The sequence below is a fragment of the Diadema setosum genome, chromosome 11 (assembly GCF_964275005.1).
Source record: "Diadema setosum chromosome 11, eeDiaSeto1, whole genome shotgun sequence".
NCBI lineage: Eukaryota > Metazoa > Echinodermata > Echinoidea > Diadematoida > Diadematidae > Diadema > Diadema setosum.
In genome coordinates, this window is record NC_092695.1 from 23,873,130 (window position 1) to 23,992,507 (window position 119,378).

The following is a 119,378-nucleotide window of genomic DNA, read 5'->3' on the forward strand; positions in this document are numbered from 1 at the left end:
TATGCGCGGGGGCTCCGAATTGACGTGAGTCTGGGTCGCCATGGTGACAGCATCATCGGTCATTCTCCTCTTCTCATCCACCAGCCAACCCCCCCCCCCCAGTGGCCCCCCCCCCCCCCCACATAGTGATGGAGCCACTAAATAGACAATCATACATCAACGGCCTTCCCATTTACACTTGCTTTCACTGGCACTTAATTTGCATCATCTCAAAGACACATGCAATTTCTTCACGTGGAGGAGCTTCTCTTTCAGCATTCACACGGAACAGCGAGGCCACACAGCCATGCATACATCGGATCACCCTGTTTCCCTGTGTGTTACTGACATGGGTACTTGAACAGCAAAGATAACAACACCAGGTGAACATGATGTAACACAATGATGAATTCACGGCAGAAGCCGGTTGCATTGTACATCGGTGACCTTGAACCCAGCGTTTCTGCTATTTGCCTGGTCTGAACCCAGCCTTCCTGTGCTTTGTCAGGAATGGTGTGAGAGATAGTGGAGAACCTCTGGGCAGGAAACATCTGCTGGTATGCCTATAGCCAGTGGGATGTCACGCTTCTCATCATGCATTCTCATGAGCATAGTACACTGTATTTCTTCTCTATAGATCATCACATGCCAACAGAAGCCAGCATTTCCACAGTCAATGGTTTACAGCATGGTAGATTATTTTGTTTCCAGTTTTCCTGTCTTTGGTTGTGCTGGACTTGGTTCAAAAGCATCAGATGGACCCGTAATAGGTCAGCAGTGAAGCTTTAAACCTGTTAGTGTGTGTCTGTGTGTTTTCAGCAACCAGCTCCTTTACTTTTCTGTTCAGCAAAGTTTTAAAGGTCCTGTTTACCTTTTGAAGCGATGATTTTAAAAAATGTTCAAGATAACACGTATGATGCTTATGTGTAGGTCAGTTGTATCACAAAACATCCTACCTTAAAAGAATTTCACAATAAATCCTAAAATATTGATAAGGAGATATCACTAGATATCACTATTTTTCTCAATAAACCATAACTGTAGACAGTTTAGTCTGGAAACATTTTTATTATAACTATTGTTTACATTTTGTATATTTAACAATACTTAACAACCATTATACTGATTCAAATTTTTACATTGGTTGTTTCTGTCCCTAACTCACATTTTAGAACTATTTTGAAGCACAAATGATGGGTTTTTGTTTCATCTGCAAATGGTATATTATGCCTTTAAGCAAGTTCATGAAAAGTCCATGTTGCCATATCAAATGCAGAAAGTGATCCCATGACGTAACCTTGTAAACCCGTCATTTTATGTTTGCAGTGATATTTTCATGTGCATTTGTATTAACACATTAATGAAGGTGACATGAATATTCCATCTGTCCTTTTCTATGCAAGTCTTCCATGCTTACATGTATACTTTTAGCTGGTACAGAGAGAGAAAAAATAATAATTTGAGAACCCGTCATAAAATTAAAAGAGAGGAAAGAGGAGAGAGAAAAAAAATATGACATTGATAATGCAGTTTTATTGCCACCTCCAAGCCCTGTAACATCTCCCTGTCGCGCACATCAGGAATGGAAGGGGATAGCACATATTACGCATTTACTGGTGACCGTGGCATTACGCTTCAAGTCCTTCGCCTAATTTTCATTTGCTCTTGGCTTGCTCCTCATACATGTATGGCTGCTTGGCTTCACCTATTCGGCTGGGGGGGGGGGGGGGGGTCCACTTATGCCGCTACTGACGAAGCCAATTTGCTAATATCCTGCTGGCCTCGGTACATATTAAAGGAGCATGGTGCGCTCCGACTTGACTTCACACATCAATACGGAGGGGGGCAAAATCTTCTCTTTTGTACTGTCCATGTGTGTAAGTGAGACCAGTGTGCTTAGTGCATGTGTGCTACCTGCAGTGCTGACTTTTTTAAGAATGCAAATTTGGATTCATCCGTCAAATGAGATCATGTATTCATTAAATCATACAGATTATATTTCAAACATTAATTTTTATTTAAGAGAGATAAGTTCAGGTATATAATGGTAGGCTATGTCATGGCAGGTCTGAAAACTGAATAATTCTGCATTGATCATAGAGATATATAATGGATGATAATACTGTAATAAATTCTTCAGATCTCTCTTTTTCCCCAGTAAATCCAGTCTTATACATGAAAACACGCAATCTTCCTGAACACCTTGCCAGGCAGACACAGGTGTTGTCTGCAGTGTGTGGTACATGCCCGCCGGAGTAAATAGTAGATTTGACAAGTGGGAAGGGGTAATGTAAGAGATACATATCATATTGACCACTGAAGTGTATATAATCTATCATATGACTAGTGTAATAGGAATAACACACATTTGTATTGTATACTGAAAACATTCAATGTGAGTGCTTCTTCTGTATTTTTGTTTTCTTTTGTGTGGAAAGATTATTGCAAAAGACTATTTTGAAATGTATAAGAATCATAAAGATCCTCTGATAGAGGGCCATGTAAGCAGAGTATTCACCATTGCATCAATACAGAGATTTTTGTTACATTTTTATCTAATAATGTGTTAACTTTGCCTGAAAGAAGTGCCATACTTATTCAGAGGAGTATTGGTAAATGTGTTCATTGTCTGTAGTCTATGCAGACAGATACAAAAATAGAGAGAGGAAAAATGTATAAATATTGTTAGGCCCGCTGAACAATTGGAGCTATTGTGTTGGAGCCATTAGCCGGTTTCTTTCAGTAAACACTGCTGCTTTCATCTTTTGCCTGTAATTGATTACCACTGGAATAGAATAGGCCTACAGCACATGTGACAGCTTGCCACATTTCATCCACAGAATGCATACATACAAATGTACATGTGATATTTAAAAGCATGTGCATGAATACAAATTTTTCAGATGGATTTACTCTGTCTGTAGACCTGCATAAAGAAAATGTATCGACATCCAGAGGGAGAAAAGATTTCAAGGAAGAGGGGATGAAGAGACAAACAAATGCTGCACTTCCATCTCCGGAAATATTCCAGAAAATGAATGTCAGATCACAGGAGAATGCGGCCAAATTTGTAACAGACACAGACCATGTCATTATCTAATGGGATATCAAGGGTTTTCTTTACCCAACTTTTTCGATGAGCTTTTACGGATGAGTGAACTTCGCTGTCCACTTAAAGCACGGTGTTGTTTGGGGGAAATTTATCAATCCTTTTGTTTGGTCAAAATTTGGCCTAGGGAAATCTAAGGAGCGCTTCCTAATTGCCCCACGCAAGGAAATGATAATAGGAAAACTGATGGACCCTCACAGAGCCGCCATTAGAAGGAAGAAAGATGTCAGACTGACGGAGAAATGGGAGCAACGACAAAAAGAGTCCTGCTGATTCTTGACTTACTGGTATTTGCGTGAGATTTACAGAGATCGCTCCTCCCCCTCCCCCCCCCCCCCCCCCCCCCCCATTCTCCTACTCAGTTGGTGTGGGCATATTGGTCTCCTGTATGGTGATTACCTGCTCCAGTTTTCTCTGAAGATACATGTATGCTTGTGGCTGTCTGAAGACCACAACCCCCACATAATCTGGAGGAACAATCGTGCAAAGTGCACATCTCAGGCAGCATCTTTGAGATGAATGCAGAGAAAGTGGAACTGATGATTTCGGGAGTGGTTTTTGTCAGTGGATGCAGTGGCACAGACAAACACTTCAATTAATTTCTCTACATTCTTGTGGTCTAGTGTCTGATCATATTTGATGTTCATTTGTTAGTTTTCAAAAAGAATTTGAAAAATAAAAAATAAAAATCAGAAAAAGAAGGGGTGGGGGTAGGGGCTTATGAAGTGTGTGCATTTTCTGACAGAGCGTGCCCTAATTGACTGTGAAAGATCGATGGCGACTTCGGTAGCCACAGAGCAAATTTCATTGTGCAATGTGAAATTGACTTGAACTCATTTGCAGTCGATCAATACTGAATCTGACATACACTGTGTGGGTATTCAACACCGGTTCAAATTGACAGGGTGCAATGCACTTTACATGTATTATTTCCAGTTTTTATAGACTGAAAGAGGGCACCCCAACCCCACCCCCATCCCCTGTTTTCATTGCCCCTTCTACAATGATGTATTTTCCTCTATAGTGAAAGAGAGCTGTATTGCTCACTCCACTGAGTTATCGGTAATGGATATGTGCTTGGCAGTCTTCATTGACAGTTGGAGCTTTGTCTGTTTCTAAGGTTACACAATTGTGTATTTATATATATATATATATATGTATATATATATATATATATATAAATATACACACACATACAGAGGCTTTGGGTATGATGAAGTGATGTCTGTATGTACGACATTGCAGAATTTCAATTTGTCTATTTATGTAGACAGCTTTTATGATCATTTTTATCTTTTGTCACATCAGCAGGTACTGTAAGACAACATTCATAAAAGAGAATAAACATGGGTTGATAGAACTAGCCGTATCTATAGCACATCGACTCTACTGCAAGATTTGATTATACCTGTGGTGCGTGTGCTAATTGTAGGTGAAAAGGAGTCCTTGCTCGAAATAGCTCACTGCAAACGCACTGCAAACGCACAGCAAAAGAGGTATTATCACCCAAGTTTTCTCTTTGAACAGCGTTGACACATTTTGTGTGATTTTGTTTTTCTTTGAAACTCGATATTTGTCACTGATTGACCTTGTTATTTATTTGAGCTGTGCATGTATTCGCAAACAAGTTTTTCACTGGTGGTACATTTTCTTCAAAAGAAAAACAAGATGTGTTTGCTCTGTGAAATGCTCAATATAAACATGTGAAATGATGATATTTTTGTACATGTCATCCCTCTCAAAAAGGGATTTCTCCTGAGTATGAAACTTTTCACAATTTGTTTTCAGATGGCAGTGTAACTGCAATTCAGAGATGCCACAATAGATTATTTCTTGATGCAGTAATGATATTTATGTACCTCTGCCCAAAACGTTGCCAGGGGCATAAATACTGATATGTTATTCTCTTTCTTTTCACTGCTTCTCTGCAATATCTGATGTCAGTTCCTCATCTTCATGGGAGTGTTCTTATCGTGAACGTTGTGATAATAATAGAAATGATGAAATATTCAGGTGTTTGGTTGGAATGAATATTTCACACACAGATGCTGACCTAGACATTGCCATCCTTAGCAACACAGGTACGGACAGAGAGTGGCTAGGGTTGGAATTTCCCGTGGCATCGGCTGTCTTTGATTTCTTTCATTCCAGGTGTAGAGTTGGCAGAGAGATCAAGAATGCATTACACCTGAGCAGTGAAATACTTGTGCTGGAATTTTTTTCTTGTTCTTTTTGTGGAAACGACCCAAGAATGAGGGAAAAGACAGAATCAAGAGTTGATGTTGTAAAGGGACACCAAATCCGATGTACAAACAGTGGAATGTACAGGTTTCACACCACTTCCATAGTATTCTCCTTGGTTCAGCGCATTGCGATCAGGGAGTCCGAGAAGGGGGGGGGGGGGGGGGGAGGGGAGGAGGAGGAGTACATTGTATGTGATAGAATAGTTTTGTTCAGATTAAAATCTGATACAGTGAACATGTTTTCATTGCTGCTGGACATCTGATTGCACTACCTATTAAAGGGATTGTTTGACCACAATAGCATAAGATCAATTTCTCGATAAGAGCTGGGAGTGGTGCATAACAACTTGAGATTTTAATGCTCAGCCATATGATTACCTCGAGTATCGATGTATTTCAAGAATAGAGAACAGCATGACATATTTATTGCCTTGTGTTTGGAGATCCTATCTCTAATGATTCCCCTTGGTTTGATCATCAGTCACTGTCCTATCAGATTAAAAGGACATCATAATCAAATTCAATAGCTCCATATTGAGCCAGATCGGCATATATATATATATATATATATATATATATTTTTTTTTTTTTTTTCCCAAAAGAACCCCTTTCTTTCAGGATAATCACCTGTCTAAATTTTCATTTGTTTTGAGTGAAAGTTTGACATTATCATTACCATCAAATTGATAGCACTGTGAAATGAAAAACAACTACCTTTTTTTGGGGGGGGGGTGGGAAAGGATGAGTTTCCTCACAATTTCATCTCTATAGATTGTAGGATTATTAGGATGAGAAGCAGAAGGCCATTATCCTTAGACTGTACAACACTAGTGTCTGTCTGATTCTGTAAATGTCAGGAAAGTGTGGCTTGGAGGAGAAACCTTCAAGACCCAGAATCTGGTAGTGTGCCTCCCCCCCCCCCCCCCCAATCCCAGCCAGAGGAAGTTTAAAGCAGAGGCAAGAATACTTAATCCAGTCATTGTGTGAACCAGATAAACGAAAGGAATAACAGAGAGATATTTATTCAACGAAAAGGGAAGGGGATATGGAGACTACATCCAGCCCACCATTTCTCAAATTACCCAGTCTCCGGTGATTCAGGGAATGTGTGGGTGCGTTTCCATATGTGTTCGGAGTTCAGAATTTCCAACGTGAATGTGGAAATAAATTGACAGCGAACGATTCACCTGTACATCACAGGCAGCCAGCCAGGAACAAAATGTGCACCGAGGAATGAGATAAGTGGACAAGCATGCTAGAATGGGAGTATGCATGGATTGAGAGGGTCGTTTGCATTCCTAATGAGTCGTGAAAGACGAGTGGACGCGGAGACCCGTCCAGCCTCAGGGGGAAGTTCACACCGTTGAGACGGGCATCTCAAGGTGATATGCGCGGCAGCCAGAGTAAATTTGAAAATGCTGGGAGTCCTCGACTCGGATTCGGAGGCATTTGCGGGCACGGTCATCAAACGATTATTAATATGTGGGTTCAAGGCAAGCCGTGATTCCAAATGGCAGCTCACGTATAGTAAATGTGATGCAATGTATTCACATCATGGCTGTAAAAGTCACAATGATCTGAATAGTGTGGGACAATTCAGACATATAATGTTGTTCAGAGGCCTACTTGTGCATCCACGGAAAGAATTGGCAAAATGTCAAAGAAGAGCTGCGATAGTATACCTCCGAAACGGACGTCATTTTGAGATGAAATCATTCCCAAGGCATGATAAAATGCTGCCATAAGTGTCTCGGGAGAAGACGTTTTTGTGATGCTGCATTAAGAGCTCGCAGAATAGGCATCCTGTGTTTTCTTGGAGACTGATGAATGAGAATACTTAAGTGTGTGCTGCGTCCAACATCTTTGATTTTTTTTGATGGATGTGCCAACTAAGTGCTCACTGAGCTGTTTAGTTTTCTGTCTTGAGTGGACCTAGTCACATGATCATTGTTTCGATAGCGTTACAATGTATGACTTAGTCTCCTGCTTACAGAATTGACAGTACCGGAGTGATGTTGCTTGATTGTAAGGATTTGTGGGTGCTATTAAGATAGCTCTCTCTCTCCTTCAGGGAGATTTCCCTTGATTTTTCCCCTTTTTTGTGGTCAGATGTTGGCCAATATATTCATGCATAAGATTTGAGAAGATTTTTTCAGTGTGTGGGTGGGATGAAGGGAGATGATACTCACTCTGAGTGCAAACTCTGGAGAATTGGAACTAATTAAAGCCATTATTTTGCAGATGAAAAATATGAAAACAGCTGTGGTGCTTCAAAATAGTTCTAAAATGTGAGTTACGGATAGAAACAACCAATGTAAGAACAGTACAATCAATGTTTAGTATCGTTGGACATGTACAAAATCTGAACATTATCAAACTTGTTTCTAGAATAAACTGTCTACAGTTATGGTTTATGGAGAATATTAGTGATATCTCCTTGTATTTGTGGCTTTATTGCAAAATTTTTATATGGTAGGATGTTTGGTGATACAACTGAGCTATACATTTGCATCAAATGCGATTTGAACTCAAACATCTGTTTAATCACTGCTTCCAATGGTAAACAGTGGCGTAAATATATGCGCAGTATTTGTAAATACCAATGGGATTGATACTCTTGACTAGAAGGAAAAAAAAAATGCTCTGACTGTGAATGCCTCAGAGTGTATTGACCTTTATAATGTCATGTTGTCATATAGATACACACATGAGACCTCTTTTTTTTTGCTTTTGTGTAGATGGTGGGAGTAGTTTGTGGTTATCACAGGGTTCATGTTTTCAGGTTGGACGTGCCTCATTCATTTCTGTTTCGAGAGATTTTTCCAATGTCATATGTCTTCCCGGAGAGGAGATAACCCTGAGGTGGAAATCGCCCACGCTATCGGCTCCAGTCAATTTGCCATCATTCTGCCGTTGACACCTCGCCTCCGCCGCCCCTCTTTCAAGTCGTGGGAGTCCATCAGATTCGTCCTTTAGGGAAGGACCCTCTCCACTTTTATCTGGTTTACCGATGACACGAGCATAGACTAGAAAAAAAAAATTTAAAAGAGAGGAATTGAAGTAGGATGACAATATTGATTAGATAAAACAGAGGGCTGTTGTTGAGAATGTGTTTTATCATGTGTATAATATGATACTTGCTTACTTTGTGAGTAGGAGTTGGCTAATTGTAGTTCAATCACGTCTGATGGGATGGATGAAAGTGGTGTCTGTTTATACTTGGTATTGATATCGCCTGCGCTTTTTAGACAGTCGCCACAGAGTTAGTTCTTTTTTTAGACATTCTCTGCAGGGTGCCTTTCATTCTTTTCATCCATTAGAAGTATTGTGATTTTCACCATCACTCTTAGACTCACTCCTATAGAGAATGACTTGATACAGGTAATGAATATTCTTGCTCTCATAGATCTTGTGATAATAGGGAGTATAGTACACAGGGCTCAACATAAACCATTTTCTCTGTTGGCCTGTTTGGGCCCCTGGAATCATTAGGCCTACATATGAAATGTTTTGTGCCTTGAAAAACAAGTATAGTGTCACTAAAGAAAAGGAAACATAGCAATCTATTTTTAATCATTGTAGTTACCGGATCGGGACACCAAAAGATAGGCTTTTTAGAATTTGGTGGCCGTACATTAATTTTTAGTGGCCTCCGGGCCACCGCCACTGTTGAGCTCTGAGTACATGTACAAATTTGATTTGTGCTTCTAGTTCTTCCTGGAGAATCAATTTGAAGCATCTGTCTGTTTGCCCTGAAGAAATTTTAAAGCAGTCAGTATGTAAACAAATAATGTAAACATTAATATCTTTCTTCTCTGTTTTTTTAATGTATGGTTAATAAGTTTTCAGTAGACAACCTCAGCAGCACTTAACAGCTTTTCACTTTTTAAAACTGGTAGAAACTGATGGACTTATGATTGTTGTACGTGAATGACTCAAGAAAGTTTCGGGGTTTTCTTCATTGCGAATGTACTTTTTGGTGATATTTGAAACTTTCATGTTCCTCAACTCCCAGTAGTCATGTATGTAAGTACTGGAGTATTCAAAAGTGGTTATCAGTGATTCACATTCTTACAATTACAGGTATTTAGAAGATGGTTTGTTACATTAACCCCTTGGAGACTGCTTCTACAAGATGCCACTGCCGTCCTGTACAAAGTAGTCACCAGTGGGATCGGCAGACATTAGGCCGGGACTCTTGATTGAAGGTCAATCGCTGGGCAGGATTGCTTGTTGAACGCCCACGCTCAATTTACTAACCTTGAACCTGAGAGCTTGTGTAGGTGATACCAGTAGAAACTGAATCCAGCCGCTTCAGCTGGCAAAAGAGCTGGAACGTGATCCTAGTCCCATATTATATCACACTCGGTGATAGTCAATGGCATAACAGTGTGTCAGTAATCTCACAAGACAGTGGTGCTTTGTGCAAAAGACTGAATGGATTATGATTATGCGTTATCTATAAACAAATGCTGGTTTGCTTGTTAATCCATCACTCTTTGGGCCCTGTTCATACTTGGTGCTCCATGGTCTTTGCTTAAAGTGAGAATATAATATACAAGTAGGCCTATATATATATATATATATATATATGTGTGTGTGTGTGTGTGTGTGTGTGTGTGTGTGTGTGTGTGTTTGTGTGTGTGTGTGTGTGATGTTATGAGCTGATGAAGATTCATAAATATTCCATTACATCCATGTGAAGGTAATACCATGCAGTAGTAGGTACCTAGATATTAGATATGCTGACTGACATTTACAGCTTTCATTAAAGAGAGAAAAGAGAGAGAGAAAACACACACACACACACACACACACACACACATATGCACACAAAACATACAAGTCTGAATTACAAGTTACTGTAATGGGAAAATGCAGGAAATGATATCAAGTGGACGGCGAATGGTGCAATCTAATTGCTAGCCGTGTCGTAGGACTTCTCTCCGCTCTGATGAAAAAACACTTTTGTCATTTTCCAATCACGAAAGCTCTGAGGAGTGTTTCCCCCCTCATACCTCCTGTGTTGCCATGGCGACCAATCACTGACATCTTGCCAAGCCCTGCCATGCAGAAGGCCACTGGCGTTGGGGTAGACAGTCATTATCGGGTGATTAGACGGCCCTCCCGATCTAAACCTGTGAGGTGGTTACGGCTTCTTGATTTTAAAAGCCAATCGCATCGACTTCTTCTACAGGATAAAGCGCCTTTATTGGTCCCATGTGATCCCATCTTTTACACGTCGTGAGAGGTAAGGATCACTCGTTGCCTCATCATACTCATTGTTAGGATTCCATTCTACTTGTACGCCTTCAAATGATATCTGTCACTCCCCCCCCCCCTTTTTCAGTTTGACAATTTTAGCTCGAATGGTATTAGCAGCAATGCCAACAAAGTTTATGGTGGTATTCCCCAAAGACTTGTGTTTTGAAAGGTTGTTCAGGGTGCCAGGATTTTTTGAATTTTCCGAACAAAAGAGATATGTTTATTCGTCCTCAGGTTTTTTCGCAACTGTCAACTTCTTCAGGGTCTCTGTGTTTGTGTGTGCATCTGTGTGTGTGTGTGTGTGTGTATGCATTATTGCTTTTTCCAATACTTGTTTGCCCGTTTGTTATTTATTTTTCTCTTTTCGTCTTCTTTTGTCCTTCCCTTCTTTTCCCTTTTAAGAATTGTGCATTGACAACTATTCATAAATTTTTGTATGCCTGACTGACCAACACCAACTTATGAAGACAAGATAAAATCCAGATAGAGGAATAGGATTAGTGAAAGAAGTATTTTTCCCCCTGAAGCCATCATTGTTAAGTCAATAAATCGCTTTAGGAATATATTCATATTTTGTGCTTACTGTTGTAATAGTGGGTGTTCCTAACAGTTAGAAACCATGCCTGAAGCTTGCGTACTCAACGGAGGCAATCAGGATTTGAAGTATTGTAGTATATTCAGTTGTATGAGATGAATTTTAATGCTTATTGCTTCGCCCTTAGTAGGAAGCACAAGAAAACAAAACATATATTTCTTATGATGTTGAAAACCAGGACCAAACAGTGATTATGAAACCTTTGTATATAATGTGTGTGTGTGTATTGGGGGGGGGGGGAGGTTGTTTGTGAAGGTGGCAAAACAGTTGTCTTTTCAGAGTAAAGAGGATGTTAGAGGTCACTGACCTTAGTAAGGAATATTCAGTGCATTCTTCTGCACAGGGTCACTAACCTTTAAAACAGAGCTCCTCTGTCATGTTTATTTCAGAGCAAGCTTTTGTGTCATGTACAATTTACATTCCTGGCCAAAAATTGCCTTGTGGAATGTACACGAGTCTATTGAGCTAGCAGCAAGCCCTATACACCTCTGTGACCCCATGTGACCTTAGCATGCTGTGAGCAAGTTCAGAAAACTTTATTCACAGGTATGTCTGCCTTGTTTGTTGATCAGGATGTGTCTCAGTTTTAAACAGCCAGTAATTTATTTGCCTCCCCCCTCCCTCCAACCCACACACTATATTTGAAGTACAAAGTGTTTACGTGTCTGACAGTATTCTGCCATAGCTGATTTTTTTATTGTTCTGCACATAAATGTTTACAGACGTGTGCACTTGAACACATGGCGTGTTTTCGTAGCCGCACTCGCATGAGTGTGTACAAATGATGTACTGGTACACTCACATATATCAATCAGACATGGTGGAATGTTAAACTTGTAGATCTGACTTCAATGTACCATCTGGTAAATCCACTCTCCAGATAAGAAGTACCTCTCAGAAGATTGTGGACGATAAATAGATATATGTATATTCATATGTCTAGTCTTGAAAGAAGAGAAACATATATATCCACTATCTCTCTTCGTACAGTGATAAACATATTTATATATATTTTTTTTTTTTCAAGTTTCCCTGAGATAATGGAATGTGAATTCTACATCATTTTCCTAACAGGGGTATTAATCTCATAGGGAGAAATATGGGAAGAAAAAAAGGTTTGAAGTGTTTCGGCTAAGAATTAGGTGAAACCCAAGAAGTAGATCAATGAGAGAATCAGATAATGGACAGTCAAGAGGAAGTCACAACAGTTTATATGTCAAGTTATTCATGCTGCATAACATGAAGCAATTGTCTTTGTCAGGTGACTCGCATATGCATGAAGAATTCTTGTTTTCCAATACACACACGTTTTCACCGACTATTGTGTGGGAAATCCATTATTTCTTCATCAAAAGGGAGCTTCATAATAACAGTGATAGGATTTTTTTTTTTTTTTTTGGCCAAGTCATTAGGTAAAGAGTCTCTTTGGATAAACATTGAGAATGGTAGTATTTCATGCATAAAAAAAAAAAAAAACAAATAAGGAAAGTTATGTAGGTGCCTGTTTGATGCCTTGCTGAAGGCCAGTCATAGATGTACTTTTATTAGATATTCATTTTTTCGCTCAAACTATGCAATGTTGTGTTGCCTGAATTTGACAACATTCACATATAATATTCCCCCCCAGCCCCTTATCCCCCTTAAAATCTTGATTACAATCTTGACAACAAATCTTCTAAGTTGTTTTTCAACCTGTATGCGTATAAAACTCTCTTCTCAAAGTTCAACAATGCTGTGCCAATAAAATTTCATTTCGAGAGAGATTTAGCAGCGTATCGATCTAAACAAACCTGGAAGAGATCTCTCTGTCAAATGTCCCCTGATAATCTAGCACTCCAGATCCTGTCCTTACCCTTTCAAATACTCATTCAATATTAAACCATTCTGCATTTTTATGTTCCTCACTTTGTCAGCCTTTTTCTTTTTGAGGGTAAGCTTTTCCGATGGGGGAAAAAAAAAATTGTGGGAAGTGCGTAAGCTACCTCTAGGATAGTTGGCATTCTCTGCTAACATTCATGACTTATGCAATAAGGTTGGGGTTGATGTCATTGCTTGCAGATGTTATTACTTGGAACCAAGTCTGTGTGTGTGTGTGTGTGTGTGTGTGTGTGTGTGTGTGTGTGTGTGTGTGTGCATGCAGAATATACATCAGGGATGGTATGGTGCATCAAGCGTGTTGCTAAGGTGTAGATAGTAATTTCTGATGAAGGGCAAGCTACTGCAAGTGGTGTTGAAATTCTGCCTTGTTTGTAACCAAAGCTCCTCTTCAGCGGCGGATTCTATTGGATACCATTACAACTGTAACTGATAACCACTCAGCAATCAGAAGGATGCAGTCGCCTTCTGTTTTGTTTTTGTTTTGCTTTTTGTAGTCGTAGTAGTACTAGTAGTCGTCGTCGTGGTCGTCGTTGTCACAGACGTTGTAGCGGTAGTTATTGTTATATTGCCTTGTGGCTCTCAACCACTGAAATGTTCAAATTCACATACCATCCAGGCTCAACCATTACAGAGTCTGAAAATGTCTGGGCTTTTTCTGTGTATTGATTCACAGGCTTTGTTATGATGTATTTGTGGTATTTCTTTACATTATCAAGAAATGTATTTTTCCCCCAAGATTCATTTGATTCTATACACCTGTGCACTAGTTGGCTCTTTGTGATATAATTGATTGTATCATAATTATCATCATTATTACTATCATTGTAAGTTGGAGTTGTAGTTGTAACAGGGATGCTCCTGTTTCTACTGTTATTGATCTGTCGACTTTGTTAACATCCTTTGCCTTTGTTTTTTTTTTCCCCTATATTTGTAACAGATGACAAAGATTGATAGTGTACCCTCAAAATAAATGATGACAATGCATGCAGTATTGTCTAATGGAGATTAGCCTTGATAACAGAGAAACATGGGATGTCATCACCCTCTTTTCCATCAAGTCCAGTGGTATGCATGTCATGAGTGGTGATCATAACTCTCCCTCCTCGCTCAAAAGAGTATCCCCACAAGGTTCGTCATCCCCAGCTACATTATGCACGCGAGCATAGTTGGAAAATGTTGTAAGATTACACAAATTGCTAGGTTTGGGGATTCAGAAATCCCACAAAATCTGGCCTGACTGACCATGTACATATATCAGAGTCAAACCATGTTTGTGTACCCGTCTCTCTGATTTCTCCTCCGCAGACACTCGCCCCCAATGAAGCGGACGACGGACTCGGAGAGCTCCAGCGGAGAGTCCGATGTGGATAATACAGGGAGTGAGAGTGGGAGCGAGAGTAGCAGTGAGAGCGAGGCGGAGACGCCGCCCCCATCGCCCCCAAAGGTACAGGTGGGTTTTTGGTTTGTTTGTTGGTTACCTCCGCCAAGGGGGGAGGTTATGTTTTCGTTGCCGTTGGTTTGTTTGTTTGTCCGTGTGCAAAATAACCCAAAAAGTAGTTAACAGATTGAGATGAAACTTACAGGAAAGGTTGAGAATGACACAAGTAACAAATGATAAAATTTTGGTAGTGATCCGAGAATTTCTGTGGGAAATTATGAAGGATTTTTGATATTTTGACAGGTAGGGTCAATGAACTTAAGAGTTCAAGCTGCGCATTTTTTAGGTTTTCATACACTCACTGAAGTGCATGCTCTAGTTTTTGCTAGGACGAGGCGCACCGCGCAGCTGAGGGTTTATGACGTAACAAAGGCTTCTATATTGGGAAATCGGGCGATTTTTCAGCATGTATACCTATGGGTGGAAATCATCGTATCTCTATGGAAGAGCCCAAGGAGCTTTTCCCCAGTGGTGGAGAGCAATATCTTCGGTGGAAAGTAGCTGCTTGGCAGAGGTCTGCGCTCTCAGAGTGCTTTTCTATTTTTTTTTTTTTTTTGTCAGTTTGTTTTCTTTTTAGCTCATCTCATTCCTCTCCCTCATTCTATTTCCTCTGTTGCCTTCTCTTCTTCATCTTCACGTTTTTTCTTTCCTTTCTTCCTCCTCCTCCTTTCCACCTGTTTTTCACTCTTTTCAATCACCTCTTTGCTTCCTCTTCTTTTTGAAAGCTTTTGTTTCCGTCATCCTGAATCATTTTCATTTTGTAGTATCACCAGTGACCCGAGGGAATGGAAACAAGATTGCTTTGTTTTGTCTGTCTGTCTCTGTGATTGTGCATGCGTATGTGTCTTTAATCAGGATCCTGCATGAAGAATGCAGTGAATTTTTTTTTTCCAATGGTTTGCCCGAAGTGATGCATTATACATTCATGACCAATGTCAATGCAGCATTTGAACGCAACACCAAAGACAAAACTACCATTAATGTGTGTGGGTTTTGGTTTTTTTAAGGAAGCGGCTGCAGTGTTTGTTTGTTTTTTTCGTAAATTTTTTAAAGATTACACACTTTTGTGTTATTCCATAATAGTAACAGAATTCTATTTCATTTTGGTGTATTAAAGCTTGAAGAAGGAATAAGATGAATATCCCTGTTTTGTTTGTTTGTTGTTGTTTTTTTGGTTACTGCAGACAAACTAAGAACAAGTGTATATAAATTCAATGATAGCCATGTTTACTGAAATTTTACTTCTGTAGGACCAGAGAAAGTAATATCTGTCCCCAAAAAGATGGTTATGAACTAATGTAAGAATTTCATTCAAAATTTCAAATATGCTTTCTCAATTGTGTACGTAAAGTATAAGGGTATCTTGAATGTGACAGTGAGAGAAAAAGAGAAATCCTTCTATTTGTCCTTCTTGATGATTACCTCAAGGTACGACGTAGGCATAGACTGTTGAATTTTTTCCCCTCCTTTATTATCCCTTTTTTTCATTCTCTGCAGAAGAAGTCCTACAGCTTGCTGACCCAGATCAGTAAGCTGAGGCAAGAGAGGCCCGCCATGGCTCCAAGTACGCCGTCCTTTCAACGCGGACCGCCCAGTGTGGAGAATCCGCTGTCAAACTCACGGCCTGAGTCCGGCGACGGGTCGAAGCACGTCGACCACAGCGCGGAGAGCGGCGACAACGAGAACGAGGACAACAACAGCTTCAGCAAATACACCAGCGACAGCAACCGTGTGGCCTTTCAGGATTTCCATGACCTCAACAAGAGCTCTCACACGGGCAAGGCCTCACCTAGTGTTGGTAAACCTAAGAGTAACAACAAGTCAGTATCGAAACCCGCTGCCTGTAAACCTGTGAAGCGTCCACAGCCAAGGACAGAAAGTTCGGCCTCGACAAAGTCGAGCGGAGGTGGCAAGGGGGCCTCCGCAGCGCCGCGTGTGAAACAAGAATCCAGCTCAAAAGAGAGTGCCAAGTCCAAGCCCAGCAAACAGTCAACGAAAAGCGTCAGCAGCAATCAGGGTAAGAAGACGCCGAACCATGCGTCATCGGGTAAGGGGTCTGTGAAGTCGCAGGAGAAAAAGCAGACCCCGCGAGCGAGACCGAGCGAGAAGAGGAAACAGCCAAAGTCTAGCCTTTATGTGGAAACATCGGACGATAGTGATTCCGAGGATGAGAGGACTCAATCGCGGCCGCAAAAAGCGGCCGTCAACACGAGCACGAGCAGTAGTAGAAGTAGTGCTAGCAGTAACTTGAGCAGTAGCTCCATCAATACGGACACCAGCGAAACTCCTGCACAGCCCAAGGTTAAGCCGGAGAGTGGCAAGCGAATGCCTGGTGTTAAAAAAGGCGATAAGTGTTTCACCAAGACAGAACCGCTGTCTGATCTGTATGACCATCACAAGCCGCCCATCATGGACATCGGGCATATGGTGCCGATCCTGTCGCCAATCAGATCGGTCTGCACAGACGATAGACCACCGCCCATGCTGGACTGCCCGCCAGAGATCAAGTACAATGAGGAGGGGAAAAAGACCCTCATGGTCAGATTAAAGAGGGAACTGATAGATCACCTGCCCAAGGGTGGCGTCTTTAAGTACGAGTCGAACGTTCCGGGCACATCAACTCAGCGGAGAAAGGACTCCACCGACCCGCCCGAAAAACCCTCGGCTATAGTGAAGCCTGTGAAAAGGAAACAGACTGATCTTGAAAAGGAGGTGTGTGGCAGTCAATGACATGATCTCCTCCAAAAGATTTTTACTAGAGGATGTGAAAGTCCTTTTTTTTTCCCCTGTATGGTGTACATCTTTTTGTGTGTGTCAACTAATATCTATCAACAAAATACAAGCTATTAGAAAATAATTCTTTTGCTGTTATCCGTGAAAGTAAGAGATGAAATCTGCAATGTTCAGTGGTTATCATTCGTATAAGACGTGGAACAGTCGTAAATGTACTGGTTAGATAAACACAGTGAGGACAGCCCAAAATAACCCGCCCTGATGGGAATTTATTTTTTGCTTACATCGAAGCCTGTCCTGTGGCGCAGAGTGTAAATCAGACTTTACAACTTGAATCAGAGTAGATGCTTGAAAAAGTTGTACTCTCGGAGAATATATTGTGATTCTAGACACATCTTTGAAATATTGCAAGGTGTAGTTGGCATGTAGGGGAGGGGGAACTTGGGAAGAGTCAAAACATTAAAAAAGGAATTAGGTAATGTAGCTAGTAAAATATGTGTGGCTGTAGGAAGGCTTTGAGGCTGTTGGAAAGTTTGGGGGCTGTAGGAAGGCTTTGGGGCTGTTTGGACGACCAAGACCACAGTAATTGGGACTGCCAGTGTTGTCAATCATATATTTAGATAGTAGTCGTGTAAATGAGCCATGTCGTAAGAAAAATTGTCATTAAGTACCAAATTTGTTTCCAGTCCGATTACATTTGTTCAAATATGCTAGGATTACAGCTTGCTTTCTCATTAACAGCTTACAGTTGTGATTTGGTTTACTGCATGAGTGCCTTAAAGGTTAGAATTAGAAGATAGTGATCTAACTACATTTGATTTAGGTTGTCATCTTGTGGTTTAGTGTTTTTTTTTTTAATGGCTTTTAGAAGAGAAAGAAATGATTCAGATGTTTAATGTCTCAGTTAGGAAAGTTGTACCCTGACATAGTTTACAGGTTGTGATACTGATCAGTGCATGGTCATTGCAGAGCTGCCAACTAGTACTGATTTTCAGTAATTTCTACTGAAATTGGACAAGAATACTGAAGGTTACTAGCAAATTACTGATTTTAGAAATCATTGTCTGTGATAAATTCTATAACACTGTTAAGGATTACTGATTTTCACTCAAAAAAGGTGCAAATTACTGATTTTCAGCCATCGTAGTACTGAAAGGCTTTTACAAAGGTTGGCAGCTCTGTCATTGAATCTGAAATGGTTTGTGACCCCGTCATTACAAACATGTGATGAAGGTTTCCAGACATTCCTGTCCAGATTTGGAATCTGCAAGCTTTGTAGACTCTAACCACGTCGGTGAAGATGTGTATAGTGTGTCTGACTGAGGCTAAAAAAGAGAAAGAAAGAAAAACCCTCACACAGAGAGGTAAGAAGATCCGCCAATAGATAACAAAGTTCTAAGAAGTATAGGCTTTGATGTCTAGAGGCAGTAAAGTGTATTGAAGATGACAGGTAACCAAATGCAATGAGCTAATTCCAAAACACCATGGTAGCATTCTTAAAGGAAACCTAACCCAAAATATGAGTGTACATTGATGAAAAGCAGCAGTATTGGTAGAACATAGCAGTGAAAGTTTGAGGAAAATCGGACAATTGCTTTAAAAGTTACGAGTCTAAAGTCTCTGTGCTGTCATTGCTCAATAAGGGGTCTACTGCAGCTCATGTCGTCTTTCTGGACAACAATATACAACAATATAAAGAAAAGATATAGAAAATTCAACATAAATGTTCACCTTTCCAGCATAATGAAAGAGCACTTGCTTTTTCAGAAAGCAGGGGTATGATGTTACCCTCAACATATGTCAGTAACAAGTCAATAGAATGTGTAGTTTTCATGAAAAATGGAAGTGTGTGAAATCCTCCTCATATTTTCTTTATATTGTTGTCCAGAAATGACGCCATGAACTGTAGCAGTCCTCTTGTCCAATGATGACGGCACCGGAACTTTTAAAATTCATAACTTTAAAATCAATTGTCCAGTTTTCCTCAAACTTTCACTGATGTGTTCTACTATTATTGCTGCTTTCACTCAATCCACCTTTATATTTGTGTTTTGGTTTCCTTTCATGAGAATCCAAGAGGTTTGAATTTCCACAAACATCTCATGACTTTTGAGCTTGAACAGGATGTAGTTCTAAAGCGGTATGACATTGCTTTTCAGCCAAATCACTTGATCTTGCAGTTTTCTTGGCTTTTGATGTTTTTGACTTCATATGGCTAACTTGGTGACAGTAAACCAACATTGATTTGTTGTGTTACTGAAGATAGGGTAGAACAAAAAATGTGAAACAACTTTCTCTCTGACTGACCGGCAGAAATCTGGGAGGCCGGAAGCCAAGCGGTCAAGACTGGAGAACAAATCGCCCCGGAGAATGCGGGAAGAGGCTCTGAGGGGTGTGAGCAATGAACCCTCCGAGGCACTCGAGTGAGTACATGGGGTCAAAGATGGGAAGAAATGTGTCCTTTGCTATTCTGTAATGCAGAGGGTGGATGGGGGGGGGGGGGGGAGTGGTGGTTGCAAAGACTTTTTTGTTTTGTTTTTACAGCCCGTGTAATTCAGATGTTAGGGAACCCTTCTAGAAAAATCCATCTGAAGACAGAGCCAGCATCAGGAAAGGAAGCACAAAATTCTAGCCTGAGCAATAGTACAAACAATGCGAGATGAAATGTACTGAGGTCAGCCTTGAATTAGGCTGTATTTTTTTTTTTTTTTAAATCAGCAAAGGGGTGGCACTGTTGCCTTTTTGGATGCACAATGTGTACATTTGTATATGTAAATTTCCCTGTGACTATGAATTGAATATCATTATTTTTCTCTGTTAGGGTTTCTTCTTTGACCTTCTTCCCCCCATTATGGTTCCCATGCCCATGATCCTTTGTCGATGAGAGTTTCACATCGTGGGTAATTGTAGGCAGGTACACCACTGCAGTGTTCATATGACCAAGCATTATGAAATATAACCAGCTGCAAACACGTTGTGGGGATGAACAAAGCACAGATGTCCAGGAAGATAATTGTTAATCTGTATGATGTTCATTATGGAATAGCTTCCAGAAAGAAGTGGCCGTTTGCATGGAGCACACGAATCCCAGAACGCACTCCGAAATTGTAGCTGTAAATGTTTAATGATGCTTTTATCTCGTACCTAACAATTTTGCCTTGTATTTTGTATGCATTGCCTTTTTTCATGCTCAGGCCATTTGTGTCTAATGACAGTGCATTAGATAGACGGTCATCGACAGAGAGGAGGGGTAGTGTGTCCAGCATGTCCAGTCAGCCGTCCTCGCATAGCAGTAGGGGGCGCAAGAGTGAGCGGGACCACCACCAGTCCGGCCGATCCAAGCGGGACCGAAGTGACGGGAGGGACCCCGGCAGCCAGCACATCCACAACTGGACTAGCCCCGAGCGCCGGCCAGATAGGTCAGTGGAAATGCCGGGCGTAGCGCGGGGCTCGGAGGCCGATGCGGCCGGGCCCGGCTCGCACCGCAGCGGCCTACAACTCCCCCACTCCCACTCTCTGCCCCCTCACTCCCACCACGCGGCCGCCTCCCACCCCCACTCGCACCGAGTGGAGGGTGAGGAGTGGCGCGTGTTCCCCCCAACGGAGAGCTACCCAACCTTCGATGAGGAGGTGCAGGCAAGGCACAGACTAGAGTTAGACGAGAGGTGAGTGGATTCCGCCGCTGCTTTCAGACAAACACCGCTTGCCCCCATTCGCTTTGCTAGATTGTTCTCTCCCTCTTTATGTGTGGCTGTTTGTTCACTGGTTTCCCCCGTGGAAAGTTGAACCCCAACTTGCTCCTTACGTCCAATGTTGTTCTCATGCATAACAAAGGAAAAATCTGCAGTCACCACAAACTTGTTTCCAGCACATTCAACCCCGGCCTCACCTCGTCTTGTCAGATTTGTTTTGCCTGTCATGTTGGTTGGAAGAAGCTTGTTAGCCGACCACAGTTTTGCATGAATCCTGACAGTGTTGTGCCCACATGATTTTATAACTCACTCATGTTTGGCCTCTTTCCATGATGTCCTTTGGTCAACTAATTCAAACTTCCAGTGGCTTGTAGATGAATGAATTCAAAGTATTCCTTCAAAAAAGAAAGAAAGAAAGATGTTCTGAGCTACCCTCTGTGTCAGAGACATCAGATTGAATCCTTTGGATGAATCTGAAATTCTGTGGAAACACCATCACCCTTTGATAGTATGCTGTTCCTTCGGTGCTTTGAGGTTTTCTTACATCAAGTATCTAATGTCCCCCTAAGGCCCCAGAAGTTTGTTTTTGCTTGCCATTTACAGTTTCCTCACGTTAAAGAAGAGAGTTTTTGAATTGGGTAGAAATATTCAGTCTGCTAAGCAGTCTCAAATGATATGACTGGGCTGCATTACCCGTGCATGATAAGAGTGAACCTTTGACGTTCTGAATGCTGGCAGCGTTCTGTGAACATTGTTGGAAAAAATTTGTTATTGCATGCTGTTCTCTTCACCTAGTTTATTGTACGTTCCCCATTCACCGTTGCCTACCACTATTGTGCTTTGTTTAATGTATCAGATGTTGCTATGCATTGTCATAATGTGACATGTGACGTCAGGCTTCGATGTTTCTATGTCACACGCCTTCAAGGCCTGTGCAATCATCCAAATTTTTAGGCGAAAGCGAAAGAGGCGCGATTGCTTCACGCCTTTGATGTCATATGGTTGGAAAGTCTGTGGCACCTGCATGCCTATCCTAAATATGAACTCATTCTTTCTCGGAACAAGCGACAGTTGTGAGTGGCGTCATATCCAGGAATGCCACGGTAGGATCATAAATTGGCTTCATCGGATTACCATGACCTCAGCTAAGGATTTCAGCCTTTAGTTGTCATGGTGAAATGGAAGGTTAAACACACATCTTTAACATGAGCAGTGTGACTAGTTTGTTTGTTTGTCTGGTTGTTTTGTTCATTTGTTTGCTTGTGAGGTTGCTTGCCGGTTCATTTTGTTTTGAGGATTTGTCGGTCGGCTGCTTTTGCTCTGTTTGGTTCTGCATTTTGTCTGTATCAGTGAATAGCAGGAAGAGGAAATGATTTTTTTTTTTTTAATGGTCCTTTGTGGAAAATCACATCCCTTAAAAAAAGATACTGTAGCCATTGACACACTGTTACTTTTTTTAGCATGAACCGTTGCAAACTGTTTACAAGTACCAGCACTAATCTTTGAAATTATGCAGTAACACAATAACACATATCTCCATAATAATAAAGTGTCACATGAGGTTGTATCCTTGATGAAAATTGAGAGGTATAATGCAATGTGATGGGAGGTCACCTGCAGAAGGTTTGAAAAAGACGTTGTTAAAAGTCTAGGTAGTTCATGCTTGGGGGAAGCCGAAGGCTCAATTGTTTTTTTGTCCTTTTTTTGTGTGTGGGGGGGGGGGGGAGGGATTTTTTTAAGGAATTTCTTTATCTTGCGACATATTGATGAAAACAAGCAAATTTTGAAGACGGCATTTCAGCAAACAGCAATGTCTGCATTGCACATGAATTATGGCCCATGCAGAAAGACAAGTATTGATTGAAGAGATGCATTTTTCTGTTTGCAGAATGATTTCTGTCTGTTTTCTTTTCACAAGAGTTGTGACCAATGTAAGGGAGGGAGGTTTTATTCTTGGAGGTCTAGTCTCGAGTTGAGATTTTGAAGGGGAAGGAGCCAGCCCAGCTGGCAATGGGTATTTTAATGCCCATCCAAGACTTCACAGAGTATCAAGCATAAGATTGCATGCATCAGATTTTTGCGTAAGTGTCCGTTTGAATGGGCGGGTAGCAAGATTTAATTGCTAAGTTTTCTGGCAGCGTGCCGCAAAAAAGTTTGGTCTCTTGCATCCGTGTCCAGACATAAAGTGGTGAGGTTGTTTTGAGTTTGTCCAGGCATTGCATGCTAGATAGGAAACCCATTAATCCAACAAAACTACAACAAAGTATGTAATCAAATAGCATCTGGTATAAGGTCAAATATTCTTAAGTCCAGTCATAGGAAGATTGCAAAGGAGCTTCTTCCTCAAATTTGATACTCGTAATGGAAAACCTTTTTAAACCCAGGCAGAATTCAGACAGTGTCAATAAGTCAGCATTAGTAATTTGATATATTCCGCATCCCCAGTACCTTTTTGCAAAGTGACATGATGTCGTCGAGAGTTTAGGGGGACCGCTGGGGGAGGGTAAAAATTCACTTGTTGCTCGGCTGGATTCAGAGGTGATGTCCTACCCTGATGGAAGGCGGCACACCTGGGTGCTTGATTGACAAGGAATCCATGTGGATGGGGCAAACATTCCGGACGGATGACTTATTTCTGCGTGGCATTTAGGACCGCTTAAAAGTTCTGTCCTGACACTTTGCTGTAAATGCAGCAGCGTTCCCTCGTCAGTGCGAGTTGTATAGCATCGTAGACTCTACCGCCTCAGAATATTCATGATCTTTTTTTTCTTTTCTTTAAAAAGACTCTTGTGGCGAGTGCTTTTGCATCGCAATTAACAAGATGTTAGTGTCACAGTGCTAGGCAGCAGCACGTCGTAAAATCAATCCGGGCACCCCAGCGAAGAGACCAGAGGGGGGACCAAAGAAAGGGGGGACGATGACATCTGTATTTATGCTCCAGAGAATTTCTTTAATTAACTCTTTATATGCCATGGAGCAAACCCCCTGTGTGCCACATTATTCTGAGACACCAATGCATTCATACTTTGAGAAAACATTCTTGTTTTTAAATCTATGTAACTTTTATAGATTTATGTTAAGGTGGACATGAAGTGAGCAAAGTTATTAACAAATGACAATTTTTGCTTTGATGTAATTTGTATGACAAATCTATGATTGTTTTTCTTTCAATGACCAATAGCTACGTAATTGTAAAGGCATAACTTTTGCACACAAAACAGTGACAGAAACTAAGAATTTGCTCACAAATCAAGCAGGCAACGCTGCTTGCGAGTCAATTAACACATGAAATGCAAGATATGTGTCAGAGGAACGGAATCGCAAGAAATGCTTTCATTCTACTGGGGCATTTGGCAATTTATCGATCAGTTTTGGCGGGTTTGTGCGTTTGAGCAGAACATGCGAAGTTGGCAGGCCGTCGACTGAGTCGGGCATGCGAACGTGGCACATGAAGAGTTAATGAGTTTAAGTAGTTGTTTTATTTCTGTCTTTTCATCTAGGTATCAAAGGTAAAACATATTCTCATCTCTCCTCTCCGCAGGTTTTCCAGGCTAGCCTTTTTTTAGTCACGCTCTAGAAATTGGATTAGAAATATCTAAAAAGAAGGAAAGACACAAAACAAGATTGTCGCTAAGCTTGCCCTGGTGTTGTCAGGGAAGGGGTAAATGATTGGAAGTAAATTATGGGGATTCTGGAAAACAAGCCTCGTAATGAGCATGCCATAATTCAACTGATCATGGCTTGTAGTTTACACTGGTTGCCTAGGACACGGCTGCTCAATAATGGCGATGTGCCTCATGCTCGACTGACTCCAGTGTCTGCACTCCACTTTCAGCTGATGTACGATGAACATGCTTGCATCTGTAGTACGATATCGTGATATGCGTTTGATGTGCCCTGACCAAGACTTTGTGACGATTTTATATGACCTTCTGAATTCCTTTTCTGTCTATCTGTTACACACTCATATTTCTTCTGTCCTGTTAATATGTATATATTAGTGTCGTCAGTAAAATATATCGATGATGATGGTGATGATTATGATCATGATGGTGGTGATGGTGGTGATGATGATCATGATGATGATGATGGTGATGATGATGATGATAGCTATAGCAAAGGAGAATTGCTTAGTGAAGCATTCTGTTGTTGATTCCCTGAGGGAGAAATAGGCAATATTTTCCCCTTCTTCCTCTTCTTCTCCATCCTTCTGTCCATCATTCTGTCCCTCCCTCTCCTTCTCTTCCTCCTCCCTCACATCCCTTCCCCATTTTCTCCTTCTCCCTCCCTCCCCTCATCTCTCTCTCTCTCCTACCCCCAGCCTTTCCCCCTTCTCTTCACTCTCCTACCTTCCATGTCCTCTCTTCCACCCCCCTCTCTTCCACCCCCTCTCTTCTTCACCTCTCTTTCCTTCTTCCATCTCCTTGGCTCCCTAGCCTCCCATCACTCCTTCCCCTCCAATCCCACCCTCCTCCTCCTCCTTTCTCCCTTAACCTCTCTGCCAGTGCAGCCTGTCATCAAGGGCACCCTCTGAGCCCCTGCTGTGGGGGTTAGATATGTTCACCATGTGTCACTCACTGTCCCTCGGCAACGGGGGCACAGAAATGCCCGTAGCAATAGTCAAAATAAATACCGTTGCCATCTCCAGAAGCTAATATGACAAGGCACTGCCGGTAAATCATTTTTACAACCTTTCCTTCCTGTACCTCGTTTTGGGTGTCATTTAAGAAATGGGAAAGATTCGAAGAAGCTTCTGGTTTTATTTTTAAAGTTTGATTCGAATTGGAGATGGCCTTAGCAAGGAGGCAGCCAAGTTAGCTGCCTCATTTTTGCTCTTTAGCTGCTGACGATGGAAGAGAGAAAACAACAACTCGGAGAAGAAATTAAATTTCCTGCATGTCGACCCACAAACCACAAAGGATTCGGAGTCCGTGGTTTTGGTTTCATCGAAAATATGTTGAAACAAACTGCCCTGTACTTTTTAAGTCACATTTCTGTGGCAGTTCATGTTTATCAATGTGGCTTCCTGTCTATGAAAAACCTGAGCATGGATGTCTGCCCAAACATCTATCAGTTTAATCATGTGTTTTACCTTATCTTTAATAGGCATGCTCCAACCCCTCAATCAGCTCGGGGAGTCGTAAGGCTGTTTTAGAGCTAAAATTTAGTGCCAAAATGCATAGATATATCCCCTGGGAGTGACTTTACAATTTGATGCAAAAGATCACTTACATCTGATCCTAAAAGTTTCTTCCCCATCTTTGATATGCCAAAAGTATTTTGAGAGCATCGCTCAACAGAAGCTGTGCTCTATCGTTTGTGGGTATCGTGATCTGCTGAATACAATAGACACGAAAGCAAGTACATGGTGATTGCATTGAAGTGTATGTGAAAGTGGAGCATACATGCATTATACGTGATGAGTTGCAGGTTGAGTGCTTTATGATTGCAGGACAGTTCTATGTCATGTGGTACCATCTCTCCCTTGATGTCTGCCTTATTCTGGTCCATGTTGTATTTATTTTTAGTCACATTTTATGTTTCCTTTTCTCATCTCTTGTATTCTTCTTTATTGATAATAGTAATATAGGTTTGAATAGGTTGGTAAAGCCGTGTTATCCAAGCAAGGAAGTGGCAGGCATGGTTTCATATCATTATCTACGGTAAAACGAGGAATATATTTGCAGCATGAAATTTTCACGAATTTCCACCGGCATTCAATGCATATGGTGTAGGGCCTATAAATAAGAACTTTTGTGTGCATTTTGATTTTGCACAACTTGCCTCCTTGCAAAATTTGCTAAAAGTTCATGCAAGTGAAAATATCTGGTTTTACAGTATCCTTATCTATCTATCTATGAATTTATCTATCTATCTATGAATTTATCTATCTATCTATCTATAAATCTATCTATCTATCTTATCTATCTGTAGGGCCCTTCTATGTATCTGTCTGTCTACAGTATCTCTCTCTTTATTCAGCTATCTATCTATCTATCTATCTATCTATCTATCTACCTATCTATCTATCTGTCTATCTACATATATCTATCTATCTATTTATTTATCTACATATATCTATCTATCTATTTATCTACATATATCTATCTATCTAACTATCTATCCAAATAGCTGGTTAACACGCTTTCTTTCATCTTGTCTGTGTATGTGTGAATCTATTAATCTGTTCTTCTATCAATCTGGCAGTCCATCTCTTTGTTTCTTTTCTTTCTTTTTTTTTACATTGTAAAGGAATGCCAGGATGCTTAGGAATTTTACACCTTGCTCTCAGCATCCACTTTCCTAACTCCCTTGATTTTTTTCCCCCTTCTTCTTTTTCGTTTGAAATTCTTTTTTCTTGTTGGGAAGACTGCATCAGTCCATCATCAGAGGAACAAGTTGGCTGAGCTGGGCTGCCTTCCAGACGGTGAGGCCCCTCTGTGGGGTCAAAACATGTCACTTTACAAAAGAGAGGACGGAAGAATTCTGGTGCAGGCCGACATTCCAAAGTTCACTTCCCCTTAATTGTGACGTCCACAGTGCAGACATGAGCATGTGCATGTGCGTGCGTGTGTGTATGTGTGTGTGGTGTGTATGTGTGTGTGTGTGTGTGTGACGTTAATTGATGTTTTGGGAAATATCTTCCCAATAAACATCTGGTTGTTCGTTTCCAGGGCTGTTCCCAAACTCTGTGGATTCCTCTTGATGTTGTCTGCAAACGTCAGCCAGTCGTGCATTTGAGTGAAACCCATCAACGGGGCCTAACGAGAACAATCTGCCCTTTCGTAATGCCCGTAAATGTTTTTGGAAGAGGGAAATTAAAGTAATTGTTCACCCATTAGAAAAAAACAAAAACAGAACAAATCCATCTGCAGTATCGTAGGGTTGCTTTCAGACAGTCATATTCAGGAAATGGTTAGTTATGTCTTCCTTTCTTTTCTTCTTTTTTTTTTTTTTACGATCCTCGATAAATGTCATTCTTTCGCTTCCACTTTGTTGATCATCCCATGATAACAAGGCAATCGGAGTAACAGATTTGATCCCTTTCACCGCTCAGGGAGATAGATAATAAAGGTTACATCTTAAAAGCCGCCATTATCGAGACACTTATGTCCAGTGATTAGATCATCGCTGTATGAAAATAATGGGGGCAGCGTTTCTTCGGCACGACTGTTCAATTAAGTTCCAACTACCTGATTAGAGAGTTCTGACCTGGCATATCAGTGCATCAAGTTGCAGTATTTACTGATTATGTTGTCTTCCTTCTTTGGGGGGGGGGTTCTGTTTGGCGTGATTCACGGGGGAAAAAGTGAGAACTGCGGATGGAGAGTGACGAGCAGTGGAAGCGAGATGGATTCCGTCTGGGATCGGCATTCAGGCTGGAGAGGAGATTGTTTAGAAATTAATCAGATGGAGGAGTGCCTGCAACAATTTGTGCTCGATCAATCACTGAAGCAAAAGCGGCAGACAGATAGTGAATGTTTGTGTGTGAGTATGTGTCTGTCTGTCTGTCTGTCTGTCTGTCTGTGTGTTGTTGTATGAGCAGGGGAGATTAAGAGAGATAGAGATTTAGGCAGTAAAGAAAAAAAAAGGAGAAGAAGATCAGGACAGTTGAAGAGGATGAATAGCACGGGAAACAGCATTGGATAAGAGAGATCAGTTGAGATGGGCAGTGACAGAGACAAGGAGTGTGGTGACTGAAACATGGAGTGGATATCAAGGCGGCAGAATGGAGCAAACAATCAGAGAGAGAAAAAAAAAGGAACGGAATATATATGAACAAGGTGGAATGAGCAGAGAAATGAAAAGCATAAACACAGACAAGGGCAAAGAGAATGAGAGAAAACAAGATGATTAGTGTAGACAGAGAAATAAGGCATAAGCCAAGAAGGAATGATAGAGGTGTGAAAAGGTAAAATATAGAGAGTGTGGGATGGCAGACAAGACAGGAAAAGTGGGAGTAGGGTTGGGGGAGAGATGTTATACCCACCCCCTCCTCAACCTTCCTTACCTTGTGGAAAAGAGTCATCCATTTCATTTGACACGGCTTCTCTTACCCTCCTCCTCCTCCTCCCCCTCTCTTTTTCATCTCTGGAGAGAAACGACTTTGGCATCTTATCAACGCAGACAGAAAAGATAACTCCCTTCTTTCGCAGGAGAATCAATCCACTCTGTGTGTTCGGTTTGTGTTTGTTCTGTAAATACTGCAAAAAAAAAAAGAAAAAAAGAACCTGTCCCGGCCCTTTCAGTGAAATGACTTCTATATTTCAGAGCAATTTGCGAGTAGAAGCGCCATTTTGTTTTGTTTTGTCGTTTCCTCTGTATATTATTCCCTCCTATCCTCCCTCGTGGCTCGTGGGGTCGTGAGCTCGGATCTGATCTGATCACTGTCTGCATCAATTGGGCATCTTTCCACTTGATGCAAAACACAAGCACTTTTGTTAGTCTCCGTTCAAGCCTCCCATTTAACTTCTTGTCATTAGAGTCTGTTACTTAGGAGCCAATCCAATGTCTGTCTGTCTGTCTGTCTGTGTGCCTGCCTGTCTGCCTTCCTGTCTCTTTTCCCTTTCTCTTAATCTTTTCTTTGTTTGGCAAAAAAAAAAATGCATCTGATGGTTTTTATAACGAATATGGGTGTAAAATGTCTTCCTTTGTTTTGGTAATAGTTTTGTTTCAGGCCTAGCAATGCAAAGAGCTTGCTTTTTCATGTGTGGACTTGAATATTGATTTTTTTATGTTTATTTTACTGATCTGATGTTAGTTGCAGTGACTAATACTTTCTGAACCAATTGTGTGAAGGCAAAGCATATATCCCCTTGAAATGGTGCCAAAGTGCAAGGAGTCCTTTAAATATCAAATATCTCCAGTAAAAGCAGGGACAAAGTGAAAAATTTGACTGTTGTTTGCGCCGTGCGTCGCTGAATGAGGTGATTTGCGGCTCTGTATGGCCTGACCTTTCACAGGAGAGACACCTCCTCGTGAGGCATTTCGTCGAGGAGACAATAAAAGCTCTACCAGCTACCACACACTTTATGGGGGAGGGGAGGCGGTGTTAATCACCAAATGACGAGGTGTTGGATTTAGGCATTAACTCTTCCCTCAAGACAAGACAAACACACACATTTTTTAGAGACCTGTCTGCCGTGCGGGGTGTTTGTTTAACCAATTACATCTCATTTGTGCTCAGGAGAGGCAACTTTTGTCATATGCCCTCTCCACACCTGGAACCAGTATGTTAGATGCACCTGGAACCAGTTTGTTAGATGCAAAGGTCAGAATTCGTTTTCTCATGACTCCAAAGTGTCTTTACAAGATTGCTTTACAGCAATGTTGGTGAACTTTCTATTTTTTTAAGGGAACTGTCACAAGCATTGAACCCAATAGAGAGATTAGTAGAGGTATATCTCAGCAGTCTAATAATCTGCTGCATTAAAAAGATTTAGAAGGGAAAAGATTTCTGTCAAGGCCTCTATGTTAGATAACAAATAAGAAGTAAAAATCAACCAAAAAATCAATGAATAATAATTGTTGTTGTTGTTTTGTTGTTTGCCTGCAGACAAATGCTGTATTTCTTTATTTTGTATTTGGCTACAGAAAGTCAAGTGAAATATTGTAGAACTAAGGCATTTTATAGTATGCAAAGAGGACTAGAAGAACATGGCACATTGGCATTACAAGTTCTAGTACCACGAGTTTGCCATCCACGGCAGTGTCTCGAGGCTGACATACTAATATCTGTCCCCTGTTATCGCCCCACGCTCCATGACTAGTCTGATTAGATTAGGCACTCCTGTCACCCGTGTTGACTCAACGGACCCGGCGAAAAATTAAACATTTTCGTTGCGTTCTTTGCGCACCGACGATGGTGGTCTTCAGCGAGGGGAGGGGAGCCGCATGTGAACGAGACTTGTGTAGAAAGATAGAGAGGAGGACCTTGACATGCAGGAGGGCATGTCTCTTTTTTTTTTCCATTTTCTTTTCTTTGCTGGTTGCCTGTGTTTAATTACGACTGTGCGGGCCTGCTTTGGTCATGTTCGAGATTAGGTCGTTAAAAAACGAGTCCCGGGCAGGCTATGCTATTCTCATTGCTGAGTAACACTTACTCATCGAGCGTCCCTGATTGTTCTTTAGCTCACTTGATGAGCTCAAAACTCAATGACCCAGTCACTCTTCTAGTTAGTAGCCCAAATTTTGCCCTGCAAGTCACATAGCATTGAAGGAAAATAGATCCAGGGTTAGTGGCTGGGCTGCATATGTAGTTGTAACATTTACCTCATAAGAAAATACAAATTATGGTGTGAAGAACGGCGGAAGTTTTACATCACTCTAACAATTTGCTTATTATTCATGAAAAACCCATTAATAGGCACTATGGTGATTTTTGCTGCTGCTCAAATTATCATGGTGTCTTTGTTCAATTGGAACTCTAAATTTCGACCGCAAATCTGGCATTGGATAAAGATTAGATTTGAACGGGTTCGGTACATTGATTTGCATAAAGTCAGAAACAAATTTACAGAAATTTGCTGCTGTCTTAGAAGAAACACTAATTTTCTACAGTGTGTTACCATTTTGAATAATAGTGATTACACTGATAACATGCAACTGCATGAGGATGTCCCATGCAGTAAAGGTTCTTTTTTATTCTTTAATCACTGCACCTATTTGGGTTGGCTTCTTTTTTTCTTCAAATAATACTGGATAGGTTGCACATTGTGACACTCTGCCATTTGATAATTACATGTTGTATACATGAAGTGGAGAAATATGAGATGCATTATAAAAGTTCCTATCCCCTGGAATACATTCACCTGGATGTAGAAGAAAGGGCTGACAATTCAATTTTTATTTAATGAATCAAAACAGGACTTGCCAGGCATTCCACTTTGCAGTGCATTTTCTCTAGACTGAGCCTGCATCATGGAAAAAAAAAAATGTTGTGTCGGGCATGAGCAAGTTCGTGACGGAGGCATGTCGTGTCTGTGGGTTCTCTGGCAGCGTTCCATCTGAGAGTCTCATCATGATCGAAAATGCTGGAATCGGGCCCGATTGAAATCTAGATCTTATCTAATCCGGGAAGACAAAGGACCGCTTCAAATTTCCTTTCAGTCAAGAGCAATTATTTCTGTGTCTTCCCTGAAGTTGTAGTTTTTCAAGAGTGAAAGTGATGTTTGAGCAAGGTGTTCTGAATAAAAGCTTCGGTTACATGTTCTCCGAGTGGAGAAGCATACCTTGTACATACATACTTATGTACAAGGTATGCTTCTGTGTGTACATGTATATGCGTGCATATTTGTCAGACTGACTCTGTGGGGGGGGGGGGGGGGGGTGGGTCTGTGTGTATATGTGAGTCCATGGTCAGATGTTTGTATGGATGTCCGCTTATCACGTCTAAGGGTAGACCCATACTGGAGATATAATTGTTGGAAAATTTGTGATATATTGTGTTTCCCCACACTCACTGATTGAGAGGCAGCTGTGTCTGACCAAGCCCATAATTTTGGTTTCAATCAAGTAAAACCTCATGGACCATGCTACAGTAATATAGTGAGAAATTTATGTTTTGTCAGCAATATCAAAGGCATTCTTTCTGTCCCCAGAGACAGTACAAGAAAAGGGGGGGGGGGGATGGAATTGTCCTTAAGGGAGATGATGAACTTTATAAATGAAGAATACCTTGTTATTTCCTTTTTTTCCTTTTTCTTTTTTTTTTTCTGTTTGGTCTGGTTTTCTGAACTTAATAGCTTCATATTTTTGACATTTTTGAAAATATTGATGCCTTTTGTCACCGTAGGGAATTCTAATTTCAGCAGATAATCAGCTTTTGATTCTGAGAAAGATTTGTTTTTCCCCCCATGGGATGAATAACAGCAAGTGTGCTGTCATTATTGTTGTTAATATTCTTAAGACCAAGGACAGTTTTTAACCAGCTGTGTGATATTTATACCATCTATCTACATCTACATGTAGCTTAATAATGGTGCTATGCATAGAAAAATTAATATCATAGTGGCATGGCCCACATAAAGCGTGGTAACATTTTTGGCACAGAAAGTTGTTGGGTTTTTTTGTTTTTTTTCCAAATGTTATGGGTGTATTTGATCATGCAAAGAATATCAAATATCCATGCATAAAGATTTGGTTATTCAGAACAAAACAAATGATACACTTGTTGGAGAACATTTGTTGCAAATGACATTGACACAGCAATGGTGATGTCTAGACAGTTTCCTCTCAGTTCCAAGAAATGGAATGTCTTTATTGTCTCCTGACATGCAGATGAATTAGCAGGAAATCTTGAAATATTTCATTTTTCAATTTCTGTCTTCTTATTCATTTTAAGGTTGTTGGTTTTTGTTTTTGATTTTGTTTTTTGTTTTTTGGTTTTTTTGGGGGGTGTGATTGAGCTAATTGTATTCCTTGTATTTTACTTATTCATTTATTTGATGAATTTGTTTCATTTCATTTTGATTTATTCCTTTCCCCTTTGGGAGATTCTTAAAATCTTTTATAGAGATGTACCTGTACCTGTACCTGTACCTGTACATTTACCTGTGTAAGTAATCATTTTCAAAACATATGGGAATGGTGTGATCTGTAGCACCTTAGATATCCTGTCAGATCAATATTCACATTTGAGCAACTTTGTAACACAGAGGTTTGCTCATATTTTTTTTTTTTTTCGTTTTTGTGGGGGTTTTTTTCAACACAAGGAAGAAAAAGGCCTAGTATAAAACATTTCTTGTTTTAAATGGGCATGTTCCTACATGGAGCATACATGTAGTTCTGGTCTCATTACAAAAATAAGTGTGATATTAAGTGTGAGCACCTGATTGATGACTCACATTACATTTGCTGTACAATGGACATGATGTACTGATCCTTGGTTGTGGTATGATGACACCAGATTATTAACTTCGCAAGAGAGCAATCCCCTCCGGGCAGTGCTACCCAAGAGTCGAGGGCGCGAAGAAGAAGTAGAAGAGGTTGTTGATGTTCCTCGGTGGACTCCGGTCATACGTGTTTTGTCATCGTTGTTTTTTCCCCTCCAAAATGGCTGGGTAGGAATGTGTTCCTTCTCACCCACTCTGATCTCCATCACCTATTAGAGCTGAGATGTTATGCCTGTGTAAGCCTGACACTTGTGGACGTACACAGTCGTGGCTGCTTGCAAGATATGGTACTAGAGGCCTTGACAATCTTTACATGTGTTTGATGGATTCCATGTTGAAGACTTGAGTGATTTCTTTTCGTGGATATGATTATTTCCCAACTGACAACCCCCCCCCCCCCCTCAAAAAAAAAAAAAAAAAGGAAGAGAAAACATCGATGAGACTGTGATGTCTGAATCAGCGCAGTAAAGCAGTTTGTAAGCACTGGGCTGTTTTTTTTTTTATTCCTGCTGTTGTTTTGTTGTTTTGAGAGCCCGTGAGATCTGGATATGCCAACTAGAAACATCCAGCGAATTTCCGATGGAGTCTGTATCATTGCGTGGGAAGAGAGAGAGAGAGGGGGAGATATGCTGAGACTCCCATCTTCAGGGGACACCATCCAGAGCGCTGGTTTGTTTTATGGCTGTGAGACTTACTTGGTAATGCTTCAGTTTACTTCACTGGAATATCACATCAATGGTTATATTTCCCCTCAACAGTGAATTCTTCCGATAACTGCTATTGAAGAAAAGCGTGGTTCTTGTTTGGTATCCTTGTGTCAACCGTGGAACACTGATGTGTCTGGTGGGGGAAAAATGATCCAGAAATGCATGGAAGGCCATCTTCTAAGAATCCTGGATGTGAGAAGATTATTGGTCAATATGCACCCAGCTCCCACCCCCCCCCCATTTCTTTCTCCCCCTCCCCATCGCCCCAATTCCCTAGTCTACAAAAGCCATGCCTGCACCTCTCGATATTACCCCCTTCCCCCCCCAAAAAAAAAAAAAATGAACAAACATGTACTCCTCTATCGTTATTGCCCCACCCTAGTGAAGAGGCAAAATTTGCAGCATCGCTCTGAGCTGGTAGCTATGGTGATTAATTATATAATAATGAGATACCCATATACACACACACAACACAAAAATTCCTCAGTCAACATGGTATATGATAGATGAATTACATTGACATGTAAACCTTAGCTCTTTCTATATTGTAATGACTTTGGAGGTAAATGCAGCATCCCTTGTTAGAAAAAAAAAATCCTTAATTACTATGTGATTCAGGCGAATCCTGTCTATTGACACTTTGTTTGTTTAATTGCTACATCGTTGCTAGGCAACAGCACATTAATCGCGCCTCTCCATGAAGCACAACTAACGTCACAGTGATAAATCACGTAGATTATGTCCCCAAATGGTTAACTCGGGGGACAAATGGTTTGTTCGCTTGTCATTAAATGCGTCACTGTCTTTGCCGAATTCCACAAGTTGAGTTATTGCTGCTTGTCAATGAAGAAAATGAAATGCATGAAAATAAGTGTTTTAAATGTTGTTTGTTCAGCATCATTATGAAATATATTCCAGTGTTTATTTGAATTGCAGTGTTAATTGGAAGCCATGTACATGGAAAGAGAATACAGTATTATGAATTATCATAAATTCACAAGTGCATGTAGGAAAAATGATATTCGATCATATATATCTGATATATCCTAAAGATTTAACAAATTCAGTCTTTTAACAATTTTGTAGAAAATTATATGAAGCTTAATATGATACAAAGAATTTCCCTGATGTGCATTGTATGCATGTTGAGACTGTTAAAAAAAGGGTATAGATTAGAGATTCTACATATGCTTTAAATTTACCAAATTTAAACTGAAGAAAAAGAAGAGATATGGAATTATTTTACTGTTAAGTTTTGATGTTATGTGGATGACAATTAATCACAACAGCCAAATATTGTTCCCTATGGATCATTGAGTCATTGAAGAATGAAGGAAATGGGTAACATTGTTTTTAATCATATATTAGGGGGAGAGTACTTTTTGTAAAACTTATAATACTTTTTCATACTTTTTTTAATGCCCTTAGTGGAGGCAGACAGGACTTCTCCTTGTGAAATTGCTGGTTGGCTATTACACCACTGGTGGCGTTTCTCTCTTCTCCTTTTTTTTTTCTCTCTCTCTGTCCTCTCTCTTCCAATGGATGTGTTTTTGTTTTGTTTGTCCTTTTCTCAGGCAATACACGGCAGACGACTATCTTGCGGAGGGAAAGAAACTGAAAGATTTGGCGGACAACATGGTAAGACGACTAACTTTTGACTTTGTCCATGTCTATGTCTATGTCTATGTGTATATCTTTGTGTACGTCTTTGTGAAGCTAAGTGCCTGTGGTTGCCACTGGCTCATTTTTTTGTGGATTTGTCTTCTACGTTCATCAAAGTGTTTCCAAAATTACCAACCTCTCACGATTGAAATGGCGATCAGGATATATATTCATTTGCATGAATCTCTCCTCCACTTATGAGTGTTTTTCTTTTCATATTACATTACCTCAATAGATAATTCACTACCGGTTTGTAAAGCATTTCTTAGTATGCAGTTTCATTTGTTATTAAAAGCAGTATTACACTGAAGTATTTTTAGCAGTAGTAGTGTAGCGCCAATATCATTATCGTAAATATTTAAAGTACGGTTGTTGTCATTCTTGTTGATTTGCGTCATCGTCATAGTCGTCACCGTCGTTGTTATCGTTGCCACTTTTGATTTACTCTTCAGGTGGACAAGAATGCGAAGGCCTTAACCTACTTTGAGGCTGTGGTCAGCTTGACCTCCTGTGGCAATGCCTTTGAGCTTGACCCTCACGTCTCCGACGAGAAGGCAATCACTATGTATTCAGACACGTGTGAGATCATCAGGTAAATCCCAGTAGTGTTCCTAGGAGGGTGGGATTTCTTTCACTTCTCTAGAGCGCTCAGGCAGGTATTAAACAGAGGTTTAGTTTGAATTTGAGTACGAGTTTTTGGTAAAGCAAATCTTTATGAGAGTGTGTCATTTGTTTCGCCAGTGGGAGAAAAGGTGTATTTTTCATTAGTCTGTTTTTCTTCTCTTGTTTAGATTGCTGGAAACTAGAGTGCATCCAAAGTGTTTTACATGTCATTAATGACAATTGTAGTTATTGAAAAGAACAGTGTTTTTCCTGTGATATCTAATTAAGCTTCATCAACGTGTGGAGTTTTCCTGTATTTTAACTAGAATTATGATCTTTCTGCCTTCATAAGTTCATTTTTTTTTTTTTTTTTTACTGTGCATCAGCTTGTTTTTTGTCTGTTTTTGCTTTTATTCTTTGATATTCAGAGGTTGGTGTTCCATCTGTGTGCAGAAGATGATCTATTGTATAGTACCATGATACATGTGTAGTTGTAAAAAATAAAAAGAAGAAGAAGAAGAATGACAGGCATTTAACTGGCATACATTTTCTTTTTCTTTTTGCATCTGCCCCCCCCCCTCCAATTTTTGTACAGATTCATTCTCAAACTGAAAGGTATTCGCAACGACCCTGAGGGCAGCAGACATGACAACAAACTCGCTGTGCTGTGGTGAGTATGATGGAGGGTGTACTTCCCCTTGGTGCCAGTCTCAACATTTCCTCTTATCTCAGTATTTTCCCACTTAGGTATCAATATATCTTTTGCAGATTCTGCCTCTCGTTTCAGTACTTGATCAAGAGGTGCTGTTTGCTGGAGATTGGAATACTTGAGGCAGAATCAGCATTGAAGATTGCAGGAGTTGCTTTTTTTCAAGTAGAAGATGTAACCCAAGTCCTAGTTTTTGTTGGAGATTATCTTCTGTGAAAAAGGAAAAAGTGTGGATATTAATATATTTATATTTATCATAGTTGTATGTTCCACTGCTGTACACCGTGATTCACAATCAGATATTTTTGTTGTGGTATTTTGAGCTTACGTTTGTTTGAGGATTCATTTATTTATATATTTATTAATCAATCTTTTATTTTGGTAAACAGCTATCGAAGTCAAGCCGTGCTCAACATGCACATGTTCAAGCTGACGCGGCGTCCGGCCATGAAGCTGTCGCGGGTCATCCAGAACCACCTAAAGGGGACTTCTTCCAAGCCTCAACTACCAGTACAACAGAACACGTCCTCTTGGAGTTCCTCCGGAAGGTGGGTCCCGCTCCGCCCCCCCCCCCCCCCCCCAATGTCTTTTGACCCTCTCACTCCAAAATTACAATAAGTTCAGATTCCACCTCCCACTCCCATCCCTTCCCCCACCAAAAAAAAAAACCAAACAAACAAACAAACAAACAATCAATCAAGAAAGCAAACAAACAACAACAAAAAACAAATCCAAGATTTAAAAAAAAAATCCAAATAGTCACAAGTGGACAGTAACTACATTCTTCTTCATTCTTTATGTATCATCTTGATTTTGATCTGGAGGAGGGGAAATTGACAAGGGTACATAAGATTTGGAAGCATATGTACCGAGTAGCTTGGCACTTGTTGACTTGTATATTACCTCCTCGTTGATGTCAATTCTGCCCTTGTAGTGTGTGTGTGTGTGTGTGTGTGTGACAAACTCCTGGAGGAAATTTGATTTGTGTGTTTCCTGTCAAACGTTAGAGGGGGACAAAAAAAAAAAAACAAGTTTGAGAGATATTCCTCCATCACACTTCCCTTTCCCCCATTAAAAAAGAAGAAAAAAAATAAAATAGTAGTTTGCTAGTTTTTCATCGTCATATTGCAAAGAGTTGGATAAACATTGTGCTGGAATTGCCAGATAAAAGTCTGACTGATTTAGGAATTATATTTGGCAATTGACATGCTTGTGACATGTCATGTGTTGTAGCTCCGTGGAACCTTGCTGATCATGATTTTGATGTGTGAATTCCTGCAGCCTTTGATGATAGATAACACAAATCTCTCAGGGTATGATCTGATATTACATGTCTGCTTGTACCAAATTTCTTCGGAAACCTTTTGGCACTTGAAAGAGTGCTACTGCTGTCAGATCAGCACATGTTGAACATCAAAGGGTTAGACTTTGGATTTGTTCTGGCAAGAGATGTGAAGACTTGATTTGATAATCAAGAGGATAGAACTAAGGGTGTGTTGCGATGTGTGACAAGAGTTTGGAATAACCTGCCTCTACTCTTTTTTGCGTAATGACCCTCAGGTATAGTGGCAACCAGCCATCGATGTCACCAACTCCCTCACCGGCGGGCAGCGTCAGCTCAGCGTGTAGCCTGGGTTCACAGGGCAGCGCCAGCAGCGAACCGTCGGGCGGGGGAGGGGCCCCCGCCCCGTCATCGGGCGTGTCCGGGTCCAAATTGTGCAATGGCATGAATCCGCGGGACCAGACAGTGGCAGTACCCCAGCACATCCTCAACTGCATGTCCACCTTCATGGTCTATTCCAACTACAGTCTGTACAGCATAGACTACTGGGAGCAGGCAGAGACACTGATTCAGGAGAACCTAGGTAAGTGGGACTGAAGAAGGAGACTAAGTAGAGGTTGCAATTTCTGTCTTTGTTGTTTTGGTGTTGTATGATTTGTTTATATTGAATATAGACATGACGTTCCAAAAGCAGTATCTTTTTTTTTTGGGGGGGGGGAATTTTTTAGTTCAAGGTTTTTTCCTGTTCTCTTTAAATTTTATTTTTTATACTTCTAGAAATATATATGTATAAAAGATATATTTGACCATTTAAAAGGTCAAATATATCTTTCATTTATCCGTAATGATTGGTCCTATAACCTTGTTAATTTCAGTTGCTTGATTTTCAAAATACCTTAAATCGCTCAATTTAAAACTGATCCTTGAATTGGCAACATATTTTAGAAGATTTACATGTACATGTAAGTTAATGTCTCTTTTTCAAATTGGCAATTTTTTTTTCTTCAGATTTTGTGCAGATTAAGTTGATTTCAAACAGTTATGTCTAGCATTTCCCCAGAATAAGATATGTAGTGACATTCAGAGGTACTGTAAAGATGGAAATTTTCACTGTGTGGAAATACTTGTGTATATCGCACAAACTGAAACTAGTGAGAAAATAAAAGCAGGCAAATATTTTGGCTTCTTGTATGTAACACTGTTCAATGTCTTGACTACGCAGAATTAAAAACACACAAGATTCATCTCGACTGGCTGGTGCAAAAACTTTCTGCCAGAAAATTTGCACTTTTGCAAGGACCACTTTGAGGAGAATCAGATGATAAATCTTGTAGCAAAATTCCCCAAGGACATGATGGTTGAAAACCCAAGTATTGACGTCATTTGAACATTTGCCTTTCAATCTCTCTTCCTCCCACAGAGTTCTTTCTGGACCTGGACCAGGAATGTGGTGAGCTGACTCTTCACAGCAGTACTCAGGAACTGGTGCATTACGTCAGGCGGGGCCTCTCCAAACTCAGGCAGATGTGACGCGGACGGACCAACAAACGGGGGCGTGGAAGAGACGAACATTTTATTGCGTGTGAGAGAGAAAGAGAGAGATGGGGGTGAGAGTGTGTGTGTGAGAGAGAGATGGCTTTGCCCTAGAAGTGACTGGATAGTTTTTATGAGATTATTGAGTCAACCAAGCAGCTCAACCGTCTCCTGTCTTTTTCTAGCGAATGATTATTTTTACAGCGTAGCAATTTTTTGTACCCCCTCCCCCGCCTTCTTCTTTTATTTCGGTTTTCTTGGTCAACTCGACTGCAAACAAGTCTTCATTCCACTTCCGTGACATGATGAGCAGAGAAGGTTGGAGTAGCCGTGCAACGGGAGGTGTGCCAAAAAGAGGCTTCACATCAAGCGGTCAAGAATGGACAAGTGATGGACGCGGCAGTGCCGACTATTAGACCAAGGGCAGCAGCAGCAGAGACTTAACGAAACAATTGACCCCGTGCTCAACCCCATCCCTACAAACCTTGTTGCCTGGAAATCCACACTACAGCAAAACAGTGCAGCTTAGGCATTGAATAACTTTTTTTTTTCCAAAGCTTCCAAGTGATCACGACCAGAATATGTTCATGATGCAGTCTGGGATTCTACATTTATAATTCATCTCATCATCATTTGGTTTAATCAGAGTTCAAAAAAAAAAATGAAAAATCCAACTATCATGGTGACCTAGTGACTATTGGCTATCACCTTTATGACCTCTGCAATGAAAAGTACTCAAATTTTTTCCTTTCTTTCTTCATTCTACTCTTGAGATTCGACATCTTGTCTTAGGCAGTCGTCACAAAGAATTTCTCTCTCACGCTCCTCAGACTGACCCAACTTATTTTCTCTCGGAAAAACAAGCAGAAATGCATGATATTTGGCTCCTCAGTCTGGGAATTTGTCCTGCAACCATTTGATGTGGTTTAACAATACCACTATGATTACTAAATTATCAGAGGCTGCACTCTAAAGAGAAAGCATCAGATCAAAGGCAAAAAAAAAAAAAAGAGTTCAAGAGATTGCGCAGAATGTTGCAAATGCTGTAGGGTTGGCAAAGAAACGGTTTGGTCACAAAAACATGTGATAGTCAGTTGTACAAGACCCCACTATGTCATAAGTTTTGTGCTTTCTTTCGCTGAAGGAAGTGTTTACAAAGTGGGTGTGCACAAATACATGTCAAGGACGTTACCGTGTCGTTCATGTTGTCCAAGGCCTCAGATAACAAAAATTGTATCTTTCACAAGACAATGAGAGTCAAGTGTTTTTGATGAATCTTTTTGTGCAGTACACAGTGAATGAAGTATTGTGTACACCCTAGTCATCTGACCGAAAGGACCATTGTTAAATATATGTTGTGACACTGTACTGACATTTAGAAATTTCTCAAAATGATCTTGTCTAGTTCTGCTCAAATTATCAAAAGGTTTGCTACTTTAAGATTTTTTTTTTTTATAGTTTTAAATATTTATTATTGTTATTAATATTATTTTAAGAATTAACTTTGCTTTGTGGATAAGTCTCCTTCAGGCATTATGTTATGGTCTTCCGTTTTATTACAGAAATGGAAGTGAAATTCCCTAGGTGTGCTCGATCCCTCTTCCAGAAATTAAGAGTTGGCATGGGAGACTCTTAATCATCATTCAAATCATTCAGAAAATGTGACAAGCATAGGATCACCCAGCTGTCAGATTTCAACTTATATTGTCCATCGATAGAATCAAGAGAGAAAAAAAAAGGGTGCTCTGTATCTTTTCAGACCCCCTCCATTGCCCTTCAGCCACATCATCTGCTCATTGCAGACACATGACATGCTACTCAAATTTTTAACTACTCGTGATATCGTGAGGAAAATTGTGGTAGAGAGGAACTGGCATTAAAGTATGAATGATGAATGGAGTCTGTGTGAGGAGAGATGATAGAATGTTGGTCTGGTAATGACATCATTCGACAATGATGAGCTTCTCTTCTCTTTCTCTCTCTATCTAATCTCTCCCCCTGTCTATCTCTCTATATCTCTCTCTATATATCTTTATCTTTATATCTATCTCTCTACATCTCTCTGTATATATCTTTCTCTTTATTTATATCTCTCTATATCATTCTCTATATATCTTTCTCTTTATATCTGTCTCTCTGTATCTTTCTCTATCTTTATTTTCATATCTGTCTCTCTATATTTTTCTCTATATATCTTTATCCTCTTATATCTGTCTCTCTATATCTTTCTCTCTATATCTGTCTCTTTGTATCTGTCTCTTTATATCTATCTCAATATCTATCTCTCTATATGTCTCTCTCTCTCACCAGGAACTGTAGCCTCCACTCAGAAATTCATCTTGCTGAAGCATGTGAAAAAGTCTCCTGATTTATCAAATAATTGCCAGATAGAATATACCCCACCACCACCACCACCACAACCTCTTGAGATATGTGGGAAGAAAACTTAATGTCTTGTAGCCCAATATCAGTAAATTCATGATAGATTATATTCCAAAATGCCAGAGTTATTGCCAGTAAGGCTGATGGTGGGGGTTTTCCCCCCTCTTCCCCCTTCTCCACTATTTGAAAGAAGAAATCCATGCATATTTGGTGTTTTCAAAATTGCAGGGTCAATGTGGATGTTTGCTATTGAAGAGTCAGCATTCCATTTCTATAGTCATGCAGAGGAGTTGATGTGGAAGGGGTAAAAAAAAATAAGAAGAATTTGTGTGTTTAAGGCTTCATATGAGATGACACTTCCAACAGTATATCTTGACTGTGTGTCACCACAACTAGCCCAAAAAAGTAATAAAAAAAAAATGTACTTAAAATACAGATTCTTCATCTTCCCTTGTATCATTGTACCATATGTCTGAGTTACTTTCCATGAATGTGAGATTTTATCACCAGCAGTCACAATTCCTCTGACCTCGATAATATCGAATGGATGTGAAACAATGTTTTTTTTTTTTTGTTTTTTTTTTTTTTTTTAATGGAACTGAAATATCAGAGGGACTCTTGTGTGTGTATTTTTTTTTCTCTTTTGTAATGATCAATAGTGAAAAGTTGCTCTTTGAGTGTAACATTTCTTTATCTTTGTGTCAATTGCCAGGAATGTAATTCCTTGATTTTCAAGCAGTAAAAGAAAACTGCACATTTGTCCTGGCTATGTATGGACTCAAAATGCAACAGTGTGTCGACTTGTATTATATTAGAATATGAACAGCTCAATAATCCACTTTAGAGACAGGTTTGGGGTTGTTGTGTTTATGTTTTAATCAAATTTATTTTTGTTAAAATTCTTAAAAATTCATTCAACCATTCAATTCCTTCATGTTCATCATTAATTTTCACATCTCTCTTTTTTCCCCCATCATTTGCTCGTCAGTAAATTCAAAATTTGTACAAATTTATTGCCTGTGTATACAGAAATTGCGCCAGTATCCATCGTAGGAATGGTAGATGCAAAAAAATATTTCCACTTTGTCAGCAACAAACCAAAAACAAAGAAACCCTCCCGAGGATAACAATCTTATTAGTTTACCCAGAAAATATGGAATGAAGAAAGGTAGTGATTTTTTTTTTTCTTAAAGGAGTGAATGAAACAAATTTCAGATTTTTGTTAAAGATTCTGTGTACTTGCTAGGCTTGTCAGCAAACTTTCAACAGAAATTAAGAAGAGACAAACAAATGAGACAGAAGATCGAAATGTTGTTCTTGATAGGGCTTCCAAAGGACTTTTTGGGTTATCTGTGTTATGTTGTGGATGGTCAAAAATAGTGGCTGTGATTTGTTGGAAAAATTGGCGCAGTCTCTTTGTTTGCCACAATCGTGACTTTAAGCTGCAAGGCTTGCCAGAAAAGTGCATTTTTTAATCGCATTTACACCTCCCAATGAATTATATCAAAGTGATTGTAGAATGAAACATGTTATTTTTTTCCATGGGAGGTGAAAAGACATTCAGAGATTGGCCAATCTCTGTGAAACATGCATTTTTATTCCGAATGCTGCTCTGAACAGTAAACCTTGCCGAATATGAAGCGCTGTGGCCCAGCAATAGTAAAACGAGAGGTATGATTGGGCGCCGGCGGTACGTCATCCAGACAGCATACATCATCGTAAGCAAGAAAGCACAGAGTGTCTGAAGAATTTTCTGTATCTCATTGATGAATTAGATTAGCAACAAGAAGCAAATCCTTCCAGTTCATCGCTATGAATGGAGAAAAGGCAGTATTTCTTTCTATTTAAAGGTCTTGTGCTTCTTGAATGCATTGTGTGATGGGAGCAAATTATACTTTTCCTCTCTGAAGATCATGTAATCTAATCCCCCTAAATTATTGCGAGACCACCGTGCCATATCATTGATTTTTTGTTTGTTTGTGTGCATAAGTGCTGGAGAGCGTTGCACTCTAAAGGAGTGGGGCGACTAAAAACAGAAATGGCTGCATAGAAGTAAGTCTATCTCTCTGTATAAATCATGACGTGGTGGCTATGTGACTTTATATCTTGTGATTGTAACTGTCATCTGTGAAGTGCCGTAGAAGGGGCGTGTGTACTTGTCATTGTAAATGAGAGAATCTAAGGAAGAAAAAAAGAGAAAAAAAAAACTTTAGTCGATGATGCTTTTTTTCTTTTTTATAAAGTGGATGTAAAGGCAGAATCATGCGACACACATGCCTGGTAATTTGTACAAAGATGAGAAAAATTACTTGCTTGTATAATGACTGGCTCAAAAGATTTGCAATGAATTATCAAGGAGAAGACATTCAAATGCAACCTTTTTTCACTCTCCTGTTCATCTCTATCTCTCTTGTCTCTTTCTCTCATGTCGTCTTTCTCCAACATGTATATATGACATCTCTTTTTATAGATGAAAGATCAGAGACATTGGATTGATAGCTTAGACTACTGTCTGGTCTCTGCCATGTGCTTGACGCATACCATATTTTTGGCTTCTAGGGTTTGTGTTATGTGTTGTTGTTTTTTTTTTGGGGGGGGGGGGGGTTGTCAAACACATTTCAGCTGTTGCCAGAATTTGTGTCTGCAAACGCGTTTGTATTTTGTGAGTTCTGTCTTTTCTATCTCTCCTTTTCTTTTAAAGCTATACAGATTTTTATAGGAAATAGTTTTTGCCTTCTTTCAGTTTTTGTTTCGTTCTTCTCTCCCGGTTTGACATTTTAAAAGTAATGGTAGAAGCTGGCTGGTTGATCGTGAACAGTACAGGGTTTATATATATATTATAGATATATATAAATATATATATATCAAAATATACATGACAAAGACATCTATATATATTTGTTGCTATAGCGTCACAGTCTTTACTCTTATTTGTAGCGGGGTAAAATCTATCTGAAATCTGAATATGTTTTTTTGTACGCAAGTTTTACACACCATTATCTGTTGCCCGACAAGCGATTTATCAGTGGAGTCCGTGTTCTCGAGATGAAACCTATTTGCGTTTTATTCGGATTGTCATTCATTCATTCATTGTCAGAGTTAACCCTATCAGTGCCAGTGTAAGGTATACTGCCTACGATATTAATGCTTCTTTAGACCAGTGGTTTTGTGAGGGTAGATTGCCCCTACACTTACTGTTTACTTTTGCCAACATGTCAGGAATTTCTATAAAGAGAAGGAACTCACAAAGCCGCTATATTGTTCCAACCTTTCTTAAGATGGAGTAACGCTGCAGTGACAAAGATGATATTACCCCAGAATGACCTTTTAACCTCCACCCTTTTATGACAAGAAACCGTACAACCCCGTGATCTCTTGTGGCTCAACTAAACGAGAATTAATAGACGATGAGAGAATATTTTGAGCTATGTGTGCGAGAGGACCTGAAACATTTCTCTAAATTGTATTAAAGTGAAGACAGACGGATGAGATTACCTCGGTGTGGTTAGCAACACATAAATGGACAATTTCCGTAGAATTTGGAGACCTTGGTCCCAAGGGGATTATGTACATATGCCCTTACAGGCATAATGTGTCCATGTTTGTTACCATGGCAACATAGCAACAACTGTGCCTGTTCGGTTAATGACATTCCTCTCCTTTTCCCAGTGGCTTTAATTTCAGCCACACATCAGCCAGTACGCACAGGGCGTCTTTAGTCAACAGGATAGAAATCAGCGGAAAGAAACATATAGCATTTGCTGCCATTGTAGTCACAAGATAATGGGAGGATAGTATGTCGCTCGTCAAGTTTATCATTCAAGACAAAGAGATATGGCAGGGGGGTTATGAAATTTCCTTGAATTTGTTTCATTGTTCAAGTGTAGTTTACATATTCTTGTCAACCTTCTAACCCCCAGTCATGTAAAGATATTTCACTTTTAGGTGCCTTACTGGAAACACTTTTTTCACCGTCTTCAAATCGTTCCTGAGTTCAAAGGCCTAATTATTCTCTGAAACGGGAAGGGCCGGGGAGAGGAGAACATTTATGTAGGAGTTCTACCTTTTATCTCCAAGAAGCATGCCTTGATCTTAATTTGTCAGTTCAGATAGGGTTATATGGGGAGGAATATATCAAAAGGGCTATAAGATCACTGATAACCAGAAGTAAGGATGAGTTCTCAGTGTAAATGTCTTTGTATGTCCCAGGGTGAAACAGATTGACATTTATCTCAAATATCAAGCCATTACATATGCTTTGGGTGCTTCTGTCTGTATTTTTCGTATCATCTGGTTTTCTTTCAACATTATTTCATCTGGAGCAGAAAGAAAAAAAAAATCCACTGAACCAAGCACCAAGTGCATGTGATCAATGCCTGCCTAAAAACAACAACAAAAGTGCCAATACTGAAATTTATACACTGTGGTAAATATCTTAATGAGCATATTTACCATTCAAGCTGATCATTAGGAGTTTTAGTTTAAATGGTGCCTTTTTGATGATAGTTTGCTATGGAGGAGGACTAGAAAATTACAAAATGAGAGAAAAAAAAAAGATGAAAATAACTGGGAGGAATTATCAACCAGCCAGCATAGAAATAGAGTATATATACAATAGATTATGAGAAAGATTGCTGTATATTTACTTAATAGAGAGAATGAATAGATACTGTGTTTTCTTTTACAAGTGTGTGCGGAAATATGTCTTGTCTAGGTCATACAGAGTTGTGTGGATATGCACCGAGTCGGTTGTTTGATTGCTCCAAAGAAAATTCATGCAAGGCAAGAGTAGAGAGTATAATATCTTGATGCCGGTTTGGGATGTGATGCTGCTGCTAAGATATCTCTGCCGCAGCTGGCCTTCGTCCAGAGGGTTTCTAGATTCCTTTTGGTGGGGGGAACTCTTCGGTCGGCATCACTGTTCTCTCAGATTCACACCGTCGGCACTAGTGCATATCCAGAATCAAATTGTTAGAACCTTGGGTATGTAAGATTGTCTCTTTCTCTGTATAAAGTCTCTCTCTCTCTCGTTTCTTTCTCTCTTCTCTTGGTAAAATTTCTTTCTTTGTCTACAGCAGTTGTAGTCCATCATCTACCTCTTTCCAGGTTGTCGCTGGTATGCACAGATAAGCTCTTGCAATTTCCCCCGCAAAACCTTCGCCTTCAAGTGCAAGTTGTTACCGGCATCAAATTGAAGAGAAACACACAAGGAACGCACATAGTCTGCAAAAAGAGGGTCCAGTCTGCAAAAAGAGCGTCCAAAGTAGTTTGATAGTGCTGAAATGTGATTGTTGCTAAAGGCTAACTTTGCACAGGGCGCAGATCTGTCAATGGATTTCATGCATCCAAATTCCTTTGCTTCAGAGATCTGTGAATACCAGTGACAACCCAGAACATTCATTATCTCCAACAGGAAAAACAAAAGAAACAGAACAACAGAAAAAAAAAATGTTGGAAAAAAAAAGTAATAACTGCATACAAGTAGGGAGAAAAGCAGTTTAGAAAATATACATGGCCACACATACACAATCTGACATGTACCATAATATGCTTTGTTATAAGTGCCAAGTTTCAGTCGTGATGTCATTTGCATGTCTGTGTCGAGCTGTCGTTTGTACCCATTTGTCTCGCCTCTTACTGAGAAATGCAATTAGGTTGTGTAGTATTTGTTTATAGTTTTTATGCTTTTGTCTTTTTAAGAATCTATCTTTTGTTCTGTGAAATGATTTAAATTGGGGGAAGCTGCTCCCTTAGATGGACATCTTGTATGACCATCTTTCTTTTTTTTCGTCTCTAATGCTCATTACTCTTGACTTTTGTGTGCTATTCGGGAGAAAGAATTCAGAAATGTTTGTCTGTTTTAGTATATCCCTTCATTTTTTTTTTTGTCCTTTATAATTCCAAACAGAGGAAAAGGGTGCACTTTTGAGATGGTGGTGCTACTATAGATGGAGTGCTTTGAAGAAATGTAATCCTCTGATGCAATATTTCCTTTCAGAGGTTATGGAATGGTATGTCTAGAATTGCACAGTCACATGCGATGACATGGAATGTTAGTGTGAAAATAGGGATGTAACTTTCACAGCTATTGGCCCTCAGCTTCTTCAAGAATATCCCGCTTGTATTTTTTTCCCCCTCCATGTGAAGGGGTTGCTGGTACATTCAGCGATTTGTAACTTGTATGTCAGTTTTAACACCCACAAAACCCATGCAAACCAATGCAGTGGGGAATAGTGATGCATCCACGGTGTGTACTAATGTGGAAATGCCAACACAATGCTGCCCTCCTTTGTTTAGCCCTTTCTGAAAGTGGGACGGTAACGAAGGGGACGGCAATGATGAGATTTCCTGCTGAATGTTGCATTGTGGGTATCAGTGATCATTGTACGCATACACACAGGCTACCTTGCCTTTAGGTATCCAGCGGCACATTGTGCCAACTGTGTGTTACTGAAAGGGCAACGAATTGAAGAGGTGCCGTTAGCGAGCACATGTGCTGTATTGGCAAGCAACCTACAAAGAGATTGCCTGACATTGTGTAAAGCATTATCCAAAGTCCTTGCTCCCACCACCGTCTAAAATTTTTACATGTTACTCCATCGCATGGATTGCATTGCATTTGTAAGAAGGCGTAGTAGATACCAGTCGTTTTACACAGCTCGCGTTTCTTCATGTGTGCTTTTGAACAAGAGTCATGAAAAAAAAAAAAAACAGCGACTAATCAGCGCGAAACATTGTACTCCATACGCTGAAACCTCTTGTAACCAGTGTGCCAATCTGTGCCGAGTTTTCGCAAGTGTGACTGAGGTTTGTACGAGTAGAGGGACACTATTTCATGGGGGCACAGGCATTGCAGAGATTCGAATGAAATTCCCACACTAGAGTGACAAAGTGCCATCCAGTTTAAAGTTTCAGTGTCACTGTGAGGATGAAAGGTGGCAAGAAGAAAGATGTGATCAGAATTGTTAAAAAAAAGAAACACGTTTCCTGCAACTGACAACATTGTCTGCAACATTTCAAGTTCATTCATTTCAACTTGCTCGATATTTAGAAAGTATGGCAATACCTCTTTAGCTTTTTCTTCCATTTGTGTCGCAATATTGATTTGTAAACTGTTATTTTAAGGAGAGGTGATCCTACTGCCAATAGTTTAACCCTTTTTTTTTTTTGGAAACAACCCAAAAGGAAATTCCGATGTTTTACTATAAATGGTACACATTTGATGGTGGCATCCATTAATGACATGTAGGAAGTTGTCGGAAGCATTGTCGAGATCTCTCAGCGACAAAGAGCTTGTGTTTAGTGAAAACAACAGTTGGTGACATTGCTGTTGTACAATTCAGATGAAATTTGAAAAATCAGTATTCATTCCACTAAACAGCAGGGGAAAAATGTCTAACCAATAAGATATACACAAATGTCACAAAGTGTCATTGAAAAGCCATCATTCTTTTTCTTTTTCTGTGAAATTTTTTTTTTTTTCAAAACTCCAGCAAAAGAGATTTTTTTTACTTCCTCTCAGTGTGGTACCTGTGATTCAAAGGAGAGCGTAATTCTGAATATATCCTGTTTCATGTGCTTTACATCAAGAGACGTTTGTGCAAACACTTGTATATTTACCATGGGGTCATGTCAGTGTGGAAAGGGCAGCAGTAGTGTTATACTGAGGTAGCTTTATGTTCACACCGTTGTTTAAAAGTTATCTGAAGTCTTTGTACAGCAAAAATGTGTGAGAAAAAAAAAGACTGTGGTTCTAGACTGTATTTTCTGCCTTGTGGTTTTTGCCTAGATTTATAGACATTTTCTTGCCTGTATGGGGAGGACCTTTACGTGGTGTAGTATGTAACCTCCCATGTATGGACGAATGTGGTTTGGTCGGAAAAAGCAAAAATTACAAATGAAATACAGATTATTTACTACTTAGTATGCCAAAAGTCCCATCAACTGCATATTACTTTGCCTTCTTGACTTTATTTCTTTTTTATGTTTGCCCTCAGCACAAGTAAACTTTGATCATATATATTTTTTCCCATAAAGAAAGCCAAGTACTGTAACTGGAAAGAAGTATTTTTATGTAAATCTTACATTCAACAAACTTTCTACCATGCTATAGCATGGACTTGATTGCCATAGAGGTGTACATTTGTTTTCTCCAATTTGATGCCAAATATCCTATTGTGTAGAATGAACTATTAAGTGTGGCATTCTCCAGGAATATGAAATTTGAATTAGATTTTGACTTAACTAAGAGAGTGTGTCAATTAAATCATGAATTTACAATTTCATACTCAGGCCAATGGCCGAGTTGTTTTAAAGACTCTTGTTTGGATGAAGAAATTTGAAAAAATATAGTAAAGCGAACATTGGGTAGCCACCTCTGGGTTGGGTTTTGAATGGTACGAAGTAGTTTGTGTGAAACCAGTGTATATTTTAACAGTGTTTTGAAATGAAAGATGGCGGTCTTCGTGGAAGATTCGTGTTTTATTTTTAAATATTTGTTTGTAAGTTATCTTGTCTATTCATTCTGATTGATGCTTGCAACAATGGAGCTGTACACATGCATTATTCTGCCAAGAAGTGTTAGGAAGAGGGTGCCGTTATTTAAGCAAGTCAATTATGCAAGCAAATCATGATTAGGATTGAAATTGTGGGAATGAAATTAGGAACAAAAGCTCCGTAGTGTGGCAATGGAATTGTGACCATGGCAACTGATCAACTGCATTCTAGCATCTCTTAACTGCCACTCGTCAATTTACAGGAAAAAACAAATGATGTGTTGACTCCTGCGTGTGTTAAGTTATTGTGGTTTACAACTTTGTACCACTCCCGTTTCATCTCCAAAATTGATGACGTTGCTCTGTGCTTTGTATGATAATCTTTGATAATCGAAGTACGCAATTTAAATGAGTTTATTAATGAGCCTGATTCTCCCAAGATTGGCAGTTATTATGTAAATGAGCTTTGTACAGTTAAGACAAAAAAACTGCTGTATATGTACAAAAATGCTTTAAATGTTTCATTTCTATGTTCTAATGTAAAATCAAATGTTCGCTTTTTTTTTCACCCTCGTTTGTTCGCCCCTTTGTACAGCTTACATTCCGTCGAAAAATCTTGAAGGAAAGAGAATCTCTTTTTACTTTTTTTTTTTCTTGTGCTTGTGGTATTGCAATGTCCAGGAGAGTCTGAAAACCTGTATTTATAAAAAAGAAAAGCTGTTGAAATGATACTTATATTGAGTAGTCAGAAATATTTAAGTTCATTTTTTCCTGTATCTATCCTCTTTCTTGCACGTTTATTTGTGACATGTGAACACCATTGTTTGAAAATATACTTTCACCTTATGACAAGCAGGATACGTTGTGCACTTTGTCCTTCTCTTGCGTGCAGATGAACTTGGCAAGTCTTGTGAAATAAGCAAATTTTCATCATCATTCATGATACATTCCTTCAATTCAGTTCAATTCAATAGTTCATTTATTTTGATCAAAAGAAAAAAAGATCTCTGCTCATACATTCAATCAAACTACAGTGTTACATTTGGATATCAGGTGTTTTACATTAAACATTACACATTACAATGTCCATACATTTTGATAATATGTTCAAAATTCACTTAGTACTCCATATAATGTGTAATATCAGTTTCATGAATACAACATGTACAGTACAATATGAAAAGCCATGGTTGCTATCGACAAAAGTCATCGAGTATTGATAGAACTTGTGTCAAAATTCACCACAATGATCAGCACAGAAGCATACAGAGGATCCGGTATCATTAGTGTGTGCCATCAAAATGTAAAACAAAGATGATCATGTACCTACTGTGTGTGTGTGTGTGTGTATATATATATATATATATATACATATATATATATATATATATATATATACATATATATATATATATATATATATATATATATATATATATATATATATATATATATATATTAGGAATTATATATATATATATATATATATATATATATATACATATATATATATATATATATATATATATATATATATATATATATATATATATGAAGAGTTTGTTCGCAAAAACCGATAAGTCCATATTTGCCAAATGGAGATGTTTGCGGTTAAAGGTCAAGAAAAATAAAGAGAATAATAAGAAAATTTTTGCTTCTTTTGACCATAACTTCAAAATCTTCAAAAATGGACTTATAGGTTTTTGCGAACAAACTCTTCATATATTTATATACATACATATATATATATATATATATATATATATATATATATATGTGTGTGTGTGTGTGTGTGTGTGTGTGTGTGTGTGTGTGTGTATAATTGATATCAATACATTCCAGACAACTACCAACACTGATACAAATATGTGGTATTAGCCTATCGGTTGTACATGTATTGCTTGTTTGGTGGTGGTGGTTCTAACACTACGTGTATTTTCTTCTTTTTTTTTTTCTTTTTTTTTATACAGTACTGGCTTGATGTTAGGATGGGAGTGACAATTACCGGTAATAAAAAAAAAACAAAAACAAAACAAAACAACCTCAAATGACAACCACTGAAGTATTTCTGATCACCTTTCTTCTTCTTAATCTTCCATTAAAAGTGAAGGCTTCATGCTTGAATATAAACACACTATTGGTTTTTTTTTTATTGTTTGTGGGCAAGTGGTTGCCACTTCACTGGGTTCACCCTGCTCTCTGCCATGAATGAATGAAGCAGGGTCTTTTACGTGCACGAGTTGTGTCTCTCTCAAATAAGGGACCTCCATTTTACAAAGTTGTATGTCCTATCCGAGGGACAGAGTGTTTTTGCCTTGTACAGAAGGGGATGACATGATTGCTCACAATATTGCTCAGTGAGACTCAAGAATTGAACCCGAGTTCTTTGGATCTGGAGGCAGATGAGCTACTGACTGAGCTCAATCCATAAACAAAATGTGACCCGCTACAACAAAAGGATCCTAAAGTCGCTGACGGGTAAGCCGAGAAAATCGAGTTTGAAGTCAGATCACCAAAATCTGTCCAAACTTTCGGATTTCTGTTTTCAACATAATTTTGTAGTCTAATGTATCTTCTATCATCTGCCGAAATTTCGAAGCTAAATGATCAAAGGAAAGGCCTGAAAATAGCATTTTTTCTTGGCCATGCTCGGCTCACCCGTCAGCGACTTTAGGATCCTTTTGTTGTAGCGGGTCACAAATGTTTAGGCTATAGAACATACCACAGCCTGGGAGTAATTACGTTGAATAATAGCTTGAGGCTGCTTTTACCTTACAGGTTGACAAATGGCAGTTTGCGTCATCTACATAGATGTCTGAATAAAGTATGGAATATCTGACAGGGCCTTGCCAAAAAGCTACTGCTGACACTTTGTATACTGCCAAAGTGGAAATTTCTGCGGTGTAGAAATTTTTGTGCATTTTGCACGACCAGAAACTAGTGCAAATACAAAAGCATACAAATATTTTTGCTTGTTATATGTATGACTACGTAATGTCTTGTTTCCATGTAATCAATCTCCGAAATTCATCTCAATTCGGCAGAGCACATCAAATTACTGCAAAAATATCCACTCTTACAGTATCACTTCATTCTCAATTTCCAGTGTCATAACAATTGCTTATAAATGTATGTGTCTATTCATATACAGCACATTTATAGACAGACAGACAGACAGATAGGTAGATAGATAGATAGATAGATAGATAGATAGATAGATAGATAGATAGATAGATAGATAGATATAGATAGATAGATAAATTTGCTCTGGAAAGACAAAGATGGATGGATGGATACATAGAAATTAACACACACACATGGGCACATGTGTGTGTTTCAAATTGAGAGGATAGATCATGCAGGACATCAACAAATTTCTTGATGCTGAGGTAGACTACAGTACATCATCTGGAATGAAGAGAGCAGTTCCATTTCCTCAATACAGTGGACTCCCGTTATAACAAAGTCCTCAGGACCGGCAGTTTTCTTTCATTTTATCACACTTTCGTTATAACCGAACTAATAAACAAAAAACATAGAGCCAATTATGTTGCGGCCTAAATTTTTACTTCGTTGTAAACTTGATTTTGTTGTAACCGTTTTCGTTATAACAGGAGTGCACTGTATTACACATCATAATAATGGAAGTTAATTAGGCCCACTTTGAAAATCGTGCTTCTTTGTGAGATAACAGTGGAGTAAGTATCAGATATAAAATGTATAGCTACAGAAAACAAGAACTGCAGCAAGACTTTTAATGGTGAACCTTCTTATAATTCAGAGCACAGTGCACCTACCATACCTTTTCATATCTGTGTAAATTTGAGCATGAAGACAGATTTCCAGACACGTGAGGAAGACTATCATTACCAACTTTGAATACCTGAGCACACCTGACATTCACACACACCACGTAATACTATACTTGCAGAAAATGATTGGCCGAGGAGTGCAAATACAGAATGGCCCACCTGAAGGATTTGAAATGCTTTTGAGGTACATGATTAAAGCCCAGAGACAAAGTCAAGGGAGTTACAACATCCCCCAAATTGTGATTTAAAGCCCAAAGTTAGAACATTCTGTATATCATCAATAACAGAAACCATCATCTGTTATATTTGTCAGTCCACATAATCTGAGAGTAACACATACCTTCCACTTCAATTTTTCTTTGTCAAGCATTTTTGCACCATCAAGAAGCCCACGACTATCTAGCACTACACCACTGTATGCAGTTCCAGTGACTTTGTACCTCATGCACGCAGTGGGCACCCAAATTGCATCCCTAATTTGATTATGAATTGGTTTCTTAGTATGTCATTTGTTTCCGCAAAAATGTCCTGAGGGCCCTGTTTCATAAAGCTGTTCATAAAGTTACGAACAACTTACGAGCAACTGGTGATCAGTTCTGATGTGCTATACTTATCATCAGAATTTCCATAATTCAGCACAAGAACTGATCACCAGTCGCTCATAAGTTGTTCGTAACTTTATGAACAGCTTTATGAAACACCCCCTGATGTGGGAGAACATCACCCAGCACATCACCAAGAACATTCTGCACATGGGAGACTATTTTTATCACATGATCACATTCATCCAGTCAGCAATTGGTATTAGACTAACTCATATAATGTAACCAATTGTGAATCACTTATAACAGAGCATGAAGGCAATACGGTCATATATCGGGCACGTATCTGTGAAACAGCTTATATGTCATGCCCTTGTAGACGGACGGCAGTTCGTGCATGCCCACGTCCACCTTGTCGAAGCCTTCAGCAAGCCCGTGTCGGATAAGCTTGGCCATGCGGCACGTCAGGGGTGTGTGCTCATTGGACAGGGTGAGTTCTTCCACCGGAATCCAGCCGGCGTTGCTCACCTCGGTGGTGCAGATGTTGATGTCAAAGGTCAAGGGTCGCAGCCGGGTCACAACGTAGATATCGGAGCGGCCAAACGCACTGGGGACCTTGTGCTGCTGACGAAAAGCAAGCACTCCCTGGAATTCTGGGTCAGGGCATAAAAACAAAGCAGAAATTCACGAGAACAGAATACCAGTAGATTTCTTGGGGTGAATTCAAGCAATCAAGAATAAAATTATTTTTGTTGCTGTTGTTTTTTTTTGTTTTTTTTTTGTTGCAAAGAGGGCTTCTAAAGCCTGCCGCACGCTATACGACTCACGACTATACGACTGACAGACTTTGATACGAAATAAATCACAATAGCCTTAGAATGAACACTCTTGTTTATATCAGAACTGACAGATTACAAAATCTGTCAGTCGTATAGTCGTGAGTCGTATAGTGTGCGGTGGGTATAAAGATAATAAAAAGTTTTGGTACCTCAAAAGTGTCCTTGAATTTCCTTGTTTTAGATTGTGTTTCAGGTTAAAGTACCTTTCATATAACTAACACTGTGAGACTTACTCGCCCCAAAGTGCTCTCATGTCTTAGTAACCATGCAATTAACTGCGACCAGCAGCCCCATACGCATAGCGACCAGCAGTCCCATACGCATAGCGTAATCGGGCTTCACATTGTAGCATTCAGGATCATGACAGATTTAGTATCGCAGGGTAAATGTCAACTTAAAATCCCATAAATTCTTCAATTTGAAGACTTACCAATTAAGTTGAAGTATTGAAAACAGGCTTCGGGCAACGTTTGGTTCTGCCTATAGTCCCTTTCTGTTCGAATTGACGACTGAATGTGACTCGGTCGACAGGACCTTAGGAGAGCTACATACAGTACACTGAATACTACAGCCAGCGCATGCGAACACATCACATGCAGCCCGCACACAAATTTCAAATCCATGAACGGATAAGATGTTTGTGTGCGCATGCGCTGGCCATGGTATCCAGTGTATGTAGCTCTCCCAAGGTCCTCTCGACCGAGTCACATTCAGTCATCAATTCGAACAGAAAGGGACTATTGACAGAACCAAACGTTGTTCGAAGCCTGTTTTCAATACTTCAACTTAATTGGTAAGTCTTCAAATCGAAGAAATTTTTGGATTTTAAGTTGACGTTTACCCGCGATACTAATTCTGTCATGATCCTGAATGCTACAATGCGAAGCCCCATTACGCTATGCGTATGGGGCTGCTGGTCGCAGTTAGCTATGCGTACAATGGGCTGCACGCTGCTGGTCGCAGTCAGTGGTTTCGTACAATATTTATCGACGCTGTACAGCGTTGGCTCTGGTACGAAACCATTATTGCATGATTACTAAGACATGAGAGCACTTTGGGGCGAGTAATTCTCACAGACAACGTACTTTAACCTGAAACACAAACCAAGACAAGGAAATTCAGGGAAGCTTTTGAGGTACCAAAACTTTTTATTATCTTTAAGGCTCATACACATTTGATAGGACATGGTTTACTGTGCACAAGTGTGTTAACTCGGTAAATTATTTACGTTAACTGTGTTGGAAAATATCCTATAACTTTCATACAAATTCAGGAAATTCCTCTGCCAAGATGTTTTCATTGCAACTGATTGACAAATTGCCCTACATCGACGTAAATGATTACGCAGTACCCGCTGCATGCTGTGAGGATTACGACCAGCACCAGCTGTCCGGTGGAAGCTCGGTGGTCTAGTGGAGATGACGCCTGTCCGGACATCAGGAGGTCGTATGTTCAAATCCTGCTTGAGTATGTACGTCCAAGATTTCTTTTATCGTGGCTACTTCTAAAACCCTGATCAATGCAGTGGTTATTTATGTCAATGTAGGGCAATTTGTCAATCAGTTGCAACTTTCATACAGTTGTACATATTAATATACCACATTCTTTGATCTTTCTGTATGATCCCCTGCACATACTACCTCCTGCAAATGTGATATTACAATTGAAATGCAGTTTTTACTAAACAAATTGACAAGTCAAGGCTCACAAAACCGCAAACCTGTAAATTCATATGTGGCTTCAAATTCATATCAAAACAATATCCAAAGTTTTAACACGCATAATTATGTTTCCTTATGCTTTGCAGCAAGCCTGGCATTGAAAAAAAAAAGGAATTACAGTGTAAGAATCCATGATATAAAACTAAGGTAACTATAGTAAACATGGTACAAGTATTTTAATTGACATGTGTGTCTGCAACTGTGTGTGTGTGGGTGTGTGTGTTTTGGCTTGTAGAAATCATATATGTCTCTATTTTCAGCAACATCACAATGAGTCCCGAAGCCTGCACTTTGAAAGCATATAACTAAAGAACAAAAACTTAAATAAATATGTCCTGATAGTCACAGTCTTGGCAGTCATGACTCAATTCATCCAGTACCCCTGGCTCCCTGGATACAGGGTTCTCATCATCCTCTATTGGTAACCCACCTGTCTTGATGCCTGTCTCCTCATAGACCTCCCTCATTGCTGTCTCAGGAATGTCTTCTGCCAGAGAGGCAAAACCACCCGGAAACTTCCATCTTGAAAGCTGATCAAAAAATGACAACACCAACAATTTGATGACAATTTTTTTTCCTTTTTCTTTTATTACAGATACCTTTTTTTTTTTCAAAGATAAAATACAAAAGCACCCATAGCAATATGCTTTCACTCTAGGTTAGGAAAAACTCAACAGTGATAGAATATATATAATGACACCACATAGATAAAACATTAGATAAAACATAAATTACACATAATATACCTGGATGTCTAGCTTTGAATAAAGACAAAGCTTTTGAGTACATAGTATGGTGTGGGCAAGGAATTTATTACAATAGGAAAAGTCAGCAAAAAAAAAAAAAAAAAAAAAAAGCACAGATGTCCGAACTGTTTTTGAATTGACTTAGAATCAACACAACAAACTGCCAAGGTTACAACAAGAATGGACATTCTTACTGTGCTGTATACAAGCTATTAAAACACCCAAGCTGCCATTCCTGCATTTTGTGTTTTGTTTTATTGTTGTTGTTTTTTCAATCAAGTTTCACTGACTGTGTCTGGGTTTAGGGAGCAATCAGGCCCATGTGTCCTTGTGTTATTGTCACTCAGGTATATGGATAAATCAGAGCGAGTGAAAGCACAAGACAGCCTAGACCCTTAAATTCACAAAATGACACATCACTGATGTACCTATCTAAAGACGATTGAAACCTTAAATGTGATTATAAAAACAATGATGAAACAATTGAATATGCATATGTATGCCTAAGTCAACGTGGCTTTAGAAACTGACAGATGCATTGGAACAAATAGACAAGGACAAGACAGTTCTCAGACATTATATGAATTACTCCTAAGTATACTGGTACTTAAAATTGAAATAAGCTTTAATTTTTAATAGGATTATTGGAAAGTATATTTTTGATTAACATACTGGCCACTGTAATCAGTACGATGAACAGTCACAACAATTTTCTGACAATCTTTAAAGAAAGTTAAATCTAATATAGCATCTCTACACAGCATTACTGAGAGAGCTGATTTCTTGTTAATCTTTATGATTCTCTAATCAGAAAGATTTCTCAATTTTGGCACTGATATGTCAAGCAGCACAATCTAGAGTAATGTGGCAAAATATGTCGCAATGGGCATATAATGGACGTGATCTCACCGCATTTTTATCCTGGATCATGAGCAACTCCCTTGTCTCTTCATTCAGAACCAGTCCTATACATGCAAAAGGAATCAGGAAATCAAGTGGTCAGGAAACTAACAGCCATCTGGAGGCTTGCAAATGAAGAACTCCTGGAAAAATCTAAGAACTTGATCTGTGGTATGTTGCATGAGAGTCCTTTGTCAGCCAAACTCACCATCCTACAAAAGAACACTTACAAGTCATTTCTTGTTAAAAAGAAAAAACACCAAACACCAAAAACACCAATACTGCATACACACATAAATAAAAAATTTGTTGGACACTACATAGTATATGTAAGAAAAATGATATTGTTTTTGCTTGAAAACATTCAAGTCAGATAATTGTCATTACTATGTATACACAACAACAACAATAAAAGGAAATATTTTTCCACTTGCCTGAAATGCTTAACTGAATGAGTGTCCAAAGACATTACTGTAAAAGTGGAAATTTTCGGTGTTGAAGTTTTTGTGCATTTTGCTTGTTATATGTACCACTGTGTAAGGTCTCGATTCCGCGGAATTAAAAACAAAAGAAATTCATCTCACTCGGCAGAGAACAAAAAATTACTCACACGAAAATATCCACTTTTACAGTAGACTGGCAAGCACTCTCTTACTTTACTTGTCTATAAACGGTAAGTTTTGGGGGCACGAGGCCTGAAGACATGTGGGTGAAAACCAAACTCACTACAATAGTTGAAGATGAGCACTGTGTTAAGTATGTAGGTTCTCACCTGCCACGCCCACTGTGTGGCTTGCAAAGGCTGGCAGACGAGATGGACCTTCCTGTAACCATAGCGATAGGACAGCCAGGTCGTCTTCTGCATGGTGGTATGTGAAGCCGCGCCGGGCTGCAACGACGATCAGATGGCTCTGATGGATTGGTACGTGGAGCCAGACTGCATTGCATCCATCCCGCCTCCAGGCTGCCACGGAATCTAGGTAAAAGGAAAAAAAAAAAATCCCTTGCCAAGTTCACCAGTTTACCACTATACTGCACTCACAGTTGGTTATCTAAGTTCGAATCATACTTGTTGTTAATGATGTTGAATTCATTTGTTTTCAATATCATTTTCATTGCAAAGGTATCAGCACTGTCATCATTTTATCATCAGAAGTAGTAACATCAACACCGCCATTACTAGAGTGGTATATTTGTTCAATGAGATAAAAACTGCTAAATTTCCAACTGTGATTGTGGGAGGGTACTGGTAGAGGTTATTGTGGTGGACTGGCTTGTAACTTATGTTCATTCATTGGGTACATTCAAATGTTTTTACTTTTCTCTTCAATAACTAATCATCAAAAATTAATCCTCTAGAAAAATTCTAGAGATTAGCTGAAAGAGCTTCACATGATTATACAATGTACATTGTATACCTGTATTTCAACTATTTCAGAATGTTGGCCTGTTTGACACTCCATTGTATAGACTCTGCTACTTGGAAAATGTCACTGCTTTAGATGACATTTTCCACATAGTGCACTATTTGTGAAATGATGTCACAAAAGCAATTATGGCATTGTGCGCTCTTTGAAATGTACCTGGAAACAATTTCTAACAAAGCAATTGTGACATCGTAAAGCAATAAGTGGGCTGATGATAGAGACTTTAAATCTGAAGAGGATGGACCTGGTAGCCTGACTGCTGCCACAAATAGTATGCAGCAATCTTCCAGTATCTTCAGTAAAGTAAAATAAAGACATTGCAAGCTGCATGCTTCGTCTGTCACTTTGTGAAATGGCACAGATAAATTATTAAAAACGATGACTTTACATCCTGCTTCATCACACCGTCACTGTACGATCCAGCTAAAACACTGCATCCGCCACATAATTTCTCACCTCACACATTCTCCATCTTTTGTTTGAATGTTTTATTCTAAATTCTTGAAATATAAAGCAAATTTTAGACTACACTTCTACTCTGCCTAATCTCAGGTTTCTAATTAAAATTATGGGCCTCCGTGTCTCCAAAAGTTTACCGGTAGTCAAACCTTGGAGTGGCATACTTGCCAACTCTACCGCTTTGGGCGGTAGACTACCGCTTTTTAGAGGTTTTGACCGGCTACCGATTTTCTCTTCTGATCTACCGATTTTGTAGCAAACCTACCATAAAATGAAATGGAAGTCATATTTTCCCTTCATTGTGCGTTGATTCCCTAAAATAAGCTGGTAATTAGAATACTAATAATAATTTCAAGGAACTCGTTCCTCAAAAACGCCGTATTCAGCCTTCTAATATGCACACATGTATAATATGCACTCTGCAGTGGCGCACTAGTCTCTATCATATCTACGTGCGTGCAAGACTTACTGTACACGTGTACGTGTAGCTGGAACCACGCGTAATAGTAATATTTTGGTAGCTCACGTTCTGCAAGAGTGAATGCTACGAATGGAAACCCTCCCAAACACTGCAGAAGAAAGCAAATCTGCCACATACAGGAATCTCACAGCCAGGTCATCTGCTAATTAATTTAGGGCAAAATCCTGAAATAGGCCCCACCGCAGTGCGCATGCCCCCGTGCGTTAGCAAGCAAGGGTAGGTCCTAGGGTTAGGGTTAGGGTTTAGGGTTAGGTAGGGTTGTATTTATGGTTAAATTGGCCGTTAAATTAGTCGAGGGACATTAGGGAGTCCTTCCAAAAGCAAAAAAAGGGAGAAAGGGAGGACGAAAGATGCTATGCTGTGGAAATCGGCCCTACTGCTGTATCAATCTCGCGTAAACACCATTTGGTGGGGCCGCATTCACGAGTATTATACGGTGGAAGGAAGCCCCACCGCCGTGCTTACCTACCGATGAACACCACGAGCCGCAGTAGTATTTGTACGGACACGCAGTGGTGGGGCTTATTTCACGAGTATGCCTAATTTAGATTTGGTGAGGGCAACATTATGTCTTATTCATCAAACTAGCTCCACAATAGAAAGTACACTATAAGGGGAAAAATTATTTGTCAATATGTTTGTTTACTTTTTCACATATGCATAGCCTACAAAAATTATTTATCAATATGTCTGATTTTATTTTTATATGCATATAGTCTACAAAATAGTTCAAGATTTACATGGATTATATGTTTTTTTTTATCAATACCAAGAACCCTTTAAAAAGGTTAAAAAGCATGCACCAAATCTCATATTTTGATATTGAAAAACAAAAAAAGTCCACACCGTGGGAGGGGGGACACCCCCCTCCCACAACCCCCCCCCCCCCCCCCCTCGCACGCAAGCGCGCTCGGGCTTGGTCGCTTCGCTCCCTCGCAAAATCTACCTCTTCAAGATTTAAAAATGTTGGCAAGTATGGAGTGGGTTTTTTACCATTCACTTCAGGGCTGCACTCCTTATACCTCATCAGTGAGAGTGAACAAGTGAATAAAGCACTATAGATTCGGCGGTAATCATGTAGAAATGCACACCTACCGTAGCGCGTTCGCTTCGCCGTTTGTCAATCAAATTTTATGCAGCTATTGGAGATGCTAAATTGAACCATATCAGAGAGTTTTCATGGAATTAGAAAGCCGAAAAGGTAAGAAAAATGAGAAATCGGAGTTGAAAGTACGTTGGAAAGTTACGTCGGAAAGTAGTGCACCGATTTAATCACATACATGTAATTTGAGTAGTGTTGAAAGGAATAGAATGAGGTTGAAGGAAAAGTGGAAGAAAAAGGTTAGGCTATTAACCGTTAGTAGGAGGGAGAGAGAAAGAGAGAGAAAAGAAGATGAGAAGGAAGTTGAATTCAAAGGGGATTTGTTTCTAGTAATCTACATAATTTATAGGCCTAATTTATTAAATTAAAAAGAATAGTATTACAAAAAGTGTATGTTATACAATCATGTATTAACATTGTGAACTTCTCATAAAGTGCTCATTTTACCTAAAAAGAAACAGAATATTGAAATTAAAATGGTAATATGTTTTTAATTGGTAAGTTCATCTTAGGGATAGTAAAAAGTAATTGTTTTCATGATAGTATTTATTTTTCCATTTAATTTTTTGAATCATGTATATATACAAAAACTGCAACCCCAGTATTTGCTCGTTTTGTAGTAAAAATCCATTTTGTTATGCAATATTCATGATGGATAATTCCCATTTTTTCATATATCTTTTACTGTTTTGTACACATATTATCCATCCATCATTTAGTCAGCAAACAATGTTGACAGATACACAGTCACACGCAGGAGAAAATTAACTAAAATGATAAAAAACAGACGCATCGAGATCACTTTCTTTCTTCCACATTTTACTGTCGAGCCGACGTAACATTGTGGTTAAACACCAAACAAGCGGCTGTATTACAGACTACAACAATCGATTATCATCGTTATATCGCTCTCCCACATAATCGATCATCCATCATGCTACACTGACACAGCCGTCGATCGGCGTACTTTTGAGTCAAAATTAGCTACTTTTCTTCTGTAATTGACAATGAAATTTCATGAAACCGTCAGATATGGTCCATCTTGACATTTCTGATAGCCACAAGAAGTTTTCATTGACAAATTGAAGGAAATGGTAGGTGTGCATGGTGTGCATTTGTACATGATTACCGATTCGGCTAGATCTACATATATATATGTATTATATATTATATATATATATGTATTATATATATTATATATATATGTATTACATATTATATATATGTATGTATTATATATTATATATATGTATGTATTATATATTATATATATGTATAGACCTATATAATATACAAATAGTCACCTCTGTCTGCTGATAGTTTTTAATAACCACAAACTCTCAGGGCAAAGTATATTTGTATACTAAATGGAGTAAACCAGCAGACTGATCATGGGTGACTGAGACAACTTTAGCAAACTATCGAAACCCGGGCGAGTGTTGAGCATTTTAGATAACGTTAGCAATAACACATCAGGACTGTCATGTGACCAGTGACAGAGCGAGAAGGGATTCTAGAAGTTATCTCTCTATCCGTGCTCAGGCCAGCCTTTCACAACATAACAACTCTAAATCAAATGGCAATGCAAAGGCCAAAGTAGTGATCTTAGGGTGCCGGCACTTGTTTGTTTGTGTGCGATTAAAATTAGCCACCCCTTCATAAGTTTTATCCATTGTCCCATTGGCATTGAGGCCTACCACCGACCACTGCTACCACTCATGTTGCCTTTCATTATCCACCTGTCTATACGTACGCATGCACCGCGTACCGCGCCGGTAACTTACTGTCTAGTACGCTATCAAACGACGCGTCACCAATGGATTGTGACGTAAGATCGATGGTAACACAGTTAAACCGGTCCTTCTTTGCTTCAAACACTTGTCTCCCTGGACCACCACTTCCATTGCTGCAGTAATTCCTTTTGCTGCACTGGTACCACAAAAAGCACTCTTTCTCGTTCCATATGACGGGAAAAAGACGTGTCATTTGGACGTGACTGAGTCTTTTTAAACCTCCCGCGAGGTAAAAGGCCGATTTCACAAGCATTTTCACTTCCGGATTATTAGTCTTGCGAGGCCAAAGTTAATAACAAACCTCGCTCTGCATTTGCAATTATATTGAATTCTTTAGCCGATAAAAGTTTACTCAGCTATCAATTATCCATTAAAAAAAAAATAAAAAAAATGCTACTAAGTATATTATGATGTAAAGTTGACTTACACTGCAATCAACTGAATAATCATACTAACAAATTGTATTGGATCATTATCGTACACTCGCGAGTGTTTTTTTCGCAAGAGTATCTTTTCTCGCTCTTCTAAATCTTGCGCATCTCTACGGAAGTGCAAGCGCATTTTCCCAGTATTCTGCGTGTGTATTCCCACCCCGGCCGGACCGTCGTGCATGTATATGAGTATTACAGTAGATCTACCCATAGATCTAGTAACGCAGTGGAGTGGGCAAGAGATCAGTTATAACTTGGTTGCAGGACTACTATGGAAAAGAATCTCTGTTCGTGAGAACAAAACCAACCCTTCGTTATCATACATTTAGGAAGTTGATCAGACTGAACATGGAAAACCCGCCATCATATGACGAGGTAAGGAAGGTCTACAGGAGTTTACATCTGACAGACTATTAGTAACATGAACACGTTATAACAAATATTTTACAGTTGCCTACGTCTACTAAAAATGTTAGACACTTTCTTTGTTAGGTCTAATTTTTTGCTGTAAATTTACCACCGATCTACCTAACGGTTACATACAACACTTCCATTGACATGTGAATACTTTGTTGACAGTATAAGAATGAACACTACTAGCAGTGAACACTCACACTAGTTCTAGTCACAGTACATAATCACTGATAATCGGAGTATCATCATCATCATCATGGACATGGTAATGGAGATTCTGTATTGACCTATTGTGAAAACATACAGACTCTTCTGTAAATTTACGTAGGCCTATGTACCATAACATGCTCTTTATCCGTTTTGCTTATGTAATATGTATTTCCTTTCCAGTTTCATAGATCCCATTGTATGAATTTACAAATTGTAGTCCTAGCTTAGTAATCATATGGTAATACACTAGGTCTAGATATTCTATGTTTGCTCATCCATGCTTTGAAATGCAAAGTGTGTATCATTCAATACTCGCTGCCTGTAGTAGGATAATTTGCAAACTGTACATATGTGGACCTGCATGTAAGAAGCTGATCACTGATGGCATTGACAAGGGCTTGATTGATAAGCAACAATCATTGTTATACGCTGTTACTGAATCTATGTTTTCGTTCTGTAAATGCACGGACTTGCAGAATAACAGCCAATGGCTGAGCAAGTTTCCTTTTTATTACCATGTTGAAATAAAATGATATGAAATGAAAGACCATGAACATTTCACAACTATGTTGCCAAGAAATTCAAACCATGACGACAGTGGTATTATGCTGATGGTGCGTAGCTAAACATTAGTATGGCATTACAATGTATGTCAAGTGTCTGTAAGTGATTGCCTCCAGCTGCTCAATCAAAACAGAATGATCATGATACTTAAAAAGGAAAAAAAAAATGAATATTGCAAAGAAGTTAGTGCTAGATAATCCTCTTTGAAATGCAGTAAAAACAAACAAAAAAAGTTTGTGTGATTATTTGTTTGTTTGGGGTTTTTTTGTTGTTGCAAAGAGCAGATTATACTTGTGCTGTTCATACACTTTGCATGCACCCAAAATCAATGGTTTAAAAGAATGATAATTGCAAAATGAGGAAACTAATAATTATGTGTGAAAACAAAGACAAAAACAAAAAACAAATTGCTAAAACACTATCGGGGGGCATGCTGTATGTAAATGATGGAAATTGAAATTGATTTTTGCATTGTGATGCAAAAAAATGAAAACTCCTGTGTGTGAATGGGCCATTTAACTGATTTCTTGAGACTGCCTTGGTCAACCAAAGGATGATGACTACTGGGCTATAGAAAAATGTCTGCATTTAATAGAGGGGTTATTGGACATGATTAAAGCCCGTCTGCACTAGTCATTATTTTGATGCCAGAACTTTTTTTGTAAAGAGCGCCATCTATCAAAACTTCCGGTGGCCGGGTTACATCCACGGAACTCTAGTCAAAACTCTAGTTCTGTGGTTACATCGTTATTTTATACTGTGGCTGCGCTGATCGCCGCCTGCCGGTCAGCGCACGATCTCACAGCAGCTTGTGCGCATACGCAGAGCCGAGAAAACACACACAAGCAGTGCATATTATGGTGGGGTACCGAGAGCCCAGCCCGGCCCGCCCGGCGCGGCCTCGATCTTTCGGCCGATCGCGAGGGAACGGGTTACTTGTCGCGAGAGAGATCCACGACAATCCACTCACTCAGCCCAATGACCTACTCACCAGCGTAGCGAGCAGAAAAACATCGCTGGGCGGTGAATTACTAGTACTGTAATGTGGCCGTCGGTTTCTTCGTCGGGCCAGCGAGCTGGGATTTGTAACTTCTGAACTATAATCATTCGCCTGATTATGGGTTGGTCAATTACGATGACATGTGATTAGTGATCGCATTTAGTTTGTTGGTTGTCAATTCCAGCTCGTAAATAAACGTAGCACAGCATGAACACGTATTGTACCAACGATCAATCACATTTCCACGAAAATTTATCACCCACCTCGATCTCCGCGGTATCCTATCACCGGCCCTGTGTAGGCGATACACCGATAACGGTTTCGCTATACCTCACTTTCCCGTACGTTTTGCATAGTTGATTTTGTGTTGTTTATTTTTTCATTACATGTACAGTTGTATATCATAATCAATGTCAAGGCCCTACGGCTACAACTGTACAAATGCTTGTAAACATGAATCACATGCATAAATATGAATATGTCAATAAATAAAAAAAAAAAAAAAAACAGTCCAGGAACCAAAACAGTAAAGATCGAGAAGGACGACTAAAACCCGTGTCCATGAATGTCACTGAAGATGGTCGATAGTAGGTGGTTGAAGATAGTAGGTCCTTATAATAATGATGATAGTAACAATGAGGATGATAATGGTGATAATAATAATAAGAATAGTAGTAGTATTAGTAGTACAAGTAATTGTATCAGCAGAAGCAGTAGTAGTATAGTAGTGACAATAATAATAATGATACAGTAATAATAATGATAAATTACTTCATGAAGCGTTGAAATCCAATCTGCAAAATGCTCTTAATCAGTCTTGTCACAGAATAACAAATCTAATGGACAAGTATTTCAGAAATGGCAACTCTGCAACATACATAAAACCAGGCCTCAGTGGATTCCATCTCCCTGTTCAAAACAAACCTCTTGAAATTTGCGCAGCAAAGGCTACCAAATAATATAGAAATTGTCTGAAAGAAGCAAGTGAAAGGCTTGCATAGAAACTCATTATGAAGGAGTCCTTGGGACCATGGAAATTACAGTATATCCAGCGAAATTGAAGGTTTACACAGAAAATGTTTTCAGCTGAATAACTTATGAAAGCATCGCACCAAGGAACAACATTTTAGGTATTTTTATACCGAGATACAGGAGATTCAGGTGTATTACTCTTTATCTTTTGCCAAACACACATCTCCAGAAGGATCAGACCACAAAGGACTTAGTTAGGCCAGTAGGCAGGTGCATATTGCCAATTCTGAATTTGTACCCTTGCAAAACTTTTCATCCGTGAGCACTAATGATTCGTAATGAATTCAACTTTATAATTTCGTCCCTTTGCACACTGACTACTTATAGTACCATCCAAAGATAATGTTGCAGAAAATTTGATTCAAAAGACGGAATCCATGCACATGCAGGTGCAGGGTTATAACTTGGTTTATCCCGAAGCTCAGACAAACATTACATGAGCCCTGTCTATAGCTTTAGGGTTGCTAGGGAATCCATGATTGTAGAAGTGAACTCAATACGAACGTTTATTGAGCCGTCACTAAGGTTTTGTCATTACTAACAAATAACCAAAAGGCATGTACACCCCACATGACGCCAGTAATGATGTTCAGTAAACAGGTGTAATTCTGCTGGAATATCATCACAAGGAATATTTGTCATGTGGACAGATGCATGATACACACAAACTAATACAATATGTATTCGACATACAGTGCTTTCCTGATATTATAGGTTTTGTGTATTCTTGAACAAAGGATCTCTACTTTGTCCGAAACTTTGACCGAAATGTCCGACCCTTTTCAGCAAATATAATCTGCACTGATTTTCAAGACAGTAATCGTCTTAGTAAAAAGTCACATGAACTGTCATCACTCGGGGAAGAAAAAATGTCCATAAATTTTAATACGTGTACACAACTAAAATTGTCTACTGCTTGTGACAGGATAAATTTCGGAATGTATACCGTGTTATTAGTGTACTGCATATTGTATGCAAACTTCTGCAACAAAGGATCTCCATAGCAACCCTTTGCGAGCAACCGATTCTAACCCTGTATTCTATCTTTTGGATCCAAATGTTTTTGACACAGGTTGAATAGTTTCTGTCACGGTGCAGGTAAGGAAATGTTCATAAATTTGAATACATTATGGAAATGGTCTGTTCGAATACAACTGTACGTTACAAAATGCTCTGTCGTGCGGGTTGGCAAATAAAACGCCTAAATTCCCTCTACAGATCAATTAGCAAATTCTCAATAACCTCGAAATAAAAATAAAGTGGTCATATCGTATCGATAAATGTATCTTTTTGTGACCTGTATAGTCGGATGTCGTTCGCAATGTTTCTACATGAAATGCGGGCTACTTGTGATTAGGAATTCTGACCTTAGTGTGGTAACTGAAATAGTCGAGCAAGACATGGCTTAGTGCTCAAATTTCATGCATACTTCCAATGATTTCTAGACCAATTCGAGAGCTTGTTCCAGCTCATAAGGTGTTTTCTCCAACATTCAGGAGGAATTTCAGTCAGAACTCTGAATCCAACTATTTTTGACAGGTTCTCTGAGCTGTTTCTGCCACTAAGCAGGGACGAATATATAACTTGAAATTCACTACAAAACTGGTCTAGTACGCTATGCAGGTGAGTGGAACAAAGTGGAACACAAGATTTGTGAGTATTGATGTCAGACTCAGAAACGAAGTCGCGTTTCCTTCTTTACCAGAGTTAGTTGCATAAATCTCAGGACACCTAGGACAGAAAAAGAAACGAGTGATTGTTTCCTTCTTTGCTCTTTGTGTTTATTGCGAAACTGTTTCAATACACATGTATAGTACCATGGTTATCATGTACAAATGCTAAAGGGATAGGATTAGCTTGTGCTAATGTGAAAACCAACCACAGAGAAAAATATATTATCAAAACGAGATCTGTAGGAAATACACCAAACACTCACTACCACAGTTAATGTATGTGTAGGCATAATGACAACACACCAACTTACATTATATATTTCTTTCACCATCCACTGCACAGGGATTTTGACAAGGGTGAGCACATCCCGTTTGCATGTAAATCTTGCACATATTCTGTCTTGTATATTTTGGGGGATAAGAGGCTTTGCCATTTTCAACCTTCAAATCCATGATGATGTCGAGTTGCGAACTTCACAGTCTACATCAAACCAACAGTTTATCATGGAGGTAGGAGATAGACCGCCATGTGTTGATATAGAGAAGCATCCCACCTCACGAACTATAAACCCTGTTCTGTCAATGAGGATGTGCATATCATATTCATATATGTTTTGCTGGCAGAATGTGCATACAAACGTTTTAGCATAGGGATGGGGTGAAACAAAGTCTAAATAACTAGTTACCGCAAGATGGAGGCATAATAAGTAGCTTTGCAGACAATAAAAATACAAAGAAAATGTTTAGAAATATCTGCAGCCTTTGCAGACAATAAAAATACAAAGAAAATGTTTAGAAATATCTCCATCCAATACATACTTGTATACACATTATCGGTAAAATGTCTTGTACAATTTTTTTTTCCACATGTAGTTTTATACATGTATCAGCCACAAAGGAAGTTCGTCATCTCTGGCGTGTTCTGTTAGATTTTCTCACCTATTCAGCATTTTACAATATCACTAGTGTCTTGAAATGAACATAATGTCTCATACAGTAATTGATACCTGCATATAAGTGCATAAAGAATCACTCATGCGTAATAGATAGTAGGCCTACAACAAAGGGATACTTCACTATGTTACATGTACTATGAGCACACATCTCATAGAATAATCGTAAGACCTAACCAAACTAAGAGCAACCAGTGTCGTCTATTGAAAGTATGTTGCAAGATCCAAGATACAAGGAAAATGGTTGTGGAAGGAATATAAAGTTCGACCCTATAACCATCTCGGTACCCTTTGACCTCCTGATAACCTACATAGTGCCCGTTAGCAGATGAGTACTGTACTCGGTTCTAATGGCCCAGACAGAACAGGAGGGAACCACTCTTCGATTGCCAGCGCCCAATTTGTCGTGCTGCCAATGGACGTACAATGTATGTGCGATATGACGCGTGACGGTATGATCTGTTGCCCCTGTCTGCGGCCCAGGCGTGCTGGTTCTCCAGGTTGTGGCGAACGATGTCGAGTACAGCTGGGTCCAAACAGAGGCGACGGAATCGTGCAGAGAGCGAGTGACACTGCATGTTAGCTTTTCTGCAGCATTTTTTCTCTACGTCATGCGCCATCTCCCTGCACCGCCCACATTTGCACCATGGAGGCACGGCTTCTGGCTCTGGCTCTCGTGGCGGCTGTGGCGGTGGATGAACAAACTGCTCGAAGAAATCTTCGAATAGTCCAGCTGTCCTTTTCAAGTTCGTGATGGCCAGCTCATTGACTTGATCCCTGGTGAGCACCTCCACCTTGGCCTACGCATGAGAGACAGAAATAAATAAGAAAAATAATGAAACAAATTCTGCCTACAGCTGTACATCAAAAGTACTGTAACACAAAATGCGCATGCATTAAAGGGAAGGTAAACCCAAAGAGCAATGTGGATTGAGTGAAAGCAGCAATATTAGTAGAACACATCAGTGAAAGTTTGAGAAAAATCGGACAATCGATGCAAAAGTTATGAATTATTAAAGTTTTGGTGTTGGAACTGCTGGATGAGGAGACTACTAGAGGATATGACGTATGAGTGGACAACAATACAAAGAAAATATAAAGGATATTCAACAAAAATTCACTTTTCTAGAATTATGAAAGAGCAGTGGACCAACCGCTTTCAGAAAGCAGGGGGAATAATTATTGCTACCCTTAACATATGTCAATATCAAGCAAGTTGATGGAATTTGTAATTTTCATGAAAAATGGATTTTTGTAGTATTTTCTTTATATTTTCTTGATATTGTAGTCCACTCATACGTCATAACCTCTAGTAGTCTCCTCATCCAGCAGTTCCAACATCAAAACTTTAAAAATTCATAACTTTTGCATCGATTGTCCGATTTTCTTCAAACTTTCACTGATGTGTTCTACTAATGTTGCTGCTTTCACTCAATCCACATTGTTCTTGGGGTTTATCTTCCCTTTAATTCATTGACTGTTGATTGTTTGTTTTTGTTTGCATGTTGGTTGACTAGACATCATAACATTCAATGGTAATAGATGATATTATCATGTATTAAGACTTGTTGCTGCAATAAAGGATGCCCATATGGCGACCCTAAAAGCTTGTTCGAGCTCATGCGATGCTTGTCCGAGCTTCGGGAGCAAGTAGGAGCATAAAACCATATTGTGTCTCTTGTGTCCAGTATTGTTTGTTGCAGGTTCTAGAATTGTTGTCAATGCTAATGAACGGGTTTCTCATGTATTCAGATTGTATTTTTGTAAACAAATAATGACAACCCAACAAACTTTGTCCGCGCTCATGTGAAGTTTGTAACAGCGTCGTGAACAAGGAAGATTCTGACTGTCTGTGACAAGTTCTTCGAATTGTTGTCAATGAGCGCATGGAAGGAAACAAGTATAATTGTGTAAATCTGGATACAGTACGAAAATGGTTTATGGAGCAGATTGCAAGTTTCTCCTCCAAATTCAATACGGTCTGTGGGAAAACCAAACCCCGTCTTATCAAACCCCACAAGCCACAGGCGATTAAATTACCACTATAAAACATTGTCTTTGGACTTATATGCTCTAGGCGTCACATTAGTATGATGGTTTTATGGCAAATACGTTTCTAAAATATTTTATGTTGAGCATATAGGTTCAGGTACATAATTTTGTCAGTCAACTTAATCAATATTTGTGAGTCAAATCATGTAGAAAATCTTTCATTGTACCAATATATCTTCCATATTGTAATTCATTTAGCAATGCATCAGATTTTCTTGAGGTAACCCTGAATCTTTGGTCATTACTAAACTACAAGATACAATGTAACACGACATATCAATTTATCATATGCAGCTCTGATTGGGATTTCCGATACTTGGCTTAGAAAATTGATTCTGTCTCCTAAATTTGATTTGGAATTGACGAAATTGTGCTAACTAAACTATGTTGCAACCTTTCCAAATTCATACCGAAATCGAACAACTGATGAGCCCTACATGTACAAAACTTGTACACTGTATATGTGGCTTCATAACAAACTTCAAGCTTCAAAAAGTCTACTATTTTTCAAGTGCATCCACGATTTCCCTGCAAACACATGTCAAGGTAACCAACACTATTTCTGCTATTCCTGTTACCATACTCTAAAGGTACAGTAGTTAGGTGAAGATTCGATGAACAGAAGTAAATGGGAGGCTTCTTATTTTAATGTCCTATTGACTTCACAGCAGCAAATCTTTATCAATGCTTCAGAGTAACTAAATGTATGTAAACAGGATTGAAGAGAAAAAAGAGCAACAAACGCTTCTCTCCCTGTCTCCTCTTTCCCCTGCCATGAACAATTCAGAAAAAAAATACCCCCTCCCCCCTCCTTTTTCCCCTAGCGTGAATGACGAGAAAGAAAATCCGCAAGACTTCCTCGAATTCTTGAAGTTCTTTTCTGTCTCTTTTTTTCCCCTTGCACATGAAAGATGCAAAACACACACAGACCCAAGACAGAGACCACTACCATCAGAAAAACAAAAACACCAACTACTAGTAAAGAGACAGAAGTGCTAGACAGGGTTGGGGCCTGGGAAGGGCTACCGACAAAGGAACACGGCGCGCACAAGCATTCTTTCGTGAGATCGTATTACAACTGGCACCTAGCCTTTTGTCAAGGCCCTCTCGCTGTAATGGGCGAGCGAAGCGAGCCCAGCCGAGCGCGCCAGCGCAACCCCACTCAGCTGGGCTCTCTTCACCATACAGCGAGAGGGCCTTGACAAAAGGCTAACTGGCACCTGGTCATGGCCTGGGAACAGCGCCAAGAGTATAGTCTTGTCACAGACCCCAATTATTAGACCTGGTAACATGGTACCCAATAGGGTTACAGCTCGTTATTCCAAAGGTTTGTCATTCCGAAGGCTCTTCAGTCCGCAGATTCGTTATTCCAAATATCATTTCGGATTAACAAATCTTTGGAATAACGCCACAAATGTTCAGATTGATGAACCTTTTTCATTTTCGGATTAACGAACCTCTAGGTATTGGGAATATGTGTGTTTCGTAGTAACGAACCTTCGGAATAATGAACCTTCAGAATATCGAACATTCATTATGTTTGTTTGAGGTATATGTACATTGTACATTGCTCTAGTTTATTGAGATTTGCTACATCCACCTTTGAAGATTTACCCAATTTTACCCAAAGTCTAATCAAGTGATTATCCCACCTTGCTTCACCCTTGTGCAAAGTTTAGTGAAATTTGCTTGATCCAGTCTTGAGTTTTAATATCACACAGTGAATTTTTAGAATTTGACCTTGACCTTTGACTCTTGCCAATTTTACACAAAATGTTATCAAGTTAGTGCCCTATCATATTTTACCCTTGTGCCAAGTTTGCTGAAATTTGCTCAATACAGTCTTGAGTTATTGCATAAACTGTTTTAGATGACCTTCACTTTTGACCTACGACCAATTTCTAATCAAGTGATTGCCCAATCATACTTCATAGTCGGACTATGTTTGGTCAAATTCCGCTCAGTATTACTCAAGTTATCGCGTATACTAAAGTAGACAGACAGACCTACAACCCAAAAATATCATGCCTCAAGCACCCATCGGACAGAGGAATAAAAAGGATTCATGGTCAAATTTGTGGGCATTTTATTGTCAATAAGCCTGTGCATAACAATGATAATTTTTAGTTTGATACTCGCCTGACTTGGTTCAGGAGGGTCTTAGAGTTGATCGGTGAAAACAACACTCCTCTGCGCAGAGGAGCTCTCCTACGAGCTGTAAACACAAACAAAGCATACTTAATTAACCACATACATGTAATGCAACAAAGTCATAATTACTTTCAATTATACTAATGACATATATTTTCCGAATGAGTGTCAGTAAATGACATTTTCATGTCGAGTCGAGTACAAAATTTTACAGTTTGATCCTAGATTTTTAGAGTCCTAGTTATCAACGAGCAAGGTAGCACAACACTCCTAGAAAGAACACATCAGTATGTATTATGGTCAAGAAAATTCTCAGGGATACGTGAAAAAAAAATGTACCCAAAAATATATGCTAATTGGCTGAAAAAAAGTGCAGATATAGGGTGTTGCAAATGCTCTTTTACACACAATTTGTGATCACGATATTGTCTTTTTAATATGGATGGGAATAACATATTGAAAAGGCAATCATTGTACAGTGCATTTACCATGAAAAGTATGATGTGTGGCAAACAGCAGCAATGACCTTGAGTATAATACAGTGTACTTCTCAAAAAGTAAAGGTTACAAACATTCTTTTACAACAAACTCCTAAAATTGAATGGTAATTGGTCAATGGGTATACACTGTAGGACACACTGTGTAGAGTATAGAGTACACATGTATTGTTCCTTTACAATGTAGCTGAGGGATCACACTCTTATCAAAGCAATGGTTTTAAGAGTTTTAATAAAATCATTTGATTTGTATACCGGTATACGAAATAAAAACATTTTTTCTGAATAACTCACAAACTAAACATCGTCTGGTATACTAAAGGCAGTATTCTGACCAAAGAAAACATGTTTTTTTTAATGTTTTCTCTGAGAGGAACATTTGGATCAGTTGGATGGCCATTTGCATTCTTTCATTCCTTATTCAGAACATTGCTTCCAATGCACAAGTTATTTCAGCTGGCATTTTTCCTCTGAGATACGAGGCCGAAGATATCTTGGGCTGCAGAACTTAAAATAACACTAATTTTGCTGATGGTAAACTTCCACTTCAGCAGAACATTTCTGGAAAGAAATAACAGGAACAATGAGTACCGGTATATAACTTGATGTTTCCAGCAGGATACATCCTAAATACTGCATGCTATTTTATGGGTAAAATCAGCAAAAGACTCAAGAAGTCAGATGAATTCCCAGCACTGTTCGTTACAAGGTATCCAGAAATTGGCCAATCATGAGCTATTTTCCATGTTTGGTGTTAGATATCAGCATATCTATCCAAATCAAAATAACTCATCCCAATGTCATGACTGCTTTAGTTGACCAATAAAGGTCTTGAGTTTGAACTTACTTAGTAACTGTAAGTCACCTTTTTTTTTTTTTTTCGTATCACCGAACAGATGATAGGGAGGTTTGTGTATGAATACATTACACTATTCATGTACTGTGTCTTCAGAGGCAACCATCTACTATTAGCCACTCAGGAAAAACAAACTGTATGGGGGAGGGCTATTGACAGGCTTAATGAATATTCCAGAATAGTCGGCATCTCTGGGTTTATAGGATATTTTTGTTATCCATCCCGACAGGATTATGCTGTAAGAACAAACAATGATCACAAAATAAATTTCGGACCCTATCAATACTACAATGTACGCTTCAAGAAATCTCACTTGAAGTATCTACCGGCTGGCCCAATTCTTGAGTCCTTGGGAGTTTGAGACGTATCTGGACAGAGCTTCCTGCAGGTAGATCTTCAGCAGTAGTTGCTCTGAAAAACATATGAACTGACAGCTTGTACTACACAATATAACCAAAGACATCTAACTTTGAAGAAAAATTAAATCTCATTGTTATTCCACACAATGTATTTCCATTGGCACAAAATTCCATGAGTGCCTTGAAACACTGACATCGCCTTAGGGCTCTGTTAGACACTGTAGCTGACCTCTGTGTGTAAAATACCTTTTTAATCAACCTGCAGAGCATGCAAAGAGTAAGGTTTCCATGCAATCAAAATCGTCCAGTGGACATTATGGATTCTGAGGTGATTGACAATGCACTACATATTTCAGAGGAGCACAACCTCAAAGAAGACAATGCTGTACAATGTTTGTCAGCAACTGCAGAGGTGGAGATGGTTTCTGTCTGTGATGTTGTGCTATCAGCTGCAGAGGCTACAAGTAAGTCAGATTATTCTGATGACCGAGAACTAACACAAAGATGATGCACAGGGGCAAATAAGTTTATACATCGTGTATACTTTATGCCCAACATCAAGGTAAATCAAGGTAAGAGCAGTGCAGCATAAAACATAATGTTAGTTGGATACCATGCATACAAATGTACTGTACCCCAGACTTTTCATATCACATTAGTGAATATTATATGAGAGGTTTCAGCAGCACACTAAAAACATGTAGTCTGTCCCCTTTATTACCAATCATGCAGCAATGACCATGTAGAAGAAAGATGAAAATCCCAATAGGTTACTGTAAAAGATTTCTGTGAAACAATACACCATACTGCATGGCCCGGTAGCCTACTGAGATGGTATGACAGTGCGCTAGAGTAGCGTGCGACTGTGCTTTCGTACCAGTAAAGGTGGATGAGACATGGAATTCTTTCATTTCATAAACTAGTGTAAAATGCAATTTCAATTTAAGCGATTTCCATGAATTCCAAACCACTGTTCACGCATCTTTGGGGGCAGATCTACATAATGATCATAATATTGGCTACCCTTTCATGGTATACCAGACATATTGCATTCAGCTTGACGAATATTACACTCGTCCATCGTGCAATATTCATCTGGCTTCACATAATTGATAAGGTATACCACTCAAGGACAGCCAATTACTCCGCTACAAAGCTATCTTGACATCAAGAAATCAGTATTTCTACTACACTGTATATTGATATTATGATGGCAAAGAAAAGGTGCTGAATTTGATGGGAGTGTACATTGGCGTGTACACGTAGGGTCTGTACAGTGTAAATGTATGAAATAGCAGTTTTGCATGTGTGACAATTATACATTGTACAAATGTGCCTGTACCTTCCTTTTGTTCTGGCCTTGTATTTCCAATAATGCCCACAAATCAAATCAATTTATTCTGATATGCTCTCTTTGACCTTGGCCATTTGACGTAAAAAACACCCAAATTTTCTCATTTTAAATCTTAGTAAAATTGGTGTCCAGTTACTGAGCCCCAACTGTCCTTAGTTGTTATATTATACAACCTACTGAAACAGGGAACTACAACTGTAACCATACTCGAAAAAGTACAGTACAGGTACGTACATGTACGAAAGGCATAATGAATTTAATGTCTACGTCTTTCATACAGTCCAGCTCGCAATGCAACGCGCTGGCAACTAGGTGCAAGTGAGCTCACAAAATCTGACCAACGATAGATTGTGCAATCCTGCAGCCAGGGCCTCCAGTCAGTCCAAGGGTTTGAATACCAAATCTTATTTTTGTAACCAGTGGAGGTGTTGCCTGCAGGATTGTGCGATAAGTGGTAACCCATATCCCATGGAGGCACAGGCTGCAGGTCTGCGCAATCTATTGCCGGTCACCATGTGAGTTCAATTGCACCTGACCAACGATAGATTGTGCAATCCTGCAGCCAGGGCCTCCAGTCAGTCCAAGGGTTTGAATACCAAATCTTATTTTTGTAACCAGTGGAGGTGTGCTTGCAGGATTGTGCGATAAGTGGTAACCCATGTCCCATGGAGGCACAGGCTGCAGGTCTGCGCAATCTATTGCCGGTCACCATGTGAGTTCAATTGCACCCAGTTGTCTGCAACGTTGCATGCAAGCTGCCCTGTATAAGACTGTCGCTACAACTCTACATGTAGTCAAGCATTTTATTACCATAAGGTTTTGTACGACCAAAAATTATTTTCAATAGCTGATTTAGATATACTACACGATGTGCAGAAAAATATTCCTTCAAATTTCATGCTCTTTATTGAGTTTTCATGAAGTCCAACACAAGAGTGATGAAAGCTCCAGATGCGTTATCTCTCGCACATAAATCTTTGCTAGTACTAAGATAACTAGACGGTAAGAGTTACAGATCTAACGTTAGTACTACAGTCAGCACTATAGTAGTCTAGTAGTGACTAGTAGTACCAGAGCAAATGTACACGCGGTTCCTAGTCCTACTGTAGACCTAGTCCTACTGTAGATCTAGGCCTACAAGTATAGACTCTATGTACAGCTGATGTGCTGTCCCCCTGAATATTACCACACATGTGAGAAATGACACCAATCTCGAGATTGCAATTGGAAAACAGATAACATATCTTGAATTGATCATGATTTCCCTTCCTAGAAATTTTGACAATTTGTTGAGGCTGGGTTAGTGAGGAACAATAAGCTAAAAATGAAAACGTTCATATACGGCTAGTGATAGCCCGACCAGACGCTGTTAATACGCTACGCGAATACAGCGTCTGACCAACGAGCGGGCACCTACAAAGTGGGGAACCACAACACAACTACAAAACTTATGAAAATTCGTACGTTCTTTATAAACAATGTACACGTTACCAAACGTTACTCACCTTAAGTGCATGCTTGTATTACAGAAGGTTCGTAAGTCCATTGAGAGCCCTCGTGATAAGTCCGTGGAACCAAAAAATGATACTTTCTGGCGGATTCCCTAACACCGTCAGGGTTCATCGTTGCAGAATTCAAAATGGCGCCTTGATCTCTGCGGAAATCTTTTTTTGCGTGCGTGCGATGCGCTGCTTGAGTGTTGGTGTAGCAGCACGGTCGACAGCGCGACCTTTTGAAAGGGCATTCAGATCATGTGACCTCCCGGATATTGGAAATGGCCTGGCGTGAAAGACGATGTACCGTTCGTGAACCGTTCACACATGCTGCATATAACCATCATTTTAGGTAAGTTATCAAATCTAAATTTCAATATTCATAGCATAGATATGAAGTCTCATTATCATTTTGTTCGTCAGATGAGTTTGAAGTGACAAAAAAATGATCTAAAGTATCAAAATTCAATCCGATCGCATGCTATCGTTGGACCCTCTTCGTGTTTGGAGCTTCGTTGGTACAGCCCTGTCGCGCTCCGTATGTACAGCGGCGACTGGGCTGTGTATAGTTAGGCTAGTGATAATTTACATGTAGGCCTATGGCTGGGTCTACTACTGTGACCGTACACGTTCACTAATTGACTTAATCAGGCCTAGGTCTAGTCATTGAGTCATCATACAGTGAAACCCCGTTATAACGAGTTCGGTTATAACGAGGAACCGCTTATAACGAGGTGATCGCGTCGGTCCCGTTTTCCTTTGCGTGTAAACCTATGGCAGAACGAATCGGTTATAACGAGTTCGGTTATAACGAGATTCCGGTTATAACGAGGACAATTTCGGTGCATCATGATAAAGAAAAACATAAGCAATTTGATCGGATATAACGAGGTTCCATTTCTTGACTAAATTGCCGCTTTCAAACACGCGACAAACGAAACACTGAAAACGGAATTCACGCTATCCACGTCTTTTTCCGTTTTGCAGAGAACCGTTCCTTCCATGTTTTCTTCTAAATCACGCGATAAGACACAGGAATGCCTTTCGATGTTCCTACTAAATCATTAAACATAATCACTCGATTTTCTTTTCCGCGAGATACGCGTGCGTGATATTAGGGCAGACCACACCGCAACGAGAGAGAGAGAGAGAAAAAAAAGAAAGATAACGCATTCAGAAACTTTTCATGTAGCGACACTTGTGGCCAAAAATGGACAATTGGAATGCGTGTGCAACTCATAATTATATCCTTTTCATTTTTAGTTCCGACTTCCAGTTCTTTTGCTGCTTAGCAAATATGAGTGTGGATGATTAAAGCCGAAATAATTAATGAAATCATCGCGATCCTGTCGGGTGACAGTAGCGTAAAAATAGTTGAATAACGCATGTTAACCTCCTTAATCGGTGTTCAGAAAAAGAAACAAACGCATTTATTAATTTGAATAGATCTGGATTTGTTCATTATCATTTAACAAAATGTGATAGTTTAAATATGAGTGTGTATGATTAAAGTCGAAATAATTAATGAAATCATCGCGATCTCGTCGGGTGACAGTAGCGTAAAAATAGTTGAATAACGCATGTTAACCTACTTAATCGGTGTTCAGAAAAAGAAACAAGCGCATTATTTAATTTGAATAGATCTGGATTTGTTCATTATCATTTAACAAATGATAATCTAAATATGAGTGTGTATGCTTAAAGCCGAAATGATTAATGGAATCATCGCGATCTCGCCGTGTGACAGTAGCGTAAAAATAGTTGAATAACGCATGTTAACCTATACTTAATCGGTGTTCGGAAAAAGAAACAAACGCATTTAACAGTTCAAGGATGTACAAAACGCGAGGAAATTTTCGAAAGAAAATAAAGAACGCATCTTTAATCCCGTCGGACGCAACGATCATATATTGTATAAAATTACAGCCGAAATGATTCATGAAATTATCGAATTCCCGCTGGGCTCCAACAGCGTAAAATACCTCTCAAGTTAATGGCAAACAACGCATGTATGTTACTCTGAAATTATCGCGATCTCGCCAGGTGACAGTAGCGTAAAAAATAGTTGAATAACGCATGTTAACCTAAATCAGAAAAAGAAACAAACGTATTTATTAGTTTTAATAGATCTGGGTTTGTTCATTATCACAATTTTAACACTGCATTTCACAATGAAGATTTTTCTTTCTTTCAGAATGGTCTATGAGGTACAGAATTGCGTAAAAAGGATCACAACGTAACTTTCCACATTCTATCCTGTCGCATATTTTTCAAGAACGGATGTACAAAACGCGAAGAGATTTTCGGAAGAAAATAAAGGACGCATTTTTAATCCCTTCGAGCGCAACGATCATAATTATAGCAAGATTACAGCCGAAATGATTCATGAAATCATCGCATTCCCGCTGGGCACCAACAGCGTAAAAATACCTAGCAAGTTATGGTAAACAACGCCTGTATTTTACTCTATTTGCGCTGGTGTTAGTAAAAATTAACAAACAAGAATTACAATAAAGAATTATCTCATTTCAACCCCTACTTTTTCGTCTAATTCACAAATAATTTCCCTTTATTATCTCAATAATAATGATCCATAATTGTGTAATAACAACGCAAAGAATGTTCTTAAGTTTCTTTCATTGATGGGTATATTCCGATGTCGTGCTTATGTTTTTCTTTGTTTTTGATGTGTACGGTTATAACGAGGTACCGGTTATAACGAGGTAATATCGCCGGTCCCACGGACCTCGTTATAACGGGGTTTCACTGTAGTACTTTTTGTCGTAAGTTGGACGTCAGTATTTATTGTGATAATAAAAAAAAAAAAAATGTGAATAAGACTGTTTTAAATTGTGTCATCGTTCATCGCGATAGTTGCATGATCAACGCTGCGGTACAACTGTACCGGTAATTCAAGTAACGGTAACGTTATCGTTACATGGATTTGGAAGGTTATAAATTCAGCGTTCAGTGAATGTCATTTGCAACTGAATAAAAAATAGGTACAATTATAATATATCATACAAGTTGAGTTTCACCCACCTTGGCTTATCAGAGGCTTCTGACTCAGTCTGAGTGCATGTAGAAACTTGCACAACGGGTTGATCCCGCAATCCTGGCACTCAGTGCTGATGCCCAGTGCGAGTGGTGGACATCCAGCAGATGACCAGCAAAGTCATCCTGTGTTGAATGGCTTGATGGGCCGTGAAGGGCAACGTTTATCTTGTTCATTTCTTGCCGATAAACAGCTCGCACCTCCTCCCACTGGATCCAGCATTTACCAAGTCGTATCCGCGACATAATGGCACGCAGATTGAAGTTCGACACAAAGATCAGAATAAACGATCTGAGTGTTGAAGACAGTGTTTGAAAGCACCGAACAGATCGCGAAGTGATTTACGTGACAACGTACGCATAACCATGGGATGTACCATCGATCATGGTACACATACTATGCACTGGACTGCGCATAATGCGGGATCGAAGCAAGCCGCTGCGCTGCGAGGCCATCCCCTACGGGAACCTGGTGGTCTGTGTGTTAAGTCTATGGGGATTTCAGAATTCAGTGTGGAAGGGTTAAATTGCTGCACGCCGCTTGGCATTATGGGGGAAATGCTGGGCACCACAGAGAAAAATGAGCCTTATGATGGCGCTAGACATGTTTCTTGCCAGTGCAGACGCACTTTAAAGACATGCAAACATTGATATTTGACAGACATCATGTCATGTATCTGGGACACATCCACCAAAGAGAAGTAGTAGCCATGGGTGTATGCAAGGGGGGGTCGGGAGGGTCGTACGACCCCCCCAAATTTTCAAAAGGTCCACTTTTTGTAAAAGACATGTTTGTTTTTTGAGGGCTTTTTACTCTATATAGGCCTACAACAGGAAAAAAAAAAGTGACCAGGTGGTGTAAATTTCGTAACTTAGTTTTAATATGGCATAATTTACCTTGTTTCTAAGCCCCACTGCCATGCCGAAAAAGTCACTTTTGTATGCACCAAATGGCCCCATTTTAAGATATAAAATTCAAAAACTCCCTACCGTGGGAGGGGGGACACCCCCCTCCCACACCCTCCCCCCGCTCGGTCGCTCCGCTCCCTCGCAAAGGTAATAAAGGTCCAAAAATTTTGATTACGACCCCCCCAGAAAAAATCCTGCATACACCCCTGGTAGCAGTGCAGTCATGAGAATTGCAACATGGAATCATACATTTGTATCATTGAATAATCTATTTTATTTTTTTTTTTTTGCAATATAATTGTACTTTGTGACATTTAGAGCATCAATAGTAAGGGCTTTCATTTTAGTCACAACAAGTATATTTAAGTTATCATTTGATAAAACAGCATAGAATTTACAGTAATTTCATTTATAGTACACATGCCTTTTGACTTGACATTCATTCTCTTTTCCTCTTAAATTTTCAGATTTGCAGGACAGAACGTGAGAACCGACCACAGCATGTAACTTTGACCCTAGTGCTTCCGGCAACCCCAGAAGAGGACCCATCAGATAACCAGAGTGAAGAGGGTATGTACAAGGGAGAGACCTCACTTTGCATCATTATATACAAGTGATGATCCGGACGAATGTATTTGATGCTTTTAAGTACAAATTCATCTTATGATGAACACATTTTTAAAGAGTTTGCATGTGCTCTAGTATTCAAAAACTAAAATACATTTTCAAATAGTGTAAAAAAAAAGTATTTGTTTATGATATACCATGTACTTTAATAGACTGCCTGCAATGTTTAAGAACTTTTGCCTTTAAAAAAAAAATACAACAACCAAACAAAACAAAAGAATTACAGTGATATATTGTTCAAGAACACTGGGATTGTTAAATAAATGGTTGTATGATACTGTGTTTCCTATGTTGATGTCAAGGCTTTACACTGTTTCTGGATACAACTGCAAATCAGCATAAATTGTGAATCATATAGTTTAGTGTATTGCTTTGCAATTTACCACCTAAAGCAAGGAAGGTGTTTGTTTTTGGTGTTAGGTTGTTGTTTTTTTCAGTCCAGTATATCCCTAACTTACCTGGGGGGGGGGGCCATAATGGCCCCCCCCTCGACAAATTCCGCGACCATTCCGCCGCGCAAAATTTTTTGACCGCGCCGCTCACTGACTTTTTACTTTCAAGTCTCGCGCAACTTTTGAGACCAAATTTGTCGCGACCGGGCATACCGTTCCGAAGCCACGCCCCTTCAAAAAATGTTCGTCCACCCCAAAATTGCTCAAAAACGTGATTTTGTGTACAAAGTCAATACAAATTGTGTTTTTTCAATTAATTCATATAAAGATTCATATTTTTAATTTTAATGGCTGAAATAAATGTATTTTAGTACAGCTATGCTTCTAAAGATGTGTATGACAAATTCTGCTGAAAAAAACAACAAAAACAAAAGTTCGAAAAAACAAAGAAATACATTAAAAAATGATAAAACAATAGAAAACATAGGAAATTAATTTTGATACTGATTTTCTTTTTACGTACAAATGTTCGGAATGTCACTAGGAAAATTTAAAACAAAAATCAGCATTCCATAAGCTTTTATAAGCCAATTATAGACGAAAATGAGTTTTTTTGCATATATGTGCATAATTAATTAATTTAAAATAAAAACTGCAAATTTTTTGAAAATTGAACTTAACAGTCTTGTAGATTACATCCGGCTTTATGTTCATGCAAAATTTTGCGGCGATCGCGCGATCAACGGCCGAGATCTGAAGGGGGGGCCATAATGGCCCCCCCCCCCCCCAGGAATTCAAGCTTGCTAAATAGCCCAGGTAAGTTAGGGATATGCAAGAAAAGTTACCCCCTTTTGTAGGGAAGAAAGACAATGATGCAGCACTAAAGTATGATCATACATGTATGATCATACATGTATGTTGACTGTTCTTGGGTTCTAAAAGATAACACAGAACTACCAGCTGCATTTTCAATCACTAGCATGTTTTCTACATCTGTACTTGAGACATTGAAACTTGACAATGTTGCCCTCGCAGGCAAGGAGGATGAGAGTCAAAGTTTGATACCGCCTCCCTACGAAACTCCATCAGAGCCTCCCCCAAAGTACACAGAAGAGATAGAGGACAGCAAGCTCAGCGATGATGGACTCATGTCTGTAAGTGGCAATTTACTTCCTTCCTTTTTATTTTCAAAGTGAATGAATGGATTTATCTTCATATCTTGTGGTATTTGTTTTGTTCTGTTTTGTTTTGTTTGTTTGTGGTTTTTGTTTTTAGGGGGGGGGGGGTTTGCAAGTCAACACACGAGTTGCGTGCTGATTGAGACGGACATCACACACATAAAATGTACCAGTAGAAAACTGGACTCCCATTATAATGAAGTCTTCTGGACCGGCAGTTTTCTTGCGTTTTATCCAAATTTCATTGTAACAGAACAAATAAACAAAACAAAACAAAAATAGAGCGGATAATGTTGTGGCCTGGATTTGTACATGTACTTTGCTGTCACTGGAATTTTGTTAGAACCGTGTTCATTATAACGGGAGTGCTCTGTAGTTTTTTTCTGTTTATGATTTCTCCTTGGCAGTCATGATCTGGGAAGCTGATTCGTCCAGTGTTTAACCCAAAATGATGGATGCCGAACTGTTTGTGCACGTGCAGTCAGAACTTGGAGGGTTGACTTTTATTTTTTTATTTTTTTTTTATTTTTTTTATGCCATCAGTCAGCCCAGTTGCATGATTGATGTGTGTTTACCTTATGATAAACAATCCTTCTTTTACTACACATTTTTCTCAAATGTCACAGTTTACTTTGGCGTATTTTCAGAATTCATCAATAAAAAGCAAAATAAAACAAAACAAGAGCCTGTTCAGGAAATGGGACAAATGAAGTGTGATTGCACCATGCAATAATTTTGACTTGGTTTATTATCAATAGCATTAATATTGCTGTTGGCATCACAGCTAGAGTATGAGATTTAGGAAAAACCAGCGACTTTTTTTTTCCACAAGAAAAGTCATATATTGATTGATTGTAAGGCAAATACAAACAAAAAGCATATGTGGAAACATACCAAGAACTTCTAAGAATTATAGGGTTAGAAAAAAAAAATCCTTAAGTATGGAAAATTAAGGTCTCAAAATTATTTATTACAGTGTATGTATATTTACTTCATTGTTTGGCTATAACAAAGTTTTGATGTAATGAAAGAAAACTGCTGGTCCCAGGGACTTCGTTATAACAGAAGACACCTGTAATGTTTGTTTTGGTAGTGGAATTTTAAAAGTCAATGTAACTCCTCAATTCATGCTATTGTATATTGATTCTTAAAGGGACTGTACAGTACTGGTTGAGGTGGGGAGTCATGTTTTGAACATTCCTAAGTGAGATAATGAAAAGCCTCTTATGAAATATGAAAGAGCATGTAATTTTAAGAAGGATTCAACGTTTATTTGATGAAAATTGGTTTTCAAATGGCTGAGATATCAAAAAAAGTGCTAATAATAAAAGGCGACATGCCACAACTTTATTATGATCTCTTTGTTTCACCTTGTTTTTTGATATCTCAGCCATTTCAAAACCGATTTTCATCGAATAAACTTTTGATACCCCTTAGAACTGCATGCTCTTTGACATCTCATAGAGTGGTTTCTGAATATCTCGCAAAACGTTAAAAGCTAAATCCTCACCTCGACCAGAACTGTACACACCCTTTAAATTTAGCAACACATTTGAAAAGTTCAAAGTTCTTGTTTTCCGCTGAAATACTATTTGTTTGACATTCTTTCTTAACATTTGCAAATCAAATACATTGTATCTTTGAACTTTTAGTACCTGATTTCATCTCATTTTTCTCTAATCTAGGATAGCCAGTAAAATTTTGAGTCATCAATTTCATGAGGCCAAGAGCTTGCAGCAAATAACCCCACCTCTTGATTTGTGAAATGGGAAGTTAGATTTGAACGAGTGTCAACAGATAAGAAGAGTCATTTCATGAATATCATAGGTATTATGGCGCACTCCTGTCATAACTATAACAGTTATAACGAAACTCTTGTTACAACAAAGAAATTCAGGTCCCAAAACTATCCCTGTTGTGTATATGTTTTTGTACTTTGGATAAAATGAAGTAATGAAATATTGTATACAGTGTATAATGATATATCAAAAGAAAACTGTTGGTCTCAAGGACTTCATTATAAGACAAGTTGCCTGTATTACTTTTCTACCATCAGTTCACACATTATTTCTCTGTCTCTCTCTTTCTTTGTTTCCCCCTTTGCCGTGATTTTTACTTCCCAGGATCAGATGGCCAGGAATAACTCCAGGCTTGGGTCTGACATGATCTTCACCCTTTCCTTCATCAGTAAGTCATCTTTCGTCATAAGCCCCACTCCCTGTTTGTTTGTTTGTTTGGTCTTTTTTCTTTTCTTTTTTTTTTGGGGGGGGGGGAGGGGCCAGAGGGGTGGGGTTTTGTCACTGTAACATTAGGGATTAAGAATTAATGCAAATTACGTCTTGTTTTAGTTCAGGTATGTTTTGTGGTGTTTTACCAGTGTTACATGTACATCACCCTGTGTGAAATAATTTGAAATTCAGCCCCAAGCTGCAAAGAATGATATCTACCAAATGAGTAATGTTACCATTCATAATGATGATAAATATTATCTCCATGTTTTCATATGGAGTAACATGTAAATATTCTATCAGTTGCAGTCACTTTGGCAGTAATCACGAAATGGTCAATAGTTGCCAGCAATTAGGTCATTACCATAGCAACCCAAAATTATTCCAACTGACAACTGTATCAAACATTACAGAAAGTATTGGCCTTCACTAGTCCATTTGGGATGAGCTGATTTTGCTATAATGCGCATTTGCCCACCTGCCCAAGTATCCACGGGACTAGTCTAGGGGGTTAATACTTATTCCTCTGTCCTGTAATTTTCATGATTATATGCAGTTGGATTATATAATAATAATAATAAGGTCTTATTTACCCAGGGTAGCCTCTTCAGTGTTGCCACTGCTCTACCAGAGGGCCCTGCCATTATTATTACCCCAGCGTTGCTAGGTACCCATTTATACACCTGGGTCGAGAGGGACATAGTGGGTAAAACATCTTGTCCAAGGACGTAAGCGCTGGGCGGGATTCAAACTCGGGTCCTCCGAGCGGGAGTCGGGAGTCTTATCCACTATGCCACAGCGCCCCCATTCCTTTCTTTAAAAACAAAAAAACAAAACAAAACAAAACAAAACTTTCCAAATACAGTCAAATTGTCTTGCTATTATGCAGAGGAAGTGATGGCCTCCATTTTGATACATCCCAAGTTCATTTTATAGTATCAACACAGACAAGTTATTGACAGATTCCTTAATTTCACATCTTCATTGCAGTGGCATTCATCTTCAACTGGATTGGTTTCGTCTTCGCCTACTGCCTGAGCATGAGCATGGCGGGACGTTACGGTGCCCTCTCAGGCTTCGGAGCTTCCATGGTCAAGTGGTCCATTATAGCTATGGTATGATAACATTTGCCAGCACTTGCATCCTTGAATCCAAAGTAGTATTGGGAAGGTGCTATGGTATGAAATTAGTTCTGTTCTTTCTTGGAGTGCTGTTCAACTGAATATGTCATATATTTTAGGTGTAACAGGCAAGTTTTGTCATGTTAGCAAGGAATATCAATGTATTTGTACATATGCTGCATGTAGAAATGCAGTAGCATACAGTAAATTTGTCAAGCTGCATGTAATTTCTTACGAGCATTACAGATGATTATGAAATCACATTCTATTAAAGCCACTACACAATGGGATAATTGCGTTAAAAATTGTGGCTTGCTAGACTCCAATTAGTTGCAACTAAATGTACAGAATTTGCCTGCAAATTCTAATTGATAAGAGATTACATTGAAGTTATTCAAAAACCTTGCCATAAGTGGTATCCATAGGGCAGGCACTAGGCCTTGACTTACACAGTATTCAAATTGCAGAAGTATAATGGTAAATTACAACATGGTCAAAATTTTAAGGGGACTTTACTTCAAATATGTATGTGGATTAAGTGAATGCAGAAATGATATTATTGTATTATTTGTAAAAGTTGTGACTTTCAAAGGGATTGTCCGATTTTCCTCAAACTTCACTGTCATTTTTATTTCTATTGCTGAATGTGCATTTATTGTAGGTTACATCTTCCCTGTACTATTTGTGAATGATTTTGACTAAGTTGCTCTTTATGTTTTCTTCCAGAATTCCCAGTGCTGTGCAGAGTATATGAAAAGTGCTTCATGCCTTCTTGTTGCTCTGATATTATGCGGTAAGCCACTCAAAAATTGAGGCTAGACTTTGCTCTCCTATTATATAAACATGCTATCAAACTGGGGGCACTATGGCATAATAAGACTCAACTTTCAATTTGAGATCACAAGTTTTGAATCTCTTCAAGTGCCTACGTCTGTGGACAAGATGTTTTTACCCACCATGTCCCTCTCGACCCAGGTGTATAAATGGGTACTTGGCAACACTAGGGTAATGATAATAGCAAGGCCCTCTGGTAGAGTAGTGGAACACTGAAAAGGCTACACAGGATGAAGAAGACCGTATTATTATTAAACATAAGTCATCTTAAACTTGAAATCATCTATCAGCTCCTGGTCACATATTGTTAAAGGCATGACTTACCATTTGCAGATGAAACAAAAACCCAGCATTAGTGCTTCAAAATAGTTTTAAAATGTAAATTAGGGATAGAAACAACCAATGTAAAAATTTGAACCAGTATAATCGATGTTAAGTATTGCTAAATATGCAAAATGTGAACAAATTAAAATAAAAATGTTTCCAGACTAAACCGTTTACAGTTATGGTTTAATGAGTAAAATAGTGATATCTCGTTATATTTTAGGCTTTATTGCAAAAAATTTATATGGTGGGATATTTTGTGATACAACTGACCTACACATATGCATCAAAAGTGATTTCTTGAAATTGTTTAAAATCACTGCTCCCAAAGGTAAACAGGACCTTTAAGCAAGATATTTTCGCGACATGAAATTTTCGCGAATTGGAGCCAGTGGCCTTTTTTTGCAGCATGAAATTTTGCGAATTGCCACTGGCATTCAATACAGTATTGCATAGACAAGAACTTGCGCATTCATTTTAATTTTGCAAGTCTTGGCTCTCGTGAAATTTAAATACACACAAACATTTCTGGTTTTACAGTATTCAACATGTTGAATGTTGAAATGATGATGAATGCTGAGCAGGCCATGAATTTGAGTAATCACTGCTCTCTCATCATTGGCCTTCTCTTCCCCCAACAGGCTTCCTGATTTTCGTGAGAGGAATCTACTTGCACATTAAGCTGAAGAACCAGCAGCAGAGGGGGCAGAATGGGGATACACCCATCGTCGTGTTCTATCACCAGATGTGAGGGACTCATGGGCACAGGGGACCTGTGGCTATCACAAGTACAATCTGTGTAAGTGCGAATTCTCTGCTGCAAGCTTGACACAAGTTTAAAGGGATGGTATACTATTGGTTGACGTGAGGATTCAGCTTTTAACTTTTTGCAAGATAAGTAAACCCACTTTATGAAATTTTATAGAGCATACAACTCTGAGAGGAATTCAAAGTTTCTTTGATGAAAATCGGTTTTGAAATGGCTGAAATATCCAAAAACAAAGTAAAACAAAGCAATCCTAATAAAAGGTTGGCCCCACCTGTTATTATTATTGCATTGTTTTGAATATCTTAGCCATTTCAAAACCAATTTGTACCAGCTCTTTAATAATCTTTGGTAATTGGAAAAAAAAAAAGACAATCACAGAGTCCTTTCTTCCATATTGTCTGGCACACTTTCATCTGCCAAATGACAATCATTAAATTTCTCATTGGGCCTATTTCTTCATACGATTGTCTGGGATTATTTGTGTGGCACGTGACACATAAAAGTCTATGCAAAACAGGAATCATTCGATTTGATGGGAACCGCCTTTTCGTTTGTATATATGTTACTCTAATGCTGACCTAGGAATGACAATTTAAAGCACTTTGTGTTCAGTGGAAAAGGCTTTATAAATATGAACGTCAACTAGTATCAAGATGTATGTTACACCCAACTGCATTGTACTTGATCTTTTCAAGTTGCACCTGTATCACTGATGTGTTCAGCAATTTCATGTTTCTCTCAGTTCCACAATGTCTATTTTGGAATTCTAAGGTCATGGAAGTTTTTATGCCTCCGCCACGAAGTGGTGCCGGAGGCATTATGTTTTCGGGTTGTCCGTCCGTCCGTCCGTCCGTCCTTCCGTCCGTTCGTCCGTCCTTCCGTCCGTCCGTAATGAATTTTGTGGACAAGGTAACTATCGAAACCTGTTGAGGTATTCTAATGAAACTTGGCATGTATGTGTATTAGGGGGTGAAGTTGTGCCTATCAACTTTTGGGTGCACATGCTCAAGGTCAAAGGTCAAAAGGTCAAGGTCAAATACATAAAATTTCACTATTTCCACCATATCTATTGAATGCCTTAAGATATTTTCTTGAAACTTAGTGTATACATGTATTACCCAATTAAGATTCTCTGGTGAAAGTTTGGGTCATGAGGTCAAAGGTCAAAAGGTCAGGGTCAAATACATAAAATTTCACTATTTCCACCATATCTATTGAATGCCTGAAGATATTTTCTTGGAACTTAGTGTATACATGTATTACCCAATTAAGATTCTCTGGTGAAAGTTTGGGTCATGAGGTCAAAGGTCAAAGGTCAAAAGGTCAGGGTCAAATACATAAAATTTCACTATTTCCACCATATCTATTGAATGCCTGAAGATATTTTCTTGGAACTTAGTGTATACATGTATTACCCAATTAAGATTCTCTCGTGAAAGTTTGGGTCATGAGGTCAAAGGTCAAAGGTCAAAAGGTCAAGTAGAAATATTAAAACTTCTTTTTTTTCTCTGTACCTTGGAAAATTGTTCAAGGTATCTTCATGGAACATAGTATATACATGTACTGACTGGAAGTGATTATCTAGAGAATGTAGGGTTCATGGGGTCAAAGGTCAGGGGTCAAAGGTCACGTGCAAGACTTCAAAATTTTACTATTACCCTCATATTTATGCAATGCCAGCAGGGTTATTTTTTTACACTTGGTGTATGCGTGTGTAACCTAATAGAAATTCTCTGGAAAGTTTTTTTTTTTCTCTTTTTGCCTCAAAGGTCAAAAGGTCAAAGATCAATTGAAAGTGCTGAACTAACTTTTTCCTCCATATCTCGGAAGTGGCTCAAGTTACCTTGAAACTTAGTACATATTATGCATGTTCTACCTGAAAGTAATTATCTCATGAATTTTAGGGTCAAGGGTCAGATGAAAATGGTAACAATTTACTATTCAATTCAGAAATTGCACTTTTTCTCCACACCTGTACCTTGAAAATTACTCAATGCCTAAATGTATGAATGGTTCAAAGTCAAGTTAAAGTCCTTAAATCCCTAGATACATGCTCTCCTATTCATCCAATTAAACCTACGTCAAGGAAGGTGAACATTCACATTTGTGACAAACTTGTCATTCCAATATTTTGCCAATTTTGTGAAAATGTAATCACACAGTGTCCACATGTACTATCTATACCTATTGGGAAAATCATGCATTATGGCGGAGGCATACCAGTCGCCAAAGCGACATTTCTAGTTTGTGATTATTTACATCAAACATGAATTTTTGTTGTTGCTGTTGTACGATTCGTCTCTGCCTTGTCGAAGGTAAAAATACTTGTCATGTTGCAAAGTACATTTGGTTACATCAATCTATTCTTTATGGGTTGGGACAAATTGCACTTCAAGATCAGAAATCGAATCGCTGAGTTTTGTTTTTCTTTCAAAACACACAACTCTTTTAAGGTACAGGCGACTCCTGTTATAGCAAAGTCCTCAGGACGAGCAGTTTTCTTTCGTTATATCGAAATTTCGTTACATTGGGGGGGGGGGGGGGAGTGTATAAAGATATCTAGATGATTTGGGGCCCTGAATTTTGCTTTGTTGTATCCAAAATTTCATTATAACCATGGTTGTTATAATGGGAGTGTACTGTAGTGCTATTTGCCAATACGAGTGTATCAGACTGTTCAAGTATGTGGCATCAACAGCAACACTTATGTAAGCTCGTCTTGCAACAGTTCTCCCCTTGGTCCAGTAAACATTTGGCGTCAAGTATTGAGAGCAGAAAAACACAATTTTTATTTTGGTTCGAGTTCATGATGTAAATCTTGAAAGAGCAGAATGTCTTCTGTTTATGCATTTTCACTTCTATATTGATTTATCTTTGTTGTCTGTGTCTACTCCTTTCTATAGATAAATCATGAAGTCTTACACCACCAAGATTACAGACGTCAGATGTCTTGGAATACATAGAGATATTGCCTTCAGATTTCATTTTCTCTTTCTCCCCCTCTCTATTTAATTTTCAAATATAATGACGTGTGGATGTAAGGTTTTGATAGATTTTTCTCATATGTAACATCAATGCAAATTGCACAACTCATCTCTGATTTGTTTTTGGCTTCACACACTGTTCAATAAATCATGTAATGCAATATTTTGCTAATAAGCTCAATCTTTTTTGGTCTTTTTTTTTTTTTTTTGGTCTTTTTGCACAGAAAACAACTCATTATTATCAGCTCAAAAAGTACAGTTGCATTTGTTTATTATATCCTATACAGCTTGTAGTGTATTTCTGATGTACCGGAGTGAATGCAGCAATTGGTGCAGTGAGCCAAGAGGGGAATATTCAAAGGGCAATGTCCAATACTAGTGAACACATGCAATACAGATCAAGTAGAAAGCATGATTTATAGTGCAAGATGAATATCAATTGTGTCCCAAGCATTCCATCATGCCTGTCAAGTTCGAGCTTTGTAGAACTTTTCAAGATTTACCTGATATAAAACAAATAATATGGATACGTTTAGGTTACTAGTTTACTAGCACTGTTTTCTTGTAAAGTTATGGTTCATATCGATTGGTTTTAATGTTATTAACATTAACATGTATATTCTGTATGCACTAGTTCACTTTCGATAGCATAACATGTACAGACAGTATACATTTGGAGGTGCCCCCCCCCCCCTGTCAATCATGATAAATGTATTTTGTCAGGGAAAGGAGATAAATGAAGTCAACATCGCAAAGATCAGAGTGACCATTTTTCTAATAAAAAGTGTATGTTTGCTTCACTGCTGCCTTCAATGTATACATTTTAAGTTCTGCATATCAGTGGAAAAGCTGTCATCCATGATGGGCTCATTCAAGACTTGTTTGTGGTATTCCTTAGCTCATGATAAAGGTATTCATAATTTCCTTCATAAATACACCACTTTTAGGGTAGGATTTTTTTTACGCCTCATGAAATACTTTTCGGCTTTTTTTTTTTAAAGAAATGGTAAGCCTCCATTTCAATGTGATGAAATGTAGATCTGTTACATGATTTACGGGTTGGTCTTGAAGCAGTATTGCCCTAAATGCATTGGATCACAGACCAGAATGCTTATTTTTAGTCATTTTTGCTTTGCAATGCAATTAGGTCGGTATGATATTGATCTTATGTGTGTAATGCAGGAGTGAGTGAGTGGATGCTTGCCATAGTTTCCCCTTGAGAGTATACAGATATTGATTTTTTTCTCCATCGTGCTCTTCTAAACATTATCATTAGTCGACATTTCCACTCCTTCATATCCAATCCAGAGTTTTGTTATGGTGTTCCATATTGGACAGGCTGTCTAGAATTGTTTCTGATGTGCATCCACGACATGTGATCCCTAACAGAGAGCATGTAAAGTGTATGTCTGTACCATGGAAAGTTAAGGGGAAAGTAGTTCATTTTAACAGACCAACAGATGTGGTCCTTAAGTAATTTCCAGGTTGTTTATCATATTCTTGGTGCTGGGTTAGTACTCTTCCAATAGAAGGAACTGGTGCTATGTTTCAATATTTCCTTACAGCGTAGAATACAATTCAAGTACACTTGTAGTTGACAAGAATATCACAAACGTAGTTTAGCACTGGTTTCTTGTCCTCTTCCAATTGGGGTTTCTCTAGGTTGCTCTGCAGGGTATATGGTTCAGGTTCTAACTCATTGCTATCAGAATATATCCCCCTCCCCCTCCCCCACAAATGCAATATCGGGACACATTAGCATAATATGAATCGAGTGGTAGATAATGCTCTCAATGCCAGAGTGTACTGCAAAACCAGAAATATTTATGGTATGAAGTTTCCATGAATTGTAGCCAACAGCCTTTTTCACAGCAAAAATATTTTTTGCAAATCGCCTCTGGCGCTTAAGCATGATAGTTTAGACAAGAACTTTGCGTGCATTTTAATTGTGAAAATCGTGGTTCTCATGAAATTTGTGAAATTAAAATGCATGCGATAATTTCATCCACACAGTGGCCTACAGTGTACCCCAAATTGCCACCCTCCTTTTTTTTTTCTTCTTCTTCTTTTTGACTGACAGTGTTCAGTGTAAGCTTTTCCACAATTTGAGCCATCAATCAACACTCTCTGTAAATAGTAATGGTATACTCTATACATTAATGATGGTTGCTCACTAATATGTCCACACTGTCAAGTCTAAAATCTATGAATTGGATTTGGGGTAGTCTGTTTTGTAAATAAAGAGCTGCAGATACAAATATTCCATGTTTCCATATACCCACATTTTGATTATGGGAAATACAAAAGAAACGTCACCATTAAATACTGCAGTTTGGAAAGAGATGTGAAAGATTCTCATGACCAAATTGATACATTATTGTGTTGAATGGGTACTTCAACACAGGAAAGGAAATTGGGAGAACTTTGTGTATCAAACACTGTTCCACTGAAGCCAGAGGAGGCCTGTGTAGTCAGAGCTGGATGGATGCAAGAGTGTGACTCCATGTTCTCTACCAGGTGGCAGTAGCATTTTTGATCATGAACTTGCATAGCTTACAGTTGCAGTTTTTACCACATAGCTTCAGTCAGCATTTGATGTTTTGTGAAAACCAGGGGCGGCCGCACAGAAACGTTGTTAGTGCTAACAGCGCACTAACAGCGCTAACAGCGCTGAGTTTTGCCTAACTCTAAGGCTAAATCCACTAACAGCGCCGTAACAGCGCACGTGTCTAACAGCGCTCTAACAGCGCTTTCTGTGCGGTCACGTTGCCCGTGCTGTTAGTGACTGATTTGTTAGTGACTTGATAGCGCTAACAAACCTCCCACTAACAGCGTTTCTGTGCGGCCGGTACAGGCTGCTTGTGATACTACAATGTAGTAATTTTGTAGCAAAGAATTGTTGCCATGATTGTATCCTCAACCCAAGTCTCAAATAGGACAATGTGAATTGAATTTCACTTCACAGTACCATTTGTAACAGTTTTCCAGCATGCATTCAAACACTGAAGCAGTTTTGAGTGATTGTCCATAGGCCATTTTATGCTGTGAGGATGATTAATATAATAATGTTTTTATCTAATGGAGATTTTCAGTTCTGTTATACATTAACCAGTATTGTTTTCGTCTACAATTGATGCACTAGAAGCCAATAAGAGCAGTGTTCACTTATTGTTCATTTATTATGGGGCATAACCAGTCTATATTTGTACATTATGTGGTCAGTGTCTTGTGTACAGTGGACCGTGTTGCGAAAGATATGGTGGAAATACTAACACTCACAATGCTAGAAACTTTAAGTAACCAATGCATGCAGCATGTTTATTGAATTGAATCGACCCTATTTTTTTAAGCATTAGAACAGGTAGTTATACAAGAGACAATTTATGTACCCCAGAAGAGTTAACCACCATAAGTTATGTACTCAATAAAGGGCACCAGATATTATGTTAACCCTATGTGGTTGTTGTCATTTTGGATTTTTTTTTTGTGTGTGTGCTAGTTGTATGCTTGGTGTGCTTTTGTCATGAGTGAATGAACAAGGTATGGGTCGAGAGCTACCTGGGGCCCGTTTCATAAAACTTGTCATCAGTGACAACTTGTCATAGATGTGACAAGCTACTGAAATCCTTGCATCTGATTGGCTAAGAGCAAATTTGTCATAGAAAGATCGATGGCAGTTGTCACTGATGACAAGTTTCATGAAACGGGCCCCAGGTCTGCTGTGGAGAGTGACATGATATGCAAATATGAAATTTTGCGAGTTGTACAATGTATATTGGAAGGTATTGCATATGCATCTCTGGGCAAAAGCAAAGAAAGAAATAGACCCAAAAATGCGCTGTTGCGTTGGTTCATTCTCATCCCCGACGTCCATTTCTCTTGCCCTTGACACTTTTATAACCGTACTTGTGAACATTTAAGACCATGCATGGGTGTCGGAGCTGCCAATTGTAAATTTATTCTATCGTATCTGAAATACTGTTCATATGAAGAAAAGGTCTCGTGTTCATACGAGCAACGAGTGTGCCGACAAGCCAATTAGCAGAGCCCGCGATATCGTATGGAATAGCGCCATCTCATGCCGCGGTGTTGGTGTCCGCGCTCCCATTGATCTCTCCTTTCTTCACGGAGCACGCGAACGATTTGCGAAGGACGCGAATGACAAAATCCAACATTCGGAAAAGTTTTTCCCCCGAACGTGTTCCGACAATGAAGCCGAAAACCATTCTTGCGCATTTTGTGCGAAGTTCTCGCGACATATGTACGAATGTCGTGTGTATCATTGCTAAAGTACAGCACGTTACGTACAAGAAGAACAGGCGACGGAAATGCCAACGCAAATTTTTCAATAATCATGGGAGAAAATGTACCCAAGGAGAGGTGGGAGCTGTCTCGAGTTGAACTTTTTTTTTTTTTTTTAATTTCCTGTATTTCTCTTTTCTTTTCTCTCATTTCTCTGTTGTGTACGTGCCTAGAATTTTTTCTTAGGAAAACAATAAAACACTAATAAAGCATTTGATTTTTTTTTTTTTTTTTGCCGTTTCTCCAACACATTATCTCTAGTTTCAAATGTAATATTGGCATACTTCAAATTCATTTTAAGTATACAGTATTCTGCGATTTTTTGTACATCAAACGTTTCTTTCTCTTTGCTAGTCTTTGACTTTTTTTCTTTTTTTTTTACCATTTGTTGATAATTGTTTGATGTTCAGATGTATGCTATGATTTTGATTTGTAAAAAACGTAGGTCATACACCCCCAAAACATGCGCTAAACGTTCGTGAGAATGTCTCAAAACATGTATACGCGAACAGCTTGCGGTTACGTCGTAAAATGATCGGAAAACCAGGGAGGTGGTAAACTTCCAGATTTCGCGAAACATACGCGAGACATTCTCAAAAGTTTCGGGGTCTGTTTGGGGTTTCACATTTTGTGAACATGGCGGGTGTCTTGCGAAGGTCTTGCGCACATGACGAGGCTTTAAAGGACAAGTTCACCTTCATAGACATGTGGGTTTTAAGAATGCAGCAATATTAGTAGAACACATCAGTGAAAGTTTGAGGAAAATCGGACAATCTGTTCAAAAGTTATGAATTTTTGAAGTTTCTGCTCAGTCACGGCTGGATGAGAAGACTACTATAGCTTGTGATGTCATATGTGTACAACGATATAAAGAAAGAATAAAGAAAATTCAACACATTTTCACTTTTCTCACGTAACAAAAGAACACTTGTCTTCTCTCTTTCAGAAAGCAGGGGGAATAATATTACCCTTAACATACGTCAGTATCAAGTCGAGGAAATGTGCACTTTATTCAAAAAGTAAAGTTTTGTGAAATTCTCTTTTTATTTTCCTTATATTGTTGTACGCATGTGACATCATACACTGTGGTAGTTTTCTCATCCAGCAGTGACTGCGCAGATACTTTAAAAATTCATAACTTTTGAACGGGTTGTCCGATTTTCTCCAAACTTTCACTGATGTGTTCTATCAATATTGTTGCCTTCACTCAATCCACATGTATATGAAGGTGGACTTGTCCTTTAAAGACACTTTCGAGAACAACACAAGCAAATCACGACCAAGTGTGCGGAAAAGTTTCGTTCAAAAATTCTTTTTTTTTCTTTTCTTTTTTTCTTTTTTTTTTTGGGGGGGGGGGGGGAATTCTCGCCGAAGTAAAAACGACATTCGCGAACAATACTGATGACGACGCTTCCGAACCCTCACGTTCGTTTGGCGATCTTTTGCAGACTAAAATACGAATGCTGGATTTTGCCATTCGCATCCTTCGCAAATCGTTCGCGTGCTCCGTGAAATCACACGAGTGTACGTACATAGGTTACGTTTTACCCACTTGCTTTCTTTCGAGCAATTCGTGTGAATAACCAGTGGGGGTTTTCTGACCTTTTCCCATAATATGTGATAATTATGTTTTAGTTGTATATTACTTCAACATCAATCTTTTCATTTTTTTTTTATTGCGCTCAAGATTATTTTTTTAATGTCTGCTCAAGACGGCGTCACGATAAAGACGCTACATGTATTTTTATACACACATTCTCTGCAATACATTACTGCACACAGTAGGTTGAACAAATGCTTTGAGGATAGTTATTTTTTCGCAACAGATATGGAAAGTAGACCAACGAGTGAAATAACACTCATGTAGCCATGCAGACATAAAAAAGAAGAAAAAAAAAATATATATATATATATATATATATATATATATTTTTTTTTTTTTTTTTTTTTTTTAACCATTGGGGCCCAGTGAGAGACACTTTGATTGCAAATCTACATTCGTGGTCATGTTGGCATTAAAAGTAGGCCTATAGCATGGTAAGTCAGACAGGAGATTGACCATTTTGCGCCAACCAATGGGGAAAGTTGTGAGTTGATGACAACCACGTACCACCACCTCAGCATAATTTGCATTTCGGCGTTACTATCAATATCACTATTCATTGAAGCCAATCATGTAACATTTCAACATCGAGAATTTCCCCAACTCTCACTTCATATCCAAAGTTGATGAAAATTCTGTCACTCTATTCGTCTGATATCGATTTATTCCAGTTTGAACCTGGTGTGAAATTGCGCTTTAAAACAGTGCTTTAGCTTTGCTAGACGAAGTCCAGAAGTCAAGCAGCGATCTTAACGTGCCTGGTAATTAAACCATCAAAATTATGAGCGAACCATCGTCTTCCACGTGGATCCTCGAGTATGCCTGTAATGATTGTACTTTGGCTTTTCATTTCATTAACTCGTCACGGATTGCTTTAAAAAAATCCCAGAAGTTCCTGTTCCCTGCATAAGACAGTTTCTCCCAGCGATTATTCATCAAATTTCATGTGAAGATATCTGGTCAGCCATATCTAGACGCGCGACATTTCATATCTGTGCATGTATCAATATAAGCAAAGTAGCGTCTTTGCATCGTTGACCATTAATATTAGGGGCCTACATTGTTGTAATTGCGTGCGTGCGTGCGTGTGTCTATAGGCCTATGTTTGTTTGTCTATAGCTGTCATTATTCTCAAGTTACTTGTCAGTACATTGCGATCGATACGTGTTTTGATGGATATGGTGTAATATTCAATGACAGCATTGGGCGACAGCTATCATGCTTCCAAGTTGGACTGCGTGATTGCGCCAAAATTACAGGCTCCTGAATTTGTCAAAGATGTAATGATGTGCACGTACTTTACCACGAGACGGACCAAAGTCCCTTTCCCTTTTCGTTTTGCTTTTAACAGTTGTTATGATAACTTTAGACCTACTTTTTCATGACGAGCGAGAAGTCCAAGGCAGAGGGTCGTTTTACACACTGAAGAGTGAACAAATACAAGCGCACACCGCCCGGAAATCATTACAGCAAATTAAATATGATTTATCTCTCGGGGCCGTATTTGCTTTCCGTCTTGATCAAAATCACGAGAGTCTTTTACGATTCGGTCAAAGGTCGCAACTTGGCAAAAAAACAAAACAAAAAAACAGAAAACGAAAAAGAGTACTGACCTTTGCCCACTACGAAGACACACTTAATATCGTGATTATTATTGTGATCATTATTTTAGAAAAATGGAAAGAGGGATGGGAGAGAAAGGATGAGAGGACGAGATTGACAGCCACTCGGCACGCTTCCATTCTGCTACAAAATATATTGTATTCCCTTTCATGAAACATCCACGAGTGTTAATTTAACTATTACGATCGCCCGAAGCAAGCCGTTCTTTGAAGTCGTGCGGTTTTCAGATGATGCAGATGCAAGATTAATTTCCTTTTTTTTTAACGGGACAATGATACTTTGTACATTAATCACAGGGAAATTACATGTACTTTTGGTAGAATGGAGGGGATACTTCTTTTTTTCCGAGATGGTGCACGGCACATCATTCTACTTATATTATTATTATAGAAAAGAGTTTTCTCGTGAAAAATGAGGCTTCCATGTCAGTCCAACATTAGAGAGAATTTGAGCCGGAACAAATAGGACACAACTCGACGGATAAAGATAATGATTATGACCATTTGCATGTCAGTAGTGCACATCTTACAGAGTGCTCGAGGAAAGATATGCATAGCTGATCAATGCAGCCTTCTTACATGGTCATAATGACCATGTTTTTGCGTTGAAAATGTTGAAATATAGCCGCATTGACTCACTGTATATGCAAACACAATATGCATAATGAAGGATAAACCGCGCAATAGACGTCCAAATCATCATGTGATTGCGGCAATTATGTTAAGATGCCTATTCTGCTTTTGTTCTGTTATTCTATAATTATATATTTTTTTCTATGTAGGACAGGAGATATCGTATTCATCTCCTAAGCCTCGGAAATACCCAGGCCAGATCGTTATTCACTTTTTTTCCGATCCGTAAGTACCGGAAAGGATTTTCCCTAATCATCGGATAAGAAAACCATGCACCGTCTCCGTCAATTTTTGATTTCCCATGGCCATCGAGAGCGCAGGAAATGGATTTCTTACCTAAACGGAATGAATACATACAAATCTCATCTCATGCATTACAATGGCCGTCATAGAAGCGAGAGCAAAACAAGGAATCACCGGGGCTCAGCGATACCAAAACAAATACACACGTGAGAATGACTGGGCAGGCGGCTTTCACACCACGATGTTTTGTTAAAAGACTATGGGCAGTTTCCGGATTTCAGCACAGGAGATGAGCCTCTTCTATATCGCCTCCTCATCCTCTTCCCTTCCTCCCCTTCCTTCTCTTTCTAATTCATCGTTTTCTACCTCTCCTCCTTGTCTTCTTCCCCGCCCTCCTCTTCCTTGGTACCCCATTATCATTATCGTCATCACTCGTCTTGATTTATGGTGAAAATTATCATTAGCAATATTATCAAAATATAGTATTGATAATCATTGTTCTTTATAATCAACAGTCATTACCAATATTAACATCATCGCCATCAGCTGACCGAAAAAATAGAGAACACGACGAACAAAGTGCAACACAATGACAGCGAAATAACAACGGAAGAATGTTACACAGATTTACATATTAAGAGGAGAGGGGCAACATAAGGGTTAGGCCTCACAAAAGTAAAGTGCTTTCCTTGTTGCTGCATGCGACTGTCCTCTGCATGTATTTTCATCTATATATGAACACTGCTAGCGCTTTCAAGAAACAACCCGATTGTCATTTTACCATCCCCTGTACAACGTACTTCAAATCAATCGGCTCCGTGTTCCACCGAGAAGTGGATAATGCACGATATTGCAGTTGCACGATTATGCAACATCTTTTGTAGAACTGGATGAAACTGCAACGCCAAGAGACCATCTGTTGAATAAAACCCATGGCATGTAATAATGATACTAAGTACATGTACCTCTATGTCATCCCCTCGACACTCGTCCCTAACCTACCTGCTCGTACTCAAAAGCATGCATGCACTATACACGGACAGCGACGCCACTCAGTTCACATGGATGTATGCCTTTTCATTTATTAATACAGTGTATCAAAAATAGTACTAATCATTTACTTCTTCCATGTAGGGACCTATAATTACCCGTCATATTAAGAACAGAGTAATTGCGAATAATGGACAATACATGCATTCAGCGCAGTTTTGAACTTCAGCTATTACGGAAGAGTAAATATTGCATCACCACAATGATTCTGCAAACAGAAATCGTAGCTCTTCAAACACTACCAAAGTCCATGCACCCTACACACAATTGGCGGGAAATCATTGATAGCAGTGAGGATGGCATAATGAATTGATATGATAGCTGAATAGTGATGTCATTTGTTATATGAGAACTAAAGCAAAGTGTACACTTGAACTTTGCAAGAGCACAATAACTATATCTGGGCGACTGGGACTATAATATAGGAACTTCCAGTGAAAGTATCTAGCGCACCCGGATACTGGGATTCACGGAAGACCCGTCAGTGGTATATATACCGCGCACTCGTAATACACTAGTCTAAACTTATGAAGTATGGACAATTTGAAATTGAGCCCAAATTATAATCATATATCAATAAAAGCAGTAGCTGCTTTCACGAAGGGTCTTTTCAGACGGGATTGATAGCATATGACCCATGATGATACAGTCAAAACACTACCCAGGCTATTCATTGCTGTTCATCGATACTTCTATCCACCAGCCTTCTCTTGGAGCTCATCAAATAGGAACAAATGGACACAAGGTTTGCGAAGATAATTAATTTTTCATCAGTCTCGCTTGAGTCATTATAAGTAGATGTCATAAAAACGCTGAATACAGCTCATTCTTTCATGAAGAAAAAAAAAAAACAACAACCAATGCTCACATTAAGTGAACAGGACGAGTCGGCAGGTGTGCACCGAGCAATAAACCATACACAAAGGATTGGGGGGGGGGAGAAAAAGAAAAAAGAAAACAAGCAGTATTCCTACTTTTCAGATGGAGAACTGAATACTTATTCAGGAAGTGTACACTATTAACAATGAAGGATTTAATTGAGTGACCTTTAAAACTACGGAAATAATCGGATCACCATTTATAGGCAGGAATGATTATAGAAATAAGCAAACAAACAGGCTGACAAAAAGCCCCGATGGTGCACCGAAATACCACAGCAGGAGAAAAATAACTTGTCAAGGAGAGAATTACTAGCCCGGATCGATCTCTTTTTCTTCTGCTTCTTTTTTCAGCATAATTTCCTTGCATTCGACGACTAATTTTACATACATCAAATCAACGGAGGAGGATATTGTAATTGAAATTATAAAGGTAAACATTCTAATCGACATTATTTTCACTCGCATCGTTAATTATTCCTGGAGAGTCGCGACAGAACTTTTCCATCCAGTCCCTTAGTGATGGGAAATTGGCACGGCTTGGGATGACACTGGAAAGTGTGAGAGATTCTCGAGCAGGGAGAACGTTTTGATTTATCACTGACAAACGATGGCCTGTCATAACACATAGTTTATCTTCATTCGCCAGTAATACCCACCCTGTATATCGGAGAGCTCCGAGATGGTTATTACGAGGGGCGGAGAGGCGACGGAGGATAGGAGCAGTGCGCGAACATAAAATTGTCTGTGTGTGTATGTGTGTACGGGTGTGTGTGTGTGTGTGTGTGTGTGTATGTCTGTATATTGTATGATTTTGGTGAGGATCTAGGAGGAGGAGAGAGAGAAGGGGGAGGGGCCGTAGTGGAGAGACGAGACCGGGAACCGTCCATGACAGTTGTAATTCCTCGTTATGACAGACAAGTTCTGGGTCATCTCCGTCAGAACGGAAACACGGGTCAGCGAGAGAGATCACAACTTCTTCCAAAATAGGGATTGACCCGCATGAAGTCTGAGATGGGGGGGGGGGGGGAGGTACGTAAAGGAAATGCATTCTGGTTATAGTGATGGACAGCTACAAAATTTGCGATGCCGTTATAAATCTTCCTGACACACTAATGGCGCGCCGGTCATTTTTCATAAAGACCGTTTAGGATCGTAAAATACGTTGACTGTTGCATTCAGTTTAATGGTTTCAATTTTTTATGCAAAATGACGTTGATCATTGTATTAACCAGGGAGACCCAACTCCGTGATGATAACAGTTTTAGTTTTATTCTATTTCGAGGAAAGGGCAGAAAAGTCAATCGTGAAATCATGAATATCAAGCAATCATGAAAATCAAGCAGTATATTTCGGCGATAGTTTAGCAATTTCATCCATTTTCTCTTTAAATTATCATCGTTACGGAATCATTACGAGCTACAGTGATTTGACACGAATGATAAAACACCATTTTATTGTATTTCAACTCGGGGAAATGCAGTGAAGATTGTAGGCCCTATGTACAATAAGTCAATGGAAGATTTGTGAGATAACACCGTCGACTCCAATTTTCGCGATTGCTCCTAATTTCACAGTCTGTGAATACATGTATAACTTAAAAACTTTTACCATAACTTCTTGGTCCGATTTATATGACCTTTCTACTATTACTTCTGATACTAGTAGTGTGCTTTTATGCTCTTTCCATCAAGGTCAACTTGAGCATGGTGTGGCGCCTCCCGCGACTGGACAGCCTTGGCAACACAAACTTTGAGGGCGCTATTTTGTTCGACCGGGTTCGACCGTAAAGGTGGGCTCACGAGAGCCACCGCATGGTGTGGGTGCCAGACGCTGAACCTTGTTTTACCAGGGAGGTGGAAACGTCCACCCATAGTATTTTGATAGTTTACCCTATTCCGAGGATGCTAAATTTGAATCTGGATGATGTACCTCTTGCACGCCACCTTTAGGGTTTTGAGATTATTCAAGGTCACCGCCAAAATGGCCACTATTTTGAATATCTCAAAACCCTCAAGGATCTAAATTATGGTTGCATGCCTCAACCAGCGATTCGGATTCAGCACCCTCGCATCGGGTAAACCCATGCCCAATTAATTTTTAGTTTTCACCATAAATAAGGAATATATGGGAATTTCATTTCTTCGGCGGCAATTTGAATCTCACAATTCTCACGGGTACAAGAATTGCATCATCCAGATTTGGATCTGGCAGCATTCTCGAAATTTATTAAAACCACGTTTGTTTGTTTGTTTGCTTGTTTGTTTGCATTCAATTTTCATCATTTATAGGAAGACATTATAGGAATTTCAGATTTTGGCGGCCATATTGGCGGCCATCTTGAATATCTCAAAACCCTCAAGGATGTCAGAGTTGCATCATCCAAATTCATCACATTCGAAATAAGGGGAAAACATCAAAACACATCAGGTGGACGGTAAAACATGGTAAGAGCAAAATCTGACTTTCTCATCCAGACTATAGCAGATCAAAGCTGGACAGGCAAGATACTGTTCTAGCTCTTAAACTCGCCCGAATTCACGAAGGTGGTTCAAATGAAACCATGGTTTAAACTAACTACGGACAAAAACATGGAGCGCCAAATATTGCATGGAATATTTCGTTACGAAATCAGTCATTTCGTCGAGGAAATGATTATTTTGTAACGAAATGACAACATTTTGTAACTAAATGAACATTTCGTCCATGAAATGATAATTTCGTTAACGAAACGGTCATTTTTGTCGACGAAATGACCAATTTCGTAACGAAATGTTTCACGCGACACTTGGCGCTCCATGGATTTTGTCCATGGTTTAAACCATGGTTTCATTTGTACCACCTTCGTGAATTCGGGCCATGATGGAGCCAATCAGCGACAAGCACCAGCTCCTCGGTCATAGGTTTTTGATATACATGTAGTCTTTTTAAAATTTTCACACATCACACTTTTGAGATAATGTCTTTGAGCATTGAGAATCTTGTGAAGATTAATACCTAGATTAAGATAAATTCGCGCACATAACTGGTTACTTGGCAGTATGATTTGATCGACTCCTGCCCATAGATCAAGTGTGTCTAACCCTTCTGTCCATAACGTGACACCAAAGCAGTCGCAGGTAAAGAATTCGTGTGCTGATTTGTATTTCCTTTATTTCTTGTTCATTTCTCTTTCTTACCATCCCTCCTTTTCTCTTCCTTCTAAGCTCTGGTCTAAAACGCTGGGCTATTTAATTCTTTTGGACGATCTCCCGCGTTCCTCTACAGGAAGTAACGCTTTTGTCTCCCACCTGTCAAATCCAAACAAGGTTATTCTCCGCTTTTGACACTTCTCTGTTTTTCGGTTTTAAGCCCCTGTGGCAAAGCCCAGCAAAGAATATATCGATTTGGTATGCCACAGAAAGAGATAAAAAGTTAGAAAGACAGAGAGAAAGAAAAAAAGAAGAGGAGGGGGGGGGGGGGGGGCGTGGATGAGCAAGAGCCAGTTAGGAACATCCAAACAATGTCCCACCGGCAATGCAAACAGCGTCCTTTGTGCAAATTGCTTTTTAGGCCGGATTTCACAGTGTTAACAAGTTATTGTGAGGTACTTAACTCAGCTGGGCTCTATTCTGATTTTGGTACTTTGTCGGCTCTATTCTAAAGCTTTCATGACTGTGTAGTATAAGGCTGCCCCCACACCACCCCATCATTTCTGCCTCTATGATGCTCCATATTCTCTGTTGTTTCCCATTCTACATACAACAGCACTAAATAGGACTTGTGGATGGAAGACTGAAACTGACGAAAAGAAGACCCAAGACTACACACGAACACACGTAGTTCCAGCTTTTAGCTTGTTTGAAATGATAATACTGATGCTGAAACTTATCAGCACTATCATAAATATTGTCATCATCATGACAATTATCTTCACCATCATCATGGTCATGGTCATAATCATTAACCCGTTGAGGATGGGCTAATTTTCCTACAACACCCATTTCCAATAGGGTGCTGTTCGTTATTCCGAAGGTTCGCTATTCCGAAGGTTCGTTATTCCGAAGGTTCGTTAATCCGAAACACGCAAATTCCCTATACCTAGAGGTTCGTTAATCCGAAAATGAAAAAGGGTTTCTTAATCCGAACATTTGTGGCGTTATTCCGAAGGTTCGTTATTCCGGAGATTCGTTGATCCGAAAGTGAAATTCGGAATAACGAACCTTCGGAATAACGAATCTTCGGAATAACGAACCTTCGGAATAACGAGCTGTAACCTTCCAATAGACACCTGCCTGAGTATACTTGGGACTCGTCTTTAACCGGGTTAAAGGCATAATTTACTATTTGCAGAAGAAGCAGAAACCCAGCATTAGTGCCTTAAAACAGTTCTAAATTGTGAATTAGGATAGAAACAACCACTGTAAAAATATGAATCCATATAATCGATGTTAAGAAGGCCTTATTGTTAAATACACTAAATGTGAACAACAGTTATAAAAATGTTTCCAGACTACACCGTCTACAGTTATGGTTTAATGATAAAAATACTGTTATCTCCTTATGTTTTAGGCTTTATTGCAAAAATTTTGTATGATAGGATGTTTTGTGACAAAACAGACCAACACATATGTATGCATCAAATGTGATATCTTGAACATTTTTTTAAATCACTGCTCCCAAAGGTAAACAGGACCTTTAATAACAATTTCTTGATCACATCAGGGAGGTTGAAAAGGTCTTCTTTTCCATCTCCCTGATAGCATCATAACAGTGAGCGTTAGGTCTACGACCCAAACACTCTAAGACAACACTAATTAGGCCAAAAATGGTGTTTTTCACATGCGCGAGGCAGCCGTTTGCATTATCCCACCCGAGAGGTTGCATCGTCTTAGCGTTCGCGTCGCAGATCTAAAGCTCGTTACTTACATAAAACTGAAAAAAAAAAAACACAGAAAGTCTCAGGTTTGGTTTCAAAGAAATAAAAAAGGGTAGGCTTATAGATGTAAATTAAAACACAAATCTATAGTAGACATACAATGTACCTGCAAAATTGCACGAACAAGAATGACATGAATATTTTCTGGTTTGATTAGAACAATAATTTTAATCATATGTAGCTCTGTATGACAAAGTGTTACATAATATTTCATCTTTTATCTCAGTAAAAGTAAATATAAATCAATTTATATGGCTTCACAATTTGTCCCCTTTAATATATTCTTCCTGTCTATTGTAAATTATTCCTTGTTGCTATGCCTCCCTCCAGCCCCTTCCCCCAACCCCACCCCCACCCCACCTTCCTTGCTCTCCACACCCCATGTTTATATACCTGCCACTAGTTCAAATGATATTGAACTTATTGTTGCCTGTTTAGGGGGTCTTTTTCTTTCTTTTTTTTTTCTTCAGTCCTTCAGAATACATATATAGATGCCCTCATCTCCTAGAGTAATTCACAAATTTTACAAGCTATGCTTTTCTTGTGAATTCCTCCTTTCCATATACAGTTATAAAATAAGATTGTATTTCTTACTTGTTTGTTTATATAAAAACCAAAGTTGATATCATTATAATATTGTATCCATGTTTTGTTGAAACTTATGTGATTCAAAGTTCCTTAAAATATTATGTACTCATGTAAGCATTATGTATTACTGCTTTGTATTACTTTATATAGAAATAAAATTATTTGAATTGAATTGAATATATATATATACTAGCCTGGCTATATGCTACAGAGAGCAAAATAAACATTCTTTTCTCAATCATCATCCATTTCCATCTATACTGTGCAAAATTCTAACATATAAGATCATATTTAGAAAACTATGCAACAATGGCCTACTTCATACCACAACATATTTCAAAATTATGCACATCAAACAATGCATTAAAACCCTAGAACCTACATAAATTGCTCACAATTTCTCTACCAGTCAGAGTTCCATTCACCAGTCCATATTCATTGTGCAAGGACTGATGGGATTTTCTGTTCATATGGCCAGCTCCACTCCTCCCATCCCCCCCCCCCCCCCCCCCCCCCCCACCACCACCAACCACCACCACCATGCAAAGCCTGGTACTGTGGCATCATGTGCTGGACAAAAGGCGTCAGCAGCATGTCTTCCGGTGCCCTTGTCCAGCTTGGTCTTTCAGAGGTGTGAATGTTTGGCAGGCATCGGTGCAGAGACACCAGGGAGATTTTTAAAGACATTTATATAATATTGACTGGCCTCGAGGGAGATACCAGAAATATTGCCCAAACTGAAAGAATATTGCCCGAGTCGAAGACGAGGGCAATATTCTTTCAGTGCGGGCAATATTTATCTGGTATCTCCCTCAAGGCCAGTCAATATCATAATTATTACCTATCCCCTAGGTAAATTAAGAAAATATGTGAATACAGCTATACACTATGATATAGATCAAGCCACATTTGACTACCTGTAGATCATCACCAACATGTCGAATAATTGAAAATTGTTCATCAATGTATATCATTCAACTCCAACTTCAAAGATACATAATGTAGTTGTAACAGGCGAACTTCAAACATCTGAACGCTTTTACACTTTATTTTTGCTTCTGTTTCAATTTGGAGAGTTGTAATAACTGTTGGTCACTGTGCAGTTAGTCATTGTTTGACGCGTCGTGCTGCTGGAACTAGTGGAAGTGGTCGACCTTGTATGAGTTGATTTATCGGCGTTCTTCTGCGGTGCGTGTAATCGACACGCAGCGACGTCCTTGAATGTTTTCTCTTCGTGGTCGATCGGAATGTTTACGTGAGGTGGGAAGAGAAGGAGTGGAATCTCTCTTCCCACCTCCCTGTTTTACAGTGCACTCCCGTTATAACGAACACGCGATTATAACAAAATTCTGGTTATAACGAAGTAAAAAAATGGGCTGCAATGTCATCCACTCTATGTATTTCTATCGTTTATTTGTTCGGTTATAACAAAATTCCGATATGACGAAAGAATAACTGCCGGTCCCGAGGATTTCGTTATAACGGGAGCCCACTGTATATGTAAAACCCCGGATGCTCGTAATATGCTCTAATATCGCCCGCTGAACTCCCGACCCTGCAAAATAACAACTGTAATTGCCTCGCAAAACTACCTCGTATAGGTAATAATCACTATTTCAGACTGCTTGCAGAGTGTGGTACACTCAAGTTTTGTTTTTTTTTTGTATGTACTTAGACAGTGAAGATTGATCATACGCCAACCACTTTGCATTGTTCTCGTAATTACAGTGTTCATTTTGAAGCTTCAGTAACATCTAATAATATTGCACATATCAATAATAAAATTTTACTGTTGCTTTTGATTTGAAAAACATCTTCATTTGAATCAATGATTGTAATCCCTTTTCCATTTTTTATCACTGAACATATAATAATAATTACTATCATGACTTTAGTGATAGCAATACCACCTTGACAATAGGTGCAAATGTACCATCATCCCCACAAGTAATTGTTGGTATTAGGAATAAAAGCAGACTCTTCTCAAATCAAAGTAATACAAGTACACATACAAACAGTTGGTACAAGAAAAAAATCAGAAAGACCTTTAATGTTCATGAAATTTCCATGTCTGACTATCCAGCAAATAATCAGTGTCAGCTTTCGTCCTTATGCAAACTTCTCACATGGAAAAACAGAGGACTGAATCAGTAATACCCACTTTCAACAATCGAAGCAATTAACTCATAATCAAGCATGAAAAATAAACCCTGATTAGTTAATTTGATGACAAATGTTTACTTTAAAGGGACTGTACAGTACTGGTTGAGGTGGGGATTCATGTTTTGAACATTCCTAAGTGAGATATTCAGAAACCACTCTATGAGATGTCATAGAGCATGCAGTTCTAAGGGGTATCAAAAGTTTATTCAATGAAAATCGGTTTTCAAATGGCTGAGATATCCAAAAAAGTGCTAATTATAAAAGGCGACATGCCACAACTTTATTAGGATGTCTTTGCTTCACCTTGTTTTTGGATATCTCAGCCATTTCAAAACCGATTTTCATTGAATAAACTTTTGATACCCCTTAGAACTGCATGCTCTTTGACATTTCATAGAGTGGTTTCTGAATATCTCGCAAAACGTTAAAAGCTAAATCCTCATCTCGACCAGAACTGTACACACCCTTTAATTCCACAATCATGCGTGCCAATGACTGGAATAACAGTTAAGCACACATACCCCTGTCTTTTGTATATTCTTTGATGCAGGAGGCTAAACATAAACACTGCTGATTAAATAATAGCAGCGTCAAACACTGATGTTAGTGTTATGTAATATGATATCACAAGTTTGATATAAATATAGATAGTACCCTTAAAACTAAAATTTCTAAAATGCATAATCTACACATTACTAAGTATGCTTTCTAGGGAGACATGCCTGGACAAGATACGTGTACTCTTATGGAAGTGGTATTTTAATTGTTAATCATGATGATGAAAAGAATGTACCATGAAGTGGCAAGAGATGGACGACCCTTTGTATGTATCTTTAATAACCAGGCAGGCTATTAACCAATTCCATACTGAATTCTGAAATGCCCATAGACTTATCATGCAGGCCACCAATTTCCCATATAGAACGGGTTACCGTTAATCCACATGATGCATTATGCATTATAAAATGGCACTTAGAATAACAGTAACCATTGCTGGTTGTGGTATTCATCCAAATAGTAAAACGGCAAAAGCATGGAGATATACAGCGTAATATATCATGTATTTATATACAGACATGCATGTGCACTTTGTAACCTGGTAACTGGGCATCCTTTAATAATCTGCCATTGTTTAATTCCAAACAAAGATGGTAGTTGCTTGCAACCACAAAGTGGGAAATCACACCAGCAATATCAAGACCTGGGTCATGAAACAAACTTGAACCACAGATTCCCACATCAGACAATCGAGGACCGGAGAGGGTGAAAGACGGACTGTGGCGTCACTGAATGAGGGTTTCGCCCCCAAGAATGGAGAAAAGAAATGAATGAATGATAACAGCAGGCAATTACAATTACCAAGACAACAATCAAAGAAAGAAAAAAGAGGGAAAAAAAGGTGGCGGTCGGGTAGATGTGGGGGAAAAGAAAGGGACAAATTTTGCCATAGAATTACAAATTCAAGTGGTCATTGACTGAGGGCTGTCTTTTTGTTCCCACACTGGGTTCAACGTTCTTGGCAACTAATGGCTTGGAAACAGAACAAAAGTGGAGTACTTTATTTAGCCCACAAGTCTAAAAGCATCCTCCCCCCCCCCCCAAAAAAAAAAAAAAAACAATAACAATAATAATAAATAATAATAATAAACAAATAAATAAAAAATCTTGTCTCTGTGCAACATATGGATCCAGTCCAACATCATTGTGCAGCAGAGAAACATTAGTTTCTCAATCTGGTTACCATGCTTCCTCTGCAACCTGCTTGATGAGTGTCTGGTAGATCAAAAACTAGCTGTATATGGCAAATGGTATGCCTCCACTATTTCCCATTATTCTCAGAATAGGTCTAGAGTATACATCTTAACAGTGATGTGAGATGACAGTTTCACATGATTGTCAAGAAATTGAAATGAAATGCTTGAAAGTTTGATGGCACCACCCCAAAATGGGTTGAGTGGGTATACACATTCCTTGAACCAAGTTTCATTTGGATGGCAAAATTGTTCCAGAGAACAATTATTTGGGAATTTTAACAAATTTTATTGTTGAAATTACTGTTCATTGTTAAGGCACAATTTTATTTATATTTGATTTCATGACCTTATGACCATTTTCAGCAGAGAAGCCTTAGCTGATCAAACATGTGCTACATCAAAAAAAAAAAAAAACAACAACAAAGAAAAAAAACACTTAATTTCACAGATATGGGAGAACTAGTAAATTTGTAGCATTTAGTCTTCAACTTTGACACCTCACCCTTGACCTATAACCTTTGACCTCTGATTTTATGTCCCCAAACATAGCAAGCTTTGGTAATACATGTACATACTAAATTTCATGAGGATACTTCAAACCATTTCAGAAAGATGGAGAAACTATATCATAGTGAAATTTCAGCATTTTCACTTGACATTTGAAGGGGTCGGTGCAATATAGTGCTAACCCACACTTTTGACAAAATTGAGTTACATGCACTTTCATAACCCTTATCCTTCACTCTAACCTCCGTGAAAATATCATATTTGAATTCAACCAATAAGATGGTTAAAATGCATGCATTCATGTTTTATTAATGTACAATGTATGGACTTTCCGAACATTCAACAGCGATTATCTCAAAATGACTATTGTGTGGGTTAGCACTATATTGCACCGACCCCTTCATTTGAATCTTCAATTACTGTGTCGCTTATACACTGAATAATTTCCAAGGTGTTGTGATGCAACTGGCCTACACATATGCATCACTCATAAAGATTTTAAATCACTGCTCCCAATGGTAAAAAATACCTTTAAAATATTGACATGACTAAGTGCATGCAGATCTTTATATTACAATGTGGTGTTTTTAAAGGCTAAATGTGAATCACCTGTAATGAGACAAGGGGCACAGTTCTCACCAATCATAGTTTACCATACAAAAACAGTGGGTTTGGCTACCAACAAAAATACTCACTGTGCACAACAATTCATCATCTGGAATATAAATGGATACTACAAAATATATTTATCTCAAGTGGGTCACAAGAGTCCAAAATTTAAAACTGTCTTGATCCTGACTTGACAATATGACATGTTTTTGATACCTGATTGGTACCTTTGCAATTCTATGGATTATGGTAAGACGTTATATGAAAGGAAGATCCTTCCAGTCTTCCCGTATGTACACTCATACATCACCAAAATATTTATAAATCAGTGCAACCTGTACACACTTATTTCCACTCTTTTGATGGTAGATGTTTTTGTATTTTCTCTCCCTCTCTGTTTCTCTATCTTTCCCCCCCCCCCCCTCTCTCTCTCTTGCTCCTTTTCTCCATTCTGCAGAGCTTACAGATCATCAGTGGTGTAAAGTTTGTGCGAGGGGAAGTAAATTTTGGCACGGTCACAGCACCTTTCGCCATTGTGAAAAACTCCAGAGGTATTTCTGCCACTCCTGGCCACAAGAAACATGACACGGAAACCTTCGAATGTGTAAGAGCAAACATACCACAATGGTATACTTATCACAGAAAAAAAAAAAGGAAAATGAAATGAAAAGAGAGAGGATGTTGCGGAGAAAAGAACAAGAGGGCCCCTCTACACGCACCTGGTCAATGATATCCTTCCCACTTCGCTGTTTGCACTTTGTTCCGTGATATGTCAGTTTGTTTGGTTCAGCTTGAGTGTGGTTTGTTTGCGCTGTGGAGGAGAAGGGGGGGGGGGGGAGGGGTGGGTGGTGGGATGGAGGGCTGGTGAGTTTTAGTTTGCAGGCACAAACCCTTGTTGGTCGGTCTGTCACTACACCAAGGATGACAAACAGTGCGAGTGACAGGACACCTATTTTGAACGGACTGCAGTTTGCAGTCATGCTATGTCATCGTCGAACAGGATATCTTGCAGCACGTCCAGTTCTTAAACTGATTTTATAATGTATTAAACATTCTAATCTGCTATAACCATTCCATGCAAGATACATAGGCCTATGATATCCATTCAAAGTTTATTTTATGAAAACCAGTTTTCAAATGGCCAAGATATTCAAAAGCAATGTAAAACCAAGCAATCCTTATAAAAGGTGGGTCCCACCTTTTTTCAGATCACTTTGTTTTGGATATCTCAGCCATTTCCAAACCAATTTTCATCAAATATAATCTTTGAATTACTCTTGGAGTTATATGCTCTCTCATATTTCATAAGAGGTTTCTCGTTATCTCACACAAGGAGTAAGAAACCTGAAGCCCGGCCACAACCAAAGCTATACCATCCCTAATTTAATCAAGTATGGCTTATCATCAAAATCACTTTCACTTCAGACATATTCACATTTGATATACATATTAAATGAAATTGGAAAAACATTGAATATCACAAAGCTACAAACATAACGGTCACAATACACGCACATATTCTGAACACTGAGTGTGGCGTTCTAATACCCATCACAGGTTATCATGGACACAGACATACAAAACTGATTATGTGACTCTGACAGAACTATTATAAGATTGTCCACATTTTTTGGTACTATTTGAATATTATCATATTTGAATGATACCAGCACCACAGTAAAACAAACTTCTTGGGAGAATACATTACAGTGTCTCAAACCTAGTGTGGAGGAGTTAGGTCAAAACAGGGAGGTGGGAGGTGCACATCATGCATGATGTGCACCGTATGTTCCTTTGTATCTCCCTGACTACAGGACCATTCTCATTACAGAAAATTGCATAATGAAAACTTTCAATGATTCACAATGTATTTTCTCAGCACTCAGAAATTTGTGATATTTGCTCTGATGCAAAAGGTCATGAAATTTCAGAAAGTATTGTACTGCAAATATCCTGGTAACTTGTTCAACCATTTCCAGTATGCTATTTGATTGGTTCACACAGTGTACTGGCGATGGTATAGATCAGGGAGGTGGCACCTCCCTGTATAGATGCAGTACAATGATGTGCAGTGTATGCGCCTATAGAACAGTGTACAATATGGCTGCTCACACGTTTATTTGTTACACAGAAGAGAAAAAGTGAATCTGAAAGTCACATGGGTAACATCACAATTTTTTTTAGCTGTGTGCATGCCCATTACATAACAATAAAGCAACTTGCAAATCACAATTATACTTGTGAGTTTTCTTGTTTTGTTTCAGATGGAATTATTGAGCATTGATTAGCAACTTTAATGGTAACTTTGCAATTCTTATTTCCCAAAGAGAATGGTTACATGTGTGTACCTTCACACTACAAACTGCTCATAATGCAAACATGCGCTACGGGAGTAGCAACACATACATTGCATTACCATTATTGAATGGGCAGTGGAAGAAGTAGTGCGGACTTCCCAAGGTCAGATTACCTCAGCCTATTTGGTCTTATCCACATGATTCGCATGTGGATATATTTGACCATGAACAGCTGGAGAGATTGGAAGAAAAACAGAAACAGCCTTGTTATGGTGGTTAGCAAGTTAATCAAGCATTAACTCTAATCACTTTGAATCAACTGCTGTGGCTTTGAAACGGCATTTCATACAAGCATGTATCCGTTTGAGATGCTTCTAATGAGTTTATAATGAGAGCTACAAATCTAAAACTTAAGTATTGTAACCACAATTGTTGATATAGCCTCGCACTATTTCTCACCATTTTACACTAATCCCACCGACATATAATCCTCCTAAGGACTACCTTGCCAAAATTTCACTGCTTTTGCACAACGTATTGTATCCTGTATACAGGCAGCACCAATTAAAATGCAGTCCACACGACCAGCAACCTTCTTTCATTATATAAAAATTTCATTATAACTCATGGGAATTTTGCACCATAGCTGTTAGTGGGACCTGAACTTTTACTTCGTTGTAACAAACTCTCATTTCAACCCTGTTCAATGTTATGGGAGTGCCCTGCATTTTGCAAGTGTATTTTGCAAATAGGGTCTTGTGAGATAATTTCATATGAGGTCGAATCAGTGATCAAGAACCAAACTAATGAAATGAGCAATAGTATTTGTGATATGGAAGGCAATGTTTTCATTATAAGTTGAGAATTTCACCAATATTAGTCCACTCCTGAGGTTGGCCAAAATAAAAGCACTGCAAGATACTAGCTACCGCATAAACTTATATATGCTTGGATATGAGGTTGACCTTTGAGATTATTGCAGGCATTTAGGATGATGTACAACCTCTCTGATTCTTTGGTGAGGATTCTTTGCCTGCTCTCAGGTTATTTTACAGAAAAATTATGCATCTTTGCAGAGACCCATGTGTTATACACTTGGGCAGAGAAGAAGCACTTTTAACAAAGGTCATCTGTACAGGGGGACACCAGAATCAGAGCCAGAGCTGGAATCCATGACCTTCCCAACACCAGCCAAGCCTGCAAGCTGCTAGACCATGACACCTTCTGGAAAAAGAGGAGAAAAACATGTGAAATCACCATGATCAGAGTATTAGTCCCAAAGTACTAGACATCCTCAGCAATCATGAGCAGAAAGGGTCTCATAGGCATTTAAACATAACAGCTCATGACATATATACTACAAGTATAATGATACATCCATTGTTTGCTACCTACATACTGGTACAGAATAAATGGTTTGTTGTCTTTTAGGCAAATTAAGGATGCTGTAAGCAGTTACAAATCAATTAGAAAGAAAAAAAAATCCAACATTTATATGATTTCCTACTGCCAAGGAGAAAGAAGGTAATTACATCCTTAATACTAATCTGCATTTGCTATTCAAACACTGTAAGGCTGTTCAAAGTAATTGCCATCACAATCTGAAACTAAATATGTGATGGCTTATATCATTTGCTATAAGCTTGTATATACTTTCTCATACCATCATTGAAAGAGTAACAGACAGACAGACAGACAGACATACATATTGACAAAGTTTACAGTGTAAATG

The 119,378-nt window shown here is 39.0% G+C and overlaps 3 protein-coding genes and 1 long non-coding RNA gene across 5 annotated transcripts; 2 read left to right on the top strand and 2 right to left on the bottom strand.

Annotated features, from left to right (window-relative positions):
• Positions 1-14,387: 14,387 nt before the first annotated feature.
• On the top strand, positions 14,388-41,229 carry LOC140234852 (uncharacterized). Its single transcript, XM_072314898.1, has 10 exons — positions 14,388-14,513; positions 16,005-17,229; positions 19,573-19,663; positions 20,435-20,905; positions 36,107-36,170; positions 36,647-36,786; positions 37,393-37,467; positions 37,896-38,054; positions 39,067-39,371; positions 40,209-41,229. The coding sequence occupies exons 1-10, from the start codon at positions 14,388-14,390 to the stop codon at positions 40,316-40,318; spliced, it is 2,766 nt and encodes a 921-aa protein (XP_072170999.1). The 3' UTR covers positions 40,319-41,229.
• A 14,571-nt stretch (positions 41,230-55,800) lies between these two features.
• On the bottom strand, positions 55,801-65,240 carry LOC140234667 (nucleoside diphosphate-linked moiety X motif 6-like). Its single transcript, XM_072314699.1, has 5 exons — positions 65,012-65,240; positions 60,531-60,734; positions 59,768-59,823; positions 58,543-58,642; positions 55,801-56,205 (listed from the first exon to the last, which is right to left on the bottom strand). Exons 1-5 carry the CDS (start codon positions 65,211-65,213, stop codon positions 55,880-55,882), a joined length of 888 nt encoding a protein of 295 aa, XP_072170800.1. The 5' UTR covers positions 65,214-65,240; the 3' UTR covers positions 55,801-55,879.
• On the top strand, positions 65,119-97,929 carry LOC140234666 (NEDD4 family-interacting protein 1-like). 2 transcript variants are annotated; one of them, XM_072314697.1, is made up of 9 exons: positions 65,119-65,249; positions 65,781-65,826; positions 84,490-84,592; positions 86,077-86,195; positions 88,343-88,406; positions 89,438-89,562; positions 90,295-90,361; positions 91,368-91,525; positions 94,399-97,929. In XM_072314697.1, the coding sequence occupies exons 2-8, from the start codon at positions 65,800-65,802 to the stop codon at positions 91,475-91,477; spliced, it is 615 nt and encodes a 204-aa protein (XP_072170798.1). In that variant the 5' UTR covers positions 65,119-65,249; positions 65,781-65,799; the 3' UTR covers positions 91,478-91,525; positions 94,399-97,929. The 2 variants fall into 2 exon arrangements, with proteins under 2 accessions (XP_072170798.1, XP_072170799.1); XM_072314698.1 differs by having other exon boundaries at positions 65,126-65,249; positions 65,716-65,826.
• Positions 75,487-83,158, bottom strand: LOC140234707 (uncharacterized). The gene is made up of 3 exons (XR_011901645.1): positions 83,102-83,158; positions 77,167-77,264; positions 75,487-75,564 (listed from the first exon to the last, which is right to left on the bottom strand). It is a non-coding gene; the product is annotated as an uncharacterized lncRNA (long non-coding RNA).
• Positions 97,930-119,378: the final 21,449 nt, after the last annotated feature.

What these genes read in the sequence shown, in the direction of transcription:
- LOC140234852 (XM_072314898.1), top strand. Translation starts at nt 14,388, where the DNA reads ATGAAGCGGACGACGGACTCGGAGAGCTCCAGCGGAGAGTCCGATGTG. An exon ending in AACAAACTCGCTGTGCTGTG is followed by an intron (nt 37,468 to 37,895) that starts GTGAGTATGATG and finishes TTTGGTAAACAG; the next exon opens with CTATCGAAGTCAAGCCGTGC. An exon ending in TCTTGGAGTTCCTCCGGAAG is followed by an intron (nt 38,055 to 39,066) that starts GTGGGTCCCGCT and finishes AATGACCCTCAG; the next exon opens with GTATAGTGGCAACCAGCCAT.
- LOC140234667 (XM_072314699.1), bottom strand. Translation starts at nt 65,213, where the DNA reads ATGACACGTCTTTTTCCCGTCATATGGAACGAGAAAGAGTGCTTTTTG. An exon ending in CCACACAGTGGGCGTGGCAG is followed by an intron (nt 59,824 to 60,530) that starts GTGAGAACCTAC and finishes TTGCATGTATAG; the next exon opens with GACTGGTTCTGAATGAAGAG. An exon ending in GGAGACAGGCATCAAGACAG is followed by an intron (nt 56,206 to 58,542) that starts GTGGGTTACCAA and finishes GCCCTGACCCAG; the next exon opens with AATTCCAGGGAGTGCTTGCT.
- LOC140234666 (XM_072314697.1), top strand. Translation starts at nt 65,800, where the DNA reads ATGGAAAACCCGCCATCATATGACGAG. An exon ending in CTTCACCCTTTCCTTCATCA is followed by an intron (nt 88,407 to 89,437) that starts GTAAGTCATCTT and finishes TCTTCATTGCAG; the next exon opens with TGGCATTCATCTTCAACTGG. An exon ending in AGTGGTCCATTATAGCTATG is followed by an intron (nt 89,563 to 90,294) that starts GTATGATAACAT and finishes GTTTTCTTCCAG; the next exon opens with AATTCCCAGTGCTGTGCAGA.